We start from the raw sequence: 144,179 nt of genomic DNA on the forward strand, positions 1-144,179 counted from the left end.
TACTCTTACTATACATTTCTTTTGAAGTTCAAAGGGGCCCTACAAGCTCAATAATACGATTGACCAATTTTCTAAGGTAGTAACACAATAAAGGCATTTTGAGGTCTCTCTCTCTCTCTCTCACACACACACACACACACACACACAAACTCCTCCCCTTGGGGACCCTTGTGACCCCCTATGATCATAGGGTATCCAAGGACCACTCTAATGTCCAGATTACTAGGAGCCATGGAACTATGCATGGACTAGGATCTAATGGTGGGGGATATTAAGCTAGTGGGTACATATTGATACTGGACCACCATGCCCACACAACATTAGATATTTATAAGGAGTTGATATGTGACACGCATTTTACACTTATAAGATATGAAGAGAATTGTGAATACTACAAGTGAGGTACAAATGGATACCACGGCAATTATGTCTTAGTCGTGACAAGAAGAATTTATGACAAGAAGATTTTTTGAATGGTGGTCCTTGATTTTTGGTTGGCATTTTGGAGGTACTAAGTACACCTAGATGGAGATTAATGATGAGGGTGGCCACATGCCCATAGCCTTTCCCCCTTCTTCTATCTTGGAACGCATGCCCGTTACCCAGGACTCCTCTTCTTCCTAGCACCCAAACTCTTCTTCCCTATACTATGAGCTATGAGCTTCTCCATACTGTTGTCTAGCCTGCTTCTCATCGGTCTCCTAGCTACTTTTGTTGAGCAACAAGATTTTTACTGTTGGACACTCGGAACAATCAGGAAGACTCGGGTTCGAGATTGGCATGCAGCTCCAGAGACTCAAGAGAAGAGAAGCAAAAAAATTTCAAGACTGACATACATACAACTCCAGAGACTCGAGGGACAAGCAGGCGCATCCCCTCAGGTTTGCGATCTTTATTCCTGTTTCTTGCTAGCTGCAAGGTCCCTTCTCCGGTACGAAGTTCCTTTATCGTGCTGGGATCATCCATCTGGGGAGATTTACGTGACAATATAGGCAGTTAAAGTTTCTATATTGACCTAGAACCCGAGCGACCTGCAAGCGCTTGTATCACATAATATATTGGGATTTGTTGTGATTGCAATAGAGCATACCAAGCTCTACTACATGGGCGGATAGAGAGCCCTTCCTTTACGTTGAACTAGGATCTGTGTACTGAGAGAAAACACGAATGGAGAGAGTGACTCTAAAGAAAATGCCGCTCTTCATCCATTATCAGACGGAAATTTGACCCTGTGAGTTCCATTATGACCACTCCGGAGCTCAGACTATTAGCTAGGGAGCAAGGAATACTACGGTGAGAGCATAAGACGAGCTCTGTGGCACTGCCGCCACCAAGGCAGTATGCCTTTGATAGCTGCGCTCAAAGTTGATTGCCAGGCCCCGGTTGAAAAATCTACGTTAGAAATGAGTTGCCAGGCCCATGGAAGCTTATACACCCTACCAGCTCTGTACCTCCTTCGCGACACGATGTTGGGCCAAAGTCTCTGGAGGAGATAGTATTAAGGTAGCTCGGTCGGTGAACTAGAACTCCCTACGTTTGGCTGCGATGAAAAGCCAATTTGGGTGAGCACAATCTCTGTACTGGAAGAATCCACAATAAGCTTTTCTTCCCATGCTTTGACCGCCAGAAAGTTTCCATAATGGTGGACATGAAGGAAGACAAATCCTTCTTAGTGAAAAAATCTATGGCAGATAAAACTATTTCAATGCGAAGGCGGACATGCAACGACCAAGTAGCCAATTTCCAATATTCTAGTTTTTTCTATGTTGACGGCAAGTAATGCTCCAACCTAAAGGATATCCAAGATTACGAATCAATTAAGTTGGCAGAACAATTTCCCCCGGCCAAAGCAACGTTTGCCAATCCTGGGTGGAGTGTTTACTTGGCCAGCACTAGGACGTTTTTTCAAATTCTGAAATCCTGTGCTTCCACATGGCACAATATACACCCTTAGATTTTTTAAATTCTGAAAGCCCAAAAGCTGCGTAAAAAGCCAACTGCGTAAAAAGCCAAGGCAAAACCTTTAAATATAGGAGAAACATAAAATTTCAAGTGTGTTGCTGTTTGTTCATCATCACCATCAGGTTTGCTTCTACTTCCTTACTTGCCTTCAACTCATATATTAGATCATCAATCGTTGTTTGTTTGAAAGAGAGGTTGAATTACGTGACGGAGACTTCTCAGCTTTCTTCTTCCTGTCGGAGAAATCCAGCGAGCAATCGATGTCCTCTATAACTATAATAGACTTGTTGCTCGTCCGGATAAGAAGCTTTCGGAGTTCTGCGTTAGACTTTACCTCAGTGAGCTCCAAATCGTAGACATTGTATTGCAGGAAGTTGGCCATGGCAGCAATCATGCTGGACTTGCCTGTACCAGGAGGTCCATACAGAAGATACCCGCGCTTCCAGGAACGGCCTACCCTGTTATAGAAGGCTTCGCCATTGACAAAATCGGTGAGGTCCTCCTGGATCTTTTGCTTCTGGGAGGGATCCATTGCCAGAGTTTGGAAGGTGGAGGGGTGCTTGAAGGGCACCGAACTCCACTTATTGCCACGGTCGTAAGGGTTCTTTGCGTTTGTGTGGAGCATTCTGTCTCGGCTCTTGAACTTGATCTCTGCGGCGTGTGCGATGATGTGCTGGACATAGGGAGCAAGGATTTTAGCTTTGTCTTTCTTGTGTATTCGCAAGGTCAGCGAGCGTTTCTCATCGAGAACACTATCCCAGCTGAAACTCTGCTACCTCCGCTCATGGCTGGCGAATTCCCACCACACTTTGATGCCTTGAAAACTATCCTCCATTCGCTCGTTCTCTCCCAAGCTGTAGGTGGGAGAGGTTGCATTCTTGGGCAGCGCCCAGATTCACTTTTCGCGCAGCTATAGTAGCAGATTGGCTGAGGTGGAGCTGAACTGTAGAGTAGAGCTCGTTTGTGTTTACCCCATCATGCTCATCGATTCTCAGGTCGACGTAATTAGAGAAACCTTGGAAGAGCTTGCGGGTGATCCGTTTGATCATATCTTGCAATTCAGGGGGCAGGAAGGTGTTGAGGAAAGTTTGCAGGAAGGCAAGGAAGGCGAAGATCGTGCCATATGAAATGGGAGATTTCTCCATAGCTCTGCTTGAAGCTAGAAGCTCTCCGTTTGAGCTAAAATCTGAGCACTCTTTGCAGCTCGCTGATTCGGTTTACCGTCAATTTCTCATCTGCACAAGAACTAATGCTCGACTACAAGGGCAATCGAAGACTCTTGCTTGCTGGTGTAGTTCACTTTCTGCTCATGCGACCTGCACGCAGCCTCAGAAGCTCGTTGTTTTTGCGAAACTGAAGCGAATTGCTTTGATTTGTTAGCATTGGCTAAACGTCTGGCAGAGGTAAAGCGCAAGCGTCACCGTTGAAATATACAAAACCCAAGCTTCTTTGAAAGAGGAATTGGAATCCTTTTGGAACAAGATTTCAAACTGCACATTACCCTCTTCTCTCCTGCTGGCATTAGCAAATTGTTCTAATACTTGATGGAGGAGATGAAGGTTCAAGCCTAGTTACAGTGTGAAAGGAGGCATTCGCCCAGGCCTAAATAAATGGTTGAATCTCTCTATACCTAGCTTACTATATACTGCCAATGCTCCAGTAACTAACTGCAGCTGTAAGCTTGCGAAAAGTCTCTGCGATCCTTTCTCAATAGCTCCCATAATTTGTGACGTCGTTTCTGGTGCTCTACACTAAATCGTAGTCGACCGTGAGGATTTAGGCATTAGTCTCTTTTGTGCATAGGCACCCCGGCTAGCTGATGATGAAGTGCAGTGAATTGCAGTGCTTTCATTCCTTAATTCGAGTTACGCATGCATTCTCTACTATGCATAGGTACTGTGTCTACATAGTCGGCATCATCATACACTTCCATAGTCTACATCTTTGATCGTTGGATTGTGTATAGCTTTTGTGTTTGAATTTATCATCTTTAGGAAATTGCACATATGCTAACCAACATATCCAAACATGCAGAACATGAGGAATGCATATTGACTAATCATGATTGTTTTTCAGATTTCAACATTCCAGCAAAGAAATAGGCGACTTCTCGTCGAGCTGTGGACGTCACAAAGGATACTCCATGTAAGTAGAATGTACAATCATTTCAATTCTGAAATGTTTATGCACCGTTTGTTGCTTTGGTCCGCATTAATGCGCTACACCTCCAACACTGGAGGTGACTATTCAAAACGGGCGGATGGCACGTTCCCCTATGATATATAATTTTTGGAGAGACATGTGCCGGCTCTCCACCATACATTACGTATGGTTTTTTTTTTATTTACACCTCATCTTGAGCACGCACACTTCTTCGCACATTCTGTTTCCGCAAGGGAACATTACATTTGCTTGGTTCGACCAACATACTAATCATGTCTGCAACACTTTTGTTTTCGAGATGTTTGCAGCCTCCAAACGAGTGTCTTCTCCTAAAGGTATGCACAACAAAATGTATTTGCTTGATTCAAGTTATTTTATCAATTCTTTCACCTTCTAAAGATAGAGGTTCAGTTCATTTTGTTTTTCCTGTTGCGTTTAGACAAAACTACGTGAGTGAAATTGTAGCAAAGTTTCGGATGGTTTTTATTATTAATCCCTGTAGGTGTTTAAACCCGAACGTAAGACATCGATTCATGTCATGATGTAGAAATGACCACCAGAAACTCCTTCGAACATGACCATTCGTCAACGCTCAGAGCAGCCAGAGGTCAAGCTATTCAACTTGATATAACATCAAGAAAGATGTCCTTGAGGCCAGCTACGTCATCGTGGTTGACCATCGCAGATAGATACAAGCAATGGGTTAGTAATTGCGTGGCTATTTTCTCTAGCCTTCAAATCTGCGGTGTCTGTGGCATAACCACGCTTTTGTCTGCAAACCAAAGGATCGTTTCTTCGCAAGGCATAAGCATCTCGAGCCACAACGCTACACTCGGAAACATGATACTTTTGGATGCCTGCGAGAATATGGGCATGCAAGTGACTTACTGGAAATGCCAAAGCTGCACACGAGATGCCCAGCGGAGCAGATACATTGTGCGGTTGATGCCACAGTACTCTTGACAGTTGCTTAAAACAAACCACCTCCACATGCAACTGCTAAGCATCATAGATGTATCCATTTCAGTTACCACGACTGCAAATGCGATTGCTCGTAGCACACTCGATCGAATGTCACTTCTAGACAATCCTCTGATATCTTGGCGAAACGTCCCACTAAGCTCGGCTCAAGAAATCGTGGACGAACGAGCTGTCAGCTGTGCTCGCATACAACATCGAGAACAATCCAATATTGCGCAAGTACAATTCTTTAGCAGAGCGTGCAGACATCAAGATGGGTATGTGCATCCTGAGTCCTCAAGCCATTGTAGGTATCTTGGAACTACACGATGAGACAGCTCCCTTCGAGTTAATGTCAATAGCGGAATCTCAGCCTGAGCTCCTGCTTTTGCAAAACATAGTGGAACCCGCAAACCGTCGTGCCTTTGATGCAAGGGACAAGCATGAGTTTGCCTCCATACAGCTACGGGGTACAGAAATGCTTTCAGAGAGGGTCGCTTCATTCCACGTCGACGGAGTAGCAGCAGCTGGCAGTGCGTGCGTTGACATAACCATGGAGTCAGCAGTGTTCCCCTTCCTGTTCCCTTTCGGACGGGGCTACTATGATGGCTGCATACAGTTCAACAACTATGTGAAAATGAGAATATGCACCTTATTCTCTATCTACACGCTCTACAAGCCGTACTTGTTGATCATGTTCCAGTTAAAACAGGTAGTGATGATTGCCAATTCAAGTAACTCTACATGCTTGCAACGAGACATCGACCAATATAGGAAAGCCAACCCTGCCACGACCGATGAAGATGCAATGAGACACGTGCTTCGCTACAGCATGCCATCAACAATGCCGGGGTCCCCATCGTGGCATCGACGGCAACTGAAGGACCTCATAATGATGGTCGATGCTTGGGGCCTCCCAAATTTCTTTCTGACATTCACTGCAGACGAGGTCACCGATACACGGTGGCAAGAAATTAATGTGATCGAGAGCATCGCAACACATTATAATGCGCAATTCACTTGGAAGGACTGTCCTGTTGAATGCGTGGCACTTTTCCACGCATGCTTCCACATGTTCATGTGCAAGCATTTGCTTTCATCCGACGATCTGCTTGGCCGAATACAACACCATGTCGTTCGTTATGAGATACAAAACAGGGGCTCCCTACACGCCCATGTCATATTGTGGGTCCACCATGATGACCGTCAGTGAATTGCAAATGAGATTGCGGCTTATGTGCCCAGAGACGAGGCCCTGGATCCTCGAAACACAAGGCTGCGAGAACTAGTTCTTAGGAAGCAGTTGCACGTATGCAGGAAAGCGTGCTATGTCGGACCGTCACACCATAGTTGCAAGCACGGCTTCCCTTTCGCAACACAGCCAGAATATGAACCCATTCTTGACCCTGTGACGCAACGTTGGTTGTATTACCGGCCGGGACATGAGCACTGAAACGTCGTCCCTTACCACCCTTCCGTGTTACTGTTGTGGGGTGCGCACATGAACATACAGCGGGTGACAAACTCTTCAATCTCTCACTACCTCCTCAAGTACGCGATGAAATCTGAACCAATGGGCAAACTGAACATCCGTTCAGAAGACGCCTCGCGTTTGGGGTTGCAACATCTCGACGAAGTAAAGCTGAAACTCATCGCCGCGAGCCTCCTATCAAAACCAACCTCTCCAACAGAGGCCGCGCTAAAGTGCATGCAGATACCAACAATCACAAGGAGCGAGACCGTTCACTATGTCGACTCCTCGCCACCATCTCTAAGACAACGCATCGTCTCGCGAAACAACAACGTCACCCTGCACCCGGTCGACATATACTGCGGGAGACCGAGCGTCATCGAGGAGAGCACGTTCTACGATTACCATAGGCAATATGTGATACGAAAGCCCAAGGAAACGCAACGTGGAACGGTCGGTCTTGACCTCTTCGGCAACAGGATCGCAAAATGTGAGCGAGTAGTCCGAATTCACTGACTACCACCCTGGACATCAACCAGAGGGGTACTTCTACAACGTGCTCTTGCGAAAACTCAGCTTCAGGAATGAAACGGAGCTCATATCACTTGCCAACACAGCTGGATCCTACTTTGTCGAATGCCAAATGCGTGGCCTCATATTGAGCAACGAGGACCTCGAGATGTATGTGACCGAATACACGCAAAGGAACTTGCTAGCGACTGACCACACAGACCAGTTGATCAATATGATATTGCAAAAGGTTGCGATCATCCGAGACTGCCCGATGGAAGCGCCTAACATCGACCAGCAAACCGTCGAAGGGCCAACACGCGCGAGGATGTTGGAAAAAATGGCCGAGTTTCGCACCGTCGCCAATGCCGCATTGACAGTAGAACAACAAAGAGTCTTCGAAAGCCTAGCTTCAACAAGCTCGGGGCTGCACGTTGTCTGTGGAACACCAGGTAGCGGCAAAAGCTTCTTGATACGGTACTATGTTTCGCATCTGGTAGCGCAAAACAAAACAGCAATACTCTGTGCATCAACAGGGGCGGCTGCGACGCAGCTGAGCGGGATTGCAACCACTGTACACTACCAATTCAAGATCCCTGTGCGCAGCAGTCAGTACCCACTGAACATCCATGAAACGGATGAGCGACACCTCGCAATCAAGGAAGCCAACGTGACCATCATTGACGAGATGTCCATGCTAACAAGGATGACTTTCGATCTCGTGGTAAGACAAATTGTCAATGTGACTAATGGCACATTGCATGAGCCATTCAGACACAAAATGCTCATAATTTTTGGTGACCTCGCGCAATTACCGCCAGTCTGCAAACATCGCGAGGATCTCTGCGAGCCGTGCCACATCACGTCCTCCGTGCACTGGGTTCAAGCGAAAATGTACCACATGCAATTCTCGGTGCGACATGCATGAGACATGCCGTTCCTGGCATTCTTGCATACCATAAGACTCAGGATGCCCACAACTGACGAGATTTTCGACTGTTTGGGGCAGTGCATTGTCGACAAGGAAGGTGCATGCCACTTCATCGATGCCGAAACAACCATCATTTGCACGCACAGAGTCGATGTCGCTACCTTCAACGATGAGCTTATGGAGAAATTCAACACTCCCGAGATGATTGTGCATGTTCAAATACACAGTAACGCCGCGAGCGAACCAGCTCTCAAAGAATGATTGGAGGACAAAAGCTTCAACGAGATAGGAAAAATTTGCGTGGGGGCGAAGGCAATGATAACGGAAAACATTGACCTCGCAATAGGTGCCGCAAATGGAGCAATGTGCAAAATCAAGAGCATCAATGCAACTAGCAGGGGGGAAATCAACGGTATCACTGTCGTCATGGACACAACGGCGGCCGTGCTCACATTACGACGCTCGAAGCATCAGCGAAAGGCAATAAATGGAAAATGGTTCCACAAGTCCACATTTCCACTAACCCTAGCATACGCTATCACGGGACACAAATCCCAAGGCGCAACCATATCCAACAAAGCGCTGCTCATATTCCGAGGAGTGTTTGCCCCTGGCCTGGCATACGTGATGTTGTCCAGAGTGACTGAGAGAACGAGGCTGCGCATACTACATTGCCCACATCCAGACATATTCAGACCAATTCCACGAGAGTTCTCACAGCCGACAACACAACCACGCGCATAAAGGTATTCACTACCAGAGATTGAAAAAGGCATAGGCAAGTCATGAATATGTTACGTCAAACATGCGTGCAAGGAAAATGGTTTTAATATCTTGTCTGTTGTCGAGAACAGGTGCAGAGAATCATAAAGCTCAAGACATTGCAGCATAAGACATGGACGCAGACAAGGTAAATTCCACCAGCATGAAAGAATCTTTTTTTCTTGAAGATTTAAAAAGACAGCTCATTTGAAAAGACGGTGTAATAAGTCGTGCCTGCAAGCAGCTATTTGAGCTATATAAAAGCAACGCGAAGGCAACAAAACCTCCACCAGCAAAGAGGAGGTTCTTCCTAACCACAAAGCAATTCCGGCTAGCAAACAATGCAGGAGAACGTCTGGGAGCTTACATCAACGGCTTCAACACGTATGCGGAACTACGCGACTTCATTGACAACTGCAATAGGCGTTTGCCAGCTAAAAGAGAGCCAGGAGGCTTGAGATTCGCAAATGGTGCGTAATGCTTCCGAAAATTAAATAAAACTGTAACAGTTGAGAAAAAGAATTAACGAGTTGCAAGAACAACAAACTCATCATGGATTGCACTTCTCCCTGTAGGACTCCTCAAAGAGATCCTTGTCGAGCTTGACATTGAGTTCGATGAGACCGATAGGATGATGGAAAGTTTGGAGGGGCAGAAGCTACTAGACACGAAGACGAAAGGGATCACAGCGTATGCGTGCGAGCTACTGCATTACGGGTACAACGTATCCTTGGAGTTGCTGAGGGACACGATGCGCGATCAAGCAATGGCTATACTCGAACAATTCATGGAACAATTTGGAGGGATGCACGACGCGACGCACCTGGTGACGACAATGGAGAAGCTTACGTATATTTTCGACAAGGACTTATACGAGGAGCGCTTCGGTATTGGAAACGATCCTTTCACGGCAACAGAGAAAAACCAGGGCAAGTAAATAAATGCATTCTATTATGGACGTCAAACGGAAAAAAAAGACCGAAAACCTCGATGACTAACGTAATTGTCAATGTTTACGCAGGTACGACATTGAAAGACGCGAGCCTCGAGATGAAGGAGGAGCCTCCATGAAGCGCCCGTGCAAGGGAATCGCGCGAGCCTCGTCGTCTACTGCATCACGTGCAAGCCCAACAACAGAAAATACATAGGGAGCACGACAGACCTGCCGCGGAGGATCAAACAGCACAATAAAAAACCACCGGCGAAAATGAAAGAGGACTTGCAACGTTACAAGCCCTTCGAAGAAAATTTCGAAATCAAAGTTTTGGAAACAACAGACACCGTAGACAAAGCAGAACTTTAGAGCAGTACTACATAAGGAGCCACAACACAGTAGGTCCATTAGGTTACAACACGCTCGAGGGCCATCCGGCTAGAGCGCGGAAGTACTATTTCCTAAAGCGTAGGAACATAATTTGACCCAAAAAATAAACATTTGTGCCTTCGAAAAAAGGGATCCAATGAAGTTGCAAATGGTGCTGGAACTTTTGTCGTACATGCAATGCAACATTGGGTTTGGACTTTTCCTGTCACAGTTGCATGCTTCTGGCTCAATTTGGTTTTGATTAATTATTTATACATTTCTGAAATACATCTCCTCGTAGTTCGCTCGAAGTGGAATGACAATAGATTTGCTTACAGTGCAAAGAATAGGAATTTGTCTTCCTTCGAAAAAAAGAAAAACTACGTTTTACTGTCGACATGAACAACATCAAGTGCAAGCAGGACTGGATGATAACGAAATCTCTAGAAAAGGTTGCATGCAATTGAACATCAATCTTCTGCATCATTTCTGACAACGTGACTCATGTGAACCTCAACAAGATAGCAAAAGAGAGAAGTATTCATCAAGAGCCGAGCTGGCCAAGCACTCTAGTTTTTGGCATGAAGAATGAATCATCTGCATAAGCCTGAGCAACCAATGAGCGACTTGCAAGAATTTCCAGCCCATGTAGTATATTTGTCGCTACCAAGTGAGCAATATATTGAAGCATTGGATGTGTGGCTATAGCATACAAAATAGCACTGAGAGGGCAACCTTTTTGAACCAAACATTTAAGTGTCCAAGGATCTGATAAGTCTCCAGATAATATGCATGCGGCTTTGCTATCCTGATAAAGCCAAAAGATAACGTGCTGCAATTTTTAACCAAATCCCAAAGCCTGCATAGTCTGAGCTATAAAACCCCATTGAATGGTGTCAAATGCCTTTGCAATATCTACCTACAAGATAAGCACATCTTGCTCTGTATACTTGGCATACTCAATCCCAACATAAGCATTTGCAATGTTATAAGTAATATGGCGTTGTGGAATAAAGCCATACTGAGCTAGGTGCAAGCCATCATCTAAATATTCCTTTATCCGATCATCCACCATTTTGGTGACGATCTTGTATATCATCAGCATCGAAGTAATGGACCTCCAATCAGCTAATGACTCACAAATGGGCTTCTTAGAAAGAAGTTTAACCAACCCTTTCTTCCAAGCAACCGGCATACATTGATTATGCCAAGCAGTATTGACCATTTGCAGCAAAGGCATTTTCAGCAGATCCCAAAATGCAAAGAAAAATTCCACCGTGAGACCATCCCAACCTGGAGATTTCCATCTACCATAGGATTTAACAGCATCACTTAGCTCTTGTTCAGTGAAAGGAGCTTCCAAATCCAAGGCCTGTGCCGGAGAGACAATTGGAATGACATTCTGTAGTAATTTTCCCCTTGCTATAATAACCTCTTGTGAGGGTAAATCTGCTTTTCCAAACTGAGAAGAAAAATATTAAACACAAGCTACAACAAGCTCTATGTGTTCACACAAAAAAAGTGTGTGTGTGTGTGTGTGTGCATGCACATGCATTCACATGCACGTGCATGTGTAGGTGCATGTGTGCATTCGTGTGTGTGCACACACATGCCCGCGCACCCACAAGTGTGTGTATGCATGGCCAAGACTTGAAACGTAGGCTGTTTGCTAATGAAAATGCATTAGAGATACTATTGAAAAGCTAACCAAAGCACCTTTTTTTAACAAATCCAAAGAATGGATCTAGAAGTGGTGGACATGGCAACATTGTCCCCTTTAGGTTCATACCAATGTTTGGAAGAAGAGGTCGTTCTTCTCACAGTGGAAGAAGCGACCTTGGTAGAGGTTCAATAAACATAATTTGGGATACCATGGATATATGCACTCCACATATTGATATTTCAACAAATGACTCTTTTATTCACTTCTAGTCATTAGGGGAAGCTCCAACTCTTCAAATACAATAAACGTGAATAGTCATGCTTAGGAAGAAGCTGGAATCCATAGCAAATATTGGTGTTGTTTTGGGACACATCGTTCAGGCGTACAGGTCTTTATGGGACATGCCGGCTATTATAGAAGGTTTATCTTGTGGTATGCCATGATAGTTAGAACACTTTACAAATTATTAGTGGAATTCTTATGGACAGAAGAGTGCGACCAAGCCTTTGAGCTTTTAAAGTGGCACCTAATCACATCACCCATCCTTATATCTCCCAATTGGGATATTGATTTTCATGTTCATACTGATTGCTCCAAGTATGCAATTGGGAGTGTGCTTTGCCAACCTTGTGAACATAAGAAAGACTACCCATTCTACTTTGCCAGTTGACAACTCAATGATGCAGAAATCAACTATACCACCACAGAAAGAGAAGCCCTAGCAATGATGTATAGTGTTAAGAAATTTCGACACTATTTATTGGCAAATGATTTTGTCTTCTACATCGACCATCAAGCATTGCTTTATCTTGTGAACCGTCTATGTACAACAGGAAGAATAACTAGATGGCTCCTCTTGCTTCAAGAATTCAACTTCAAAATAGTGGTCCGCAAAGGTGCCCAACACTACATTGTCGATCACATGTCTCATGTCAAATCGGGAGAAGAAGCCACTGGAGTAGAAGATGACTTGCCAGATGCCACACTATTTCAGATAGATGATGTTCTAGATTGGTGTGCAGATATCATTAGGTACTTAATGACAGAAAGATCACCCCCTGAAATAAAAGCAGTGGATGCCAAAAAACTAATTTTAAAAGTTGCACCCTATCAACTCATTGCAAGACAATTATATAAGATGGGCAAGGACCAGGTTTTAAGAAGATGTGTAATGCCTCATGAGATCATGCCAATCATTAGTGAAGTCTATGAAGCCATTGTAGGAGGACACTTCCAAGGGGAAGCCACAGCAAGAAAAGTCCTCCTCATAGGCTACTAACCGACCAACACTTTGGGCAGATGCCTACGAATATGTCAAAAGTTGTGATGTGTGCCAACGGGCTACTAAACCACAACACAAGGACTTCAATCCCCTAACAACAGTTGTTGCACAAAAACCATTTGAAAAATCGAGGATTGATTTTATGTGTCCCATCCATCCAGTAGCAAAGGAAACACAGGCACGCTACATCATTGTGGCCACCACTGATTACTTTACCAAATGGGCTGAAGCTAAAGCAGTCAGAAAGGCAGATGCTAGAAGCACAACAAGATTCTTATACGAGAATGTGATCACCTGATTCGGATGTTCCATTGAAATTGTGTCGGATAGAGGCACACATTTTGTCAATGAGGTTATCCAAGAACTCTTGTCTGTCTTTATGGTAATTCATAGAAAAAGCACACCCTACTCTCCCCAAGGGAATGGACAGGCAAAATCCACCAACAAAATATTATGCATTACCCTCACCAAGGTAGTAGAAACACAATGTTTTGATTGGGGCAAAGAAACTAAATGCAACCTTATGGGCATACTGAACCACACTCAAGGTCAGTACAGGGAATCCACCTTTTCAATTGGTGTATGGCCTTGAAGTTATGGTCCCACTTAAATTCGTAATACCAAGACTACGCATAGCAGTATAGGAACGCAAGGGAGATCATGCATCTTGAAAGAAAGACTCCATCACTTGGAGAAACATACAGAGACCAGATTAGTTGCCTACCATGACATGACAACAAAAAAACGCAGAAGAAAGGCATGGTTTGACAGAAACCTTAAAGCCAAAGACATCAAGGAAGGTGACCTGGTCTTGCCATAAATTGTCAAATTCTACAAGGAAAAAGTCAATTATCTAGGTCAAGGACCTTATCAAGTAAGAAAAATGAATCCCATCAGAGTTGTGCTACTAGAAACATTGGATGGAGTCCAATTCAACACAACCATAAACAAGGGTCGATTGAAGCGATACTACATCAACACGCAATCCATCCCCGACAATAATGAAGTTTTAGGAACCCTAAGTCTTCGATAGTTAGCACTAGATTATTACACATGCACTCACTAGCATATGCAAGTTTTTGCACATATAGTTTCCGCTAGATTGTTACATGCACACTCACTGGCATATGCACATTTTTCCACTTATAGGTATACCTAATCAATTTCCACCTAGGGATGATTGAGTCTTAGTTGCCCCATGAAATCCCACAAATAAGCATATAGTTAGTCCCTACCTAGTCATAACAGATCACGTGCACTCACACGATTTTGCATCAGTACATAATAGATTGCATCAATAATAGTATCATACACTTTCATTCCATACTCTCAACACATGCAATGAATTCCCAAGTAGGACAAGAAGCTATGCCAAATCTCAAAATGAATCGACAAAAGAGTCTGCAGCCTCAGCAACGAGACCCCCGTCAAACATCACAGCCATCTCCTAAAATATCACACTTGCATGTAAACGGATCTACAAGTTTCAATGATCAAGGTGCAATCCCACCATCCAACATGAATGCAAGATAGCAAGAAATGCTAGCCTCATCAACAACGAGACCCCCGCCAAAACTGTTCCCAAGAAGATTCGACGAGAGAGTCCGCAGCCTCAGCACCCCTCTAAAATTCACAACATCTACCTCTCCTCAAGTGGATATAAGCTTTCTGGCTACAAACCATAAAATTATATGGTGCAAAGGCATTATAGTAGCAGTGACTGATATGCCACAAGCTTAACAGACACTGGGTTACGTGCATGGCATCTTAACTTCAAAATCAAAATAAGACATAACCTGAGGATGGGTAATAAAATGGATTCGAGAGTATGTTGTCTCTATGCCAACATGGACTTAAGTAATACATAATGTGTGTGTAGAGTAGTGGCAAATCTCCGCTTGTACTTGCATAAGGCTAGGAATAATCCATCTTAGGAATCCAACTTACATGTTCTACATGCAAGCTCTACATACGATTCCTACATGTAGTTTCTACATGCAACTCCTACATGCATGTTCTACATGCAAGTCCTACATGCAACTCCTACATGCATGTTCTATAAACAAGTCCTACATGCAACTCCTACATGCATGTTCTACATGCAAGTCCTACATACAAGTCTTACATGTGATTTCTACATGCATGTTCTATATGCAAGTCCTACATGCATGTTCTACATGCAAGTCCTACATGCAACATGCAACTCCTACATGCAACTTGCAACTCCTACATGCAACTTCTATATGCAAGTTCTACATGTAAAGAGAGAATGTCTTACAATTCCTACATGCACAGAGAGAAGCTCTCCAACTTGTATAAATACCCATAATGGAATGAAGCCCACACTCTTTAGGACATTGTGTTGAGTTCTACTTTGGTATTCCAAGCAATTGTCTTCAACTGTCCATGTTTCCTTGCCCTCCACATCCAAAAGCATGTCTTAACCTTGGAACTCCTCTGCCCCTCTCCTCCAACCTTGCAACCCCTCCTCTCCCTCCTCCTCCTCCTCCTCCTCCTCCTCCTCCTCCTCCCTTCCCCTTCTCCCTCCTCCTCCCTCTTCTCCTCTGTTCTCCTCTCTTTCCTTCCCCCTCCATGCTCTTACACCTTCTTTCTCTCCCGCTCCTATGCTCCCCCTAAACCCTTAGTCTCTCAACCCTTGACCTCCATGATCTACAAGGGAAACGAGTTCTCCACCATGTATTCTATCCTGAACCTTGGATCCTCCTTCTAATCCTTAAACCCCTTCTGCACCCTAGAACCTCTTCTAAACCATGGAACCCCCTTCTAAACCTTGGAACGTTCTTCTAAACCATGAACCTTGCTCTAACCCTCAAACTGCTCCTAAACTCTTCAACTCCCATTGAAGGCAAAAGCCTTCATTACCCCAACAAGGATGATGCACATTCCTTTCACACATGCATGCACTATGTTTGCTTACCACATTTAAGCCTACGTCTCATCGGAATATGAATCGAGGTCCTAAGCTACACTTATACTACAAATGACCACACCGATATATCTGTAGGTGACAAAAAGCCTCGAAACCTTGCATACTGAGAATACCGTGCTGTTCCTATGGAAGCCGTGGGAAAGAGCAAACATTTGGCACCACTACCGGGGAGTCTAATTTAACACAACCGTAAACGGGAGCCGATCAAAGCGATACTACATCAACACATAAGCCATCCCCGATAATAATGAAGTTTTGGGAACCCCAAGTCTTCAATAGTTAGGCCTAGATTATTACACGTGCACTCACTAGCATATGCACGTTTTTGCACATATAGTTTGTACTAGATTGTTAATGCACACTCACTGGCATATGCACGTTTTTGCACATATGAGTAGACCTAATCAATTTCCACCTAGGGATGATTGAGTCTTAGTTGCCCTATGAAATCCCACAAATAAGCATATAGTTAGTCCCTACCTAGTCAACAAAACATGTGCGAGTACATGATTTTGCATAGGCACATAATAGATTGCATCAATAATAGTATTATACACTTTCATTTTATACTCTCAATGCATGCAATGAATTCACAAGTAGGAAAAGAAGCTATGCCAAATCTCAAGATGAATTGACAAAAGAGCCTGTAGCCTCAGCAACGAGACCCCCGTCAAACATCACAACCGTCTCCTAAATGCACAAATATCACACTTGCATATAAACGGATCTACAAGATTCAATGATCCGGGTGCAATCCCACCAACATGAATGCTAAGAAATGCCAACCTTAGCAATGAGACCCCCGCCAAACCTCTTTCCAAGAAGATTCCATGACAGAGTCTGTAGCCTCAGTGAAGAGATTGCCTCCAAAATTCACAACCGTCTACCTCTCATCAAGTGGATATAAGCTTCTTGGCTACAGACAAGAAATTATATGGTGCAAAGGCATTACAATAGAAGTAACGACGATTGGCATGCCACAAGCTCAACAGTCACCACTGGGTTACGTGCATGGCATCCCAACTCCAAAATCAAAATAAGCCATACCTCGAGGACGGGTAATAAAATAGATCTGAGAGTATATGTGTGTAGAGTAGTGGCAAAGCTCCGCTTATACTTGCATAAGGCTAGGAATAATCCCTCTTAAGAATCCAACTTGCATGTTCTACATGCAAGTTCTACATACGATTCCTACATGCAACTCCTACATGCAAGTCCTACATGAAACTCCTACATGCTACATGCAAGTCCTACATGCAACTCCTACATGCATGTTCTACATGCAAGTCCTACATGCAACATGCAACTCCTATGTAGTCCTACATGCAACATGCAACATGCAACTCTGACATGCAACTTCTATATGCAAGTTCTACATGTAGAGAGAGAATGTCTTACAATTCCTACATGCAAAGAGAGAAGCTCTCCAACTTGTATAAATACCCCATAATGGAATGAAGCCCACACTCTTTGGGGCATTGTGATGAGTTCTATTTTGGTATTCCAAGCAATTGTCTCCAAGTGTCCATGCTTCCTTGAACTCCATGTCCAAAAGCATGTTCTAACCTTGCAACTCCTCCTCCCCTCTCCTCCTCCTCCTTCTCCTCCTCCTCCTCCCCTCTCCTCCTCCCTCCTCCTCCCTTCTCCTCTTCCCTCCTCCCTCCTCCTCCCTCTTCTCCTCCCTTCTTCTCTCTCTCCTTCCCCCCCCCCATGCTCTTACACCTTCTTCCTCTCTCACTCCTATGCTCTCCCTAAACCCTTAGTCCCTTAACCCTTGACCTCCATGATCTATGAGGGACACGAGTTCCCCACCATGTATGCTATCCTGAACTTTGGATCATCCTCTTCCCTCCTCCTGCCTCCTCCTCTCTCTCCTTTCCCCCCCATGCTCTTACACCTTCCTCCTCTCCCACTTCTATGCTCCCCCTAAACCCTTGACCTCCATGATCTATGAGGGAGACAAGTTCTCCACCATGTGCGCTATCCTGAGCCTTGGATCCTCCTTCAAACCCTTAAAGCCCTTCTGGACCTTGGAACCTCTTCTAAACCCTAGGAACTCCTTATAAACTTTGGAACCTCCTTCTAAATCTTGAACCTTGCTCTAACCCTTAAACTCCTTCTAAACCATTCAACCCCCAATGAAGGCTAAAAGATTAGAGTCGTCTGGGTTGCCAGGTGGAGTTACAATCCTGTATCCAACTACACCGGGCAGTTTGCAATGTTTCTTATCTTATGGGGCCCTCCTTGTGCCTTTCGACTTCACTCAGAACCTCTTCTTACGCTAGGTGTTCTAAGGATAGTTGAAGATCCTACATCCATTATCAACCCAACATGCTTCAAGCGCTTTTCAACAGATCATGGTAATCCCTGTGCTACTGTACGATTAAACTTCCAAAGAAGCTCAGTACGTTTGGGTTGCAAATTTGAGATTTGTTAAGTGCTTGAATCAATACTTGTAACTTTTTTCAATTGCTAGTCTATTTTTTTAGATAAACATTTACTCCAGAGAGAGTTTAGATGTGGTGTTGAGCAATGAAATGGTGGCCTTTAAACAAATACATAGTGTTCCAATGAGAGTGTGCCATTTTCACCATTGTGGTGATAGAGGGTGTGCACTAAGGTGCTTACTGCCAAAGTACAATGAAAATATGCACATGGTTTTGTTTTGGTGTGTGCTCATGTTTGGAAAGCATTTGGTGTGGTAATGAATTCTTGATTGTTATGTCCAAGTGTGGCAACTAATTTCCAGCAAATATTTGCTATAAAGTCCATGTCTCTTCATCTCTTTTGAAAATATAAACTATTGCTTTTGCTTGGTAGAAATCTCCACAAGAGATGACTCTATGTGAAAGCCCTCATTTGCATATCTACAGAATCAATAGTTTGGATATGTCATCGAATGATATAATTGTAGTTTCTCATACACTAAGCTTTAATGTGTCTAGTGTTTCTCTTCAAAGAGAGATCAATTTTTTGTTATGAATCGACAGGTGAAGAGGTGAATGCATATGAGATGAATTGCACGTCCACAGGAATCTCATTTTCTTGTTAAATGCATTTGCGTATATGTATTATGGGTCTCATTTTAGGAATAAATATGGTTTTGATATTTGTGAGCAAGGTGTTTGGACATTATCATAATAACTCATCTTCAATGACGTTACCCATTTGTGTTGCGTTTTCTCTTGAATCATGCATTTTTGTTGATTGATTAATATTTCTTTTGTTATTCCTTTCATTCATTTCCATCCAATGGTACTAGAATCACCATTTGATGAATGGGTGCCTTACAAGAAGTAGTCCTTATTACAGTGATATGTTGGTCAATGAAGCTCGTATTTTCATCAATTGCATGCATACCATAGATTGGTGCATTCTTTATCCAATTTATGCCATGTTCAACTTGAGGATTCTGTCACAAATAAAGAGGCCATAACAACTCCTATAATTGTTGAGTCGGGCCATAACAACTCCTATAGTTATTGAATCTTTTAAAAAGAGAGCATGTTCTTTAACTTGTGATCAGTGATCATAATATAGAGAGAGTGTGTTTGTGTGTGTCATGGGATTATTTTGTATAGATTCTTTGAGGAAATTCAAGTCCTAAATATTCTCTTTGCTTAGGTTGGTGTTTTTGGATAGAAACATCATGCATTTGACCAAGGGTTTCCGCATTCTTTGGCATCATCATAATTGTCTCCTTTCAAAGTTTTTCCTTGTAGTTTGGAAATCTCCTTAAATTCTTGAACTTCGTGTAGCCTATACATGAATTCCCTTCCTAAGTCACACCCATATTTTTTGCATTATTTGATCGATCAACACTCCTTTATTAGCTTGATAGGAAAGTATTTGTGTAAGCTGTAATGGAGTATTTCCCACCTCACAATGTCTAAATAGAATAGGTTTTTGTTTCTGAAGTTCCTATGATGCCAAAAGACAAAGTTGGGAAATTGAGTTGTTTACTATGTCTTTAACAAAGGGGCAATTGATTTTTTTGAGGTGCAAAATGTAGGTGGCTTCTGCTTGATGATCCACCACTTTCTCAGTGCGAGGAGCATATGGACTATCAAGTCTATAGTACCTTCCTCATCTTTGGAATCATGTGATATTGATTCCTCGATAATATTTCAAGCTTTATGTTTGTCGTCATAAGCAAAATTACCCATTCCTTCATTCACAATATTGTTCCCTTTGTATAAGGAAGTTAGGATTAGTGAGTGAATTGCTTCAGTACAATCGATGGATGCACCCCTCCCAACATCTTAAACTCAAGCTCATTGTAATTCCAACCATCAAGCTTTCTTCATTATGTTAAATCCTTGAGAGGATTTTTTAAATTTAGAGATGTTTGAAAGAACATTTACTATGCTTCCCATAGTTCCATATTGTTATTGGAATCCAAGTTTGCTTATTTGTGCGAAGGCTATGCAAGGACATACCATGCACTCTTCCATGGTGTTGAGCTTAACCATGGTGTTGAGCTTAACTAATAACTTCAATAGGCTTATTTAGTGTGATTTGCATTAGGCATATGAGCCTTGGAATTGTGTTCTTTTGAATTGGATCTTCGTACTCTTTGCATATGTATTGCCACCTTCTTACTTTACGAATTGTAGTAACATTTTTATTGTAAGCTAACCAATCACATATAGGCTTAGTTGTGCCAATAACTACTTTTCTAAAGCAGAATCTCTCATAAGAGATGCATGCATACACAAGGTATCCTCAACCACTTTTAAGTATTGCAATATTATTTTTGATGTTTTCCTTAACATTTTCTCACACTTTGTTATGGTGATAGTTGATATTGTTCATATTCCTTGTCTTCTCTTATGAGTTCTTTGAACTTCTATTGTAGATGGCTCTATGTTTGTGTTGTTCAGGATTGTCTCAATCGAAATACCTTACATTGTTTTCTTGACACAATATATTTTTCTTTTGAATGAGCTATCACGTAGATCTTGAATAAGGTATTTGCTTGCGATTTCATTAAATACTTGGATTGTTCCTCTCTTAGATTACTATGAAGGAGTTTTTTGCAATGATCTTGACCACCACATTCTTGTTTTCTTTGTCCTTCCTCCTTCCATTGAAAAAACTTCACAGCTTTGATATTTAATTACAAAATAGATTGTTTGGCTTCATTTGGGTTGGCATATTTAGGAGATATGTAGTATATAAAAAGATTTTCAATTGAGACAATAAAATTTTACAATATTAGGATACAACTCATGAGTAGTTTCACTTTGGAAGTACACCCTTCTCTACTAGTTAACTTTATTTGTACCACACACTCGCTACCTCCTATGTATGTGAGCTTTTCAACTGAGCTAGGATGTTCGAGCTTGCCACCTTCTATACCTACTCTCCCTAATTGGATGGATTGCATCCTAGGATTGGACCACCTTTTCTTCTTGCCTTGCTCTCCTCGGTGAATTTTGGAGCTACACCACCCTCAATATTGATGTCGGCCAACTCCATATGCTAATTTCCTGTATGGTCTCCACTCGAGCTTCTCAATCTCAAAGGTGCAACCTAAGCTTGAAATTTGCAAGCAATCCTTCTATATATGTTTTCAATATTGCATTTCTCACAGTAGAAGGAGTGATGTGACATCCTAGCTTCTAAGAAACACAAGAAAAAACATATTTGTTGTCTGGTTTTCTTAGAGAACAGAATATGGTTATTATGATCAATAATTGCTCAATCTAAATCATATTCCAACATAATAAAGAAATAGCTTTGGTATGTAAACTTTGAACAAAAATGATTAGAATGTAATAGAAATTTAAATGCAAGAATTCAAAATTTGCATGAATTATAGGATCAAATACCAAACAAGCTTTGCAGCACTTTTTTACCAAACACTATTGTATGTGCAGCACGACTTGTGTACTACACAAGTTAGATTCTCTCCCAAATAAATCTAGCAAGAATACCTGACATATTTGAAGCATTCTCTAGTCCTCTTAAAAGGAAATTCAACCTTCTATTTGTGAATGTGATCATCCAACATTTCAAGAGATTGTCAACATAGTCATCTTTATAAAATACTTCTATGATATTATCCGCATTTGTCTTGTCTAAAGCTTTTGTTCTTGGTTATATTTGTTGAGGTAGTGTTCTTGCAAAGATAATAGTACACCTCATTTTATCAATGAGATATTTTTCCTTTATAGCATGTTTCACACCCTATTATCAAGCATGCCAAAGTTAATCCCATTTACTGACATAATACCTATATGCAAATACACACATTAGAGCAATAGATGAGTGAATCTATCACCTAATAATTCAAACAATGGTACCTTGCTCCCTTAAAGAATTCACACATATGCAACAAGAAAGGTCTTTCCATTGCTTATCAAAATTCTTATACCCGTGGTAACTTGGACTTCTTGAAAGTTGCTACCAAATTCAAACACCATGGCCAAGTCTGTTTCATACTTCAAAATGTTGGAAGCAAAGTACGAAACTTTCAATTTTAATCATGATGCTAGATGCTAAAAGTAGCTTCTCACCTTTGCATTTATCTATCTATTTATATAATCATCCCTCAATTTAAACATGGTGGGTTTCAAGTTAAGTGAGGCTCAACATTAAAAGGTGGGCATGTGGATACATGTGGAGATGTCAAATGTTAGCTCATGAGTCCCCCCATTGCTTCTATCATTTTGTGTGCACATTGCAAAGTTCACCACTTGAACACAAATTCCCAACTATTGACTATACACAAGCTCAAAGTAGTAGTATGTGTAATGTTATAGATCTATCCCCTATTCAATCAAGTGGATCGAACTTCAAGTTCTTCCATAGAAGACATTTGGGACAACATATGTGCCATATTTCCTCAGAATTTTTAATTCAAAAGGAACACCCCTCATAACATCCTTACTATTTAAGCTTTTATTAGACCCTATCCTTTTGAAGAAGATAGAAACTTGAAAGAAAACTTATATTCTCTTGTCATTGTAGCGACATAATAGAAGTGATTTGTTGAAATAGATCTATCAGCTGAGAATGAGAATGGGTGACGTATCGTATACGTAGAACTACATGAGAGAAGATAAAAACCATTTCGTGAAGAGGACGTTCAACTATAGTGCAACCCTAAAACCATTTCCCTAAACTTCAACTATAATGCAACGCAAAAAAAAGGAAATCTCAATGAGACCAACGAAGTACCGAACAACCATTTTATAATAGCGAGATCGATAAAATAGGCAAACGGGACCAAAATCTCTAACAAAAGAATGCAAATTTTTGGCAATTACAGGTAAAAATTAATGTCACTCCAAAAATCTCAGTGGTTTATTAGATGAACCGAGAAGGGATGAAAAGGGTGGAACCATCAACATGAACAAAACCATAAGGTGGAATGGAGGAACCCATGCCATCCAGCTCTACAACGCTCAAACTATTGCGTCGCCAAGATTCTACAAAACCCTAAACCTAATAAAACCTATTAAAACTAATGAAATGCAACATTGACCAAATAACTTGCGACCTCATTCTAAGTCCACTAAGAAGGTAAAAACTAAGAGGCACGGGGTACCAAGAGCACTACCCTCTTTTGAAGAGACTCCAAGATGAAAAAAAGGATAGTTACATTCAATCAGTACATTTTCTGCATGTCTGTGTTCGAGAACGCATCCATCCATCTACATCTTGCTATTTCGAGTTACATAATGTTATTAAATATGGCAATGTAATTAGCGTGCTTACTATTGGTCTGCTTGGGTTTCTTCAAGACAATTCGATAGAGTTAAGAGGAGCAAGAGGCTTTCCCCAAAACTTGTGTGCACCAAAATAGTGGTTCTAAGATTTTGTTCGACAAGGGGAGAATTATACAACCCAGAAGTAGAATTTTGGAATATAAACTTACAAAGATATCAGGTCATCAATACTTGCTTACAAGCTTAACCTCATTTGGGGCACAAACTGACCTAGGTGCAGCAACGATCTAGCAACCAAGATAGAAGGTTCATACATGCTTCTTAAGTATGATTCATTCTATAAGCTTCAAGTTCAAATTAAACATGGGACTAGAGTAAGACTATCTGAATACTGAGTAACGTTCAAGTTTGAGAGAGAAGGTCGGGATCATCTTCATCAATGAAACCCCCCATTTGCACTTGGCTTCTCCAACAACTTTGTTACGAGAACAAGAACTAACCACTCCCACAGCCATAGTCACCGAAAAGGAGTGGAAATTTAGGAAAAGACACATCTCGTGAGAATTTGAGAGCTAATATTATAGTTCTCAAAAGCCAGGCTAGATTAGCAAATGTATGATGCTAGAAGCTTGCCTTGACATGTTAGGTTTGCTGCTACCCATTTGTCCCAAAAGCAGGAGAATAGTGTTGAAAGCACCAAAATTGAAAAATGCAAAAGCCCCAAGTCCATGTAGAAGATGGGTGATGGCTCTAGCCCAATGGTATTATTGTGGACTGAACTAGGAATGAGGAATGCATGGCTGCCCTTCCTATACAAGGTTGACATTTTGGTGGTATACTGGTGCTCACAGTTAATATGACAAAGTTATCATTCTTGAAGAACTTTTTTTAAATCCCATTAAATCGTTGTTTTTTAAATCTAATGTTTAATATCTAATTGCTAATTTAGAATAATAATCAAATTTTAGCATTTTGTTAAAAGAGGTAGAAAAAGAATTTAAATTTTTTGGAGAAGAGACACAACATCAGGTCCAGTGGACCTGAACCTCCCTGTAAATATCAAGGTAGTACTTTTATTATTCATGATTGACAAAGATTAGCACTTTCTGAAAGTTGAATCCCAAGAAATACACAAGGGATTGATTGCATGAACTTATGAGAACGCTTTTCAAAAGCATGCAAACAATCATCATTATGACCTTTAAGATATAATGAGATGAATCATAACCACGTGAGCGTTGGTATTATTATTCGTCAATTTACATCTATCATGATCGTTTCTTTTTATTCAATAGTGCTCGCTCACCGTCAAGAACATGTGTTAAAAAATAAAAAAACTTGTTCGGTAAAATAATAAGTTTATAGGATGTGTGAAATGAGAAAGCTTTTGAAAAGCTCTTCGGAGACATCTCATAAAATTTGAACGATATTAGAGAAGACTCACATAGTCCCTACACAAGGATGGCACGCATAAATCGAGAAAGTTAAAAAAACAAAAATTCCATGTGTGATGTATGGGGGAGAGGTGGCACACTTCCTCTCCAGTTATATATAATATGAGAGAGAGTGCCCCACTCTCGCCAACTTTTGTTTTCAATTTTGCTTTCAACTCAATTCTCTTTTCTAATTTCAGCTCAACTGTCTATTTTGCTTTATGTAATTGCGATATAAAAGGTTTACCTTTGATGAGTTGTTCATGCGGTCCTTTTGTAGCTAATATTGCTATTTGACTAGAGACACCTATAAGGAGAACATGTCCACTTGATTTAAATTGTTGTGATATAACAAATATTAATCGAAATCCGTCATTTATGTTTTTTCGTTGCTCACATGTTTATGGTGATGGTGATCTTTGTGTGTGTGTGTGTGTGTGCGCAAAATCTTGGTTGTAAAGTGTCCCTAAAATCTCAAATTTTCTCATTCACAAAAGGAATTCCCAATTGCCAAGAGATCCTTCAACCCGTTTCTTATTCTTTTTTGGTTGAGCTCCATGGACCAACCTAAGGGGTTAGGAATCATCTAGGAGCTTCCCTCAAGCTGATATCACTCAAAACGAACCCTAGGAGATCCCTCTCTGGCATTGTTCTGCCTCAGCTAGTTGCTACTCTAGATTGGTTTTTCCACACACAAAGAATCGACCATAGCTTTTCAAGTTTGCTAAGATCATTTCAAAGTAAAAAGCAATTTTGTTGTTCAAAAGATAAGCTACACTTTTCTCTTCAACATAAAGGCAAAATATGTGCTATTTGGCCACTGTGAGCACCGCAAGAAGGGGGGGTCTTTGGCAGACTGTCATTTTTTTATACAATGAATGACAAAAAAGTAGAGAAGCAATCTTCATATGTTGCAAAACTAGCATCACCTTTGCCTAACACTAGGCAAAATGAGGTCATACTTCTCCAACAGCAGCAAATTCTCTTGCCCAAGAAGGAGAACAATGAATTAAAGCAAAAATCTCAGGATCTAAATGAGAGAGTGAAAGTAAATGAGCCGAAGCTAAATAAGCCAACTCCCATTTCAATTTTAGATGATGAGTTAGTATCTGAACAATTGAAGAGATGCATAAGAAACTCAAGGGAGAGATCCAAGAGAATCTCAAGGGAGAGATCAAAGAAGAAGTAAAGAGCTCCTTAGACTCTTCTCGACTACAGAATGAGGGAAAGGAGCAAGCTGAAAGGTTGCTCAGCTCAAAGCAGCTCAGGATTGGAGGACTACTAGACAACTGTTGGAAAGAGACCCATGAAAAACTCAGCAAAGCCTGCTCAGAGTGCTACTGCAGCATGCAACCGCCGACACCCATTTAGAGTGCTACTCTAGGCTGCAACCGCAGGCACCCATTTTTAACTGTTGATATGAAGATGGAAGCTTGTCACATGTAGATCAATTTTTAAATTGCAGCATCTCTCAGCGTCACCATATTGCGACAGCGACAATGAGGTGGCAGACAACAGATTTCGAGGATGCAGCCAGAGGAATAAGACGCCAGACTCACAAAATCTACAAGGAAAAGATTGTTGGCGGCTCACCTTTTATGCTATCCGGAAAGGAATCGTGGTTGTTTGCTCAGCAGCAAACAATAGGCCAAATATAGGCGAAGCTACCAACGTAGCTTCTTGGGTGATCATAGTATCGGCAAGCGACATCGATCGACAGTCTTATTCAACCACAAATCGCTCGTGTGATTCGCGTTCTGTTAGTATCAAGAGTTATAGGAAAACGCCAAATTCAAGCCTTGAATACTTGCATTGAAACTTCACGCTGGCCTTTTGATCATTTTTGAAATTCTAAACCTCCCAATCATGCAGCGTCTCATTTGCACGTTCATCATGCTACTGATTTTCTCCGTAGATGGAACTCTGATTTGAGCAACGCAGCATTTCCTCATGATGCACTACAATGGCTTTAGGCTTGACGAAATCCTAATAGGGGACGTTCAGGGACTCCGTGCAGTCCGAGACAAAAAGCTGCAAAATTTTGAGTGACAATAATAATCACCTAAATGCCAATTTCCATGAAAAAGCGACGCAGGTCCAAGAGTCATCTACTGCACTGTTGAATCGTTAACACCCAGAGAATTCTGTTTAGCCTAACAAATCAGCCTCAAGCTCACAAATCGACTAAGTTCTTCACTAAAACATTAGAGTTTTGGTTAGACAACCTACAAAACATTCCAATCGACTCCTTAAACAAACTTGCATTGCCCTTATGCAAGAAAATAGACGTAAGATACTTGCACGGAACCCCAATCCTTTCAACTTCCAACAAAAGCAATGCTAACAGGATCTCAAAGTTCGCTTTATTACGTCCCGAATTCTAATTCTTTTAACTCCTAGTTGGAATTTCAATCCTGTACTCAACAGAGTTCGAGACGTCGAGAAACTTGACCTGGACGCTTGGGCATGGGCACGAATTAAAGCCCAGTTCACTCTTACTCAACCGGGAAAGCTGGTTACGTAGAGACGAGACAAGCGAATAGATAGGAGGTCGTGGTCAATCAAATCATACAAGCATCACAAACGTGCAGAGGAGGTAGTGCTAAGCAGAGATCAAGGAAGAAAAGGAAAGCCTCTTCCTTTCTTTAGACTTACCTCACCTCTGCTCCTTCAACTATTGCTTCTTTTTAGCTTCATCCTCAATTCGTACACCTTATAGCAAGTCCTCAAGGAGCAAAGCACATGCTTTCTCTATGCTTTTCGCCTAATTAGCTTGATAGCTTTGTTTTGCAGCTCAATCAGCTTTTTATTTAGCCATTACCGTGTTTGACACGTGGCTTGTCCTTTCCAATTTCCCAATCTTGCTCTAGGCTGGTGATGTAAAAAATCCTAATTTGAAGCAATATGGTGATTTCCAATTCCGCCATCTCGATAGATCCCTCGCTGTCAGCAAGAATTTCCACCACCTGAAGTGGAGTGCCCCAAGCAGCTAAAGCTGATTGCATCGCCATGTTCAAGCAAGGCCAGGTTATCCTGACGCAGCTGCTAATAGAGACAGACTGTCCAGCGTCACTTCACTAGAGAGATGGTTGTGCCTGTTCTCCAAGGGCATCGAAAAAGGCACGTTTCTCGTTGCTATAGCCTGCCCTAGCAGGGCAGTGCTAAAAAATGACATGATGGAAATTCACCACTGAAGTGAGGGAAGAGGACATGACACGCAATAACCCAACGTCAAAGAACTAGATGTCCAATTGCTGATGCGGCAGAAGTTAGACCTGGTCCAAAGCTGATAAAACTTGATAAATACTGCCTGTGAACCTACTATTGAAGGGGCGTGCATATCATCATAAATCTAGTGATGTAAATAAAAATCCCAATTTGAAGCACTTGCAAAGCCAATTTTGGATCACATGCTAACAATGGCAATTATTGGACCAACTTCTAGCAATAGGCCATAAGCTCCAAATTAAATGCTCCACCTTTCAAACGAAAATACCTACTTTTAGTCATAGTCTCTCATGGACGAACCTCTGCTTACTCGAACCAGCTAATGCTTAGACATACTCTACATATATACCTTTGTAAAATTAGAATATATCCAATCGTACAAAATTCAGATTTTGTTGTTCTGAAGTCCAAAATTCTTCTGTAGACATACTCTCCTGAAATGTAACTGAGCATAAGCTCAAACAAAGAATACTAACAATATGGAGCCGGTATAGAAACAAGGCATCCTGTTAGTGGAGTCTCATGCACTGGACTCACCAAGGAACATGTGATGGGCTTCAAATGCCAGTAGAGTTAATTGACTTCTTACGGTTCAGTATATGAGGATATCCTATAGAATTTGGAGCAGCACAGCTATTTTTATAGTTTTTGGGATGGTTGTCAGAAAATAGCACTAAGATTATTGCCCATTGTAGAGTTGCATATGGCAACTTTCTTTCGAGTGCCACAAGCTTCACCAAAACATTTCCAGTTTGTGAAAGTGAGTGGCCTAGTCATCTAGCTGATTCACCAAAAGCATCATTTATTTTCTTTGATGAGTTCACAACAGAGAAGCCGAGTGCGATTAGCAAACCAACATTCTCTCTCATGATTCTCTTACTTACAGCATTGTCAAGGGACAAATTAGCATATTTACCCTCCATAATTTTAAATCTCTCCTTTCATTTTCTCAGCTTGACCATTTTGATACTCATGGAAAGGACATACCTCAAGTTCTTTGACATATGCCCTTCACCGCTGCCCTCTCCCCTGCGCGCTGCCCCTCCCTCCCTACCTACTATAGCCTGCTCCCCCCTCCCAGTGTTGCAGCCTGCTCCCCCCCGCGCCTGCTGTTGGGAGTTCATAATCAACATCATGTGATCATGTGTGCATAGCACCATCACGTGATCATATGTGCATAGCACTAACCTTATAGAGTGCTATAAAGGAAAGGGTTAGATCCCCTAACCCTAACCCTAAAAGAGTTTGTATATATTCTATTTGTTCAACTAAATCTAGTGTACAGTTAGTCATTTGTGGTGTGCTCTCTAGCTGTGCCCTCTCTCCTCATCTCCAAAAGATCATCAACAATTCTCATCCTGCAGGAGGTCCTCTGGAATGCGGACCTCCTTCTGGGGAGACCTTGGCGGGGCTGATCCAATTGAAGTACCATTGGAGAGATACAAACTCAACTAAATTCGACATAATAAAAAATAATATTAAAAATCTGAATTGTTACCTACATTATAGGGCAGCAGAAGCATGGCAGACTCAAATCCAAAAAGCTGTAGGCGATAGGGTGGAGGAAGAACAGCAGACTCAGTTCCAAGAAGCTGTAGCAGATTTCTAAGATGTAGCATGCCTTCAATTATCCATTCTGCCATTATCTAACAAAGTATAATCCCTCCAATTTATTCTTTGAAGAACCACCATTTCTTCAACGGAATAAAATAGAAGAGGCATTTAACAAACAAACACATGTATAATTGATGTTTCTGCTAAAAGCATCTTATGAAGCAAGATGCTTTCCAATTTTTGTCACAAAGCTAAGCAAAAAAGGGGAGGGGGACACACAGAAAAACATATGATCTAAACTTGATTAATGGTTTTTGAAACAACCACAAACTAACAGACTGCATGGTCCATGTCATTTGCAAGTGCCTAAAGAAAGAAACATGTTCCTTTTCACAAGGCCCTCACTCCTGTAATTTGCACCACCTTTTCCAACATTTTGAACATTATAAAGAAGATGACTGCAGCAAAATACAACTTAAAAGTAGCTAGAACATTGAAGTGGCAGAATGTATAGGTGTAATAATCCCAGGGTAATTCATACATTTAAAATATAAAAACCTCCACACACACACACACACATTTATTTATTTATCTTTAAGAAATACATATTTTTAACATAAGATTTAAAAATCCAAGAGTTTTCTGACGTGGCAATGTGAAACACAAAAGGCTTTTTCCTTTATGCAATATCTCCTTTATGCAATATCTCATGGAAACCAGTGTCAATTACGTAAGTAAAAATTCATATCCTCTCTTATTCTCTTGTTGAACAGCATCAGAGTGGCTGAATGTGGCACCTGCAAAGCAACAAATCAATCATAAGCATTTAGCTAAGCTCATTAAAAACAGAAACCAAAGTAACCAAATCGTAGCAAATTACCAAACTTTTGTTGAAACCGTGAGAATTCTGCTCATGCTGCAAACCAGAAGAGCTCACCCAAGAAGACCAGTGCCCGACCATCGTCTTGGAGTTATATTTAGTTGCACTTCACTCCCACGCCTCAGAATTATAATGGGTATTGCATTGCCTTCATTCATATGCCCCTCCCTTGCAAGCCTTGGAAGGAGATTATCCCCACCCTCCACGCTTCCAAACTTCACAAGTTGATCTCCTAATACAATCCCATCAACTGCCGCAGGAGAACCTTCCTGCACCTCATCAAATACGGCAAAAGGAAGTCTAGGAAGAGGATTCTCTCCTCCCAAAATTGAACCCCCAGAGATTGAAGGGAGCATGTGTAGTATGGCAGCATTTGAAGATGGAGCCCTAGGAACAGAATTCGTTCGCTGGTGTACAAATTCCTCCCCTTCGGCTAAGAAAAAGTTTGGAATACAGTACAAACATCAGCTCTATACTGGCACAATCATATCACCTATACATAGATGTCAACAGGGCACAGGAATTTCCCAACCTAAAGTCACACCACTTCCCACACCGTCTTACAGCTTTCCAAAAACAACAGTAATTCTCTATAACCTCATACCTGCTCTTTTTTGTGGAAGCATAGTTGAGTCTCTTGCAACACTACCAGAATGTAAAACCTCTATATTTTTCTCTATTTTTTCTGTGACCTCCTTATGATCTGTGCGTAATACTGCACAAAACACAAGTTAGCACATGATACTTTACATACAAGTCTAAAAAAACGAAGGAGCTAACACATTTCATTGAGGTAGATGACGCAAAGTCTGTCAGGTAATTGCTACATGACACTTTACATACAAGTCTTAAAAAATGAAGGAGCTAACACAAATCAAGATTAGATTTCATTGAGGTACATGATGCAGAGTCTATCAGGTAATTGCTACATTATTCACAGGAAAGATAACATTTTTCTACAACCTGAAAAGGAGCATGAAAGAAGGCTTGAAAACTAGAATGGCTAGAAATTTTCCACATCTCCATGAAGCACCATCAATTAACATCAGTAACAAACTGATCCTTTGTTGGCAGTTTTAAAACGTTAATACATCTTTCTTTGTCCTGTTTACTATGAGATCCGAGGGCGTTTCTACTGCCTTTTCAGAGATAGCTATGGGATTTTGGCCCGATTCCTCTCCTACCCAGACCAGCGATGCTTGGCAGGTTTCATTCATGAGGTACTCGGACACCGCCAAAGGATACTTCGAGCACGGAGACAGGAGCAGACTTTTTCCTTGGTGAATCCCTCTCAGAGCTCTATCACGGAGTTTTTTCAGCCAGATCACATGGACCCCCACGAGACGAGGCCTCAACATGATCGTGACCTGGAGCCTGTGACCCAACAGCTCGGACAGAGGGTTGACACACAGATCACAGTTGGAGACATCCCCTCCCTATTTAGAGTCGGAGCCCGACTGACAGGGGTCACAGTAGCCTTGGTTGACGCAAAGCTACGACCAAGAGACGTGCCAGGGCTGCACCTTTGAGTGGCCGACAGCACTCTATCGCCGATTTCATGCCCCCATTGCTTCATCCACCCTGATGTCCTGATGATGATGATGATGATAATATATAGTCGACCACCGACATGACTATGTGGTACTTAGGACTTAGTACTACCATTTTACATTTTTTGCATTTTGCATTGGTGTGGATGCTCGTTTAGTAGCTCCACTACCACAGCTCGTTTTTGTACCAAGTTTTTCACAGTCTCATAGACCCATCAGTCTTTCGAAGACTTTAATAAACTCTCTCTCTCTCTCTCTCTCTCTCTCTCTCTCTGTGGCAGAGTGAGAGAGATTTGAGAGGCTACAGATGACTATGGGATCTAAGATGATTCGGAGTAAGCCCTCGATCCCCATCAGGTGATACATGCAAAGTTTCGCCATGACCCCTCTCCAGGTTGATGCCATCTTTCAGACAATGACATCGTCCATGGAGTTAGAGCCTTACCCCAGTGGGTGGCGGTTACCGAGCCTAGCACTAGAGGCATCCAGACTGCTGGCAAAAAGCGATGTTGATACAGCATGGTATTCACAGGTGTCCACATGGTTTGATAGCCACGGCATTCAGATGGACAAACTTTCCCCCTTTCAGTACAATATGGATGCACCGCCCGACCTGATCTCACGAGATGAGATCAACCGTATCATATGGTTGGACCTCCTCCAGCTTCATGCGTCTGGGCTTGGTGGGGAGATCAGGAGTTCCCCACCAAGATCCAGTTCTACCCTGACCACTTCTTGAGGGTCTCGGAGTATGGTCTGTCATCAGACCTCGGTATCTCGAGGATAGGAGAGTCTCACATGCATCGAGGATAGAAGAGTCTCACATGCACTGAGGATTGCCATAGGACAGCTGCAAGTTTTGTCACATCCGCTGAGGAATGAGGCAAGGAGAGCTGCAGGCATACCCAGAGAGCTAAGGATATGCAGACTATGCACGATGGGGGAGGTCGAGACGGGGAAGCATTTTCTATGTGTCTGCCCAGTCTATTATGAAATCCGGGGATAGTATCACTATCTCCTTCAGGAGGGGCATGGCTTTGGTCCGCTTACATGACCGATCCATTTTCCCGACCAGGTTTGTGTTGGGCTCTATCTGAATTAATGCAACAACACAAAGATATATTGATGCGACAGACCAGAGAGCAGCAAGGAGTGATGCCACAGATTACTGAGATCGATCGAGCACAAACACATGTTACAAAGTTCTATCATCTATGCATTTGAGTCAACTCCAAAGGAGGTTGAGGAGGAGGAGCTAGATGAGATGAGGGCATCATGGATTAGCAGTGAGAGCCACCAGATGAGAGGCACATATACCACATGCTGCATGGAGAGTGACTAGAGCACACATGATCGAGGTCCAGTCTATCTCATCCTCCTCGGAGAAGACCGCCAGAGACAAGTCACTTCGAGGACCCTCGGACCAAGACTCTTCTCTTCGATTCTTTGGTTCAACCAGTAGATATGTATGGTAGCCCTTGTTGGGGGCCAGATCTATCAGAGATAGAATGGGCTCGAGTTGAGAGGCTTCAAGTTCTCATGCTTAAACCTTGTGTCCCACATCAGATAGTTTTGGCTGAGTTCGGGGTATCCCCACTACAGCTTGATGCAGCTTCCAGGTCATCACATATCTCTTCCGCAATAGGCAAAATGGATCTTGCATCACAAGGCGACGTAGACTTCCTTGGTTGGCTTTATCCTCCTCCGTGGCACTCATAGCAGCAAAAGGTGACCAGAGGTGTTGGTATGCACGTACTTGCAGATGGTTTGAGAGTATGAGGGTCCACATAGACAGGCTGCCTCCCTTCCAATATAGCGTTGGCGCCTCCTCTATCCCAGTCACATATCACGAGGTGAAACATGTCATCCGAGATGAGTTCCAAGTCTCATCACACCGTCTCCGTATTGAGAGTGGTCGGGCGGAGGGCATACCCACAAAGGATCGCATCTGTACCTTGTGCGATTCCCGGGAGATCGAGTCAGAGGACCGCTTCGCTTTCAAATGCCATGTGTACTACGAGATTAAAGGTCGGTATCACTGCCTTTTCAGAGACGGTTTGGGATCCCTACCCAGCTTCCTATCCTACCCAGACTAGAGACACTTGGCACCCTTCATCCATGAGGCCATACAACACAGGGAGCAGTTGCTCAGGGTATGTAGGGGAGGATACACAATCAAACTCCACTCAAAGCATGATCACTGAGTTTTTCCAGCTAAACAACACCGACCAGCATGACTCACAGCAACAGACTCTAAGGAGGACAAAGAAAGAGAGGGAGAGGGGGGGCGGCGGGGTGTGGAGGGAGGCTGCGGTTGGGACAAGAGAACGGAGGGGAGGAAAAGAGAGTGGATTTCTCGGACTGCACAGGAGGAAAGGCAAGGAAGGGGGGGAGGGGACAGAGAGTCCAAGCAGGGAGAGAGGAGGGATGAGGAGGAAGGGGGGCAAAAGGAAGGCAAGAAGGGTCTGGTTTTACTCACATCATTGCGTCTCCAACAGACATTTAAAAATTCCACTTCATGTCATCACATTTCTCTCTTCGACAGGTGCAATCAAGCACAATACAAGTTAAATTTTGCATGCATCATTCCATCTTAGAAAAAAGAAACGTCCAATGCCCACACAATACTCATCAATTGAAATACAAGGATCATATAGGTACTTTTTCACTGACAGTATGACATCTAGCTTATGCAGAAATAAATATCTTGAAAACCTACAAAGAAAAAGTCCATGTAAGAACCCTTATTATGAAGTTTAGGAAGCATTAAAGATGATTGTGATATATAAACTGTGAATAGAGAAAAAATGAGCTTGTACAATTCAGTATGATATACCAGCTAGGCGCTGTCGATCTGACCGTATGACAGGAATGTCTATGTCTGCTCTAGGAAAGCCCTGTTGATTTAAAGCAAACTTTATAAGCAAAAGCACACTCTAAACAAAAAATTTATTGAAGCAAAGGAGTTGCTACAATGAGTATTCTACCAAGCATACCAAAAACCTGGAAGAACGATCTGGCTAACTAAAACAATCTCTGCTTTGATGAAATTTCTCTTCTAAAGATCTGTTAAAGAGAGAAATCTCTGCTTTGATAAACTCTCTCTTCTAAATATGTTGCTTTCCAGTATTCTGTTTGCACTCAATTCCCCCATATGTAAAATACATAGTTTTGTGTGATTGAAAAGGGTTCATGAATCATTACTCAAAGTTCCTGATCTTAAATTTATCAAAAAAAACAATCTCTGCTTTGATGAAATTTCTCTTCTAAAGATCTGTTAAAGAGAGAAATCTCTGCTTTGATAAACTCTCTCTTCTAAATATGTTGCTTTCCAGTATTCTGTTTGCACTCAATTCCCCCATAAGTAAAATACATAGTTTTGTGTGATTGAAAAGGGTTCATGAATCATTACTCAAAGTTCCTGATCTTAAATCTATCAAAATCATGAAAAACTGGTTTTGGACTGAACATGATGATCCCAATCGGTCACACAAATTTTTTTATTTTATTTTTGCAAAAAAGAGACTTCTATTAAGTATTAAAGAAAACCGTTAGAGCAAGCTCCATACGGGAATACAGGATACACCATGCAATGCATGAAAAGCTCAAGAGCCAAAAAGAAAGAATTGGGGCTGATAGTGCCATCTCAATCCGGTAGCAATCTCCGAGAAAAAGGGAGAACCCCTCCAAACTCGACAGTCCTCCTAGAAGAGGCTGCCCATGAAGGGCCCTGCATGCTAGCCCATATGGCTATCAAAGTGTGAACCGTGTCACTCCAAATACCCGTGAACACCTGTGATGGGTGTATCTGGGTGTCATCCAAGGCCTCTGTGCATCTGGCTCTCCAAATGTGCCAAGAGGAAATGCTAGCCAAAATCTCCCAAGAGGTGTCCACTGAAACATGTGAAGCTCTGAAAGGAATATGTGGTACATCCTGAAGAGAGCAGGGCTCTATCACCTTTCGGTGGATCGAGAGTGCCCAAGAAGAAGGCTCACCCTCATAAAACACCTGGGGCCCAATAAGGGATAACCATGTGACCGAGCCCCAAGTCATGAAGAAAGGGGAAGTATGAAAAATGCTGAGTATCCAAGCAACTCCTTTCCAAACAGTCCTCGGTTGATTGCAGTCCCAAAAGCAATGTCGCACTGACTCCTCTGCAGAATGACAGCGAGGGCAAGTGGGATCAGCCCCAAATCATGATCTCCACAGGTTCACTACAATCCCTCCATGAATAGAAAGCCAAAAGAAAAGAGTGATCTTTCTATTTCTGAGAATTTCCAGAGCCTCCAAAAATTCCTATGCAAATATGCGGTGATGAAGAAGCTATCCCAATGGGGGGCTCTGGAGGGAATCCAACCTCTACTGCTCAGCTGAAATCTCTTGGCATTACCAACCGTGAAACGAAAGAAGGGAATCCCCCTCTCTCGGTGCCCATGATCTATCCACTCCCACTCTCCTGGGTCCCACTACAAGCACCTGATAGGTGCACCTCCATATAACCACAACCTCCAGGATCCCAGGGCCAAGAGCAGAGGGTCGGGGTCTAAGTACCACTGCAAGCCCGCTCCATGGTCCACAAAACCAGCAATCCTGACAGGCTGAAAGGCAACCTCTAGAATATCATCCGTGGATCTAGAGAGTATACCTCCATCCCCAACGTCAAAGACCGGAGCATCTTCCCCGAGACCTCGAAGAGCGATCACCTGTAGAGGAACTGCTGTCCTCGAAAAAGCTCCCATCCAAGTGGTGGAAGTAATAGGCATCTCAACTGTCCATTCCACCGGGATGGCTGCATCTATCTTCTGAATCCTGCGTGCTACCCCTCTGAGGTGACTCACGGACTGTAGCCTCTGATCCTTAGGTAGCCTGATAAAAGCCTTCGAAGTGCCTACTGTGTAGGCGGGGCCTCTCTCCCTCTCTAATGGGAAGTGCCCAGTGGTCTGTCATGGTCATCAAGTATACTATCGTTCCAAATGACCGGTTGCCTATCAATCTCTTCAAAGGTAGAGGGCGGAACCCTTCGAAGAGTGTTCCTGAAGCTCCCCCAAGCCTTGAGGATGGCAGTCATGAGAGGAGAGGCAGGACCTGAGAGAGGCGGAAGTAAAAATCCAGCGAGGGCTGTCCACCCGATCATCTTCCAAGGTAGGTGTGCAAGCCTCAATGCGTCCAAAAAAGAAATCCTTCCAAGGTTCCTGCCCAGGGATGAGTCCCCTCACCACCACCTTACAAAGCAATGCCCTGCACTGCAAGTCCGGGTCAATGATATTAAGGCCCCCTTCCCATGTAGGGAGAATAATGGTCTCCCAGGCTACCCTCGCTGCAACCTTTGCCGTGCCATCAAGTCCACTCCATAAAAAATTTCTGACTGGTCTAATGAGCTGAGTGATGCAATCCCTAGACCGGCACCAGCAAAAACCACACAAAATGTTTTGGTGTCAAATATTTCAGAAAACCCTCCAAAATTTTACAATGCAAGGTTGTACCTTACTCCTCGTCGACCCACATCTCTATGTCAGACCTCCTCACTGTGATTTCTTGATCAACATATCTGACCTCGGTAACACTCGGTGATGTCACCAAGAACAACTCTTTGATTACCACATTTGCTTTGGCCTCTCCCTCTGAATCTGAGTCGGACTCCTTTTTGTTTTTCTGATCCGCCTTTTTCTTTCTGCAGTCCTTTGCAAAATGTCCTAGCGTATGACAGTAGAAGCACTTCTTCTTCTGCTTCCTTTTCCAAGTCTCCTCGTCGTCAGAGTCGTCTTTCTTGGACTTGCCACCGTTAGGCTTGCCCTTTCCTTTGCCAACGTAATCCTTCGCCAGCATCGCCTTGTCGTCTTTGTCCTCGTTGTAGAGCTTCTCCCGAGCTTCCTCCTGTAGCAGTAATGGACCCAACTCCTCAAATGTTAGAGGTTTGGTCCTCTGTCCTGCTGTCACGGTCGTAACAAAGCTCTTGAAACTCCGAGGTAGTCTTCTCAGTACCATCAAGGCCAAATGGCATAGTCTGTCTTCTGACCAACTGCCGCCAGTTGATCCCTCACCACCTTGACCTTCGTCAAGTAGCTATGTACCGTATCTCCTTCTTCCATATCAAGATTGTAGAGTTGATGCTGAAGAAGCAAACTCCGGGAGGTGTTGTCCGTCTCGTACAGATCCTTCAGAGTGACCCACGCCTCTACTAACGTCTCAGCCATCTGGATATGTGAAAGAACAGAGTCCACCGTAGTCCCTATGATTAATGCCAGGGCATGGGCATCTCTGTCTTCCCAAGCTTCAAGCTCCTCTCTGTCTACTGCCATGACTATCTCCCCTTGCCTGTCCACCATGTCCTCCGGCTTTGCCTCCACTCCCATGGTCAGCTTCCACAACTTTTGAGCCAGTAAATGACTCCAGATCTTCACTTTCCAGATCGGGTAGTTGGTCCCGTCCAGTTTCCCAGACTCTCCAAAGTTAGGGATAGTGAATGAGAGCAAACTGAGGGAGGAGGAAGGGAGAGCAGGCACTGAAGAGGCTGTAGAGGTCGACATCTCTGCTGTTATACCACACAGCAAAGTCAACCAAACTCAATTTTTAGTAGACCAGAACTCTGAACGCACCTAACTGAACTTGAGTCACCCTCCTTCTCGCAAAGGCACAATCCTCCAGTCGTGGAAGTCAATTCCCAAGAGCGTCTGAATCAGGGTCATCCTTCAACAAGGTCCCTGCCTTCAGGCTTCCACACCTGCGAGCCTCCTACTTGGGCTCTAAAATAATATATTTCCGTCCAAAGCTATGGACACAATACAAAAGAGATCTATAGATCCAAAGTCCCACCAATGGTGTGGTCCTCTGATCTTACCACAAGGTACTTCTCCTATCTGCTGGCTATCTCTAGACTCGAGCCCGCGTGCTCCACCTTGAGCGTCTGTGGACTTTCTGTCCAGAATGGTTCTCTCTACCTTACTGCCTGTAGATCAGCCTAGGTAGGCAGCCCTTTCTCAGCTTTGTCTGCAGCTTCTATGTGCCTCCTTCACCTCCTGGATGTAGGCCCAAGGGAGGTCCTCCTGCTGCTTCAATCTGCTGGTGGTTGGCTGCTCCAGAGAATGATTTATGAGGGCCTGGAGGCCCTCTTTTTATAGGCCCAGCGGCCTGTCATAAAAACCGACCAGTCAGCTTCATACTGGCCGACCAGTCTGCTGCTGGTCCAGCCCTTTAAGGGCTCTAAAACCGGGCTTTGGCCCACACTTCTAGGGCCTTTGGCCCTCCCATCAAGGCAGGGGCCCAGCCCTATATAAGGCATGCCACTGCCCACTAGCAGCCCCATTTGCTGCTCCACCTGGCCTCCATGTGGCCGACCCAATCTGCTGGTCTGCCCCGCCCTTCTGCGCCATCTCCTCTGCCAGACAGCCCGCCACGCAGGCGCCTCCAGCCTGCCTATGCCACCACCTGTGCGCCTCTTTTGCAGGCCCATGGATTCCTGCTTTGACAGCTGCCTCCATGGCAGACTGTGTGCTGCCCATGTGACAGCCTCCGCCCTTTCTGTGTGCTGCCCATGTGGCAGCCCCTGGTCTACCTCCCCCATGCTCTCCTCATATGGGGGCTTACAGATGGGGAGGTGACCATTCCAACAGGTACAAGACAGTATGCGTCTCTGTCTTGCAACAAACTTTGCTTTCATAGGCTGCGAGAACTTTCTAAACTTCGTAGGAGATTCCATCTTGCTGCCCTTTGACTTCGGTGTCTCCTATTGGCTACCTCTGAACCCAGAAACCTTCCCCTGCATGAGTGCATAAGCCGTAGTGGCATTCTCAATCAGCTAGGACATGTTGGAGACCTTTGTCTTTGTGCAGTAGTCTCGAATCTCCTTTGGCAGCCCTACCAATACCTTTCAATTTGCTTGGACAGCGGTACATGCCTATAAGAATTCACTGGCAACAAGGCTTCCCAAAACTTCTTATTGTAGTCTTCCAAATTTTTGCAATTCGCTGCATCTAACTATGATATCTACCTCGAAAGTGGTAGTTAACCATGCGGCTGAGAACACCTGTTTGAATTCAACCCATGTGGTAGGTGCTCTATCCTGCAAAAGTAAGTTGGTCCACCATTGGAGTGCATTGCCCTTCAAAAAGGTGGCTGCCTTTCGAACTTTGGAAGACTCTGTAAAGTGTCCACCTGAGTAGGCGGCATCAAATTGTTGCAGGAATGTCAAAGCCTTCAATCTGTCCTATTGAAGGTTTCAAACTTCACAGGTGCCCCTCCCTCCTTGTAATCTTTCAGCTTGCCTTTAGGGGTGAGATTATCATAAACGGGGGGCTGTAAAAAGGGTGGAGCCATCATTGCTCCCGCATTTTGAGCCATACCACCCGTACCCATGGTGGGGTTAAACATTCCGGGTCCCACTCCCTGCATTTGTGGCATATTCCAAGTATTGCCCATCATCCCAGGCATCCTTGTCTACATACCGGGCTGCATCCCAAGATTTGCTTACATCATGTTGGCATTAGCAGGGGGCATTCCACCCATCATATGCTGCTGGAAATTCTGCATTCCGGGCTGCATGCTGCCCACATAGCTGCCTGGCATTCCAGGCTCTTCTGTGGGCAGTCCCACCATTGCCTGGAAAACTGATCCCCTTCCAAAGTATCATGGATGCATCATGGGATGAGGGAGGACTTGCTGTCCTTGATTGAATGAATGAAAGTTAATTGGCATTACCCGCTACAGGGGTGACTGTGGGCATCTCTGGTGGCTGTCCATTGAAAGATATATGCCTGTGAGTCTTCTGATGCTTCTTCTACTTCTTCTGAGCTGTCTTTTTGCTTCCAAGAGGAGCAATATTAGTAGGAGCTTGCATAATCCCCATGAAAGTCTGCTGCGACTATGACAGGGCTCCCACTGAACTTTGCATTTGCAACTGAAAAAGGGCATTGGGATCAAGCTCATCTGCCTCATCTACCTCATCCTGTGAGTCCTCAGTGGCATGCTCAGAAGAAACAGGCTGTGCCCCACTGTCCTGCTCCTCATCACCCCCGTTGATACTATGCTCCTCCTCAAAACTCTACCTTCCTCCCGCCCTTCCTGCTCGGAGATGGTCAACGACCTCTCACGATGTGACATGCTTGGTGAGATTGATGGCTATAGCAAAAATTGCAATAAAGGTGTCCTTCACCCAATGCTACGAGGGCTCACCTCTATAGGAAGATGGTAACTCTCCCAACAACTGAACCACTGTAACCGGACTTCCAGAAACTAAAGGGCAGTAATCCTCACCTACTCAGTCATAAACCTCATAAATAGCCACAATGCAAGCTTCAGACACATCAATCACTTAACAATACTTAGAAATAAACTTCAACAACAACAATTTGGAGGCTAGAATGCCCCTGCTCAGTGAAAACAATACACAATGCACCCACTGACCCCAAACGCCTTGGCGCCCCTTTCGGTATTTATTTAATGCTTCTGAATGGATATGCTTTACACCAGGGACTCACCCCTACACTGTTACTCTCTACAAATCCTTTGTCTGTCTTCTCGGCATCTAATCCAAGTGTGCCACTAGAATCCAACTGGCAAGGCAATCTTAGGCATCCACTTCTGACCTGACCCAACTAAAAGGACACTCCAGACTGAGGGACTGACATATGATTCACTTGGATTCAGAGGTGTGTTTCCATCATGTACTTAGGATGCCAAGTTGGGGTTATAGAGAAACGATAGAGAAACCATAGGGTTTGCAGTGGAGCGATCAGAAAATAGACAATACTCAGATACAACTGAAGAACGGAACTCAAAAAACATAGTGCCTGTCGGTAATATGAAAAACTGAATACAAGAACCTCAAGCCATCGTGTCTGAAGGACCGTGGCTGAGGTGAATCTGTAGAGAGACAGTAGAAAAGATAGCAGCAGAGGGAGCGTCACGCAGTCCTCCGTGTAGCTCAATGATGACGAGGATGATGGGAGCTGGAGCTGCCCTTGGAGATGGCTGAAACCAGCATGCTCTGAGGAAGGAACCTTCAGGCTATCTGGAATAGCAATATGATGAAGAAAAGGAACTGATCTAGGGCAGAAGGAGCTGTTCTGTAGCAGAGGAGCAGAAGGGGACAGATCTGGAGTAGGATGGGACAGATCTGGAGTAGAAGGAGCTGATCTGGAGAAGAGGAGCAGAAGGGGACAGATCTGGAGTAGGATGGGACAGATCTGGAGTAGAAGGATCTGATCTGGAGAAGAGGAGCAGAAGGGGACAGATCTGGAGTAGGATGGGACAGATCTGGAGCAGAAGGAGCTGATCTGGAGAAGAGGAGCAGAAGGGGACAGATCTGGAGTAGGATGGGACAGATCTGGAGCAGAAGGAGCTGAGCTGAAGTAGAGGAGCAGATCTGAGCAGAGGAGCAGAAGTTGGGACAGATCTGGAGGAGAGGATGGAGCAGCCAGGAGGCAGGAAGGAGAGGCAGCAGAGGAGGCAGCAGAGGAGAGGTAGATGGAGCAGGCGGGCCTGCAGCAAAAGATGGAGGAGATGAGGAGCAGCTGCAGGTCCTGTCCTGTCCAGGAAGTGTGAAGGCAGAGGCCTCTTATAGGCCAGACCTAGCTGGTCGGCCAGCTCGTCGGTGGGCTTGCCAGCTAGTCGGCCAGCTGGTCGGTTGGGCCTGCCAGCTGGTCGGCCAGACCAGCTGTACTTTCAGGCCATTTGTTTGGCTAAGAGAGCTGGCCTTTTGGCTGGCCTGTGAGCTATTTGATTGCCCCGTAAATTGGGAATTGCTCAGTTGCTGAATACCCCCTCTCAATTGCCAATTTTGAGGGGCAAACATTGTGTGCTTGGAGCTTCGTGTAGGGATGTCGATGGTGGTGTTGGCTATTCCTGTGAAATGCCCAATAGAAGATCACAAGAGGAGTGCCCTTGCAGGAGTGCCCTTGCAAGGGAATTGTTCACTTCCTCAAGTGTCGTAGTTACACGTATGATACCAGATAGAAATAAGAACACTGTGAAGCTTGAGAGAATAAGCCACCCCCTCTCACCGCCGAAAAGGTGGAGGAAAGTGAAAAAGGAAAGAACAAATTTGTCGTAGCAGTACTGATAATCCAAAGAGATCGGAGCTGAACAGTGAGCTAGTGTGTGTCCGATCTTGGACCTCGGGAGAGAGGAGTCGATCCCCGCCTCCATGCAGGTAGAAGATTCGAAACAACAGACATCTAGACACATGTGAACAGAAAGGGTCCCGCCTAGGGAGAACTTGTAGATCCTGGAAGTCGATGCTGATGGAGGTAGAGGTGAAGTGTCATGACCCCCTCTTTCGAAGGAATGGGAAGTGTCAAGCCAGAAACCTAGAAAAGGAGGGAGGGATGGTAGTAGAAGATGGAGGTAAGAAAGGGAGGGAGGGATGGCAGTAGAAGATGGAGTTCTGAAAGGGAGGGAGGGATGGGAGTAGAAGATGGAGTTCTCTCCCTTAGTGCGCAGCGGAATGAAGAGGAAACTGATATGTTCATAGGAGTGATGCTCCCTGTACCTATGGCCTCCATGAAGAAGCAGGATCTTTAGATCACCTGAGATCTAGGGTCTTTAGATCACCATGGCTCTGATACCATATAGAGAAACGATAGAGAAACCATAGGGTTTGCAGTGGAGCGATCAGAAAATAGACAATACTCAGATACAACTGAAGAACGGAACTCAAAAAACATAGTGCCTGTCGGTAATATGAAAAACTGAATACAAGAACCTCAAGCCATCGTGTCTGAAGGACTGTGGCTGAGGTGAATCTGTAGAGAGACAGTAGAAAAGATAGCAGCAGAGGGAGCGTCACGCAGTCCTCCGTGTAGCTCAATGATGACGAGGATGATGGGAGCTGGAGCTGCCCTTGGAGATGGCTGAAACCAGCATGCTCTGAGGAAGGAACCTTCAGGCTATCTGGAATAGCAATATGATGAAGAAAAGGAACTGATCTAGGGCAGAAGGAGCTGTTCTGTAGCAGAGGAGCAGAAGGGGACAGATCTGGAGTAGGATGGGACAGATCTGGAGTAGAAGGAGCTGATCTGGAAAAGAGGAGCAGAAGGGGACAGATCTGGAGTAGGATGGGACAGATCTGGAGTAGAAGGATCTGATCTGGAGAAGAGGAGCAGAAGGGGACAGATCTGGAGTAGGATGGGACAGATCTGGAGCAGAAGGAGCTGATCTGGAGAAGAGGAGCAGAAGGGGACAGATCTGGAGTAGGATGGGACAGATCTGGAGCAGAAGGAGCTGAGCTGAAGTAGAGGAGCAGATCTGAGCAGAGGAGCAGAAGTTGGGACAGATCTGGAGGAGAGGATGGAGCAGCCAGGAGGCAGGAAGGAGAGGCAGCAGAGGAGGCAGCAGAGGAGAGGTAGATGGAGCAGGCGGGCCTGCAGCAAAAGATGGAGGAGATGAGGAGCAGCTGCAGGTCCTGTCCTGTCCAGGAAGTGTGAAGGCAGAGGCCTCTTATAGGCCAGACCTAGCTGGTCGGCCAGCTCGTCGGTGGGCCTGCCAGCTAGTCGGCCAGCTGGTCGGTTGGGCCTGCCAGCTGGTCGGCCAACTGGTCGGCCAGACCAGCTGTACTTTCAGGCCATTTGTTTGGCTAAGAGAGCTGGCCTTTTGGCTGGCCTGTGAGCTATTTGATTGCCCCGTAAATTGGGAATTGCTCAGTTGCTGAATACCCCCTCTCAATTGCCAATTTTGAGGGGCAAACATTGTGTGCTTGGAGCTTCGTGTAGGGATGTCGATGGTGGTGCTGGCTATTCCTGTGAAATGCCCAATAGAAGATCACAAGAGGAGTGCCCTTGCAGGAGTGCCCTTGCAAGGGAATTGTTCACTTCCTCAAGTGTCGTAGTTACACGTATGATACCAGATAGAAATAAGAACACTGTGAAGCTTGAGAGAATAAGCCACCCCCTCTCACCGCCGAAAAGGTGGAGGAAAGTGAAAAAGGAAAGAACAAATTTGTCGTAGCAGTACTGATAATCCAAAGAGATCGGAGCTGAACAGTGAGCTAGTGTGTGTCCGATCTTGGACCTCGGGAGAGAGGAGTCGATCCCCGCCTCCATGCAGGTAGAAGATTCGAAACAACAGACATCTAGACACATGTGAACAGAAAGGGTCCCGCCTAGGGAGAACTTGTAGATCCTGGAAGTCGATGCTGATGGAGGTAGAGGTGAAGTGTCATGACCCCCTCTTTCGAAGGAATGGGAAGTGTCAAGCCAGAAACCTAGAAAAGGAGGGAGGGATGGTAGTAGAAGATGGAGGTAAGAAAGGGAGGGAGGGATGGCAGTAGAAGATGGAGTTCTGAAAGGGAGGGAGGGATGGGAGTAGAAGATGGAGTTCTCTCCCTTAGTGCGCAGCGGAATGAAGAGGAAACTGATATGTTCATAGGAGTGATGCTCCCTGTACCTATGGCCTCCATGAAGAAGCAGGATCTTTAGATCACCTGAGATCTAGGGTCTTTAGATCACCATGGCTCTGATACCATATAGAGAAACGATAGAGAAACCATAGGGTTTGCAGTGGAGCGATCAGAAAATAGACAATACTCAGATACAACTGAAGAACGGAACTCAAAAAACATAGTGCCTGTCGGTAATATGAAAAACTGAATACAAGAACCTCAAGCCATCGTGTCTGAAGGACCGTGGCTGAGGTGAATCTGTAGAGAGACAGTAGAAAAGATAGCAGCAGAGGGAGCGTCACGCAGTCCTCCGTGTAGCTCAATGATGACGAGGATGATGGGAGCTGGAGCTGCCCTTGGAGATGGCTGAAACCAGCATGCTCTGAGGAAGGAACCTTCAGGCTATCTGGAATAGCAATATGATGAAGAAAAGGAACTGATCTAGGGCAGAAGGAGCTGTTCTGTAGCAGAGGAGCAGAAGGGGACAGATCTGGAGTAGGATGGGACAGATCTGGAGTAGAAGGAGCTGATTTGGAGAAGAGGAGCAGAAGGGGACAGATCTGGAGTAGGATGGGACAGATCTGGAGTAGAAGGATCTGATCTGGAGAAGAGGAGCAGAAGGGGACAGATCTGGAGTAGGATGGGACAGATCTGGAGCAGAAGGAGCCGATCTGGAGAAGAGGAGCAGAAGGGGACAGATCTGGAGTAGGATGGGACAGATCTGGAGCAGAAGGAGCTGAGCTGAAGTAGAGGAGCAGATCTGAGCAGAGGAGCAGAAGTTGGGACAGATCTGGAGGAGAGGATGGAGCAGCCAGGAGGCAGGAAGGAGAGGCAGCAGAGGAGGCAGCAGAGGAGAGGTAGATGGAGCAGGCGGGCCTGCAGCAAAAGATGGAGGAGATGAGGAGCAGCTGCAGGTCCTGTCCTGTCCAGGAAGTGTGAAGGCAGAGGCCTCTTATAGGCCAGACCTAGCTGGTCGGCCAGCTCGTCGGTGGGCCTGCCAGCTAGTCGGCCAGCTGGTCGGTTGGGCCTGCCAGCTGGTCGGCCAACTGGTCGGCCAGACCAGCTGTACTTTCAGGCCATTTGTTTGGCTAAGAGAGCTGGCCTTTTGGCTGGCCTGTGAGCTATTTGATTGCCCCGTAAATTGGGAATTGCTCAGTTGCTGAATAGGGGTTGGCATCTCTCCAGCACAGCAGTTTGCACCAATGGTGGAGAGCATCAGGAGGAAAGTCATTTTTTGGAGTCCCGCCAGACTTGACCTTGCATCCAAAGTAGTGGTTGTGAACCAGGTATTATTGGCTACTGCCTGGTTCGTTTGCTCTTGTTGGTGCAGATCTAGAGGTTGTATATCTCAGCTCATGAGACCTGTCAGGAACTTTCTTTGGAGTGGGTTAGATAGCACCTCAGATGTTGTAGCCAGGGTGTCTTGGGAGATCCTCATTCTCCCCAGTGGGGAAGGAGTTCTCAATATTATTGATCCGAATTTGCAGTGTATGGCCTTGCTCTGCAAAGTTGTAGTGAGAGGTTTGATGCCTAGATTAGAGCCTTGGAAGGACTTTTTCCTACGCAGCATTCAGTCTTGTACACCTTCTCACGAGGGAAATTGGATGGACAGCTCCGGATGGATTTTTACTTTCGGGGACCGTTGTCCCCTTACAGGTCATTGCCTTGCGGGATGCACATGCGGAGACCCTTGTCTTTGATGTTCAGTCGGGAGACAGAGCTCTCAGATCCTCAGATGATATTCTTTTGGAGGTTGCCTTTCAACCTGTTAGGATTGCAAGGTACATGGAGTGGGGCACGGATTCACAATGGTATCTTGATCCTGACCCCATTCTCCTGGCACTTGGGTCTTGGAGACTCTGGTTGTATGGTGGTTCTCCCGACACCGTCCTGCAATCCCACATGATCAGGTGACTACAAGAGATGCAAATTCCAGAGACTTTGATTTGGGGTGTGATTAGCCTATATGAGTCCGTCAGAGGGAGAATTCGTGCCCCAGAAGGTTTACTTGATTGCGTCGAGAGCACGATAGGGATGAAGCAAGGCTGCCCCATCTTACCAACTCTTTTTGGACTCTACATTAGTGAGATCACATCCTTCATAGACCGCCTAGGGAGGAGGGATCACTACTAGCGGACCTCATGAGACAGATATTGCTATACGCTGATGGCATAGTCCTCATATCATCTTTAGCAGAGGGGCTGCAAGAAATCTCTCTCTCTCTCTCTCTCTCTCTCTCTCTCTATGTGTATGTATGTATGTATGTATGCGCTCGTGTATGTATGTATGTATGTATCACTTACTAGATGTTTAATAGGTAATAGTTTCAATGTTTCGTTCAAACGCTTCTAAAGCCTTGAAACCATTTCATTAATGGTGACTATGTTGACAGTAACAGGCACGTGAGCTAAATTGCTCTCTCTCTAGCCCAAAGGGCTATTATACTGAGGCACAAGCATGGTGCAAGAGAGTAACACTGGGTGCAACTGCCCCCCAACCATGGCGTATATGCTGAATCTTAGAATTGTAAGGAGTTATAGACCCCTCCTGAAGGACGGCGTGGAGAGGGGTCCCTCCTTTCCTACTCCCTGCAGAGAGTCTAGTGAAGGCTGTATTGAAGGCTGCCCTGGCACCTGCTGATAGCCCTGAAAGATTTGCCAGCCACGTGGCTGCTGATGAGAGGCTGCTCACTGCCCCTGTCCTGCTGCACGTGGCGTTCTATCCAATGGTGTCCTGGCAGCCTGCGTGGCTGCCAGGCTTCGTGTTTATTGAAGATAAAACGAACCGGATGAAAGTCCAAACATTTCAAACTTCTGGCGTCTATTTTTTGACAAGACGAGTACCGAAGAAACAATTTACAGCAATTACCAGAGCAAGAACACCATTACCTCCGCATCTAAGAGGTTGCCGGAAAGCCCTGGTCCGCCAGGTGCGCAAAGACGTGCAACAATCGAGTTCATCTCTGTCTCTATGGCGCTCCGCTTCTCGATCAACGCCAACGTCTCAGTCTTCACGTTAGTCCCTACCATTTTCGCACTTTTGCTTCTCAAAGGCGACTTGCAGCTTTATAAATTCCTAACGGTTCCATTAACTATTTGTTCTCTCACCTTAGCTAGAACTCACTTTCATAAAACGAGTAGCCTGGTAAGAGACCAACTCTGCTGGGTCTAAAGGTGGTGAAATACACTTTCAACCCTAGCAGGAGCTTGGCTTAGCTCACTCAATCTCGGTTATGGGACAATAAAGGTGAAGTATAGATGGTCAACCTCCAATTTAAAGCTTTCCATATTTTGTATAACATTTGAGTTTCAATTAATGGGAAATTTTTATGAAATAAATTTCCAATTTACCACCTAGGCCATTAGACCCTCTCTCTCTCTCTCTCTCTCTCTCTCTCTCTCTCTCTCTCTCTCTCTCACACACACACACACACACATATTTTTTGGGGGGGTAAAATTACACATACACACACTAACACACACACACACACAAACACACGCGCACGCCGTGCGCTCACACACTTAGGGGGAGAGAGGGAGAGGGGGAGAGAGAGATAGAGAGACAGAGAGACAGAGACAAAGACAGAGAGAGACAGAGACAGAGACAGAGAGGGTAAGGGTTAAATTTCAGCCAACATCATTAGATTTATAAGGATTTATTCATCTTGCTAGCAACATTGAGCCAGTGGAACACGAGTCCTAAAAGGTCCGAAAAGATTGCATTTGCAAAGCTCGCAAGCTTTGTCCTACATTTACTGCATAAGGGAAAATCATCCGTAGGTTTATCAGGCAAGCTTTTGAACTGCTTGTTGAAAATGCATGGCCAATGGAGCTAGACGTCCCCTTGGATTTCTTGATCAAGCTTGTTGAATGTGTTATAAAGCAATCCAAATAATCTCATTGAGTTTGGAATAAGATTGAAGGAACATATCCAGCATGAAATCTTCAAGATTAAGGCACTGTACAAATGTATTCAATTCCATGAGACTCTCATAAGCTTTCTTGACTTTAAAGGTGTCCATTCAACTTGTTTAGGACGGGAAGCATGCACCCACCATGGTCATTGTCTCATCTGCATGAAGAAAAATATTTAGATTTAGTTCCTCCATATCACTATGCAGATGCCTATGAAAATCATGGTGGGCAAGTCATGGGCAGGGAGAGATTGTGGGCACGTCCTCAAAATTGCTTAGTGTTCTAGTCAAGAAGGTTGTGTGCCAGGTCGCATTCGAAGGGTTGTACCACATGGCATTGCCCTTTGCCTATGAGATGCCACCTCACAAATAAGTAAATAAAGAAGAAGATTAAAGACAGATTGATAGATTTAGCTATAGATGTGCTCTTCTAGAGGTTATGATTCCCTTCTATTGTGACTTTCCAAAATCTGTATGCAACTCAGCTCAACTTTGAGATTCAAAGAAGAATTACACGTGATTGCTAGATTTCTCATTTGGAGAAGAAACTATTGATGAGAATCTCCAATTGAGCATCACACTTTGGCCCATATTTCTCCCCGCTCCCACATGGCAAGATGGGTAATGCTCCTAGCTCTCCTCCAACTGCCACGTGGAGCCCTCCTCTGCACCTCATATTGCCACGTGGAGCCCTCCTCTCTCTCTCTCTCTCTCTCTCTCTCTCTCTCTCTCTCTCACACACACACACACACACACACATATTCCTCTCTCTCTCTCTCTCTTTCTCTCTCTCTCTCTCTCTCTCTCTCTCTCTCTCTCTCTCACATACACACACACACACACATATTCCTCTCTCTCTCTCTCTCTCTCTCTCTCTCTCTCTCTGTGCCAGTGGTCTCAGATGCACTGCTCCGAGGCTGCGAGCTCACGCTTTTATTAATTAAATAATTTTAAGTTATATATGTATACTCTTCTCTCTCTCTCTCTCTCTCTCTCTCTCTCTCTCAACTCTCTCTCCTCCCCCTCCCTCTCTCCCTTTCTTCTTCTCTCTCTATCTTTTCCTTTGTCTCCTCTCTCTCCGCATGTAAATATATAAATAAGTATATATATAAATATAAATACATACAAGTATATATATAAATATGAATAAATAAATATATTCCTCTCTCTCTCTCTCTCTCTCTCTCTCTCTCTCTCTCTCTCTCCCCCCCCCCCCTCCTTTGCCTCTTGAGTCCTCAACACGCCAATCATCCCATTATGAGATGTAGCTCCTTAGATGTGCCTGAATTCGGTCCTCCTGCGCGGTGGCGACTTTGGCAACAACTCTAAAGTGGGCGGCATCATCTTATCCCCGTCGAGATAGTGGTCCCAAATGCACCTAGACATGTGGCGGTTGCACAATGTCACCTCTGCATGGCTTGCCACCACCTCTGTTCCCTCTGAGGCATGTCCAGATGGTGGGTCAAAGCATCTTCAGATTGCGTGTGCAGATTCTGCTGCCTGCATCAGTAGACTACTTGAGTTCCACTCTCTTAGTGCGAAACGTGGTGTGTCGTCACACGTGGCGCCTTGGCGATTAAAGCTGCCCTCTATAATACTCGCACCCTTTGCCACATGACTTACAATGTAGTTCGCTCCTCCCCGCCATACAAAGCACCACGTGGCCTCTTCCTCCCGAACCTTGTGCCACCCGTGCGAGCTACATTTGTGTTGCCAAGTGTCGTCACCATGCTAACTGACACAGGCTCAGTTGGGCACACAGTCTGCCTGTGAGCAGAGTGTGTCAGACTGATGCGGAAGAGATTGCAGGCTGACATGGTGCATGAGCCCCAACGTGACACTTGGCGTGAGTGCAAACACCTCTGTGGACAGAGCTGGCGGGTGTTGTGTGACGTGGTGCCTTTTGGTGTCTGTTGCTCTGAGCTGGTGACACATGGCGTGACGACTACCATAGTGGCTTAGTCGGCTGTATCCATGCAGTCCTACTCTCCCTCATCTCACCGCGACACATGGTGTTTAATAGCCCCCCTTCGTGCGAGCTTGCCATGTGGCACCTTCGTGAGTCTGTCTCAAAGTGACAGTCTGTCTCCTCCTCCACCTCGTGCCATGTGGCATTTTTGCACTCTCTTCTCTCCCTCCTTGAGCCTCCCTCTCTCCCCGAACCTCCCCCAAACCTCCCTCCTCCCTCGAACCTCCCTCCTTCTCCCCTGAGCCTCCAAAAATCCTTCCATGTGCCAGGTCTGGTATTAGCCGCCTTAAGGAATATAAGAGATAAGAGATAAAAGATAAGAGAAGAGGTTTAAAAAAAGGAATTGCCACATGGCACCATCCCTTGCCCACCACTTCGGCCCACTTTCAAATTCTAAGAAATTCTAGAGACGAGTAGCATGACCAGTCTACGACAGGTTAAAGATCCACTCCGCTGGGTCTCAAGGTGGGATCATAATCTTAAGCAAACAAAATTTCAAATTTCAAGACCCTGTTCTCAAGAAGAGTTGTGTGTGAGTGCACGCATCCTCATGTGTGTACACACACACACACACACGCACGCACACAAAAAATACTCACAAGCCTCTTTCTCTCTCTCTCTCTCTCTATATATATATATACATAATTCATGTATATGTAATAATATTATATATTATATAATAATATAATACTATATATAAATACATCTATATATAAATACATATTTATATATACATATATATAATATATACGTAGATATTTTTTATTATAATATAATCTATATTAGATATAATAAATATAGATTATATTGTGTTATATATGTATCTGTCTCTCTCCCCTTCTCTGTCACTCTCTCTCCTCTCTCTTGCTTCTCTCTACTCTCTTTGTTCTCTCTTTATATTGTACTCTCTCTCTCTCTATATATATATATATATAATTCATGTATATGTAATAATATTATATATATATATATATTATAGATTATATAATAATATTGGATATATTATTTAATATAATGTATAATACATATATATATATATATATATATAAATACATACACACACACACACACACACACTTTTTTTTAGTGAAAACTTTTGATTGATTATATTACAAAAGTAGCAACCTCAAAATGAGGTAGCTGAAATTACATCAACTGAAAATCTCGGTGTATGCTAGATATACATCATGATCTATGCAGTGCGTCTGCAAGCAATCAAAGAAGGATTGCTGCAGAGAATACTTAAAAAAGCCAAACAATGAAAATATGGGATCACCAAAGACTTTACAGTTCCTGTCTGTCCATAAAGTGTAGAGTGCCTAATAACGAACCCAAACAAAGAAAAGATAAAACTCCGGTCTAGGTGGATGAAAATCAAAGAGCCAGAAAGACTTCCCAAAAAGACTAGTTGGGAATCTTGCTCGCAGGTGCTGCCGAAGAAGATCAACGAACTCACGAGAACATGGGACAAAACCAGAATAAATGAGGCACAGTCTCAAGCATCTGTGACAACGAGCAGGAGCAATGTGTCTACAGGCCAACATTTGTCCAGATGGCAAAATGCCCAGAAGCACTCGCCAAAAGAAAACCAATTGCCGAAGATGAGTTTTGTAAGCCCAAAGTTGCTTTAATCTCTTTCTCCACCACTTGGCTGGGCGATGCATTCGCCAAATAGAATTCGTTTCTCTGAAACCCAAAGTTGAGGCAAAAGGATTTTATACAATGCAGGCACCGTAATCTAAGATAGCCTCAAAGGGCGAGAAGAAAACCCTGGTGAAGTCAAAGTCCAATCCTCCAACCTATCCAGGAGTTCCAAAGAAGGAATCGAAACATAAGGCGAAAGTATATAAACCATTTGTTGCCACAAGGCATGATAATGAGAGCCCAAGCCATACCGTGTAGCTGCCAGAGGAAAAGGTAGCACAGAGCCATCATCCTGAATAACATCAGCAACAGAAGTGATGCCCTTAAAAGAAATAAAATAGGAACGGCAAGGTTCTTGTAAAGCCAGTGGAGACTGAAAAACTGTCGACCAGTGAATGCTTTCAGTTCGCAGTGATTTGGCATCTTAATCTCCTACTCATGATTTGGCATCTTAATCTCCTTACGCCTCTCTATCTCCATTGGCAACCCACGTCTCCCTTCCAATGTTCCTCCTTGCTCGTAGCAATGGTCGTCACTTTCACAATAATAAGCCTCTGATCCTTCTCAGCTACCTTTCCCTCGGTTCACTCATTGGCATGAACTCCTAACTACAAGCACCAACTGTTACTATTGTTTTACCAACAACATGGAGGCCTCTTCCTTTGCCTTTGTCTGGGTTATGAAGCTTCTACCTTGTGTACCCTTCCTCACTTCATGGTACCTTCAACTCCATGTGTTGCCACTACTTGGTTGCCTCACTACTCCCATGACCACCGTCCATCCCTTCTCCGCTATGTGTCTTAGAGCTCCTCTCTACGACGTGTGTAGCGACCTCGACCCCCCCTTTTTTTTGCTCGTTCACTCAACAGCAACCTTTTCCTACGATAAGGACTACATAGCGCCGTTCGGGCTCACCTCTGTAACTATTGCCATAGTATCATTCTGGCTCACCTCCTTTTGGTCGCATGAGCTGTGTACAGGCTCTCGGTGCTGTGCTAGTTGTCCGCTTGAACTCTCCTATCACTTTGGAGTTTGTCTTTTTGGTTGGTTAGAGCTCCCCCAGATGCTCCTCGCACTTTATAGACTTAATCTCCTCTGGTGTCTAGTTTGTGGGCATGCTCCCTCTAGTGTAATCCCTCATTAGCTTTTACCTCTCTTGCGAGGGTGTGGCTCTCCTACTTTCTTAGCCTTTGTTGGCTCTTAGGTTGCACTAGGTTGCTCAAGCTCTACTTGTTGCGAGTTTATTCTGTCTAGCGTTTCAGGAAGGGTTCTTGCTTGAGTGCACGTGCTTGCCTATGTGTGCCCTCCGTGCAAGGTTGGCAGTCGCTTGCATTGCTTTTCATGTTCATTTTAATAATGTTTTGTTAACTCTTTCCTTTTACACTTTCCTTTATATATTATTCGTTGGATGTAATTTTATTTGCGTTCTTCTACAATTCCATGTATTTAGTTTTTTCTCTAAATTTCTTCTTCTTTAAATTCCTCAAGTTAATGGGTTCCTTTTAAAATTTTCATTATGTGTACGTTAAAATTTGCTCTTTTCATATTTAGTTTCTTTCATGCAAACCTATCAAGTATGGTATTCAAATGCTTTAGGTGGTCCCTTTTTCTTTCTAATGCTTTATGTAAATTAATGCAATTTGCTTAGTAGCTTAACACTTCTATCAATTAATCATTTAATTGTGGAAGTAAACTTTGGATCACTTGTTCATGATAGCATGAGCTTCGAATAATTTAATGAGTGTATCCTTAAAATAATGATTTACACTGTATGGTCTCAATATAAGTTTTTTCCAAGCATTTTCTATACAATTGTTTTAATTATTCTAATGTTAACTCCATGCAGTTTATGATATTTCCTCATGTTAACTCCATCCTGTTGAAGACTGAGGACTATGTCCTGGATGTTCTATATACTTACTTGAAATGAGCGGATTACTACCCCCCTTATATCTGAATTGTGATATTTACTATAGAATCTTGATGGTTTTCTGGGTCTTTGGTATAAACGATAACAAGCTGGGTTGCACACGCATTACCCGTCTTCCCTCACAAATCTATGTTGTTCTAACATCTAGGTTTGTTGGGATGGTGGCAGGTAAGTGGACCCTGACCTTGGAGCCTATACTACCTGATGGATTCGACACTTGTATAAGTATTTTTTGAAACCCTACTGGGGTTTGGCCATTTGATATCAAATTCAATTTGAATGTTTCAAGTGTTTATTCTCCATGTGTGAATTACTTCTATTAATGTATTTAAGCTATGCTAGTATTGAATCGATTGTATGGTCCATTTGTTGATGGGATTATTAAATCTAAACACACACATTGATCTCCGAACTAGCCCTTGGTCGGGCTAGTACCATACAAGATTGTTTTTTAGTTTAGTAATGGCTGCTCTTTCCTTTGATTTCTAACTATTTGTTTCTTATGTAGAAACACTGGATTCAATTGCTTATGATATGGCATTATGCATCTATTTATGGCATTTATTTAAAAAGCACTTTTAACACTTATAATACATTTCATTTTGTAATCTATTAGGTGGGGAGTAAGTTCCACATGGTGGGCTTACTCCCACCATGTGGTCTTACCCTCTGGGTTGGGGTGGGCCACACTCTCTCTCTCTCTCTCTCTCTCTCCACTCACACACACACACACACACACACACATGCACTTATTCTCTCTCTCTTCTATCTCTCTCTCTCTCTCTCTTCCATTTTCTTTGACACATTGTCACTTATGTGCCACAACAAATTTCCACTCCCCCTTGTGAATTATTCAAATTCCCCTAACACCTTGTTTTCCCCCCTTCCCCCTTCTCTCTCTTATTAATCCTTTCTCCAGTACTCCTTGTAAGCACTAAAACGTATTATAATTATTTGCATACTTAATTACGTCATCTTGTCCCATACACTTTTGTATGTGTTATATGTCTATTTACTGTAATACTCTCTTGATAGGATCAATTTGGTGATCCGGTTATATTGCATATAGAGCTAATAGAGACTTATTGTCGTGGTCGATTCATGGGTCTTATAGAGCTAATAGACACTTATTTTGGTAGTTCTTCCCCTCGTCTACCCCAAAAATTATGACATTATCCACGGAGTCTTTTTGCCTTTATAAAAATCTTTGAGGCATGATGCATGAATATTATGTAATAAAATGCTTTTCTCTTGTGTGGTTAAAATTATCTCTTGTGTCATAATTTCTTGGCATATTATTCTATGCTTTTATTGGTTCTCACATACAAATATATTGTGTCCTATATAGAGTGGGGTGTCACATTAGCATATGGTATTATTAGATTTATTTATTGAGCTTTACGGATTAACATAGGTACTTTGCTACTCATTTGATTGAGGTTGGGTAAGGCTTAATGCTATGGAATGCACGTGATAACTCCTTGGAGATAGGTGGGTATCACTATGATAAGTAGGTGATGGTGGATGCTACCTACCGGCCACCGCCCTTGAGCATCTTCCTCTATTTTCTCCATCTACTTGTTCCCTTACAAACTACGCTCTCTCCCTACCTGTGATTTGGCATCTTAATCTCCTTACACCTCTTTATCTCCATTGGCTTCCTGCATCTCCCTTCCAACGTTCCTCCTTGCTGGTAGCAATGGTCGTCACTTTCACGATAATAAGCCTCCATAACTACCGCCATAGTATCATTCTGGCTCACCTCCTTTTGGTCGCATGAGCTGCGTACAGGCTCTCGGTGGTGCGCTAGTTGTCCGTTTGAACCCCCCTATCACTTTGGAGTTTGTCTTTTTGGTTGATTAGAGCTCCCCCGGATGCTCCTCGCACTTTATAGCCTTACTCGATCTCCTCTGGCTTCTGGTTTGTGGGCGTGCTCCCTCTACTACAATCCCCCGTTAGCTTTTACCTCTCTTGCGAGTTTGTGGCTCTCCTACTTTCTTAGCCTTTGTTTCTCCTTTTCGGAACTCAGGTTTTTTTCTTTCTTTCGTCTCTGTTGCTTTCTTCTCTTGTTGGTCTTGTGTGCTTACTGTTTGCATGTCTCTATTGTGCTCGAGTGGTTGTGTCAGCTCGGTGGCTTCAAGCTCTACTTATTGCGAGTGTGTTGGTGGTTCTGTCTAGCGTTTTGGGAAGGGTTCTTGCTTGAGTGCGTGTGCTTGCCTATGTGTGCCCTCTGTGCGAGGTTGGCAGTCTCTTGCATTGCTTTTCATGTTCATTTTAATAATATTTGTTAACTCTTCCCTTTTACACTTTCCTTTATATATTATTCGTTGGATGTAATTTTGTTTGCGTTCTTCTACAATTGCATGTATTTATTTATTTTCTCTAAATTCCTACTTCTTTAAATTCCTCAAGTTAATGGGTTCCTTTTAAAATTTTCATTATGTGTACGTTAAAATTTGCTCTTTTCATATTTACTTTCTTTCACGCAAACCTATCAAGTACGGTATTCAAATGCTTTAGGTGGGCCCTTTTTCTTTCTACGCTTTATGTAAATTAATGCAATTAGCTTAACACTTCTATCAATTAATCATTTAATTGTGTAAGTAAACTATGGATCACTTGTTCATGCTAGCATGGGCTTCGAATAATTTAATCAGTGTATCCTTAAAATTTTGATTTACACTGTATGGTCTCAATATAAGTTTTTCCCAAGCATTTTCTATACAATTATTTTAATTATTCTAATGTTAACTCCATGCAGTTTATGATATTTCCTCATGTTAACTCCATCCTGTTGAAGACTGAGGACTACCCCCCTGGATGTTCTAAATACTTACTTGAAATGAGTGGATTACTGCCTCCCTTATGTCTTAATTGTGATATTTACTGTAGAATCTTGATGGTTTTCTGGGTCTTTGGTATAAGCAATAACAAGCTGGGGTGCACACGCATTACCTGTCTTCCCTCACAAATCTATGTTGTTCTAACATCTAGGTTTATTGGGATGGTGGTAGGTAAGTGGACCCTGACCTTGGAGCCTACACTACCTGACAGATTCGACACTTGTATACGTATTTTTTGAAACCCTACTGGGGTTTGGCCATTTGATATCAAATTCAATTTGAATGCTTCAAGTGTTTATTCTCCATGTGTGAATTATTTCTATTAATGTATTTAAGCTATGCTAGTACTGAATCGATTGTATGGTTCATTTATTGATGGGGTTATTAAATCTCAGCACGCGCGCACACACACATATATATAGAGAGAGAAGTATTATGATGTATATATATTATATATTTTTTTATTATAATACAACCTATATTATATATAATAAATATAGATTATATTGTGCTATATATTTATTTGTCTCTCCCCCCCTTGTGTTACTCTCTCTCCTCTCTCTTGGTTCTCTCTACTCTCTCTCCTCTCTTTTATATAATTTTGGCACATGCTCATGGTGTAGCATGCAATGTGTCATCTCCTTGTTTTTTTTTTTAAAGACACAACCTTCACATAATACGAGTTCAATGGCTTTCTTGTAGTGAAAACCATCAAATAATGCATGGTTGGCCATGGTCTTGAGGTTCTTTGTACTAATGTGCCCAAAGAAGTGGTGCTAGAGTTCATCATATCGCTGGGGCAACAATAACTAGAGCACGAGAGTGTGGAGTGGGGTAAGAAGTGGTAAAGTCCACCCCTTCATGTGGTGCTTGCATATAGAATTCCTAAGCATAGGGATGTGCATCGCCCTCCCTGGAAAGGAAATTTCAAGCCTCATTGGTTGAGGACACTAACTGACATCAGGTTCTTGACCAGTTAGGGTACGTGAAGTAGATTGTGTATGAAGCCTGCCTCTCCACTTGAGAGCAACATTTGAACAGAACCTTGGCCGATGGCGGTGATGGAACCATTGTCCCAAATGACAATGTGCAAAGCATTTTGTAGAGTGTGATATGATGAGAAGGCCTTGCAAATCAAAACACGTGTCAAGCCACCCTAGAATCAAGATACTAGTCCATGTCTATGTGATCTTCATCGTTGTACATTCCCTGGAATGCAAGAGCAAATTCCACCCCTGAGAAAGTTGGAGCTTCTTTTGGAAGCAATGCCACAAGTGCCTTTGAAGATGACTCTCGATTAGCTTGAGCAAAGTGAGTATGCATTTGGTCACAAAGTGTGAGATTCTCTTATCTCTTCGGGAAGTCTTTGGCAAAGTGGCCGGAGTTGTTGCAATAGTAGCAGATGGGCTAGGGCGAGGTCTTTCGTTTGGGTGGAAACTGGCCATCAACCAAATTGAATTTTGGCAATGGGTTGGGGGGCGCTTGGATCCAGGAATGGGAAGTAGAGAAGCACCAAGTACGGCATGCTCTGATGTGGGTTGTGAGGGTTTGCATCGAGCTTCCTCCTGGAGGAGTAGTGTAATGATGATTGGGATGGTTAGTTCATCATCATGCCCTTCGAGCATCATGATCAATGGATCATAGTAAGCAGGCATGCCACCTAGGATCATGAAGGCTAGTTGCATCATTGAGATAGATGTGCTCGCTACTTTGAGAGCTTGAGCTACGTCACTTTCATGTCTTTCAGTTGCTGCAATTCAATTCCCAATGCATGTACCCTGTCTTGGAGTTTGGTTTTCTCAGTTTCCACTTTTGCTTCTTCCTTCTCCCAATCCTCTTTCTTGGCCTTTCTTTCCTCATTTTTCTCATACTTTTCCTCCCTGCTTTATTTTAGCTAGTGCCTTATCCATGTGATCTTTCTCAGCCAATAGAGTCACATTTGTGGCCTCCAAACTGTCTTTTTTTTAAATCAATATGAGACATATCTTGTTAAGACAGGTAAGCACATCTGATGTGACCTTATGAGAGAGAGAGAGAGAGAGATGACATGATAAATATTATTAAAGTCCTCTTGAGACCCTTGAGGATCTATGGGACTGGTGACCACTATTAAACAAAAAGAGATCATTTACATCCAATGAAAGAAATCATTACAAAGCTTTCTATGCCGTGAGGATTTACTGAGCTAATTTATGTGCTAGGCAAAGGACTTCGTTGCAGTGCTCCAAGACTTCTTTTAGGTAGCTTCCGAGCTTCTGGGCAGGCTGTGCCAGTAGATTTTCCCAGATTATGCCTGCTACCATCATACTTTCCCCTGTTGTGTGCATAAGCTCAAGATGCAAAGCTACAACATCCCTCTATTATTTCAACTTGATGGAGCTGAGTGTGCATTGGAGTGTGAGGATGCTCCCTACACTGCACTCCTTATAAGGAGAGCGGAGTACTTTTCACCACAAATTCCTAAAATAGATTTTAGTCTCATTCATCTTTAGTTGGTCTTATCTCCTGAACTCTCTCTTTACCAAAACAATGTCCTCCTATGCCCTGGTGTCTCCTTGTTGTACTAATTTTTCCAAATTCTCTATGGTGTATGCTATATGATCCATTCATCTTGCTTGATTTTAGAATTTTTTCTCTTGGCATTTTTTAGTAGATGCTGAGTGCTTTCTATTGTTGCTTGCTAGATAATAGAAGTATGTCTATAAGCTATACATGATGCATTCCACACCTTAGTTATCTATTTTTTAGCACTCTTTGGATGAAATGGACTAAGATTTGCCATGAACCAAGAGGGAGCTCTCTTTCTCAGTCCAAAATCACACACCACGATGAGAGATTTGTGATCTGTTTTACTTAAAAGGTCTTCAAAGAGATAAAAGCCCTGTCTAGTCTTACCTCTCTCTTGTGTTATCTTGTTTATCTGCTACTCCAATACTAGAGTCCTCTTCAGGATGCATGCTTCACATGCAACATAGCACAAGAGAGAAGGGGTCACCTGTATGCCCCCCAATAATCACCTGGCTGAAACTCCCTACATAAAGGGTTGAAACCCCTATGATCCAATGCTTTGAGAAGCCTGCACTCCACATGATGCCCTTCAAGAAGGATGACTCCATTTTGTCGTACACATTCTCAAAATCCAAGAGAAGGATGAAAAGAGGCTATGACTCCTCCCTAGCCCACCAATCCACTGCCTCCCACAAAGTGATGGTGTGCTCCTAGACAAAACCTGTCTACGTGTCATAAATAATATCTAGCAAATGGAGCCTTAGCCACAAGCTCAAGACCTTAGCCAGGATCTTGTATGCAGTGTCTAATAAAGTGATTGGTCTACACTATTTGATGTCAGATCTATCTCATCCCTCCAAATTAGGCAGATCCAACCTCAGCGCAAAGATTGCGAGAGGGAGGCTGAGTCAAAAATCTCCTTGAAAGCCTTGAAACAATGTGGAGATATGCTCTCAAAAATAATGGGACAAACACATAGTCAAGCTGTCCTCCCTTTCACATTTCTATGGAGGGAGAGCTTAAACACTAGTTTGGTAGAAGGACATAAAAATGTCCAAGGAAACTTTTATGTCCTGTTAACTTAGCCACTTCCTAGAATTATTCAAAAGCATCCATAAGCTAATTCGGGGTTTTTATTATCTGCCATAATAGCTTATATGCTGAATAAAACTTGTAATTATTATGGATTGGAACTTGCACTTATTACTTTGAGTTCTACCGAAAGTTTTAAGGTCAACCTAACACCAAAATCTCAATCTATTTTCTTAGGTTTTAGATAAAATGGCCATACTTCTTCATTAGAATGAGTTTTTTAAGATTTTGTAAGTTCTAGAGTCTAAGGATAACTATAACACATATGGAACCTGTTTTGGTACTTGTGATTAGGAGCACATAATCTATTTTAGTTTTAGCCTTTACTGTGATGTGGTGACTTTCCTTTTATGATATAATATTGTTATAGTTAAGATATGACACATTGTCGCTATTATGTGTAGTATATAATGATGCTTCTTTATGAAATGTGACTCATAATGCAACCCGCTAGGTTAACCACTCTTGTTAATTACTAAATCAATCTTGCCAAAATGATCTTTTAATAAATATTTGCCACTCTTATGTGTTTTATATACTTATTATAAACACTTTGTAAAAAATGATAGCTCATTGAAATCATTTTTATTTTCAGGCATGCTAAATAAAGTTTCAAATCTGAGTACTGCCTACGTGAAATGTTGTGTTACCATACATTTGTGAGCATTTTGTAATCACATGTAATAGTTTTTTGTGCTCCTTATATTTTTAGAAAATAGTCCTATAAGTCTACCTTAAGCTTAAGAGAGGAAATCATGAAAAAGTGCATCTACATCAAGTTGTGAATTTTTTTCCAAAACCTCAAAAAGACACTTTAATGTCCTGTTATGCTACCCAAACTAATGTTAAGGGCCTCCCAGAGCTCCTCGTCCCTGGAAAGAGCCTCTAGGCAACTGCTCGAACCCTGTGGACTATTGATGAAACCTAAGCCCAAACTGCCTCTCGAGACCATCATTGCTAAGATTTACAGCAGAAGAGCTACTGCAAACTTGTAGAGGGGCTCCCTAGCTGCTCCCGCTACCCACCATCTCCCTCCTCCCTCTACCCCCCTCTGCCTCCTCCCTCCCCCACCATCTCCCACCTCCTCTCCCCTCCTCCATCCTGCCTTCATTTTGCCTCCACCTCTGCCTCCCTCCCTGCTTCCACCTCCGCCTCCATCCCGCCTTCATTTTGCCTCCACCTTTGCCTCCCTCCCTGCCTCCACCTCTACCTCCATCCCGCCTCCACCTCCACCCTCGACTCCCTCCCCGCGTCCACCTCCACCTCCATCTCCGCCTCCATCCTGCCCTCTCTCCACCTCCATCCCCGACTCCCCTCCACTTCCTCCCCCGCCTCCCTCCCCTTCTCTGCCCCCTCTCTCTGCCTCCTTCTCTGCCTCTCCCTCCACCTCCTCTCTCGCCTCCTTCCTACCTCCATCTCGCCCTTCTCCGCCGGCTCTTTCCTCGCCTTCCTCTCCCCCATTTCCTTCTTCTCTCTCCTCACGCTTCCTTTTCAGAGGACCTCATTGCAGCCCTTCAGCTCTTCTCGTCTCCTCCATCGACTCTCGGGCCTTGGGTGGGTTTGGGTCACACGGGCTTCTTCGAGGTGCCTCTTTCTTCAAGAGCTCTCCCTAGCCTCTCTTGGGGGTGAGGTAGCTTCCATGCTGACATTCCAGGTGGCTTTTCTTTTTCTTTTCCCCTTCCTCGCAGCGGGAGTTTTTGTGCTAGTTCGAAGAAAGAAATCTTGTGGTGACCCTTGGTCTAGCTAGAGGGGCTCTCTAGCAGTACCCTCAAATCCCACGACCATTAGGCTTATCCTTTCTCCAGCTGACAAGCAATATGTGCAACATGCAGGCCAATCACACTAAGACAAGATAGTTGTGGGCAGAATTGTGGGCCTCACTCCCATAAAGAGATACGTGAGAGAGTGGATCCAGGTGAGCTTGGCACTAGAAGGTGACCACATCCAAGAGTTCACCATCTACAGAAGAGGCATCTTCCTCATCCAGTTGAGCTCTCCTGCTACTGCCTTGACACTTGTGGAGTAGAGCCCGATCCTCCTTGGCCCGCATCTGGTGTACCTTTTCATTCCTTGGTTGGGTACTTTGCGGATTTTATTTTGGAGCTTTGAAAAGCTTTGTGAATGCCATCTGGAAACCACTCAAAGAGAGTGCAGCTGGGGTGCAGTGTGATTGCATCTGGACAGCCAATGGAATTGCACTCGGAAAAGAGAATGTCTTTGGGTTGAGCCTACGGGTTAAGTGCACTTATGTGATGGTGTTATATGCTTGAAAGCCTTGCGAAGGCTTAGTGAATTGGGGCTGCGTGCTCAGTTGCAGGGAAGGTCTCCCAGATGCAACTTGTAATCATTTCACTGTGAAATATAAAGAAATAGTGAAAGGGGCGCCACGGTGTTTGGGGCCAATCGAGGGTGCACTTGTCTATGTCTATTGAGCAGGGGCATTCTAGCCTCCATCCCTTTTTCAGTGATTGTGGATGGACAGCAGTTGGTTGGGTTAGTTTTCTCGAAGCAGGGTCCCTTTGAGGATGATAATACAATGAGGCAGCAAACAGTCCGATTTCTTCCATGTAGGGTCCGAAGTCTTGCTTCAGGAACTCACTAAGAGAGACCCAGAAATGGACTGGAGTCTGGATGGGATTCATTGGCAGATGATCAAAGTTGTGGGCCGATTGGGGAAGGAGTGGCACATTGTATCCCCACAATATTCTAGAGTAGGATGCCCCTAGATGGCGCCTTTGGCTTTGGAAAGGTAGGCCAGGAGGGAGGTCCAATGGGATCTGGGAGAGTGGTTTTGGCCTTCCGAGGTGGGCATCACGGAGTAGGTGGATGAGGTGCCCTTCTTTTCTTATACTACACGCATTGGCAAGAGGCTTCAGATGTGGACTCCTCGACATGGACCCCTTCGAGGGAGAGAAATTGGATGGTCCTGTTCAAGGATTTGGACACGCCTATCGTCCAGTTTGTGACCAAGAAAGCTCTTCTATTTTTTCTCATTAGCTGCCCATGGCAGCTTGCCCATAGGCCCGTGGTTGGAGGAGATGCGAGTGGAGGGGCAGTGTCACTGCTGCTCTGCTAGAGTTTTGGAGACGATCCCTCATTGCCTTTGGAGTTGTTGTAGCGCAGCGATGATCTGGATGGGAGCCCTCAGGATTATGACCTACATGCAAGGGATTACACCTAGGGGATGGTAGCCTAGTTGATTGAGGGAGGTCATGCGTTCCAGATTGATGAGGTCTCTCCAGTTTACCGGATACAGGGTTAGAGCATTCAGAGGATAGAGCTCCATGAGGCAATTCTCATTCCCCTCCGGAGGATAGTGTGTGGGAGATAGTAGCCAATGTCACGGCGTGGAACATTTGGATTGCTCATTGTAGTGTGAAGATGGGTGAGCATCTGGTTCCACCCTCGGCTAACTTGGTCGCCATCTATCAAGATATCATCTACACCATGTGCTCCACTTGGGAGCGTGGGATCTCGAGCTCTAGGGCGACTGTTGCGAGGTGTGCACATTTCTGCAAGGCTTGGCCTGAAGGAGTTTTCTACATATTCACTCTGCGAGGGCTGTTAGCCCCTGTACCAGAGATTCCCTTGGCAGTGAGCTGGGTTTCTTTGGAATAGGTTGGTTTCTTCTTTCAGCCTTTTTTTGGTTTTTTCCATACTCAGCACCTTCGGGGCTGCTGTTTTGTATGAAGTTTTTCCAAGCATTAATAAGAAGATTCCTTTCTTTGCCAAAAAAACTGCCTCTCAAGCTACCAGCGTCGCCGACGATGCCTCTTCAGATTGAAATAGTTGTCGAAAGAAGTCCATGGTAAGCTTAAGGATCTCCTGAAATCCATATGCATCTGCCCCTATGCATCCACAACCTCTACAGCTGCATCCTGGCTAACCAAAGCCCTGTGGTATGGAAGAACTATTTCATCCTAACACCCTATTGCACCCAACTGGCCCTGGAGAAATTTGGCCCGATAGAACTCAATGGCTTGCAAGTCGATCCATGTGCTCTCGTACCTATCGCTGAGCCACTGGAAACTTGGGTCATGCTCCGTGAATCTCTCAATGAATGCTAGGTCACACCACAAGCTCTCTCCCGTTGCTGAAGAGCATGTCTCTGACGAAGAGCCTGGGACTGTAGCTCTTGGTTGCTCCGTTAGATTGGATGTTTTTATCGAAGCTATACTTATATAGTAATATAAAATCTTGGCAAAAGTTTATCAAGCTAGTTTTTTTAATTTCACAATATTTGTAGAACATATTACAATTTTATATATTTCCTTTTGAAATATCAAGAAAAAGTTGTAAATACTGGCGAAACTTTAAATTTTTTCTCATAAAAGTTTCAAATCTAAACCTTCATTTTTATGAAGGCATACAAACTTTCGACACCAATATAAAAGTTTCGCTGCTTAACAAAACTAATAGGAAAAAATCATCCATGGCGTCTACAACCCAGGACACTCAATCCTCACTGAGTCCTTCCAGTGGTGGCTGTCTCCATATCTTTGGCTATTAACTGCTGCACCTCTGCCTCCTGCTAGAGATCGTCTGCGATACGGACCGCTTTTGGGGAAGTCCAAGGCAAGGATGATGGAGTAAAATTGGAAATGATCTAACATGGTGGTACCTATTACACTTCTCTTTGCTAGCCTTTGCTCGCCATAGGGCCATAGAGACTGGTTAGTACGAGCCAGTGCCTCAGCCAACGCTTAGACAACTGAACCTGGGCCGACGAACACCAGATGTTAGCTAGAATGCATGTGGATCCTCCCCTGTGTGATCCTGGATTAACAAATACGGAACCCCATCCAAACTATGCGACTTGCGATGAGCTCGCCCACTCAAAGACATGCGCGGCTACTGCTTGGGAGATTGAGATGCATACCCCTCCACTCCAGCCTACCGTTGGCGACCACACCTTTAGTTCCCTCTTCGAAAGGAGGTGGCGGGGACGACGAATATCTGCTACTGAAAACATGTGCACCTAAATCTAGCAAAAATCTACCGTCCGTCCTACCACTGCTCATTGCAACTCCTATCGCCAGTTCAGATATTATGACTAACTGCGTGCATGGTCGTGAAGCTCATGCACATCCCAACTTAGCATGGTCCAGCTCATGGGGATGGGTTGGTAGAGAACAAGGCTCGCCTGTGGATGGGAGCCTGCTCCCGCGAATCAGACCTCTGTAATTTCGAGGACGTTTTGGAGAGAGAATAATCTGTGTTTATGCGTTGTCGTACCAACGTCAAGACTGGCTCTATGCCAACCTTTCATGCCCACCATTGCAGCATGAAGAAAATATCTACCCCAAACATCTAAGCACACTATTGAAGCATCCAATAATGCGAATGCGTGAGCACGGCCTGAGGCAGTAGGTGAATCACTCCTATTGCTAGACCTGAGTCCGGCCTCTCTAGGGAGAAACCGAGAGAGGTGAGCACAGGCTCCATAACTAGCCAAAGATCATGTCCCTACGGGCCCCTCCACTCATCCATCGTCCGGTACAGTTGGTCCTCCATCATGGCATCGAACATCGTCGCTGGCCACTTCTCCATCCCTATGAAGGTAAACTCATGAACCCAAAAAGGGTGCGCGTGGGAGCCCACCACACTAACCGAGCCCCCTTTACGAGGTTGCAAGATCAACAATGGTAAGCTATAGAGGTGACTCGATCCCGCAGGATCTAACCCTGTCACTGACCTAGAATCTCGTCCTCAATCCAACCAGAATCATAGTGCAGGTGTCTCGATCCTCCCGACCACCCCCAAGCATGTGGGCTACAACTCGACTCATCCATAGGCCCGTATCTAACCCAGGCGTCCCATACACCTGAGCCCCCATTCAGAGGACCCTTGATACACCACCTATGATCCGCCATGTAGATGACTAGAGTCTCAGCTTAAGTCCAAGCCCCATCCATCAGTTGAAGAGCGCTCAACTGATCTCCACAATAGCATTGGCCCTCCCTCTATATAGAAAGAAACTAGCTACACATAGCTTTACGCTATGAATAGCTCCCTTTATATAAGGCGAGCACTATGTATGAAGCAATCTCTATATATAGCAATCTTGGTTAAAAATAGCCATCTAGCCCTATGCTATCCCGTAACCCAAGTTCACCTACTACCCAACCCTAGGTACACCATGCACATGACATACTCCCCTTCCTCTAAGAACTCACTCACAAAGTCCGAAAACTCTCTGTTGAAGATGAGTCAATGCCAATAACTATACCCTGACTATCAGTTTGAGCGTGCTATACTTTCCATGAGATTCAAATCAAAGAGAATCTAAGGCCAAAACCACAATCTTTAATAACCAACTCAAGGAAAGTAAATCTCTCAATCTGAACAAGGTTACATATCTTCGAGTATTCTTCTCAAGAAATCAAGTAACTCTTAAATCCATAGAGCTAGTTCCTTTGACATATTCGTACACAAGCAAGGTAAAATCCGTACCTGAAGGTAAATGATTCTATCAACCTTATCTATTGAGTTCTAACTTGGGGATAATCAAGTAACTCTTAAATCCACAGAGCTAGTTCCTTTGACATATCCGTACACAAGCATGGTAAAATCCATACCTGAAGGCAAACGATTCTATCAACCTTATCTATTGAGTTCTAACTTGGGGATTCGCAAAAAAATATTTCATCAAGCTAAATACTTTTTAACTCAAAATCCTAGGTTGAGATCAAGGAATCATTGTTCGAACAACCCCATCAATTGAGCCCCTCCAGGCCAATTTCTGGGTTGCAATTTCTATCAACCCTAATTCTTGAATTACTTGGTATTCAAAAAACCCCTCAACGGAATACCCTTGTAAATCAAATTCTTGGGTTGAAATACATGACAAACTTTCCATCGCATAACAATTTATCCATCTTTCCAAGTCACTTGCTTCAAAAGAAGCATTCTCTGAAGCTATAATCCGTGTCCAAACTAGAACACCAAGAAAAACTGGTAGACCATCAGTTCATACTCATGATGGAAGAATCTTCATGGAAGTATCAATGGGCGAAATTCTGACCAAAGATATGGTCCCCTGATCTATCCTTGGAATGCCCCTACATGAGGATAATCAGTAAAAATTCAGTTGGCTATATCCAATCAATGGTACTATTCTAGACATGTAATAGTCAACCATCATAGGAATAACATCCTATGTGATCCAAAAACTACAGAAATATACAATCCGAGATCTCTTAAAACAAGATCCACTATTGAATATTTGTACCAACAGTGGGGTGCCTAAGATCATAATAATTATTTGTGCTCCTTTGTTGGCTACCCAGCCACCTGGCTCCAACTTATCCTGCATGGGCCATCCACCTTCTTCAATAGGCTCATTCTCCTAAGACTTCAATACCAAACATCAATACTTTGGTTAAGCCTTATACCACACCAAATGGCAGATTATTAATCGAGTCGTGTGACAATATTTAATGAAACTGTCTATGAATGCATAAGCACCAAAAATTACTGAGGCTGTCAAAGCTAGATGTAGAAACCCTACTCTGTACAAATAAGATTTAAGTAATTACTTTAATCTTAGCCAGGAAAAGTATGCAAGGTGGCCTAAAAGAGCTTTATTCTTAAAATATAATGTTGCAGACAATCACGTGTGATCATAATCCCAGAGAAATCATGGCAAACTGATGTACAAGCTGTATTGTAAGCTTGCAGAAGAGAAGAAAAGTACTGGAATACCAGGAGCTGCTTTCAATTTTCATATTTAGCTACCCTCATCTTTTTGTCCAAAAGCTGACCAAAGAGTTAACAAAGCTTTGCGTCCCCAATTCAAATCCTTCTCAAGAACTGAAAGTTTTGGCTCAGGATCTTTGGATGGGTCCTCTACCATTCTATCCATATTGTGGTCCTCTGGATTCTGTACATTACAACCCAAAACTGTAAGAAGATCTCACTGACTTATAAAGCTTCCTGTTGTCCAATTCCTTTTGTCCTGATCAAGAGTCTATAGACAAGGTCTGCAGGAAGTGCCAGTATTAAAAGCAGCATAACAATGAAAACACTTCCATGCAAAAGTCTATCAGATGGTGGACACAGACAACAAAACATCTTATGAAATTTGGTAGGTGCAGTTATCATGGTAAAAAAACACCACTATTAAAATTACAATCCAAGAAAATTTTGAATTACATCATACCTAGGTGTAGTTATCATGGTAAAAAATCCACTATTAAAATTACAATTCAAGCAAAATTTGAGTCACATCATACCCTCTTAAACAACCGTGCAGCTTTAAACATTTGTGATATGTTAAAGACCCTCTAGGCATACAGAACTGACGATAAACAGGTTAAACTTTTCTGCTTAAAAAAACATAGAGAGGAGTTTCGCATACAAAAGAAAACCAGAAAGAGTAGAAAGGGGCTTTGCAAGGCCTTATTTCGAAAAGCTAAAAGTAGATGCAAATATTCCATTTGTTTTGCTTGGCTTTCCCGTCCGTTTACTGCCCACCCAGTTCATCAGTTTAAAGGAGGTAAAAATTGCACACTGGTGGGAAGCTAATAAAATCCATGACCCCTTCACCCAGAGCAAATACAGTTTTCATGTCCTAATAGAGCATCCGCACCTCAGAAACAATAGGCTTGTTGAAGATTGTTAGCTCATGAAGGTCTCAGATTCCTTCTTAGCAGTATGTTAAAGACCCTCTAGGCATACAGAACTGACGATAAACAGGTTAAACTTTTCTGCTAAAAAACCATGGAGAGGAGTTTCGCATACAAAAGAAAACCAGAAAGAGTGGAAAGGGGCGTTGCAAGGCCTTATTTCGAAAAGGTAAAAGTAGATGCAAATATTCCATTTTTTTTGCTTGGCTTTCCCGTCTGTTTGCTGCCCACCCAGTTCATCAGTTTAAAGGAGGTAAAAATTGCACACTATGGTGGGAACCTAATAAAATCCATGACCCCTTCACCCAAAGCAAATACAGTTTTCATGTCCTAATAGAGCATCCGCACCTCAGAAACAATAGGCTTGTTGAAGATTGTTAGCTCATGAAGGTCTCAGATGCCTTCTTAGCAGTATGTTAAAGACCCTCTAAGCATACAGAACTGATGATAAACAGGTTAAACTTTTCTGCTAAAAAAACATAGAGAGGAGTTTCGCATACAAAAGAAAACCAGAAAGAGTGGATGGGGCTTTGCAAGGCCTTATTTCGAAAAGATAAAAGTAGATGCAAATATTCCATTTTTTTTGCTTGGCTTTCCCATCCGTTTACTGCCCACCCAGTTCATCAGTTTAAAGGAGGTAAAAATTGCACAATATGGTGGGAACCTAATAAAATCCATGACCCCTTCACCCAGAGCAAATACAGTTTTCATGTCCTAATAGAGCATCCACACCTCAGAAACAATAGGCTTGTTGAAGATTGTTAGCTCATGGTCCTAGACTATACCGCATGGGTTTGAGGTGTATATCGAGAAGTATTAGATTCCTTCTTAGCAGTATGTTAAAGACCTTCTAGGCATACAGAACTGACGATAAACAGGTTGAACTTTTCTGCTAAAAAAACATAGAGAGGAGTTTCGCATACAAACGAAAACCAGAAAGAGTGCAAAGGGGCTTTGCAAGGCCTTATTTCGAAAAGGTGTAGATGCAAATATTCCATTTTTTTTGCTTGGCTTTCCCGTCTGTCTACTGCCCACCCAATTCATCAGTTTAAAGGAGGTAAAAATTGCACACTATGGTGAGAACCTAATAAAATCCATGACCCCTTCACCCAGAGCAAATACAGTTTTCATGTCCTAATAGAGCATCCGCACCTCAGAAACAATAGGCTTGTTGAAGATTGTTAACTCGGAGTCTAACGGCATGAAGGTCTCAGATTCCTTCTTAGCAGTCTGCTCTCTTCGGTCATTGCTGATCTCACCAGCACCTGATGCCTTTTTTCCAATGTTTGCAGCCACACTGACTGCGTCTCATAAAGTTACAGGAGAAAAAGATATCAGATATCAGATCCTTCTTAGCAGTAATCTCTCGTACGCCCTCCGCTTGCAAGGCACCTGATGCCTTTTCAGTAACACTAACAGCCTCATGACCACATCAGCCTAAATCACATGAGAAATAACTGAAGTATCACAGGACTTACCATCAGAAGGGTCACTAATATCTGGTGCCACAGGAATAATTTTTACAGTGCTTTTATCAGACCAGGAAGCTGAGATAAGCAGTGATGATGAATCCCCTGAAGTTTTTAACACATGATTTGGACCTGGTTGCCACTCGAGTTCTCCCTGTCCGCCAGTAAGAATCATTTTAAATTCAATGCGTTTCCCGACTGAGAGATCCTGCAGCAAACTACAACGGTTTGAAAAGATTTCTTTAACTACTCGCATACATCCTGTGGATGCAATTCTCTCTCTTCACTAGGCACTGGTTGTGACATCATTCAGGATATCAACAAGCATTCAGTTTCAAAAAAGACCACAAAGAGCAAGTAATACTACCCTTTTGCAAATATTTAAAAACATAGTACAGTTTTTTGAAACAAATTAAGGGAACACTTCGAATCCTTTCCAAGTCTGGAGCCACTTTAAGGATGAGGACAATCATAGGGACACACACCAGTTCTGTAGTCCATACATCTCCTTCGGACCATGTCATTGGAATTGCTGATGCTGGATTCCATGCTCCAAATTGCACATCATCACCAACAACACTAAATTGCTGGCCGAACTCACATTTCTTCTGAAGCACAAACTTAACTTTCACAAACGTTGTGCCTTGTGAAAGTGGTTTTAAAAAGTCAATTCCAAGCACAAAAGCATAGAATCCTTGAGCATTTCTATCTATGCCTGGTAATTTACAAAACCACAGAATCAGTTTCCCTTATGAAAAGTACCTGCATTGCTTTCTGCAGTGTCCTCCTGTACCAACAGACACATTATTAGTAATAGAGATGCTGCAGAAAAGGCAACATGTTAGAGGATTTCTATCTTCAGGGCAGATATGACACAGTTTTTGGCAGGCCTCCACATAGAATGGCATCATTCCAGACAACAGATGCTTGAGCAAGTTAGCTCTTGAGACAACCTCAGGAATGAGGACACTAAATCACATAAAAAGCTTCAGAAACCAAAAAATAACACAAATTTTTATTCTAAAAAGAAAACAATCATGTTCTCCCTTCAAAGTATTTGCTTAACGTTAACTCAGATCACAAGCTTTGCAGAACATACTGGCTTGTTTTTCAAAGGGCTTCATGCACCTGCCTATTAAAATGGCAGCGGAAGATGCAAACAAACTGAAATTATAGAGCCACACAGAGAACACTAGAGATAACAAAATGTACCACCACTGATCTGCTGTAAATCAGCCCTTAAACCAGGGCAGCAACTGAAATACAAGATATCTTGAATAAGATAGAAAACAGGAGCTGCAGGAGAGGCTGAACTGAAGCAGAGAAAAAAGGGGGGGAACACAAGAAAGCTGAAGCCTGAGAGCACGGAGGCAGGAGAAGCCTGAAACGAAGAGGCAGGGGCCTGGAGTGAAGAGGCTAGAGGAGCCTGAACTGAGGAGGCAAGAGCCTAGAGAAGAGGAGGCTGAAGGAGCCTGGGTGAAGAGGCAGGAACCTTGGAACAAGGGAACTGTAGAGGCCTGGAGCGGGGAGGCAAGAGCCCTGAAGAGGCAAGATCTGCTGCGGGAGTGTGGGCAGCCAACTGAGCAGTTGAGAGGGGGCTCTGAGGGGATGGTCAGGAGCAGGCTGTATGCTGGAGCCTTGAGGAGCTGCAAGAAGTGATGGAGGAAATGAAGGGAAGGAGGCCCTTTTATAGGGCAGGCCAAGGGGGGGAGTCGGCCAGTTTGGCTGGACCGACCAGCCTGGTCGGTCAGGCCAACTGGGCCGACCAGCTGGTCGGCCAGCCTACCCCCTCTGGCCCCCCTTGCTGCATGGGGGCTGGTCGGCTGGCCACGCCTGGAGATGCTGAATCTCAACACCCCCTCTCAGCTCCAGGGTGTGGCACAAGACCCAGAGAGCTGGTATGACGTTGGAGAAGGGGAGGAGAAACAGATTTGGTAAATATGTCGGCGACGTTGTCGGAAGTGGTGCTGAAGAGGAGCACAATGGTACCGTCAAGAACCTTCTCTCGCATGTAGTGGTACTGAATTTCAATGTGTTTTGTCCGAGCATGAAAGACCGGATTGCGAGCAAGGGCAATACAGCTTTGATTGTCACAAAAAAGTGTGGTAGAAGTGGATTGCTGAAAACCACAATCGAGAAGAAGGCGCCGAAGCCACACAGCCTCACAGGTGGCACTACACATAGCCCGATACTCAGCCTCGGTGGAAGATAGGGCGACCATGGGTTGGCGTTTACTGGACCAGGAGATAGCCGCAGAGCCAAAGGAGAAAACATAGCCCGTGGTAGAGCGGCGAGAATCGGGGTCGCCAGCCCAATCGGAGTCACTCCAACCTCGGAGAGTGAGCGGGGAAGGAGAGGAACCACCGGCAGCATAAAAGAGCCCGAAAGTAGAGGTCCCCTGAAGATAGCGGAGGAGACGTCGAGCAGCTTGCCAATGAGAAAGCGAAGGGGTTTGCATGAAGGTACTGAGGGTGCCGACAGAGAAGCCGAGATCCAGTCGAGTGTTAAGTAGCCAAAGAAGAGATCCAACAAGCTGGCGGTAGAGGGAGGCATCAGGATAAACAATGGACCCAGAAGCAGAGAGTTTAGCGTTGGGATCCATGGGAGAGGTGATGGGCCGACAGTCAGCCATGTGGAAAGTTTCGAGGAGCTCTTGAACATAGCGTTGCTGAGAGACAAAATACCCCCTCTTAGTCTGCCAAATCTCAAGACCCAAGAAAAAATGGAGAAGGCCCATATCCGTCATCTCAAATTCAGTTTGAAGAGCAACTTTAATGGCAAGGATATGATTGGTATGACCCCCGGTGAGGATTAAATCATCCACATAAAGAATGATGAAGGTATGAAGCTGTCCTTCATGAAAAAGATAAAGATTGGGATCAGCCAGAGAGCGAAGAAGTCCTTGGCGGCAGAAGAAGGTATCAATACGCTGATTCCAGGCCCGAGGAGCTTGCTTGAGACCGTAGAGAGCCTTGCGAAGGCGACAGACCATGAAAGGAGAACGAGAATTAATGAAGCCGAGCGGCTGATCCACATATACCTCTTCATGAAGATCACCATTCAAAAATGCAGATTTGACGTCCATTTGAAAGATGGGCCACTGATGGTGGGCGGCAAGAGCGAGGATCGTGCGGATGGTGCTCATCCGGGCGGTAGGTGCAAAGGTCTCTCCATAGTCGATGCCGGGTCGTTGGGCATAGCCTTTAGCCACCAGCCGAGCTTTATACTTGTCGACAGAACCATCAGAGGCGTATTTTGTTTTGAAAATCCACCGGACACCAATGACGGAACGATGTGAGGGACGAGGGACAAGGTCCCAGGTGTGGTTCCGAAGAAGAGCATGAATTTCCGCTTCCATAGCCTGTTTCCAATGAGGCTGGGCCAGAGCCTGAGGAACGGTAGTGGGCTCACGAGTGGCGAGGATGCGAGACATAAGGGCATAATTGACATGAAGGGGATCAGAAGAGGACGGTGGGAGATGGCGATGAGAGTGACGAGGCCCATCATCAGGGGGTGGTTTGGAGTAGGGATCCTCAAGACCGGAGGAGCGGAGAGTATTAATGAGCCATCGCGGAACACGTACCGAGCGGGGTTCCAAAGGAGGAGCAGACGAGGGTGGAGCCGGAGAAGGAGGCGGAGGAGAGAGAATAGGAGGTGATGTACCGGGGGACGAGGCAGGTGGAGGGAGAGAGGGCTCCGAAGCATCGGACGGATCTCCAAGAACAGGAGAAGAGTCGGAGGATGTCGGAAGGACTTGCTCGTCGAAAAGAACATCCCTGCTCACGGAGATAATGCGGCGGTGAGGATCATAGAGGCGATAGCCAGTGGAGACGGAGTTGTAGCCTACGAACAAGAGCTTGTGGGACTTAGGATCAAGCTTTCCACGATCAGATTTAGGAATATGAACATAAGCATCACAACCAAATACTCGAAAATGGGAAACATCGGGCTTAGATCCATAGTAAGCCTGATAAGGGGTCATGCCTGGGACTGCTGATGTCGGAGAGCGGTTAAGAGTATGGATGGCGGTCATCATGGCCTCGGCCCAAAGAGACTGAGGGAGTTGACTGTGAGTGAGCATGGTCCGAGCCATTTCAACACCGGTACGATGTTTACGTTCAACCACACCATTATCAGAAGGGGTACCTGTGTTGGCAAATTCCCGTTTGACACCATGACTACTCAAGAACCGATCAAACTCGAGAGAGGTGAATTCACCACCTTTATCAGCACGAAGAATTTTGAGGGAGTGATTGGATTCTTTTTCCACCATGGCTAGCCAGGTCTGGAAACGACTGAAAGCCAGATCCTTGTGGGAAAGAAAATAGATCCAAGAGTAGCGACTGAAATCATCAACAAGGAGCATGTAGTACGAGGCTCCCCCAAGGGACATAATCTGCATAGGGCCACATAGGTCGAGGTGAACAAGACCAAGCGGAACAGTGGCACGGCGAGAGGCATGATGAGCGAACGGCTCGCGATGTTGTTTGCCCAATATGCAAGAGGGACAGAGACCTTGGCGAGTGCCGACGTTAGGGAGGCCGAGGACAAGCTGATCACGGAAAGCACGATGAAGAGCATCAATGTGTAAATGACCAAACCGATAATGCCAAAGGTCACCAAGAGAGGTTCCTGTAAGGGAGGGAAGGGCAACAAGCTTGTAGATACCATTAGTAGAATGGCCGGTCCAAACCGGCTGTCCGGTGGCACGATCGCGGATGGTGACAGAGGGTTCTTCAAACTCAACTTTCATATTGTTTTGACAAATCTGATGAACCGAAAGGAGATGAAAGCCGAGAGACGGAACATAAAGAACACGAGAAGAGTGTTTACCCCCTTTGCCATCAGGAATAATATCAAGAGAGCCCTCTGAATGAACAGGAATAGAGTGCTTATCGCCGATGCAGACACGACCAGAATGAGGAGTGAGATCCTGGAGCAGTGAGGAGGAGGGGGTCATATGCCGAGAGGCCCCACTATCAACAATCCATTCACGAGCATCGGAGCTATGGAGAGCCAATGACTCTACTGCAGGAAGGGGGACCGAATTCAAGAGCTCAAGGTGAACAAATGCAGGAGTAGGGGTAAGGGAAGCATCAGCCGCAGCGGCCAGAGGTGCGTCAGCTCGTTTGTGTTTGCGGTATGGACAATTGCGCCAATAATGGCCAGGAGTGCCACAGTGATTGCAATTACCTTTGGGAGCAGGACGGTCACTGGAGGGACCTGAAGGAGATGAGTTATTGGCAGAGGACGGGGCATTCTTGGATCGTGATTTGGGACGATGGGCCACAAGAGCCTCAGAAGAACCATCAGAGGTTTTAGTGAACTGTTCCTCCTGATCCATCATCATGGGGACAAGTTCCTCCCAAGTGATGGTGCTGAGGCGGCCGGAGGTAATAAGAGAAGAATAGAATGCTGCATATCAACTGTCAGTAATAACATGAGATAAGAGAGTAATAGCCATATCTTCGGAGGAGATAGCCTTGCCTGCATGGAGGATGTCCTGATGCATGCTCTGCATTTTGTTGATGTGGTCCCGTATGGAAGGAGAAGTAGTTGGATCGAGGCGACGAAGCTGAACTTCCAAGGAAATACGTTTCATGGGAGTGACGCGAAGATACATGCCATCAAGAAATTCCCAAATAGCACGTGCAGAAGTAAGATGCTTGATATGATTGAGAACCCCTGGTTGACAATTGAGAAAGATGAACGAGCGTACACGAGCATTCAATTTATCCCAGATAAGAGAAGCATGTGGCTCCTCCTCAGGTGACGGACGAGGGATCCCGGGATCAACAAACTCAGCAAGATCATAAGATTCCAATACAGACGCCATCTGAATTTTCCAAAGAGAATAATTGGTCCCATCTAACTGCCGAGCATCTGGAAATGTAGGAAGAGTGGGAATACGTACAGGCTTGTCAGACTCTTGAAAGAAACTGGACATAGGAGATACGCAAAGATCCGGAGTAGAATCCTTTGTTTCATCAGCCATAACTGAAAACAGGGAATGGACAGCAACAAGGGGCTGAAGAGAACGGGGCTGGTGAAAAGATCAAGGTCTAGAACAGGGCCAATCTCAACAATCGAACCCAAAGATCAAGAGCCAATAAGTTCTGCCAGAAACCCCTGAATAAAGTCGTACGGGTGAAGACGGGAGCCGACCCGATGCGCGATGAAGGAAGGGGGGGAGAGGCTCTTGATGAAGCCGTAGGCTGCTATTCATAGCCCGGGGTACCGGGAAAAAAAAATATATATATAGGGAGGGGAGAAGAGAGCTCTGTAGTCAGTGGGAAGGAGAGTTGCTGACGAGGACAAACTTCTTCAACTTCATCAATATAGAAGTTCCCAGATCAGAGAGTAACCTGGTGCTCTGATACCATATTAAAATGGCAGCGGAAGATGCAAACAAACTGAAATTATAGAGCCACACAGAGAACACTAGAGATAACAAAATGTACCACCACTGATCTGCTGTAAATCAGCCCTTAAACCAGGGCAGCAACTGAAATACAAGATATCTTGAATAAGATAGAAAACAGGAGCTGCAGGAGAGGCTGAACTGAAGCAGAGAAAAAAGGGGGGGAACACGAGAAAGCTGAAGCCTGAGAGCACGGAGGCAGGAGAAGCCTGAAACGAAGAGGCAGGGGCCTGGAGTGAAGAGGCTAGAGGAGCCTGAACTGAGGAGGCAAGAGCCTAGAGAAGAGGAGGCTGAAGGAGCCTGGGTGAAGAGGCAGGAACCTTGGAACAAGGGAACTGTAGAGGCCTGGAGCGGGGAGGCAAGAGCCCTGAAGAGGCAAGATCTGCTGCGGGAGTGTGGGCAGCCAACTGAGCAGCTGAGAGGGGGCTCTGAGGGGATGGTCAGGAGCAGGCTGTATGCTGGAGCCTTGAGGAGCTGCAAGAAGTGATGGAGGAAATGAAGGGAAGGAGGCCCTTTTATAGGGCAGGCCAAGGGGGGGAGTCGGCCAGTTTGGCTGGACCGACCAGCCTGGTCGGTCAGGCCAACTGGGCCGACCAGCTGGTCGGCCAGCCTACCCCCTCTGGCCCCCCTTGCTGCATGGGGGCTGGTCGGCTGGCCACGCCTGGAGATGCTGAATCTCAACACTGCCCTTATTCTAATGTATGTTAAGAAGATATCCATTGCTAATACAAGTCCTAACTTCCACAACACTGGAATAAATAAACCAGCAAGCAATCAATTGCTCATGAAAATGATATGTTTTTTGGTCAAACAAATCAACATCCAATCCATTACTGACAAACGTGCAATCCATGCTGCAATATTTAGCCAATGTTAACATAGTTCTATAAAAGGCTCTTCTTACAGATGTCCAATCCGTCGTTTAAAAAATCTGTGTAGAAAACCTGCGGCTTTATCTCTTCTTCAAGGAAACTGACAGATGATGGCAATGTACTTGGATGGTCATATGCACATCTTAAACCTGTTCTTTGGCAAAGGAGTCGATACACCTATTTTCTGGGAGAAAATCTACTGACAACATGCATAAGACGCTAAGGCCCACTATTGCATAGACTCTTTAAAACTGTGGCAATCAGGACTTTGCTAGTGAGTCCCTTTCTATGGGCTGGAGGTTATTCCAAAACTAAGCGGCTAGCATGTGGTCACATTGGCATTCCCTCAAAATCTGGTAACAACTCTGTTCCTTAATCACAAAAGCCCTCAAATTGTGCCAGGAGCACAATACCCTTAATAGTGGATTATGGATCTCTTAAATGCCACCTGATCTCCTGCTGACCTAAACTTGGATAGGCTAGATTATCACTATATGGTATTTCCATAGGGGTTGCATGGGGCAGCTCAGGCGCTTGGTGCACAACTTCTTGTAGGCAAGATTAGATAGCACCTAGAACACTAGAGTCAAGTCGCTTGTGGCAAACATTGATCCCGTCCCAAGTAGAGGGAGGCCTTGGCATCATTGATCGAGAATGTAGAGTAGAGCCTTGCTAGGCAAGCTAGTAGTGGGTGGTCTCACCCCGAGATTGGAGCCATGGAAGCTCTTGCTTCAGAGAGGGCTTCTTAGGAACACCCCCAACATAGGAAGATAGTGGTAGTAGTCTTTTTGGTGGATCTTCTCAAAGGCCCCCTCACCAGGAACGGGTCACCGTTGATGAGGAGTCTATATAAAGTTTGGCAATGCTTGTCTAGGGGACTCATCCGAGCGAACCCTCGGTGTTGAAAGGAGTGGGGGCACCAGGCCCTCCTCTGGCATCAAGAGGTTCGAGACCTGGAGGGCTACACGTTGGAGCAGTGTTTGGGTGCGGGCACAATGGGACGGTGGCCCGGCTAGTGAAACCTTAACCGCACCTCAAACTCAAATCACACTTCAGCAAGAGTGCCCACAGGTGGCTGGAATCCAAATCATAGCAATAGTAACCAATTCGCAGCATTGAAGAACAAGTCCATATCCCATCATTCCCGTTCTTTGATCGTGGAAGAACAAAGATAAAATACATAGCAATATTCTCCGATGGCCTTTGCGGTATTGGAAGCGGCATTAGGAGTCTTGGAATCTTTTGTCTGTCATACTTAACCTTTTGGCATGTAAGACATTCGGTCACGAACTTGTGGATATCTTTCCACATTCTTGGCCAAAAGAAGTACCTCTCAATAGCTTGGGTAGTAGAAGAAATACCTTGATGACCTACATATGGAGGGGCATGCGATTCTTCCAAAACTTTGATCTAGATCTCCTCCTTTTTCATCCATGAGGAGAACGTTCTTTGAATGTGGAAGAAAAAGAGGAAAAAGAAGAAGAAGAATTGTTGGAAAAGTGCTGGCTGGACTTGGGGATCTTTGCCCATGCTTTTTACTCCGTCTTCTATGGGGCTTTGGGCTCCTCCCCTTTCTCTTGAAGCATAGTACTTTCGGGATGGTAACTCGGGGACACCTTCTTAAAGAATGGGGTTGCCTTGGGGATTTTTTAAAGGCAAGAGGAGTAGGAGAACGCCTTTGATTAACTTCTTTTTGCTTGGACATAATATCCTCACACAAGTGCTAAAATCAAGGTAACTGCTTTAACGACTGGTACTCCTTGATTCTTGCCTTGACAAATTCATCATTTAGATCATTGTCAAGTCCTATGGGACGCTTCTAATTGGGCCTACTGGCTAAACTGCATGTTCCAAAACCATTATGTGCAAGATGAAAAATCAAACTTGCACTAATTCGAAGCTTGGCTGAGCCAAAAAAAACAACCAATTGCAAAGCCCCCACTCCTCTCAAGGAGGTAAACGTGTAACATGTGAAGACATAAGCTGGCCCAATGCCCTATGAAGTAAGGGTGGGTGTAACCGGCCGTCAGGAATCCAAAGGGCAGTAATCCTCATCTACTCAGTCATAAACCTCATAAATAGCCACAATGCAAGCTTTAATCACTTCAACCACTTAACAATACTTAAAAATAAACTTCAACAACAACAATGGGGAGGCTAGAATGCCCCTGCTCTAGGAAAACAGTACACAATACACCCACTGGCCCCAAATGCCTTGGCGCCCCTTTTGGTATTTATTTAATGCTTCTAAATGAAAATTCTTTACACCACGGGCTCACCCTTGTACCGTTCCTCTCTGCAAATCCTCTGACTATCTTCTATGCATCTATTCCACAATGCACCACTAGGATCCAACTGGCAAGGCAATCTTAGGCATCCACTTCTAACTTGACCCAATTGAAAGGCATCCAAGCATCCAAACCACTAGCAAACTGTGCTCAAAGCAGCCTCAAGGCTTTCACATGCAGCACACTAAACCTCTGGCCTTTCCCTAGGCACACCCTTTGCTTTTGAGTGCTTGCTTAAGCTTGTGGGGACCAAAAAGGACTCCAAACACAAGAAATACATAGCAGATAGCTTCAAAATAAGAAATGACAATCAAATGATGACAATAACCAAATACCCACTATCCATGGTAGAGGGTCAAACTCAATCCTCGCGCCTATCCCTTGGCGAAGCTCCCAACAGGGTGTAGGTGTCTTCCAGCCTCCACGAGAAGAGAGAAAGAACAAATAGAAGGCGGAAGGGGGGCAAGCAAAGAGTTGGAGAGGCTAGGGTCCATAGATCTGCTGCGAATGGCAAGGAGAATCCGTACAGAAAGGGTACTCTGCCTCGGGATCTGTGCCTTGCTGTGATCACCTCGGAATCCGTGCCAAAGTGTCTGTACAATCACCTCAAGAGTCACACCTGAAGTCTGTACAGCTGTATGACAGCCGTACATCTGCCTAGAGAGGTGTGCCTACACGCATGCAGCCTCGGGTTGCGTGCAGGAGCTGGAGCAGTCGACAGAGCAGCAGCATGCAGGTGCAAGAGCAACAGAAAACTGGCTGGGAGAGCAAGAACAAGCAACAAAAAACAGCTCCAAGAGCTTCTGCCAACTGAGGATGCTCCAGGAGGGTGAGGGAGAGAGATGGTAGGTTGAGGGAAGCACGTGCATTTGGATGCATGCCACTTGGCCCTTCATTAAAGACCATACCAAGGACAATGTTGGTTGTCCTTGGGCCCGACTTCATAACCCCTCTTAAATGCCTATGCCTTGCCCCTAGGACCTAGTGGGTGCACTTAGAAATTGCCCCTAGGGACCTCTAGAAGTCTGCACTTCCTCTAGCCAGTCCCTCACGGCTAAACTATTACTAGACTCAACCACAATTAACCCCGTGTTGAGTTACATTAAACTTTACATCACTTTTCCCGTCCCCGTGATAGTGGGAGTGGCTTTTGGTTGTATGACTCATCCAATAATCCGAGATTCAGGCCCAAAACTCATCAATATAGGAGATGGCAGCTCCAAACTCTCAGACTGAAGCATGTCCACGATGGTTGCTGATGGGTGGGTTGCCCATTGGCTCGTGGTTGAGGTAGATATGAGTGGATGGAATATACCTCCAATGTGTGGAGAGAGACCTCAAGATGATCCTGCACTGCTTGTGGAGCTGCCCCATAGCACAGAGGATCTGGCAGGGAGCCCTACGAATGTGGCTAAGATGTAGAGGATGTAGCGAGATTTCACATGGGCATGACTACCTAGCTGACAGAGGGGGGTGATGCCTTCTCGATAGACGTAGATACACCACCCTACAAGATCCAAGGACAAACGGTCCTAAAGATTGAAATACAAGGCGTGACTCCTTCCCGTCAGTGGCCCATGATCCTCACCCAAAGGACAACATTCAAAAGACGTTGTCCAACCTCATGACTTGAAACACCTAGGTTGCCCATTGCAATTTGGTGATGGGAGGCCACTAGGTCCCTCCAATAGTCACCCTCATTGCCATAAGGATGAGAAATGACCTAAACAGCGGGTATCCGCAGCGGAAGATTGATAGATGGGCCCGAGAATTGACGGAGCAGTGTTTTGACTTCTTTACTTGTGTGTACTCAACAAACATGTGTGTGTGTGTGTGCAAGCCAGCAAATAGACAATGTTCCAAGAGAGACATAGAACCAACATAAGATATATTCCTGTCCACAAAAAGACACAATATAAAAGAGTTAGAGCCCCAGCAAACCGTGGTCCTCTTTCCTTACCAAAAATTGTCCAACTATCTCCTTAGACACTTCTAGATTCCTGATCCCACGAGCTCCTCGTCGAGCTTCTATAGACTTAATCACCGTGCCTTGATCCCTGCAACTTGCTGCCTGAACTGTCAACCTAGGTGGTAAGATATACTTCTGTCCACAAAAGGACACAGTACAAAAGAGTCAGGGTCCCACCAAACTGTGGGACTTCTAGATCCCTGAGCATTGCAGCTTGCTGCCCTAGCTGTCCGCCTAGGTGTGCAGCCCCTTCCAAGCTCCGTCTGCAACTTTGTACCCTTCTGTACCCTTCTCCTTCCTTCTCTTCGTACCTTCCGTAACCTCCCGTACCTCTGTACCTTCCGTACGTAACCTTCCATACCTTCGATATGTAACCTTCCATAACTCTCCCATCATACCTTTCGTACCTTCCCGTACAGCCTCACTAGTACCGTCCCTTCCGTACAGCCTCCCCGTATCTTCCGTACCTCTCCCGTACAACCTCTCATGTACAACCTCCGTACCTTTTGTACCGTACCTCCCCGTACAGCCTCTTCCGTACATCCGTACAACCGTACCTCTAGTACATCCTCTCCCGTACCTCCCGTACAGCCGTACAGCCATACCTCTACCCGTCAACACCTTTCCATCCTCAATATCTCCCGTCCGTACCTAGTCTAGTCTAGTCTAATCCTAGTCTAGTTCTAGTCCTCCCTAACCCCGAGTTGGGCTAAACCCCCAACCCAACCTGGGGGTTAGGTTAAGCCAGGGGGTTCATCATACAACCAACTATGGATTGCCCTACCCTCTCCTCCAAGTCCCCCTCAACCCCCTCAACTCCTTCAACATCCATCAGGACTCGGTACTCTATAGTTGCAGCCATGACACCCTCTCCATACGCACGGAATTACCAACAAGAAGGCTCAAAACGGCCCATCCTCGGGCAACAGGATCAGATTTTTTATTTGCAACAGGCAGTGAGAGAGCTACGATTGGAGCTGGCAGAAGTAAAGGCCCGACCTCACATCTTGGAAGGGCCTGGTAAGCAGGCAGTAATTGATGAGGCTGTAAAATCTTGTAAGGATTCCCCCCCTACCCCCCAGCTAGTCTCTACAGTCAAAGATCTTGTTCACACTGAAGTACAAACTGCGAGGAAGGAAGTGTTTGTGGAAGTGGACAACAAAGCAAGTAAGTCTGATATCCAAGCAGAGATATCCAAGCAGAGATTAAAGAACATGAAGCTAGATGTGATAATGCGCTAAAGATCAGAATAGGGGGGCTCCCAAAAGATTGGTACAAAGAGGAGGATACATATAGTGAAATATTGACAAAGATCAAATCAAGTTTGCCCAACATCGAATGGGTGAATGATGATGAGCAGGATGATGATGACTCCAGGCCAGCTTCTATTTTGCACTATAGAGGTCATGCAATCCTTACACTGAAGTCAAAAGATATGCGGATCAAGCTTCTTCGACAATCTTACAAGCTGAAGGGCACCAAAGTATGGATAGCAGAGGAGCTTACACAAACTCAACTCAAGATTAAGGCAACTGAATTAGCTAAAGTCAGGGCTGCCAGAAAGGATGGAAAATGGGCAGCTTATCATGAAGGGGTAGCACTTATCAGAGAGTTTAAATCAAAACCAAAAGACTCTCAGTCTTAAACTGATGTATGGCTGTTTACTCTTCCAGAATATCATGTAGGTACTCTAAATAATTGGGGCTGCTTTTTGCACTCCTTGGGAGTTGCCATTTGCCCTCCCTAAAGCAGATGTACTAGAGGGTTTCTTGCTGTCCCATAGACCTTTTGGTCTCCAGTGGACGTTAATAGCCTTTCTTTCTTTCTTCTTTCCGCAGCGGCCCAAAGGTTGCTAACCTGCTGCTCCAGTCTGCTGGAGATGTGCTGCTCTAGTGGATGTGATCCCTCTACCTATGCTGCCCTAGAAGACAGCCAAGGGTGAAGCTCTTCCTCGAGTTCTTTCTGCAGTACACAGCTCCTCTTGGTCCTCTAGGATGTAGGCCCCAAGCCTTGCTGCTTTGCTGCTCCAGTCTGCTCCTAAAGTCTGCATACAATGGATGCATTATGAGCCTCAAGGGCTCTCTTCATATAGGGGTTGAAGGCCCCCCAAACTGGCCGACTTGCAGCCCTTCCCAACCGACTTGGGGCTCCCTTCTGGTCGACCAGCAGCCCCCAACCAAACAACGGGGGTCAGCCTGGTTGTCTGCCTTGACCAGGGTTGTTGGCCCTCCTGTCCACATGGCAGCCAGCCAGTGGATCAGGCTATTCCAGCCATAGTTTGGCCCTTTTCTGGCCATGGACCAGGTCCATATGTCCTGCAAAACATGTGCCTGCATGGTCTAATATGCTCGCCATCTGCCAGGCCCTGTTCAAGTTCTCGGACCCTTGCCAAGTACCCATACATATGCTGCCAACAGTCCATACTGTCCTTCCTATAGGGGCCTCTTGTATAAAGAAAGTACTTGGAGACAAATAAAACAACACTGAAGACTAACGATAGCTGAAGAAGAAATATATATCACCAAAGGAACTCAATACAAGATAAGAGATATCTGAGAAAGAAACTGTGGAGGAAGCAAACAGCAGTCCTCCAGAGCAGCCAACTGAAGTGGGCTCTGCACTAGCTCCACAAGCTGGAACTGAACCAAATCTGAGTCAGCAACCTATTGCCAGAAGAGCAAAGGATTGCTGCAGATCTGGAGGAAATAATACAGCAGCAGTAGAGAAATAAGTCGATACTGATCTGGAGCAGCAGCAGTAGAGAAATAAGTCGATGCTGATCTGGAGCAGCAGCAAGAGAGGATGATGAAGCGGAGACAGAGGAGGCAGAGATGCTGGAGCTGAAGCAGAGGAGGCAGAGATGCTGGAGCGGAAGCAGAGGATGCTGGAGAGGATGCAGGGGATGTTGGAGAGGATGCAGGAGTGGAGGCAGAGGATGCTGGAGAGGATGAAGAGGATGCAGGAGAGGATGCAGAGGATGCTGGAGAGGATGCAGGAGTGGAGGTAGAGGAGGCAGAGGCAGCAGAAATGCTGGAGCGCAGGTGTGCAGCAGCCTGTTCCAAAAAAAGTGAGTTAGTAGCCAAGGGGCTACTGCCTTTTATAGGCCTGACCCATCTGGTCGGCTAATTCTGGTCGGTCAAGTCGGCCATTTCTGGTCGGCCAGTTATGGCCTTTCTGGCCATTTGTTTAGCCCTGACCTCTGTGTTTGGAGATTTGCCAGTTTTGGCCTTTCTGGCCATTGGTTTGGCCCTGACCTCTGCGTTTGGAGATTGCCTGTCTTAACATCCCCTCTCAATGTCCAAGGTAGAATGGTTCCAGGGGTGATCTATCTTCTTCATCAGCCCTTTTTAAAAAAAAAAAAATTAAAAGAGGGTTTTCATTTAGATGGAGATGCCTACAAAGTAGGTTTTCATCTTCGCTAAATGCCCAGTAGTGATGGTACAATCATAGAGTACAGAAAGAGAGGTGCTTAACGAGTGCCCTCGCAGGGGATTTGTTCACTTCCTTTAAGCACTAGTATACAAATACTGCTAAGGAGAAGGAGGCGGTACACCAATCCCAAGCCGTGGGCTAAGATGCTCAAGAATAGGTCAGTTAACCGGCTTGGTAAGAATGTCAGCATGATTATCGGCAGCTGGAACATATATCAATCGAATAGTACCCAATTCCACTTGCTCGCGAGTACAATGAAAGTGTACGCCAACATGTTTGGTGCGGTTGGAGAAAATGGGATTGCTGACGAGAGCGATGGCACTTTTGTTGTCGACGTAGAGGACCGTTGGTTCAGTACAAGGAAAGTGTAGCTCTGCCAGAAACTGCCAGAGATATATGGCCTCTGTGGTACAATCATACAAGGTCCGGTATTCAGCCTCAGTAGAAGAGCCAGCAACAGTTTCTTGTTCACGGCTGGACCAAGAGACAGGTGCCGAGCCGAACGAGAAAATGTAGCCGCCATGAGAACGGCAATTGTCCGAGTCAGCCCAGTCGGAATCAGTGTATCCCTGTAGTGTTAGTCCTGGTCTGAAATGTAAACCATAAGAGTAAGTACCACGTATGAACCACAAGATACGAATACATACATGCCAATGAGTGTGCTTGGGTTCATTAAAGTACTGACTGAGAATAGAAACAGAGTAAGAAAGATCCGGACGAGTGTGAATGAGCCAGAGCAGCTTGCCAACAACTTGACGATAGAGATGTTCATCAAAGGGAGGACACTCCAAGTCCTTTGAGAGCTTGACTGTGGGATCCAAGGGAGTGGCAGCTGGCTTAGGCTCGTGGGGGATGATTTGAAGAGCATATTTCTGTTGAGAAACAAAGATACCACCAGAATGCTGGACAACTTCCATGCCCAAGAAATACGAGAGAAGAACGAGATCGGTCATCTCGAATGTGGTGCTGAGTTGTGGTTTAATGAATTGAAGTGTGGTGGTGGTAGAGCCCAAAAGCAAAAGATCATCCACGTAAAGTAAGATAAAGTAGACTCCCTCTAAAGATTGATGTATATATAAATTCGGATCAAAAGCAGTGGAATGAAACCCATTAGATCTGAGGAAGGTGTCTATTCGGTGGAACCAGGACCGCCGAGGTGCTTGTTTAAGCCCATAAAGAGCTTTGCGGAGACTAAATACCTTATTTTCATGGCCAGGAGAAGAAAAACCTGGTGGGGGGGCCACATAGACTTCCTCATCGAGGTAGCCATTGAGAAAGGCACTCTTGACATCCATCTGATAGATAGACCAGCTGTGATGAGCGGCTAGGGCGAGGAGAAGGCGAAAGGATGTCAATCGAGCAGTAGGTGCAAAGGTTTCCTCATAATCGATACCATGTTTTTGGCGAAATCCTTGCACTACTAAGCGAGCTTTGTACTTGTCCAGTGTTCCATCTGCTTTGAGTTTTGTTCGGAAGATCCACTTTGTTCCTATGACCTTTTTGTGACTGGGTGGATCAACCAAAATCCAGGTCTCATTGCGATCAATGCTCTCAAGCTCCTGTTCCATGGCACGATGCCACTCAGGATGTTGAACTGCCTCCTGCCAAGTGGCAGGTTCAAAATGTATGATATAGGCTGTGGTAAAAATGGAGGCAGTGGTAGTGGAAGAAGCTGTCCAGGTAGAGCGTCGAGGACCAGGAGGAGGAAGTTCTAAGGGAACAATCCCGGAATCCTTCATAGTTTGTCGATACCAGCGTGGCATCGGGTCTTGAGAAGAGGATCGAGGAACGGGAGAAGCAATGGGTGGAGAGAAAGAAGTTTCGGGGGGAGAGAAAGAAGTTTCGGGGGGAGAGAAAGAGGTTTCGGGGGGAACGGTGCGTCATCAACAGGGAGAATAGAGGAATTTTTTAGAACATCTCTTTCATCGAAGACCACATCACGGCGAACCAAAACTTTGTTTGTGCGAGGATCAAATAAGCGATAAGCTTTGGCTTCCGCTAAGTAGCTAACGAGAAGTAGAAGTTCAGCACGAGGTTCTAGTTTACCGCGAGTATCATTGGGAGTATGAGTGTACGCGCGGCTTCCAAAGATGCGGATATGAGAAATAGAGGGTCGGTAGCCATAGAAAGCCTCAAAAGGTGTCATGTTCGGGATGGGCTCAGTAGGGCAACAATTAAGGAGATAGACAGAAGTGTTCACGGCTTCCGGCCAGAGACGTTTGGGCAACTCGGCTGCAAAAAGCATGGAGCGTGCCATGTTCATGACTGTGCGTTGTCTCCTTTCGACACGAGCATTTTGGGCGGGCGAAATAGGAGATGTAAGATGGCGTTGGATACCATGCTCGTGAAGGAAGTGAGTGAATTCATGGGAAATGAATTCACCACCATTATCACTACGAGGAATCCCAATAGGCTTCCCCGTTTGATTCATGACCAATCGAGCCCAAGTAGCAAAGAAGGAAAAAGTGTCAGATTTTTCTTTCATGAAGAACACCCATTGATATCGAGAGTAATCATCCACAATTAAGAAGAAATATTGTGAGCCATTCAATGAAGGAACATGAGATTTGCCACTAATATCGAGGTGGATTAGACGCAATATCTCACTGGCTCGAGAAGTGGAATGAGAAGGAAAAGGAGTTCGGCTTTGTTTGCCTAATTGGCATGGACGGCAAATATCTTTGGCTAGTGATAATTGAGGTAGGCCATCAACCAAAATGATCCCGAGACATTTCATATAAAGAGTCATAGGACAAATGTCCCAGACGATAATGCCACAATCGTTCTGTGTCAGTTGGATCTTTTAGGGTAGCAAGACCATGAAGCCAATGAAACTCGGAGCCGGTATTGGAGGGAGTCTCAAGAAATTGTGTCATGAGGTACAGACCATGAGGTTGGGCTTCGCCCCGAGCTAAAAGGAGTCCCGATGTCTCATCTATGATTTCGACATGCATCTTTGTAAATAGCACCGTGCGGCCAAGAAGGCAAAGTTGATGGACGGAAAGAAGATTGACCCCTAATTGGGGGACATAAAACACTTGATCCAACTGAGCAAGATTGGGGCCTTTGTCGGTATCAAATGTGATTGAACCAATGCCACAAATAGGAGCAACAGAGTTATTGCCACAACGGACTTCCCCTGTTGCCGGTTGGCGAGAAATGAAGAGATCACTATGAGGGGTCATATGATGAGTGGCTCCACTATCCACAATCCGAGGGGCTTTATGGCCACATGGAAGAGTATGAAAAGCTGATCCAGATATGGATGGGGAGGAGTCAAGCTCGATGATATGGATCAAGGCTTGAAAAATGAAGTCTAGAGAATCTCCAGTGGACCAGTCAAACAGGCCTTCGGGAGTGATGAAGGGAGGGGATGGGGTGAAATGATTAATGACATGGCCCTGTGGTCTCCAAGTTGCTAGCGTTAGGTGGAGGAGGACCACTCCTAGGGAGAAAACGAGGTGGCAGAGGAGTCGTGGTGAGGGGCTGTGGGAGAATGCCTTTGGCTTTGGAGCGACATTCGTCATCAACATGCCCAACTTTCTGGCAATGCTGATAAAACCGGTTCTTTTTGGGAAAGTTGTGCCAGGCGGGTTTAATACCAGAGGAATTATTGGAGTCAGAAGTGGGAGAGGGCTTCCCGGAGCTGAGTTGATCTTTTTGAATCCCGGAGAGAAGAGCCCCCTCTGAAGCAGGAACACTATGTTTTTGGTGGACCTGAGAGTAGAGACGAGCATAACGTAAGAGTTGACATTCGAACTCATAAAAAGTAGGAAGGGAGGGTTGAGAAATGATTTGTTGCATAAAACTAAAATACTTGGGCGGGAGTTTGTTCAAAAAGAAAGTAACTTGGTCATCCTCGGATTTGGAAGGACCAGTTGTGGCAAATTCAGCAATTAACCGCCGGTAGTCTGTCAGTTTGACCTTGAGATCATCGTCAACAGTGATCTAGAATTGCTGGAGATCGTGGTCAAGATTGATGCGACGAGTACGATCTCGGGCCGCATAGCGATCAGTGAGATGTGCCCATCCCTCAGAGGCAAGGTCAAAATGCTGTAATTGAGAGTGAAATTCAGGCAAAAGACCTTGCATGATTTCGACAATGGCAGTGGCATTACGATGTCGCCACGAGCGAACTACATGAGGATCAGGTTGCGGTTCAGTACCTTGAACGAGTTCCCATAGGTCTTGAGAATCAAGCACATGGCGCATGAGATTTGACCAAGTGGTATAATTAGACCCGTTAAAACGAGTCATATCAATAAAAGCATGTTTGGCTGTTGCAGAGACAGGGTGAGAGGAAGAAAGGGGATGATAGGGAGAAAGCAACCGGTGGATGCATGAGAGGACTCAGAATAGGAGCGGAGTGAGAATGGGAGAGGCGGCACCACCGGAGGAACAAAAGGATTCGGAGAAGACCCTGAGTGGGAGGAATAAACATGAGAGGCGGGATACGACATGAGAGGGGAAAAAGGGGTAGCGGGAGAGATAGAGGGAAATAAACTATAGGAGCCTAGTGGCATGGGAGAAGACAGAGGATGAGAAGCCACTGGAGGAAAGATGGCAGCGGAAGATGTGAGAGGGATGGGAGGGAAGGAAGAATGCGAACCGAAAGCAAACTCATTGTCTGACGCATTTCTCCTTTCTCGTCTACGAGTGTTCACATGCATGTATGGATCTATGTCCTCGTGATTACTCGCTCCTATGCCTTGCATAACAGACGGAGTTGCACCAAGGGGATAGGGCAACATACCTTGCACTGATTCTTGTGGGATAGGCATTGTCGAATAACCCATTGTCCTCATGCCGGCCTGTCCTCTTTCATCAGGGTATACTTGTTCTTCATCGGCACCGAACTTGAAATGTTGCTCTGCTTCTTCCGAGTTGAATAGAGGTCCTTGTTGACGTATCGAAGAAAACTGTGGAGAAGAAGAAGCACGGGGTGTGCGGGTACCTGCTTCAAGTTCCTTCCATTTCTGAAATTCAGCAAATTCTTTAAAGAGTTTGGAGAGGTATTCATCACCTTCGATCCTTGCAGACTCTCTCACAACATATGAAGAGGGTGGTGATTGAATAGAGGTCGATTCGGGCTGAGCTCGCTTCGGGGAAGAAGGAGAAGACATCTTCAGTTGATGATCTATCTTCCAAGCTTTCCAGGTCAAGGCTCAGGTGTCGATAGGCACACCTTGCTCTGATACCATATAAAGAAAGTACTTGGAGACAAATAAAACAACACTGAAGACTAACAATAGCTGAAGAAGAAATATATATCACCAAAGGAACTCAATACAAGATAAGAGAGATCTAAGAAAGAAACTGTGGAGGGAGCAAACAGCAGTCCTTCAGAGCAGCCAACTGAAGTGGGCTCTGCACTAGCTCCACAAGCTGGAACTGAACCAGATCTGAGTCAGCAACCTATTGCCAGAAGAGCAAAGGATTGCTGCAGATCTGGAGGAAATAATACAGCAGCAGTAGAGAAATAAGTCGATGCTGATCTGGAGCAGCAGCAGTACAGAAATAAGTCGATGCTGATCTGGAGCAGCAGCAGGAGAGGATGATGAAGCGGAGACAGAGGAGGCAAAGATGCTGAAGCTGAAGCAGAGGAGGCAGAGATGCTGGAGCGGAAGCAGAGGATGCTGGAGGGGATGCAGAGGATGTTGGAGAGGATGCAGGAGTGGAAGCAGAGGATGCTGGAGAGGATGAAGAGGATGCAGGAGAGGATGCAGAGGATGCTGGAGAGGATGCAGGAGTGGAGGCAGAGGAGGCAGAGGCGGCAGAAATGCTGGAGCGCAGGTGTGCAGCAGCCTGTTCCAAAAAAAGTGAGTTAGTAGCCACGGGGCTACTGCCTTTTATAGGCCTTACCCATCTGGTCGGCCAGTTCTGGTCGGCCAAATCTGGTCAGCCAGTTATGGCCTTTCTGGCCATTTGTTTGGCCCTGACCTCTGTTGCCAGTTTTGGCCTTTCTGGCCATTGGTTTGGCCCTGGCCTCTGCGTTTGGAGATTGCCTGTCTTAACATCTTGTCCTAGGCAGTCCCTGGTTAATCTCCTGCCCTGGAACCTCCGCCGAAAGCCGTACATCTGCTGCAAACAATCCATGCGTATCTGTACCTCTGCACTGACATCATCTGCCACATCATCGTGGCTGGCTCCTGGCTTGATTCCACACTGTGCTGCTGCTCCAACTCTTCTGCAGATCTGTCCAAACAGCCAGGTACATTCTCTGATTGTGCTGCCTACATGGCAGCCCATGTGCTTGTTAGAATTCGTGGTTAATGCCCCACATGTTTTGCCCCCCCATTTATGAGGAGAAGGGCAAGGGGCTTAGGCGGTTAGAAGGAGGAGTGATTGAGAGGGGGTCGCTGACCAGTCAAAGTCAATGGTCGGTGGCCAAGGTCAAAGTCAATGGTCAGTGGTCAAGGTCAATGGCCGGTGGTCAAGGTCAATGGTCGGTGGCCAAGGTCAATGATCGGTGGCCAAGGTCAATGATCAGTGGTCAATCCACCACCCCTTTGTGGCCTCTCCCCTCTATTATATAAAGCCCCCTTCCCCCTCACTAAAAAATAGCACTCAAGCCTTCAGCCTCTCAGCACTGAAGCTGATCCAGCAGCGCGCACTTAGTAGGGAGAAGGCGACTTGTCTAGCCCACCACTGGTGGAAGAAGATTGCAGCAATTGCTGCCCTTTGTAGCTGCTCCTCTTGCAGCCTTTTGCCCTTCATTCTAGAAGGAAGAACTTGTTCAGTTTTGCCATCTCCTTTGTTACTTCGTTGCTGCACTTTTGTTGAGTTGTTTTCCAGCAAGTATTCATCTCTTTTGCTTCCGCTGTACCGTCATTTCGAACAGTGCTGCCCATGTGGCAGCCTCATATCTCTGTGCTTTGCTGTGAGCTTGCTGCCCACATGGCAGCCTAGGTGCTGCCCATGTGGCACATGTGGCACCCCCCTCTTCATACTTTTCTATGTGGGTATGCTGCCCACATAGTAGCCAATATGCTGCTCATGTGGCAGCCCTGACCCTAAGCCTACCTCCCCCGTGCTCTCCTCATATGGGGGCTTACAAATGGGGAGGTGACTTTTCCAACAATGGCAGGGAAGATGGAATATCGGACGACTGCCGAGAGACGGGTGCATTTCTCCAAGGCTTGAACCTGCAAGTGTCTTCTACACATTCACCGAGCAAGGCATTCGCTGGTTGTATATATAAACCTAGATGAATCCAGGAACATTCCCAAACTCATCCTCTAAAAACACAACATAGTGCAGTTTCAATCTCATGATAGTTACTCATAAGGTTGAAAACCATAAACTACATCACGCATAGTAGGGACTAGCTACTATGACACCCCCACTGACATCATCAGCGCCCAACAATGGGTGTAGACCATAGTACAAAAATATGCTCTCACACATACAAATCCACACCCACACATCCTTGAGCATCCATTTATACAGAGTCTTTGTAATGAGTTTCTCTCGGCACTCCAGAGGTGAAGGGCAGACTCAGTCATGGCGAAGGCTAGCACTAAAGGAGAAGGCTGGTTGTATAGACCACCACCCTCATTGTTGGCACCTGTTTCAAAGATTCCCTAGGCAGTGAACTGGGTTCTCTATGAACAGGCTGGTTGACTTAATGTGTTTCTTCCGTGATCAACATTAATAGAATGGTTGGTTTTTCCAAGCATTAATAGAAGTTTCATGGCTAGCTAATTTGAATGGTTGGTTTTTCCAAGCATTAATAGAAGTTTCATTTCTTTGAGGGGGAAGAGAAGTACCTTATGTTTTTGGGGAAAGAATCAACAAGAGAGTTCTTAGATAATAAAGAAATCAATTGCTCAAGGACCTGTGTTAAAGGTGGTCAATCCTCATAAACCAATTTTCCTAGAAATCAATGTCACGAAATTTTCCAAGTCATGAGCAAGAGTTGTAACGTATAAAGATATTATTTTTATGGTACACAGTTTTATGTCAATGTCTACCATGATACTCTGAAGTGTTTTTGTAAACAACCAGATTTGAGTGGCCCTCAACCTAGATGGGCAAGACTCATGTAGAACTCCACATGGAAATTCAGTACCGAAGAAAGGATAATAAAGTTGTTGATGCATTATCACACATTATGCATAATATAAGTTTCACAGGGGTTGTTGATGACCTAGCATCTAGGGAAAGCCATATGTATGCAAGATATACCATCGATGATGGCTTGCCACGGTTTGTGTTGGTCTGTGCAATACAAGGTCAAACTAATACTCAAAGACAAGGGTTTGTCAGGGTATTTTATGAGGAGTGCAGGGGTCTAGGGGTTCCTAACATTACCTTATGCATGGATTATAGTGACTCTAGAAGGTTAATTGCCTAATTCATTAGAAGCTTATGAGAGTATCCTATTGGTAAGCTGCATAAGGGCAAGATGCCAAGTGTGGTAGGGGCTTCTACAGTCAAGGGTGACGTGAAAGGAAGGCTCTAGAGTTCAAAAACACCATCAGTGTATGCTGGAAGAGCAGGACTGTGTGTGTGGGTTGGGAGGTGACTTACCATTGCACAACTGTCCTTGCACTAGCTGTTGGCCCAAAGTTCACCTATGCTTTCAAAATGCCATGTTTAAGGCTTAACCCTAGAGTACATAATACTCAGCTTAATTAATTTCAGAGGCCATGTTGGCTATGTTCACTAGGGTATCTAAACAGCCTTTAACCTGCTTTATTAATCCTATTTCTCCCCCAACAAACCAAGGCTCACCCACAAAGTGCACTAACGGTGTTAGTTATGTAAATAGGATGCAGAATATCCTACAAATACCCTGAGAGAGGTAATCTGCATGCTAGTTCATTTGATCTAGCATTTTACTTAGTGGAATATTATTCGGTGACTGAATTGGGTGTGTCTGTATTCCCAAATTGCAATTCATGAGCAGCTTGGACCTATCTACCAATCATCATAGGACTGTTGTACCACCACAGAAAGGTGACATCCCCTGCTGTCTAGCATTGACCTTGCCATCTCCATTATGGATCTCTTCTTTTGCTCCACTACTACATTTTGTGGCAGAGCAAGGGATGTCGTGAGCTGGGTGGGATGTCCAGAGGTTGGAGCATCCATTCTTCAAAATGTTCTTTTTATCATATTGCTACTCTCTCAGATAAAGTAAATCTAAGATCATGTAGTAATGGTTGAACTGCATAGAGATAAAGGCCCTAGGCAGTGTAGTACACTTTTGTCAAGTAATTCTAGTTAGAACCCAACTACAGCGCTCTTGTTGCTTTTCTTGGTTTGATTTGACATGCTGCTGTTCATGGTCAAATCAAGCCTGAGTTCTTTTTCATTATTGAAAGCCAAAACCTACCCGTGTCTTGCTGAATGCTCTCAGACCAGCATTGTGATTGTGCACTAAGTACAATGATTTCTCTTGCATGATTAAGGTCCTCCCTCCATGATCAATTTCTAGTTTTAAAAATATAAGGATAAGCAAGTCAATCTCAACACTTGTCTTCTCCGAAATTGTTTTAAAAATATAAGGATAAGCAAGTCAATCTCAACACTTGTCTTCTCCTCAGCCACCACCTGTCACACTTCTCTATACTTGTCATCTTTTGCAACTCTCCGCAAGCTTCATCGAGAGCAAATGCCGAACTGCAAACTAGCCCAATTGCACTCTATCTATGCACGCCTTCGAGGATATATATGCAGAACAGGGGCCTATCCCAAATGCAAACCTTCTATCCAGGGCATGGGCACAACTCCGCCCTCTAGGAGCTGAGTAAGTTTCCCCTGAGAAGGATAGGCCTTGGCACTCCACAGGGGTGAGGTCCCTCCCGTCGAGAAGCTGTGGCATTGCTCCTCACTCCATGAGCAGCCTCCTCTCATTTTCAGCTCCTGCATGCTGCACGCTGCTCCTTCTTCATGCATTGCTGGCCGCTCCCACTCCATACGAGGCTGCTTCTGCTGACTGATCCCTTTCAAGCCTACTTTCTTTCCTCGCTTTGCTCCTCCACATGCCTGTAGGTTTACAGCGCTGGTCCTTCATTCCATAGGCTTCCTCATCTGAAACCCAAGTTTGCCAGGTTCTGTACAGAAACCGTATGGTCTATGAATTATATTCTCACATTCACAGTTGAAATAGTACGTTATCCTCTTCCGAGCTGGTAAAATGCACTCCGACGGTAACTCTAACTTTCGCCAAAGTAAGGTATAGCTTGACGATTAACCCACAATACATTTATAGAAAAGGCAAGGTTGCATCGTTGCCGATACGTAGACAACTCACCCCGAGCGTTGCAGCCGCTAGCGGCATACACTTGCGACGGCATAAATATAGATGCGACGTGTCTTCCCGAGCTGCCAAAAATGTTCTAAGCAGAGCAGGTTTGTGATTGGAGTGGCAACAAGAATATCTGGAATGTGAAACTGCTTCTGTCCGACAGACAGCCCAAACGCAGTGACACATCGCAGAGACAGTCAATAAACCTTGCATTGTGTACCAGATCTTGAGTTTTGCATGAAAATGAGAAAATGCTTGCAACTAAGGTCACATAACTCCACACTTTCCTTACGCCATGCGGAAGGGCATGGATCAAAAGTTCCGAGTGTCGACTGAGGTGCTCCTAGAGTGGAAGACTGGGTGCCATAGCCAGATGCCCATCACGCCCAAACCACAAATTGAAACAACAGAAAGTTTTAGCCTGGGAAACACATTTCTTTCCAAAACACGAGAGGCCACAAACTCCACCAATTCACATCACACAGTAGACAACTACAACACAAAAATCCAAGATATTTCTTTCCCTTTACGTCCCAAAAGAAAACGTGGTTATTATATTTGGAAACATCTCAATCCTCCTCAAACTCTGAAAGGACATTTCGTAGTATGCATCCTCAAGTGAAGTATAATATGGATATTATTTTCATTTACGCTCAAGATAAGAGACCGAATCATAATTGTTGAAAGAGAGTTTAAGAAGATTTTGTGCACTTAGCTTAATTATAGTTGCAATTGACACTAAATCAATAGTTGTGCATCTCATTTGTCGTCAACTAGTATTAGAACTCACATAATAAACTTTAAAGACAATCTACAGTCCACATGTTTTAGTGATTTAAATGAACAATACCAAAGATATGAGACATGACACAAGGTCCTTGAGGACCTAATGCCTATGCAAATATGAAGGGTAGTGCTTTTAATTCTTCAACACCAAGTACACTTATACATAGCAAATACATCAATTAGGTATCGATTGATTGAGTTCATGAGTTGTGTGTTTGAATTTGGAATTACAAGGATCATCTAGTGGTAATGGGCTCACATACTTGTATTTGTTTCCTCACCGCTGTGAATGAGGAATGTCAACTACGGACGTCATCATCAAATCATTGGTTTTGTCTTGTAATATATCTAATCATTTTATGGCTCAAATCAATAAAAATCCAAAAAACAAAGACACCCTAAGACACATTGAAAAAGTAGGAACTAAAGAACTACCAGTTTAAGGAAGATGAAAAAGAAAGAGAAACATATGAAGAGACAAGAACTTCAAAAAGCCATGTAGATTTTGAAATTAACATTAATCAAGAAAGCACAAGAAGACAAAAAGTAACAAAATTTAGCCCCAAAGAAGGCTTTAGCCCCTATGGGTGATGACAAGAATCATCGTGAAGGGAAACTTAGAAATCTAAGAAAACTAGGATTTAAAATATTAAGGTCAACTTTGACATTAAGAATCATTCATTAAGGACAACTTCAAATTGTAGGAAAACTAGAACTAAAAATATTATAGCCAGATTTATTTATAAAAATACACTATGAGAGCCAAAAACTGAAATACATACCCGTCCTCCTTTAACATAAACGGCTAGGAAAAAGCCTATCCTTTGTTAAGCTAATTATCTTAGACAAAAATGCAACTTAAGCTAATAACCTTTGAAACCACGCTTAATAGCTCATATATCCTTATGAAGCTAGAAGTCTTGAAAATGTATGCCAAATAGAATCTACACACTTTTATAAAGAAAAAGAAATAGAAGCTCTAGATTATAGTAAAATGCTAAAGACCAAAGACAAAGAACCATACTTAAAAATAGACCTATGCTTCTCAAACCCTTTAATGAGTAATTAAACTTCCTACTGATTCATAAGATACTAAACAAGAAAAGGGATTCTTAAGAGAGAAACGTGACCACTATAAGGCAGTAGAGATGACTATCTACACCAAACAAAAAAACCTACTTGACTTATCAAGCTGCCAAAGAAGAACCTAGGAACTCAAACATACAACTAAATTCTTGATAACAAACCACAAACCTATTACAAGACATCCCATCAACAAAAATCTCGAAGAAAACCAAACATCTTATAGAGAGGAAAGCCTTTTAGTATTGTCATTAGCTCAAGAACATATTGTTAGGAAAGGATGACTTTAAGAACTAAACCTGCTACAAAAGAACCTCCAAACCAGCTATCCAAACCCATTTAAAATATTTGACTAGCTATCAAAGCAAAGAACTAAAGAATCTAAACCAATTAGACGACCACTTCTTGAGGATACTACCCCCAATCAAGCAAGCAAAATTCAAATTGGATCATTGAGATACAGGGACAACACACTTTTCCTGCTTTGCTACTTAGATGACTTGAACAACCATCTAAAACTATACAATGTGTTTAAACAAATATCATATCCTACCAACCAAACAAGTAAAATAGCACCTAACAATGAAGTAATAATAGACAAACAAACTTTGGCTTTTAACTACCAAAACCTACTAATACTAAACACTATTGTGAGCTCTCACATTGACAACCAACTCAGGAAGAACACTTCACCACCATTACCTCTAACAACCAAAAACCAAGCAAGCAAAAACCAAAGTGCTCGAACAAAATCAAAACAAACTCATTTTGAACTAGATATTAATTCAACTACCTTAACAAACATTGGAAAAAAAGGACCAAAACTATCAAATGAAATTGTGTAGAAGCGCATCAACATTCCCTCAATATCTAAATAAAATTATGATAGCTCCTTTCACATCAAAGCATTTGAAAATTGTAATCCTAACCACTGTTCTTGATTGACCATGTAATACTACATCTACTTCCCTAAAATCATCAAACTTAACTAAGAAACTATAAAAAACAATTAAATTGCACAAAGCTCAAGAAACAATAAGGCTCTGCCTATTGCAACTACCAGATAAACCTAGTGCTCGCTACTACTATAGCAAGAAGATCCAACATCAACCAATGTAAGGCCTAAGAAGCTCACAAAAATGAATGAACCAACAAATCATCACTAGACAAAAACGTGAAAGCTTATCATAAACTTCTAGCTCACTATGACATAAAGTATCAAAACAAAATAAGAAAGGGGTCAAACATGCCCATGCATCATCAATCTAACCTAATAACGAAAGCTATGCTAGAAAACAAACAAAAAACTCTAAGCATAAAGAAAAAGATTCATGAGAACAACTATATCTATTTAAGCGAATACAACATCATGTACGTTCCAAAAACTCAATGCGATGAGGTTTTCTTAGTGCCTCGACCAAAGATACCAAAGGAACTAACTAAAAGAAGAACAAGCTAACCAATAGGCAAAAGAAAATAAAGCCCTATCCAAACAAAAAAAACTAAATCCATACCCAAAGAAATGGAAAATCAATGATCCACAATAAAGAATACCATTTTTGCATTAGAGTACATTCCAAACCACATCATATAAAAAAACCCAATGCTCACTACAAACAATAAGCTATTAAAATTCTAGCAAATATATCCCATGCACTTGACTCAAGGAGACTAGTCGAAACAAGACTCATAAAAATAAATGAGATCGAACCATGAAGCTAAATCCAATCCTTCATATTTGACTCCACACAAAATATTGTGCTCGTAACATAAGAAGAAAGGTGAACACATGTTCACCCACCAAGCTTGACCAAGGAACCAAACACGTTCACACCTCTCTCTATTAAAATCTACATAAAATTTTAGACAACTAATCATAAAAGCATGAACAAGCTATCCAACATAGAACAATACAAGCACACAATGCTTCATGATAAAGCAGGTTAGAATTGAAAACTCACAAACACAAAGACAAGACATCCAAGCACTCAAGTGGCCACCCAAACATTTTACAAGCAAAGATAACAACAAAAAATTTCAAGGAAAAAAACAATTTGACAAACTTTAAAGGATTGTAAGAAGAATATTTGCACCATGAATAGAGGAGGTGAACAACAATGTCAAACATGAATAATAGACCCAAACTATGGCCACATTGTAGTAGATGCATCTTTAATATAGACAAGCTCTTCAAGTAATTACTTGGTACTTCCAAACTTCAACAACATAGTTGAAGAAGCTTTTAAGTGTACAAGAGTTGACATTTGAAGTCAATCCAACACTCCAATGTCATTAGAAGTTGAGCCCTGAGCCCATCAAAATGGACTATCAAGGCATTTTGTGATGACTAAGCCCTTCAAAAATCATAGACAACTCGTAGTCCAATCTTGAGGAAGGACAACAATACAGGAAATTTAAAGAAGATTGCAAGCCATCTCAAATCCACTAAAAGGTTTCAGAAAAGGAAGAATAGGATGAGGAATACAAATAGGCAAAAAACAAAGGAAAAATCACTCCAAAAAGCCACATACTTAGAAACAAGTGCATATAGTCAGAAAGGATAAAAGGATCAAACTCAACAAAATTGAGCCGGGATTGAGCCCCAAAGAATCCCTTATGTGGAGGATAGTGATCATTGATTAAGGATTAAAAACCCTTTAAAAATCATAGTAAAATAAGCTTACTAATTTTGTTAGTAAAAAGTCAATTTTAAAAACCAAAAGCAAAAATTTTAAGCCTATGTCCACTTTTTAACCCACCAACCCCATGGCCCCCACAAAGCTTATGCATTAGCAAAGGAGGAATGTTAGTAGAAAGAATGTCCTTGGTCTAGTTAACCTAAAAAAAGGGAAGCTTTCCCACTCCCTTGTCATCATGCAAAATGTAGGGTCCAGGTTTGATGAGACTTCCAATCAGATTAGAGAATCTTGTCTCTGGCAGTACTTCACTGCTAGTTCCATCTCTAAGCTTAGGCTCAACTCCTTTTGGAGGTACTTGCAGGCCGAGCTCCATCTGAGTCTATCTCCATCCCCCTCTGACTCACCATTCGCAAAGAAACATCCCATTAAAGAACTAGAACTTCCAATATTCCCAAAATAACCAACAAACTGACTACAAAACATCTAGCAATGAAAACAAGAAGGAAACCCACAACATTTGATATATTTCCTATAGTCAAATCTTCGTTGACCTACTAGCTTAGCCCCTATGCCCACGACCTCGCTTCTGATCGCTGTTTAACCCACCACCCTAATTAATGTGTCAAAATCTATGATCACGCCGGTCGGACAGGCGTTGACAACCTATGCCCATGATCCATTGCCTTACTGTCAACCCCATGCCCATCGCTATAATCACATCCCGTCGAGACAGATAACCCACCGATTGGCGCCCAGTGTCTATTCCTATGTATGTTGCCTTACTGTCAACCCCACGCTCGTCGCTATACTCACATCCCACTAACCTGATCATCGCATTGCCCATAGCCTGAGCGCTAACCCCACGACCATGGGCATACCACCTACATTCCATCCCACTGCCGACACATGTCACTTCCTATCCCTATGTTCGTCTCGTTAGCTCTATCCCCACGACCGTCGGGATATCTCTAGGGTAGTCAAAAAATATAGAATTAAAATTTCAGCCACAGTGTATCTTATACATGCACTTGAGATCTTGAAGAATTTTGTCCAAGAAACTCGAGCCCGAGGACAATATTTCGAGCTACGCTCAGCCCACCTTTGCCCCAGTTTGGGATTGGTCCAAATTGAAAGCTATGTTCCTAGCTCTCACTCAGTGTTAAAGCCCTAACGAGAGGACCCCTCTAGCTCTGACGAGACGGAGAGCTTGAATGAGGAAATGCAAGACCCTACGGGTCCGAGGGCTTTCGAAGCCCCCTACACTAGCTTGGCTCCACCCAACTCTCCTGCTCCTTCTGTAGCCTCCAGGTTAAGAGGTATAATATCCAACATGTTTGGACGGTTGGGCCGTATGGATTCAGTAGACATGGAGAACCCCTTTGCCACAGTATGTCCATGGAAAGTGGGGCTAGTAGCAACCAACTCCTGAGTCGTAGATAGGGACTAAGACCGCCTTTGTGGACTCGAGGCCCACAGCCTTCGTGAGGCATGCTGACTTGGAACACATGGAGGATGAAGACCCATGGATGAGGGACTTCGCAGGACGAGACCCTAGCCAAGGAAATGCACGAGACTCTCAAGGGGGGAATTCTTATGAACTTTCAACCTTCCAGGTGCCCTTAACATACACCAACTATACAGCTCCACAAGTTCCACCTTACCACCCAATGTAAGGAACCTCCATGCAAATGCCCAATGTCCCGCTCCCTCCTGGAGCCCGACAGTTCACTCCCGCAGCACAGCTACTACTCCAATGTATGGGGGGGCAAGTGTTTCAGACCCAACGCCAGCACCAACAACTCAGTGGACCCCGCCACCAGGGCCAAGCTTGAGGCTACCTCTATGACCTGTTAGGCCCACAACAGCACCGCATCCACCAACTTCCCAAATAGTGCTATTTAATGAGGCGATGTGCATGCTGGTGAATGCACTAGGAAGGGGGGCCGCACCACCCTCGACTGCACCCATATTTCTAGGAGGGATCACTAATCTCTCGAGGAGTCGACCCATAGCCATCTCCAAGTTGATGACTAAATTCCTCAAGGAAGGAGATTTGTTCTCCCATGTGGAGCAATTCGAGCATGTAAAGCCTTTGGTGCTCCCACAGATCTAGAAATGGTTAATGCGTTTGTCCTAGAACTCATTTCCTCAACAAAACTATAGTGAACCTAACTAGTGATTTCATGATTATACATAGGAGTCAACGCCATATTATCTCAGGGCAAAGGGCCTAGCTGAGAGTTCAAACAAAACATGCTACAAGATTATAACTTGCACGGTTGAGGCCAGTTGTACCGATTGGGAGCACAAGCTCATCGTAGCCTTGTGGCGCTATCGAACATCTTATAAAGTAGCCACAAATTGCACCCCTTTCAGCCTAGCCTTTGGGGTAGAGGCAGTTATGCCAATGGAGTATGTAGTACCTAGCCTCCACATTATAGTCAATGAGAGGCTCACTGAGAATGCCTTGGTGGAGAGCTTGATTGATCTCGAAAAGCTCGATGAGATGAGATTGCGTGCAGCCTACTGCCTTATGGTTTGACCCAACCTCAAGAACAAGGACCTCTAGGAGGGCAACCTTGCACTCCTCTATAGCATCCACAACACCAAACATAAGCTCAAGTACAGGGGCATGGGTCCCTACCAAGTGGTGGAGATCACTCCACAAGGGGCATGGCGAATAGCCACTCTAGATGGAGTAAAAATGGAAGGCTACCTCAACACAAGTAAATTGAAAAGATACTACAGCCCCCTCACCCTACAGACTCAGGCCATCCATAGGGAGAAGGAGCTCAAGGCCGAGGTAGCCCGGATGAAACGCCAGGCCATCGAATAAGCCAAGGCACGTAATGCCAAAATTAGATAACTTAAGCAATTAGCCTTGCTTAAGGCAACACTTGAACATCTAGGCCTAACCGATGAGCTAACGGTAGAACCCGATAGATTGAATGTCCAATTGCAAGGCCCGAGCTTACGCAGCCACAACTTCATCTCCCGCGAAGTAAGGGATAAGCTACAGGTACCCCTAAACCTCACTGTGGCTTCAGTATGCACTATCAATGGTCAACTCTTAAGTACATTAGGTTATGTGGATTTGAGACTAATGGTTGTTTGCCAGGCCATAGAGATCCATTTTTATGTTCTCCCCATAGAAGCGACTGATGAGCAAATGATATTGGAAGGCCTTCATGCTACGCTATGAACTGCCAAATCGACTGGAGGGCCAGAACAGCAACTCTCACGAATGGGGGGAGGACTACTATAATTCCTCTTTGTGAACTTATCCCGTGCCCCCCATAGTACCACCACATGCCAGAGCCAAGGAAGTTCTAAATGAAGGCGATTCTAAGGCCCTAGCCACCTCTAGCACTCTTGATCCCAACCCTCAGAAGAAAGTTTGATCCTAGATGGTACAGGGACCTAACCACGGTGGCGGAGGGGTAGCATAGCAAGTTACTCTGCCATTGCTACCGCCCACCCAGAAATGCCATGAAAATTAGGTACAAGAAGCTATTCTCTTTGCTCAATGTCACTTCAACGGTAATCCGCGGCCCAAAAAGACCAAATTAGGGGATGGGGCTCCTTGGTTGGCTCTGACACGAGCAACCCCATCTAAGAGAAGTACACAACAACACCCATCGCCTTGGCTCCCAGGCCCGAACCCACCACTCCAACCATAGTGGCCCCACAAGCGCTGGCTTGCCACAAGGCTCTTGGAAAACCAAGGCCATTACAAAGGCAAGCAAGTTGCTTGGGTCCAGAAGTTCCCTACGGCACCAAACGCATGATCCCAACTCGTAGGGGTTCAGAAGGTAGTAACACAAGAACCTGTGTCAACCTTAGATATAGTACCACAAGAACCTACCATCGAGCTCGTTATGATGAACAAACCCCCAAGCCCCCGGTGTGCCATGTTACCATGAATAGAGCAACTCAATAAGGTCACCCAGGCCAGCGAGGAAGGAACACAAGAACCGATTCCTAGAAAGGGGGGAGTTACACAAGAACCTTCCTCCCAGCCTGAGGGTGAGCCATTGGAGGGCATCCTACTCATCTCAGCACCCGCAATGCTACCCGAACACAAACTATCTGCTATAGCAAGGGGTGCGGTACCACAAGAACATGTTTCCACACCAGTTGCAGTCACACAAGAACTCGCGTGCCCCATGACGGAAGAGCTCCACTCAAAGGATCATCACCATGCCAACACACCTCTAGCAACCAAGATGCGGCACAAACTCGACACGTGCTCCACTTGGCTGATGAGATGCTATATAGTCGTGCGACATTCATCTCCACTGCATGCCACATGAGCATCAAGTCTAGGTCTAGGTGAGTCTGTACGGTAGGCATATCACCACCATGCACTAGCAGCTCACAAGTCCTCGATATGCCAATGCACCCACCCGCATTCATGGTCAGCAATAGATGATTACGACCAGTACACCCCTTATGCATTATTTGCATTCTCGCATGCTAACCTCACAAGTCCACATGAGACCTAGTCCATTCACCTCACGTTTTCCTCCGTGCGACCTCCTCGACATCCATATCCACCTCCTTTGTTTTTTGATTTTTTCCCTTTTTATTCTCCCTTACTTTTTTCCCTTCCTCCCTCCCTCCTCCTATTCTTTCCTTTCCACACCCCCTCTCCTTTTCCCTTTTCTTCTTTCTTTTCTTTCCTTTTCTCCCCTCTCAAATTTTGATAATTGCTATCTCGCCGACCATTGCCTTTCTGCTATCCCGTCGGTCATTGCCTTTCTGCCATCCCACCGACTGTTGCCCTTCTACCATCTTACCGGCTATTGCCTTTCTGCTATCCCATTGGTCGCTACCTTTCTCCCAACCCCACAACTCGTAGCTTTAGCTTCTATCCCACTGACCGTCGCCTTGTCGTTAACCCACCGACTGTGGCCATAGCTCCCATCCTGCCGCTCATCGCCATAACTCCTATCCCCTTTCCCCGTCATCTTATGCCATCCCCCTCGTCGTAGGGATATTGAAATCTATAAAAAGAACCCTATCCCCTGAGTCGTCACCAAAGCAAAAATAGTGAATACCAAAATTCGGCCAGAATTTCCCTAGCTCCTTGCCCTTTTCCAGCCAGCATTTCAACCCCCAGTTAATGTCCTCAGCCTCCTCCTCTTCAACCAATTCGCTTATTGCTCAATTTCCCTCCTTATTCCCCTCGAATCTAGAAAATGAGTTCTTTGAGTTCTAAATGGAGTTTATCTCCACCCCCCAATTCCAAAAGCACCGGTCCCTCCAAATCGCAGAGCGCGCCTTCCCGGACCATCTTTATGCCCTCTGACGTCCCAATTGAGGACCTATGAGCGGAGGAAGAGATTTCAACCCAGCAGGGCACTCAAGATGTGCCTACAGCAACTAGCACTACTCCCTCCAGGTCATCAAGGAAGCACGCCCCCGCCCCCACACAAGGGGAATACAAAATTGTGTGATCTCAAACGCACTCAGCGCTTGGAGAGGCATGGCTCTAGTAGCTCAATGGATGTGCCATCCACTCCCACTATGCATACGAGGGCCATGACTACACCCTCCATTACCACAGTGCAGTGGCATATTAAGCGCTTAAAGAGCCAGAGGTTCAGGCATCTCTCACAGTGTGACAGGTCTCGGACCCATGGCGGACCACCTCCCCTGTCATCTGGATATGAGGCTACTGGGAGAATTCCTCTAGGCCTACAAATCCAACGCATGTCGAGTCAACAATTTTGAGACAATTCATGTAGTATATCCCGAAGAAGTCACTGAGGAGGAGGGGCAAAAAGCCATAGAAGTCTTTAACTCTACTACCCCACCCATCAAAATCCCACAACCACCTCTTGTTAATCCCACCCAACCCCCCCAGCAAGCCACCTAGCCCGCCCCACCCCCACTTCCGCGCACAAACCTCCCTGAGTATTCCTCCAATGCCTCCAACACCAGCTCTGCACAGCACAGGACCTCCCAGTCCATCTCCTCCAATGCCCCAGTTGACCTCCTAGATGAAGCCCTCAACACGCTCCTCAAGTCGGCAAATTTTGTACATACGCCTGTCGCACCGACACAGGGATTGCTGAAGAGGACCCTATGATTGAAACTGAAAATGCCTTTGATGCTCTCATAGATAAGGAAACTAAAAAGTGAACTTAGGAACAAGAGATGGAAGAGGAAGATGTAAAGCCAGGATGGTTTCAGGAGTTTGAGAAGGAAATAAATCAGAGGGATACAATTATGAGTGATTGTGAGGAAGATGACTCGTAGGAAGAACTTCCCCAACACACTGAGATAGTTGAGAAGGATTTCACCCTGAAAAGTAAAGCTCAAGCTATTATTCAAAATAACAAAAGAATTTCTCAGGTTAAGAGCCAGAGTGCCCCCCAAAGAGTCCTACCCCCAAGGCTAAAAAAGGGGACAAAAATGGTAAGTAAACCCATATCTTTTCTCACTTTAAAAGGGGGAAAACAAAAATGGTAAGTAAACCCATATCTTTTCTCACTTTAAATGTGTGTGGTCTTACTAACCCTATGACAACTCATGAACTTTCTAGCTAGTTAAGAGCTAATTCTTTCTCCCCTACTTTTCTTGCCCTTTGAGAAATAAATTATTGAAGATACCCTTGAAAGGTTGAGGATAGTTGAGAGGAGAAGGGTTTGGTATTTCACTAAGCATGAGAATGGCAGAGGTGGTACAGCTTTAGGAGTGCTTTCCCACTTCAAAAAAGGTATCGTTGATAGTCTAACTAATAGAGATGGCAAATGGATTGCTTTAACATGCAAGATAAAAAACAGGCTAGACTTCAATATACCCAAGCCCATTCAGCTTCAAGTATAGTGGCTTCATTTTATGCCCCGCTAGCTCATAGTCAAGAAGAGGAACTTGGGATGAGCTAAATGGTTTGGGACTTAATATTGTTTTACTAGGAGACTTTAACATGGGAGAACTCCCCGAGGATAGAAGGTTAAAGAAGGGATCTATACTAAGAGGTTTTGAACTTCATGCTCGGGAAGAACTCAAAGAAAATTTACAACTGGTTGACTCAATCCCCATTGGAATTTGTACTTGGAGCAATAGATCAGTAGGAGATTTCAAGAGGGAGGAAAGATTAGACAAAATCTATGTATCCCAAGTTTATTAGGGCAGACTATTACCCTCAAATCTATCGTGTTTTTCCTCTCTAACTCTTTCTGACCACAAGACGGTGATAGTAACTCTTGATTTTGGAAAAGGGACTAAAAGCCCCTCCTGCTTCATGGCTGACCCTAAACTTTTCAACTTACGCACAATACAATAGGATATTACTCAAGTTTTGGATGCATGCCTTTTCTTTGGGAACACTTGCAAGCAAAGTCCTGCACTTAGCAATCTGATACTCAATGAATTTTAAAGGAAGCCAAGGAAAAAAGGGCAATCATTCATGCCAAAGGATGGATAGACTCAAAAGATCTAGAAGAACTAGAGAAACATACCAGACTTCAAAGCCCAAGTAAGACTTTTGGAAAAAAAGAGAGAAATAAGAAGGCAAGAGCGAATAAAAATAAGTGAAGCTAAAATTTATTTTAGAGACTCGTGGGTAGGAAAGATTGATAGGCCCTCCAAGCAAAACTTTAAACTTATTATAAGAAAAAAGATTCAAGATGAAATCCCCTTACTTGGTAAAGGAAATGGCTTTTTGGCTTCCTCAAATGAGGAAAATTCGAACATCATTTTGTGGCATTTCCAAAGGTAAGCACAACTTTTGAGCTCAATGATGGCATATTAGATGCAAGGAGGCAATGCAGTTTTTCTAGAAAGATTATAATTCCAGGTTATGATAGGGTGCAACTTGGTAAGGATTTGACACTCCAAGAAATAGAGGATGCAATTTACTTAGTGGTTGATGGTAAGATAGGTACCTGGTGAGGATGTACTATCTTTTGAATTCTATAAATGCTTCTGGGAAATTGTAGGCCCTTGTTTGCTAAAGGTTTAGACTAAGAGCATTGCCTTGGAGCAACTTCCTTTTCATTTGAATGGTGGGATTATTAAGCTCATTCCCATCGAGGCAGATAAAATTGAGGTAAGGAATTAGAGACCTCTCACAATACTCAATTGCAGTTACAAAATTCTAGCCAAAGATTTAGCTCTAAGACTCTAGAACAGAATGGACAAATGAATATGCCCAAAACAGAAAGGCTTCATCCAAGGTAGACATCTTCTTGAAGCTATTATCAACATATGGGACGGATGTAAATTTGATAAAGAAACACACCAAGATATTTAATTTCTTAAAGTGGACTTTGACAAAGGCTTATGATAGATTGAGCTAGGATTTCTTAATCCTATCTCTAAATGACATGGGATTTAGCACTCAGTTCATCTCTTTTGTCAAACATCTGCTTTCCAATGCTTCTGCCAAAATTTGTGTCAATGGGGAAATGAACCAACACTTTTTGTTGAAAAGATCTATTAGACAAGGGTGCCCCATTGCCCCTTTACTTTTTGCAATTGCAGTAGTAGCTGATGCCTTGGGATGGTTACTCCAAGAATAGATAGACAAGGGAGCACTCAAGGCATTGAACTTCCTGGTGGTCTCCAATTAGTTAACCAACCGTATGCAGATGGTACCAACCACACACTAAGAAATACACCTCAAGATGTGGCTATACACTATATTGTATGAACATAATCATGCATATATACATGAGACCCCCTTAGGGTTAGGGTTAGGGCTAGGGTTTGTCCCTAATGCCCTTAAAGTATGGTGCAATTTACGCCATCCTTAACACCCCCTCTTAAATTGCATTAAGTAGAGGGTGCATTATGTGGATTTCATTTGGTGCATACGATAGCATCCAAAACTAAACAAGATAATTGAAAAGAATCATAGTAGTATGTGCATGTGTGAGCACATTGACTACATAGCAAAAGCCTGTACAATGACTAGAACTTATGTGATCTTGTACATAGATGTGCATTTCCACCTCTTAAGTTGTAGGCCATCCTTCGCCTTTAGGAACAAAGCCCAAAAAATAAGCTGAAGGGAAGAGGAAGGAAATCCAAAAAATAAGAAGTCCACTTGGATCAAAGACTGTGTTCGATCAAAAGATGACTGCATGAATGATTGCATGTATGGCTGCGTGTTGAACATGTCATAAGTCATCGTGGACTATGCAACCGCTCTATAGAAGAGGCATTTGGGTGTGAAGCTAGTCGATGTAAAGAATCAAGTAGGTTGTGACATATAAGAGTGTCACCAACCCAAAAGGACTGATAGCACTATGTGAGGTATGCTGCAATAGAACTATAATCTCTGTCCAATAATCTAGGGTCAAAGAAGACCACATAGTCGATGTGGATAGAGTGATCCAGGGTCTGTAAAAAAGCTAGGGACGAAGGTGCAAGTGTGATACACTGCACTACTGATGAAGAGACCCATACAAATGACAAGGTATGGAAGCCTATAGTACTTGTATGCTCAAGTATCATGAGCTGAAAGTGATTTGATGTGTGCATGGATAAACATCCATCGGCATGGGATGTAGCATCTTTCATAGGCTTGTCAAGAAGGAGTTGACAGTATAAAGTCCTAGAAGCCTCAAACACAACCGATAAATCATAAGATATCCCTGGGACATATGCACTGCCGAATACTGATGTAGGGATAGATCTGTAATCCTAGATCCAACCACTAATCTGCATCAAGTAATGACTATATACTATAGCCATAAGTGCATGCTAAAACATTGAGGTTAACCAGGTTGCGCTATGGCTGAACCTAATGATGTCCACTGCACTGGGGTAGGACCGCACTGATGCATAAATGTCCTCATGCTAAGGAATGATTTGCTAATTAAAAGAGGTGGTGATCAGTAGATCCAAGGATGGTGTAATGTGGCATGACTGAGCTGATGCTAGAATGTCATGAAGACTAATTTGCTAATTTGAACTGCTCATGGATACCATGTGTGAAAGATCCAATATATGATCACCACTAAGCCTAGTGCACACAAGATTAGCGTAAGAACTAAGGAGGCTTAAAGCACACTACATAAGACATGAGAGGGAGATAGAAAATGTTTATCTCTATTCAACAATACAAGATAGGCTTCTTATATAGAGAGAGCCTTTAGGATAGTCAACACTTGTGGGATCCTTTGATCCACATCTCTCCTTGTGGATGTCCTCGATCCACATCCTCACATCATGTAGTCCACATCCTAGGGTGGCTACTTTAATACATTCCTATACCATGCCTTAGCCTCTAATATGTGCTCATGGAACCATATCTCAACACCTCCCCTTGGTGCCATGATCCATTAGCTACTACAAGGTGGTTAGATGTGAGTTACAAGATCAAATCCTCCCCTAGGTGCTTACATGGCCGGTCAGATTTGATTTACAAATGTGTCGGTTGAAGGTGGCAAGGCTTTTGCTTCTCAATACATGTTGTTCTTGTCATTTTGCTCATGGCTTGATGATGACTCCATGTAGTTGACTTCCTGGTTCTTCAATTTGCAATCTTCTTCCTTGTGTCCCAGTTTCTTGCAATGGTGACACTTTGGTTTGTTTTTTAGTATGCAGTAACTTTGATAGAGACCCATCCTTTTGCAATGGTAACACTTCGTTGATGTTTTACTGAACAATGCTTGTTCTTCATTATTGCTGCTACGTGTTGATGTAGATGTTGATGTCGATGCCTTCAACTCTCTTTCTTTTTCAAGAAGAGAGGATACACATTCCTCAAACTTTGGATCTGGGAGATTCTTCAAAGTGGTTGTCAGTGCGCTCTACTCTGCAGGCATGCTTTTAAGGAGGATTGCAAGTGCATCCTTTTCTCCTACTTTTACATTTATGCCTTCTAGTTGGGTCATAATGCTTTTGATTTTGTGACAAATTATTTCATGGATTCATTGAAGCTCATGTGCAAACCATAGAATTCAATCTTAAGATGATTTTCTTGGTTTTTGGCTTTTGCACCAAACATTGTGTTCAACTCATCCCATGCATCGTTGGCATGATCCTTGGAGTCTATATGATGAATTATGTTTGGACCCAAGTGCAAACCAATGAGTGATAGTGCTGCTTCGTCTTTTTCCTTCCAGGCATCATTTTGTGCAGTGGGTATATCTTCTTTTACAGTCTTCCAAAGCTTTTGATGCATCAAGAGATAACTATTTGTGTAGACTAGGTGTGAAATCCTTCCCCAGTGAATACAGTTGGGGTGCGTATTATTGTCATTGCAAAGGTCTTACTAGTTGAATAAACTTTCAAATCTAGTAGTATCTAATTACTTGCAGTGATTCTGACTTGACAAACACGTAGAGCTCAAAAAGACAATCACTTTTTCTTTTTGGAGCACATGCAAATTCTTCTTGGATTGGAAGTTACGGCTTGTCGAAGATTTGATCAAAAAGGGGTCTTTAACGATGTGGCATATGGATTCACATGTTGCTTGCAAATTGTGCTTGGCAAGGGGTTACTGTGCTGAGGTGGCCCTATGCATTGTGGTAATCTTTTAACTCAATTAAGTTAACCCAAGGCTATATAAACTTAACCATGGTCCAACTAAACCAAGCAGCTGAACCTAACCATAAAATTAACCCATAGCCTTAACCTAGGTCATGGGCTTATCTGCCACGTGTCTTTGCCATGGGGCTACCACATGTCCTAAGGTATTACACCTTTGAGAAGAAAAAAGAAACTTTGAGGCTTCTCTGTACGATGACAGTGATGGGAAGGACAGCCTGCAAATTCGGGGGTTGCTAGAGCGGAGGCGTTGTAGAGTCCTAGAAGTCACGGGTTTTTCTTGTTGGTGGATTTCATTGGTAGATGGAGTAGCCCATTGGCACTGAGGCAATTGAAGGTGTGTTATTGCTCGTGGCTACGTTGTGAGAGCTAGAGCTGAAGGTCGTGTTGGCACTTCCTTATGGAGAACTGCTTAAGCATCAAAGGCACGTAGGAGCATTGTTGGAGAAGGCCACATTTGAGTTTGACAAGCTACTATCGTAGATGATCGTCTGGCAAGTCACTCCGTTGGGGTCGCATTGGAGCTACGTGCAAGCAAGGTTGTCGATGGACTCGCCTACAGTCTATGAGCTGTTTGGAGCTCACCTAAGGTAGAAGGAGTATATGGAACTTCTGGGAAGTGTTGGAGCTTGAAGGAGTTTCGTTGGAGGCAGCCTATAAACAGATTTGTTGTAAGTAGTTGGGAGGTAGAGTACAAGATGTGTGGGTCATTGTAGAAGGCTTGGAGATGTTGGTCAATGGCTTTGGCCACTGCTACTTCTCGTGGGTAGTCTGATGCATTAGTTGAGGACGAGGCTTGTGTAGGTCATCGTAGCTTAGGCATTCAGATTGCGTGAACATTAGCCACCGCTTAGTAGAGACCTTGTCTCTAATATGATATAGTTGGAGACTGGCTATCAAAGGCTTTGAAGAGGCTATGGCTTGTTGTTGTGGAGCTCTTGAAGGTCTTGGTCTTTGTAGAAGAGAGGAAATTCCTCAAGGAGGGAATATGTGAAGCATAACTAAAACTAGTTGAAGGAACTACAGAAAGCTTTCTCTCTCTTAATGGACTCTCAAAATCTCATGGACATAATCTCATAAACTCTCCCTAACATCAAGATAAGAGTGTCCCAATCACTCTAAACTACCTAGATTTGTGGGCAACCTATGCTCTGATACCATGTGAAAGATCCAATATATGATCGCCACTAAGCCTAGTGCACACAAGATCAGCGGAAGAACTAAGGAGGCTCAAAGCACACTACATAAGACATGAGAGGGAGATAGAAAATGTTTATCTCTATTCAACAATACAAGATAGGCTTCTTATATAGAGAGAGCCTTTAGAATAGTCAACACTTGTGGGATCCTCTGATCCACACTCTCCTTCTTCATCATGTAGTCCACATCCTAGGGTGGCTACTTTAATACATTCCTATACCATACCTTAGCCTCTAATAGGTGCTCATGGCACCATATCTCAACACCATGTCCAAAGATGTGATAGGCTCCATGTCAAAGGTGAAAGCATCAGTGATGGATGCTGGAATGAAGTCATCTAGGGAGCTGAATGCATTGGGGCATGTATCTTGGTATGTTGCTAGAGATGTATGTGCCTCATACTAAGGAATTGCCTTGTGAATAACTGCATGATCACTGGTGTTGAGCTGCTATTGTGTATCTGCATCTGATGTGATTGTAGATGGAGTCGGATCCATGCATGAATGTGATGGGTATACATCACTAGAAACCGATCGTGCTAATGTGTTAAGGGCTTACCACTATCAAATGTGCATGATCAAAAACTGTGGGCTGATCCATGCTAACATGTGGTACATCTATGCCTAATCTCTCACTATGCTTGATCAAATGCGCATGGAACATCTGGGTTGCTTGCTGCAGTTGGGTTATGGGCCAACACCATGTTCCACCGTCATCCACCTTGGTAGCCATCTAGCAGGACATCATCTTCATGCTTCGTGCCATTAGGGAGCGAGACTCTCCAGGTTCTCGAGCTACCGTCACACAATGGGAACGTTTTTGCGAGGCTTGTCCTGCAAGTGTTTTCTACATCACCCCAAGAGGGATCAGATGGTTGTATAGTCCGCCACCCTGGTTGTTGGCCCCTATTACAGAGAATCCCTAGGCAATGAGCTGGAATCTTTGGTAGTAGGAGAGTCTTTTTGACAGCCAACATTTAATTTCTCGTTGATTTTCATGGTTGGCACCTTTATGGTATTTGTCAACTTGTACAATCGTTTTTTACAAGCATCAATAGAAGTTCTTTTCTTTGGAATTAAAAAAAGTGCATGATCAAAAACTGTGCGCTGATCAATGCTAACATGTGGTACATTTGCGTCTGATCTCTCAAGACCAGTGATGCTCGAGTCAACGTCATAAACTAGTACATATCCTGGGGCAAGTAATGGTCATAGTAGGTTCACTTTCCACTCATAGATCTCATCCGTAGTCATGACTGGTGTATCATCAACTGTGTGATGTGGATAAATCCATGCTAGAGGCAGCCTGGTGCTCTATGCTAGAGGCTCACTCGTGTACCGATGAGAGTGTCTACCCATGAGAACACAATGTGAGAGTTGCCATTGGGGTCTTATGCTTCATACACAAAAGTTTCCTTGGTAGTAGGAATGACACTAACTCATAGAAGTCTAGAACCTTTTATACATAACCTCCCTATTGACATTCATGGTGGGTACTACCCATTGCATTACAAGAATTTGCACTCCCTGTCATAGAAGGAGGTTCCATGTGCACTTGCTCTTCGAGGTACTCATTCGCATGAATTATTTTTAAAAAAAAAGACTTTGATAAGGAGGCAAGACTCCACCTTGACATTAACTCCTCGATGTTTGAATGGAAAATGTTTGCATGAGACTGTCCAAGGGTTGGGTTTTAACTTTGGTAGAAGGAAAGATATCTACATATGAAGCAAGCAATGATAAGTAAGGTGTCAATAAGCTAATCAATCTCTCTCTCTCTCTCTCTCTCACACACACACACACACCACTCCTCTCCCTCATGTTCTCTCTCTCTCTCTCTCTCTCTCTCTCTCTCTCTCTCTCTCTCTCTCTAGCTTAGGAACTACTGCCAAGTGCCACCCTAGGACTCTTGAATTATCACTACCTTTTGGACTACCACCCTTGGATACTCACACATGGACATGCACATACACATGCGGGCACACATACACACGCACACATCACACACATACATAAATAGTACACAGCTTATATTATTTGATCAAACAATCATGCAATTGGTATAATGTTGGAGCATGCAACTAATTTATTGCCGACTCTTGTATGAACTCAAGGGATTCAATGAGATCCTTGAGCTTTGATGAGATTGGTGTGTATTTAACAACCATTTAGCTAAGTTGCCCAAATTTAAATTCACAATTGTATAAAATGGTTCTCTAATTTCCCCACCAAATTGATGGAAAAGGATCTTGAGTGGAGACATGCAAGCGATTTTAGCACATGATCTGATTACATCGTACATGCAAGTGATTATTTAATTCATCAACACCAAAATGGCAATCTCTCCCTAAATGAATTGGAAAAAGACTTATGGAGCCCTAATAGTTGGACTCCACATGTAATGGGTCAAGTTGCATCTAAAATATGTAACTTTCACTACAAAAGTCTGATCAACATTATTCCAAAGCCAACATTTTTTTCAAATCACATTTTGAAAACGAATTTAATTATAGCTAGAAAATTTGCATTCATTCGGATCAAATCACATTGTTGTTACCTTCCTTAATGACTAACAATGATGATAGATTAACCTAACCTAATCCTAACCCATAACTTAACAGTAGGCTAACCCTAATCCATTTGCCATAGCTAGTTGCCACCTCTACGTTTCCCTGTCGCCATAGCCAACAATCGCCATACTCGAGAGGCGAGCCACAAGGAACACAAATTCTGAGAAGACATGAGAGTGGAAAAAACACACACTCAATAGGTAAGGAGCCAAGAAGGGGGAGCACGTGAGGGAGGGAGGAGCAGCAAAGACGGAGGGCGAGGGAGGGGTGTCCGAAGATGTAGTGAAGGGGAGAGGGGAGGGAGACAATGGAAAGGGGAGGGGGGAGCACGTGAGGGAGGGAGGAGCAGCAAAGACAGAGGGCAAGGGAGGGTGTCCGAAGATGAAGTGAAGGGGAGAGGGGAGGGAGACACTGGGAAGGGGAGGGACAATCGAAGACGCAAGGAAGGGAAGAGGGTCAAGCAAGAGCAAGGGAGAGGCTAGGACGAGTGAAAGGGAAAGGATTTGAAAGGGGACGTCAAGTGTAGAATAGAGGTAAGGGGCAATGAGGGCAAGGGAGGAGTGGAAGCTAGCATGGAAGATTGGAGAGAGAAAGGGGAGGCAAAGAGAGGAGATGAGCAAGGGGCGTCAGGCTACAGGGAATAATTTTTAGCAACATCCAACTTGGGGTAATGTTTCAAAGGTCGGTGGGGACATTAAATTTTCAATTCATGAGGGGAGGAATTAACAGAATATAAAATAAAAGTTTGACTACGGTCATATACACTACATATTGTGTGGTCAAAGGATTGGACATTAGAGGTACTTTTCAGACATGGGCAATTTAAGATTTGAATATGTTAAAACACGCTCACTTGGAACATGTTTTTTTCCCCGAAAAACAAAAATTGTATTAACAAAATTGGGTAAGAAGGAAAATAAAAGGATATCCTCACAAGAAGGTCGCAAAAAATTTATCATACTAGTAATTTCCACAATTGTCTCTTCATAGCGAAGCTCTCTTGGTCCAGCTTTATTATGAGCACTAACTTGGAAAATGTTCACATCCTACTCCAAGAAAGGTGGGGGCTTCCCTTTTTCGAGCCTAAACCCTCGAGCTTCGAGCTTGCATTGCCAAGATAGCTTCAAAAAACAGCCACCCAAACTACTCTTTCTTGGAAAAAGGGTGAAATATATATCCTTTGAAGAAGTACTCAACCATGTGCAATGTGAGTCTTGTAGTCTTGGAGTGTTACCCAAGTCCAAGAGTCATCCTTTACTATTGTAATTATCATAGGACGTCCCCGAAACAAGATGAGTCCGAAACTCAAATCACGTACGCAAATTCGTGTGTGCGTGTGCGTGTGCGTGTGCATGTGCGTGTGCGTGTGCGTGTGCGTGTGTGTGTGTGTCACACACAAATACGCATGTGCGTGTGCACACACACACAATAGTTTTGCATACTGCCTGCATCTTTGGGTGAAATGATACTATTTTACATATGCATTATACTTTTGTATAGTACCTATAACTTATGATAAAAGGAACACACGAAAGAGAGAGAGAGAGAGAGAGAGAGGACTTTAGATTAATACTCTTAGGTCACAAGGGATAACAACATCATATTAATTTTCCATGGTTTTAGAAAGAGTCCTTAGAGACATGCAACCCTTAGCACCTGTTTTGCTAGCAAAGGGGTTTATTAACCCTTGAAACCCCTCTTGTTGGGCTTCATCATCATGACTTTTTTTTTTGGGGGAGAAAAAAACATCATGACTTGTATTGGTTGGGTGGATGAACCCTTTGTCACCCCTTTTTCCTGTGAATGGGATGTTGAACACTTCATTAAGCTTGTAGTGGCAAGGGCACTTTATGAGCCTAGTGGAATGTACTAATAGTAGGATATGTTTCACCATGAAATCCTTGGTAGCATAGCATCAAGGGAAATAATTGTAATGAGTCTCTTGGAATCCAATGGTTGTAGGAAATGCGTGCTCTCAAATGGATGCCACCATGACCCCTTTCACACTAACAAAAGGGCGCAATGCACCATGTATATATTATCTATCTTTTTCATTATGTATATATACTTAGCGCACCGTGTATATACTTAGAGCACCATGCATATACTCATATTTGGAATGTAACCCTCACTAGCTCTTTTTTTGTGTTGGGAGGTAAATTTTTTTCCTATACATTATTTTCACCATTTGGGTTGGATAGATTTGTATAAATATATCTTTTGACATCTCATCAATCTGAGCTATGGTTTGAGAGCTATGACCATTTTTAATTCTCATCACATCTCCAGGGACCCTTTCATTGGCAAAAGGATACTAGAAGGATGCAACGACTTAATTTTGATTTCATGGCTTGATAGAACCAAAAAATAACATAATTTTTCTTTATTCAAAAACTACTTTTGATTGCATGGTTAGATAGAGCACAAAGGTTCCATCATTCTTTCTTTTAACAACTCGTCAATCCGAGCTACGGTTTGAGAGTCATGACCATTTTTTCACCATCATCTCTGGCGAAGGGTCTTAGAAAGGATGAAAAATATTATTTTTAGCTATATGGTTAGAAGGACCACAAAAATTACGCCACTTTCTTTTTATAGCTCAGCAATTTGTGCTACGGTTTGAGAGTTATGACCTATTTTTTACGTTCATCACATCTCTCTGGACACTTTCGCTAGCGAAAGTGTCCTAGAAGGATGCAAAAACTTACTTTCCAACATCATGATGAGAAGGAGGAGAGCAAGGCTCAAGTATGTAGATGATAGAGTGGGAATCACATTGGTTTGGAGGCCAATGATGCTAACTTTGAATTGGAAAGTTGGGGAGATATCATTAGCAAATGGAGGGTTTTTAGTTCAAATTAATATCCTTGAATACCCTTACGAACACCAATCATTCGTTCAAGGGTTAGGTGGTATGTAGTAGTCCTTAAGGTGTGTGGGGACTCCACACCCTAGGATACATATCTAATGTTATGATTTTATGCTATTTTCAATTAACCAATGTAGTGGTTAGATTGCATGTTGTCAGAAAAACTTCGACTATGATATGTTCGCTTGTTTTTGACGCATGGATATGATCATGACTACAATATGCAACTTTACATCTTTGGTACATGCTTGAAGGAATGTACTTGTGGTATGACAAGAATAACACCATATCTATAGTGCTTTTTGGTTTGTGGTTTGGATGCACATTCTATATTGGAATTGTATTTTTGGTGCTACATGGGTGGTAAGTATCTCTGCAAACCCTTGGAGACAAACTTAGAGGGTATGGGGTGGAAGCATCAAAAGGATGCACAACACCATTTCTCTAGGAAAGGGTATATCATGAAAGGTCATTGGAATCAAGTTCGAAACTATAAGCTCGTGGATTTGAACTTCTAAAAAATCATACCGAAGAAAGGCTACTTTCCTCTCTTTTATCTCTCCCTCTATGAGCAAATATTTCTTGAAAGTTAGTCCATAGTCAAGATCCACTACACAAATGCTCAAGTGATGTGTCCATGGCTAGCCGTAATGCCTTTAGGATTTCAAGTTAGCCTACCATCTCCATAGTCAAGATCCATGGCTAGCCTTAACGCTTTTATGAGCAAGCCTTTCTTGCACGTTAACCTACCATGCCCATAGTCAAAGATCCTATACGCACGTTCATCGAGCCTCTCTCTCTCTCTCTCTCTCACACACACACACACACGTTTTCTATAGATGAATGCTAAACTCAAGACAAAAGAGCCTTTTTTAAAAATGCATTGACATATATAGCTATTAGCAGCAGGTCCAACACTTTACATGGTGACTCTTTAGGGTAAAAGGTGGTGCTGGAACACTTGATCCCTAAGAGACAGCCAATCATCGGTCAAAATTGACATTAAAAGACATTAAGATGGGAGAACAAATGGTGATTGCTTCCCCTCTTGCTTTGGCTTAAAGAAATTTACTGCAGCAACGGCTTCAAGAGGCCATGATGAGCAACGACTTCAAGAGGCCATGATGTCCAAGATAAACAGTGTCATTCCTTCTTCTGAAGGTATTGGAAGGAGGCAAATGTGCAAAAACATCTGGTGGGGCACAGCTATGATGATCATGGCCAGTGGCACCAGGAGGCAGGTCGATCTCTGGAGATGAGCAGGACTCGAGAATTGGCATAATCAAAGGAAGGGTTTATTAGGAGATCCGATGAGCCTCCTATCACACCCTTAGTCTCTTGTATAATGCATCTTCCTTCTTCTGCAGTCTTTCTGCCTGCCTGGAAAATGTGCAACCCATTTCCATTCAGAGCCATGACCAATCCTGAGGATGCCCAAATTTGTGTCACTGAGAGGTGACTGTTGCAGGGAGGAATGGTAAAGCTGCACACAGGCCTTGCTTTCCGTACTGACCACTGTTGCACTTCACATTCTCCAGATGTCTTACTTAAACTCCCTGTCAGTATCATGTCTCCTCCGGCAAACACCGACTGCAAATCTTGCCCAGAGACTGGGAAGCGAATTCCTATCCCTTTGGGGACCCTCAAATCAAGAAGGTTAATGTCATCCTGTGTGCAGCAAACTCCATCATAATCTTCGGTATTTGAAGAACTCAACCTGCAAGGTGAACTCAACATACGACTATTAGCCGCGGATTATACTTTGATCGTGTCCAAACCCTTGACCTCAATTGAAAATAGAAATGCCTGTTATACCTTTGTCTTACACCACCACTGCATTCTGCATCTGCATTGTGCATTTGGATGGCGCACACTCGTTTCTCCGATAGCTCAATGTACTGCACGCACTGGGCATCCTTTGCGTCCACATCCCATATGCTTATAGCCTCCTCTTCAGCGAGAGCAAGGTTGCCTTTGTTCCTCCATTGCAAGGGACTGCCATAATCTAGACTCCTAATAGTACGTTTTGTATTCCAGGTCATCACTATATCACCATCCCGAATGTCACACAAGACCACCTTTTTGAGAGAACTGCCAGCCGAGGCCATCAGAGGCCCACAAGGTCTGTACCACCATTGCAGAGATTCAAGAAGCCCCTTTTGGCATCGCATTGAAGAGGTACTGAGAGTATTCGGTCTGGCTGAGATCCCCCTACCTGACATAGAGCCGCTTAATACTCGCCAAACCTTGGAGCCTCTGCCGTCTGGGAGTTGATTTTCAGAATGAGGTGTGTTGATCGGCCTGCTATGAGCTGAGTTATTGGGATTTGGAGACAGTCTCTTATGCTTGCTATGGTAGGCAACGAGGTCTTTACTGTAAAAATCCCACGAGCAGAACCCATAATCTATTGCACTCCCTGCAGATGCTCCAACAATGTACTTGTTTGAGCGACCGTCTGGACCAGCTGCTCTGATTAGCCAACAATCATTCCAGATTGCCGTCACTATTCCACCAGGACCTTCAAATTCTGCTTTCTCCTGCAAGTAATCAAACGCTTTCGTAAAAGACAGCACGATTCCGAAGAAGCATTGAAACAAAGCCACAGAGAGAAGATTATATTTCAATATCGAATTGGATTTGAAGAGCAATAGAAAAGGGAATAAGAGCCGGGACGGAGAGAGCAAGTTTTGTACCCCCATGTTGGCAACATCATGATATGAACAGCACCCGTCATCGTGAGCAAGCACGATAGCTTCACCGTCACAGACGTACCAACCCGCTGTTGCAATTCGTCCTCCAATTTCATACACTAGACCTGTTGGACAATCGTCATATTCTTCCTCGGCTGCTCCGGAGGAGGGTACTTGATCGTCGAAAGCATCACTAGAGAGCCTTTCTTGATTCTCCAAACCATCGTTGGAGGGCAGACTTTCATCACATTCGAGATAGAGCTGAGCATCCTCCGTTGAGTCTAGTCCTTGTGGCGGAGCTTCTTCATTACAAGAAGCAAATTGCACAGGAGTAGGCCATGCCTCCCCAACCCGAGTAGAGTCTACTGCAGTTGTTTCTAATTGCTTAGGAGCGGGCAGTGCAGCTCCATCCGCGAATACTGAAGGATCAGAAATGCTGTCACGTCGAATTCCCATTTCCCCGGCTTCCTCGCTTTCTTGTGTTGCTCTGCCCTCATGATACAAATCCTCGGAACTCTGGCCAGGGAGGGCATTCCCAAACTTTGAATGCAGAGTGGCCCTCCTATGTACAATCATTTGGTCATAGGACAATGGCTTTCTACCTGGAGACGAGCGAGCCTCCAGCTTCTGCTGATCGAAGGCCAATGTAGGCGCCCTTGGTGAAGCAGACATTGGAAGATCCTTGTGGTTGTTGAGCAAAACAGAATTAGGTTTGAGATTTGCAAGGTTATCCAACGCCACTGGGTGTAGCCATGAGCAAGAGAATGTTTGAAGCTGATAGTCAGTGATGGGATCAACGGGAATCACTGCTTTCAAGTCGCCAAATTCAAAATTCATTGCTCTTTCGATGCTAGAAATCCTCTTTTGAATGTCAGCAAGAAGGACCTCGGACTCGGTAGGGTGCTTCTGGTCAAGCATTTCCTTGGTTGTTCGAAGTTCTGAAGCAATCCGACTTACTTTCCCCTCGAGAAGAGATAGCCTCTGGTGCAAGGTACTCGAAAAGTTGCTGATTCCCTCTGTTAGGCTTACTACTTGGTAAGGATCCGCTCTCTCGCCTTGGGAAATTGCTTCAAAGTTACCCGTGGTCCTGACTGCACGAGAAGCGCTGCCTTCCCAAGCAGGGATCATGCCTTCGCAGGCTTCATGAATCGCCGATTTTGCCAAAACCAGACGGTTGCGATTGTCTTCGTCGCCGAGAGATCTGGGACTGTTGGCGAACACCATAGCAAATCCTCTTTCTTCTGTGCTCTGCGACGCATCCACATGCTCTCCACCTCCTGTCACGCCTTCTCCGTCAACGATCTCTCTGCTGTCGTGCGAAAGCAGGGGCCGTCGTAGACCATCTCAAACTCTGTGCGCCATTCTCCCTTTGCCAACTGCTGCAGCTCCGGGTAGTTTCCTTGCTAAATCCCTTGAAGCGTCAACCTTACATGAAGCCTTGGAAGTCCTCTTGCTTGCGTCCTTGGAAGTTCTCCGAGCGCGGCCAAGCCCAGGTTTCGCGGCACCGTTCTGAGCATCACAAACAAAATTTTCACACTCAACTGATCTGAGAGAGGATCTGCCCCCTGAAAATCGAAGCAGCCGCACTGTTTTCCGCTTTCTCGTTGTGATTCAATCTGTCGTGGAGCAGAGGAGGCTTGGAAGCTGTGCCCGCCACTTTTGAAAATCCTCAGCCCGCCAACACTCGGCTTTCTTCTTTAAAAAAAAACACTCGACTTTAAAAAATTCATAGAAAACATTTTTCTATCAAATTTTTTCCTAGTTAAAATATAACTAAATTGCCTAAATTTGCAATGTTGCAGGTCCATTGTATATAGTTTGCAACGTGAAAGAGTGAATGAATCCTTGGTAGCTCAGGCAAAAAGAGTGTGTGTGTCTCGTCTCCCCTTTGGAGCACCACACCTCCCTTTTTTACCTTTTCTTTTTATGGCCTTCCACAGGGAGGCCTAAGTGGAGGCAAAGGCTATTCAAAAACAAAAGTGGCCATTTTTAATTTTTTTTAAATCACAAATTTTCTTGCTCTCTCTCTCTCTTTGTCTTCCTCATCCCTTTTAATTCATCATCTCCGCCCTCTTTCGCTATTTGGATCTGTGCGCGGCAGGCCTTATGAATGATTTATTCTCATTCACCTTGTTAATACAAGGTGAATGAAATCCATATCGTCTACCTAAAAGGAATAAGAATTGTACTTTATGGTATAGGAGACCAATCCAACGACTCGCAATGCTCTTCCATTATAGTTGAACATCTACAAAAAATTCTTTAGGTGAGAGTTGCCATTACGATCCTTTAGAATCTACAAGTCAACTATGGCAAAAAAAACTCATGTTCCAAATGCCATGAAGGGGAACTCCATAAAATGAATAGCTGATGTTCTAAAAGCCATGCTTGATAGATAGAAATGCAAAATGCATTCCAAGTACAAACCTCTATTCAAGAATAACTATGCCTCAATTAGGGGCACAAAAATGATATGGTGGCACAAGGGATGAGCTCTGATAACTACAATCAGCACAGACTCTACTTAGCAAAGCTTGGCGAGGATGTCGTTGAGAGCAAAGACTGTTCATTTTACTACTTCACACAATATCTCAGATTGATAACCTGCTCATGTGGCACTCCCATAGCTATAAGGTCTCCAAATGTGTAGATCTCTCCACTAATTCCATCAAATTTTCTCCGAGCTCAAGCATGCAACATCGTTGACATAATAAGTTGGGTCTCACCTATCCACCTTCAACAACTGCTATGGAAACTTGGGAACAAATGTAGCCTTCCGAACTTTCCTTCCATGAAGCCGATGCATTCTTTGGAGCTTGCTCTGAACTGTAGGCTTCAGAATTTGCTCTAACGTTTCCTTTTTTAAAGGAGATGCATTCTTTGGACAACTTTAGGCTTCTGAACTTTCCTTTCATGAAGCCGATGTATTATTCTTTTTGAGATTTGCAAGGTTATCCAATGCCACTAGGTGTAGCCATGAGCAAGAGAATGTTTGAAGTTGATAGACCGTGATGGAATCAACGGGAATCACAACTTTCAGGTTGCCAAATTCAATATTAATTGCTCTTTCGATTCTAGAAATCTTGTTTTAATTGTCAGCAAGAAGGAACTTAGACTCGGTAGGGTGCTTCTGGTCGGCAAGCATTTCCTTGGTTGTTCGAAGTTTTGAAGCGATTCAACTTACTTTCCCTAAGAAGAGATAGCCTCTAGTGCAAGGCACTCGAAAAGTTGCTGAATCTCTCTGTTAGGCTTGATGATGTTGCTGCTGCTGCTACTACTTGGTAAGGATCCGCTCTCTCGCCTTGGGAAATGCTTCAGTGGTACCCGTGGTCCTAACTGCACGAGAAGCGTTGCCTTTGCAAGCAGGGATCATGTCTTCACAGGCTTCATGAATTGTCGATTTTGCCAAAACCGGACGGTTGCGATGCTCTTCGTCACCGAGAGATCAAGGACTGTTAGCGAACACCATAGCAAATCCTCTTTCTTCTATGCTTTGCGACACATCCACATGCTCTCCACCTCCTATCGTGCCTTCTCCATCAACTATCTCTCTACTATCGTGTGAAAGCAGAGCCATTGTAGCCCATCTCAAGCTCTATGCGCCATTCTCCCTTTGCTAACTGCTGCAGCTCCGGGTAGTTTCCTTGCCAAATCCCTTGAAGCGTCAACCTTACATGAAGCCTTGGAAGTCCTCTAGCTTTTGTCCTTAGAGGTTCTCCGAATGCAGCCCAGCCCAGGTTTCGCAACACCATTCTAAGCACTCCACATCCTATCACGTCTTCTCCGTCAACGATCTCTCTACTATCGTGCGAAAGTAGGGCCGTTGTAGACCATCTCAAACTCTATGCGCCATTCTCCCTTTGCCAACTGTTGCAGCTCCTGGTAGTTTCCTTGCCAAATCCCTTGAAGCCATCAACCTTACATGAAGCCTTGGAAGTCCTCTTGCTTTCATCCTTGGAGGTTCTCCAGACGCAGCCCAGCCCAAGTTTCGTGGCACCATTCTGAGCATCACAAACAAAAATTTCACACTCAACTAATCTAAGAGAGGAATTGCCCCCTAAAAATCGAATTCAGGAGCGACGCAACCGCACTGTTTTTCGCTTTCTCGTTGCTGATTCAATCTCTTGTGAAGGAGGTGTGAAGCCAGAGGAGGCTTGGAAGAAAATGGGCGTAGAGCTTGAAAATCCTCAGCTTGCGAACACTCAGACTCGGCTTCCCTAACACTCAAACTCGGCTTCCCTCTTCAAGAAAAAAAAGAAACACCCGACTTCAAAAAAATCATAGAAAACATTTATTAATCAAAATTTTTTTCTAGCTAAATTGCCTAAAATTTTGCAAATTTTATACAATTCAGGTGACAATGAAAATATTGCAGGAGTTTGCACGATGAAAGATCGAATGAATCCTAGCTTGGTGGCTGAGGTAAAAGAGTCCCCCCCTTTGGAGCACCACACCTCCCTTTTTTTCCCTTTTCTTTTTTTAAAACAAGGTGAATGAAATTCATAAGGTCTCCAATGACATTCTGCAAAAGCACTTGCCACTCACAAAAGCAAGTAGTCACAAAACAGTGCCAAAGCAATCTGAAGGCAATGACTATTTATAGGAAAGCAATTTTAAAAGAGAAAGCAGTGGTAAAGCAATCACAAAGTGCATTGACAAGCACACATACAAAGCAGTGCTAAAGCAGTGAGACCCACAAAGCACATGTAGAGTACTTTTCAAATTCCATGTAAAGCAGTCTACAAATGCAAAGCAGTGAGCAAGCAGTTAGAAAGCAGTGCCAAAGCGCTACCAAAGCAATCACAAGCAGTGCTAAAGCACTCACAAAAGCAAGTAGTCACAAAGCAGTGCCAAAGCATACTGAAAGCAATGACTGTTTACATGGAAAGCAGTTTTAAAAGAGAAAGCAGTGATAAAGCAGTCACAAAGCACTGCTAAGCATTGACAAGCAAACATATAGAGCAGTGCTAAAGTAGTGAGACCCACAAAGCACATGTAGAGTACTTTGCATATTCCATGTAAAGCAGTCTACAAAAGCAGAGCAGTGATCAAGCAGTCAAAGCAATGCCAAAGCACTACCAAACCACTCACAAGAAGTGCTAAAGCATTGCAAAAGCACTCACAAAAGTAAGTAGTCACACAAAGCAGTGCCAAAGCATACTGAAAGCAATGACTGTTTACATGGAAAGTAGTTTTAAAAGAGAAAGCAATTATAAAACAGTCACAAAGCATTGGTAAATCATTGTCAAACCACTGAAAAGCACATGTAAAGCATTACAAAAATAAGAAAATAGAAAGCACTGGGCAACTGGTCACAAAGCAGATATGCAATACATAAAAGCAAAAAAAAAAGGAAATTCCAATTAATGAGCCTAAAACCATCGATTTTGCTACTGCTGTGGGGATTTTTTCCAAGCAACCAACCACCCTACAGTGTGTGTCTTCCAAACACATATTTGCAAAACAAAACTGGTGGTAAGGATGGCCACACGCAAGCACACACACACACACAACAAATTCTTTTCTACCAATAGTAAAGCCACATCCACCATAGGGCTATGCAATCATAAGACACATTGAACCCTCATCTTCTGTACTGGCAATTGTTGGTGGGGATGGGAAAATACAAAGAGGCTGGTTGGATTGGACTCTTTCCATCATTGTTTTGTCATAATAATATTGTTGTCGCCTCGTCTAAAAGACGGCAGACTTTTCACATAATTGTGCCTGCATGTCAAAACAACCAAAAAACTAAACTCAGGTAAACACAATGGACTGTGGAAACATGACAAAAAAACTTAAGGATTGAGGCAAAGTGTATGATAAATTTTATACAGTCTTACCTCCATATCAGATATGCTCTCCGCAAAATTTGGTGATTCTACTTTGAATCCCAGGATCTCCAATATGTCTGTGAATGAGGCAATGTCTGCCTGTAGTTTTTTGAAATGCTCCCGGTCAATTGAAGGAGCCAAAACTATATTACATTTTGTGCTGCTAGTAGTTGGAGAGTAGGAAAAATGTGTATGATGAGTTGTTGCACAACCACAATGAGCTTCAACACATTCACATGGAGTTACAAAGATCACGGGAATCTCTACCATGTAGTGGAGAACCTGCACAATGCAAACTCTAGACTACGGGCTTCCTAGGTTATAATGGCAAGCGAGGTGGCCTAGCTACAAAGCGCACTCAAGGAGGCACAAAAGGCCCAAGCCAATCAGCAAACACTAGAAGGGTTGCAAAAATCAGTGGACAATCTCAAGCTCAAAATACATAGCTCTGTCAGGAACTCAAAGCAAATAAAGTGGAGCTTCAAGGGAAGTTGGTGAGTTCTTCCCAACTCCAATTGTTGATTCACGTTTTGAATGCACCTGATGAACATCTGCCGCTAAAGCTGCCTAGGTGGAGGGTTCCTAATGATGATGATTCGATGGCAAATTAGGCTAGCTCAGGGAAATTCAAGGCAATAGAGAATGACACATCACAGGCACTACTGCTACTGGATCCATTGAGACAAGGTAAAACTGAGTCCTGTCAGGCAAAGGTGGGGGCTCAAAATTCCACTATCTTCCAAGCAGAAGTGGGTACTTAGACTCCCACTACCATTTTTGTAGAGATAGGTTCCTAGGTGACACTTTTTGCCAAAGTTTGTGAAGTGGCTACATAGCCTTCATCGGAGCGCATTTTTGAAGCTAAGCCAATTTGGAAGGGTTAATATGTCATTCTTATGGCTATCCCGATGCCCAATGTGCTATGATAGGTACCTGGATGTGACCACTTCCCTATCCAATACCGGACCTCGCAATAAATTAACCCAGCAGCTTCAAGTCCTTCTACTCCACCACAGCCACTCCATACTCAAGTACTCAAGCCGATCACCCCAGAGAGCTTAGTATATGATTGTGCCATTAGAAATTTTAGTCTTTTTGTCTAAAATTGAGGAGTATGTCAACATAGTGTACACAAGGCCGAACGGTGTCTCATAGCTACTTTGATCTGTGAGTTAACCCCCAGCCCACTATGCCCCAACTTCTGCACTACTTTGCAAACTATTGAGGGAGCTCGAGAAATTATTTGATAGTCATGTTACAGAGGCTACCTCTATGTGGAACAATATATGGGATTCATGCAAAGACCCGCACACCAAGTGGCAGGAAGGAGTCACTCCAACTTGTGACTTGTTTTGACAAAGCCCTTAGTATATCTAATCTCGATGAAGATCCCCTATCTAAGCTTTGGTAGGTGGATTGATTGAGGGACCCAAGAAGGACTCCAATTGACATAAGTAGCCTATACCAGTGGCCTCTCTGAGATCAAGGTGGAGATGGTTCAATCCCTTTAATCCTCCATCACCTCGACCATCTTCCTCCTGAGTTCCTCCCGGTGGCACCCCGAGATCCTATTTTACTAGACCATCTGATGTTGGACCTTCTTCTCCTACTCCACAATGAAGGTGCAATCCCATGTGGTGTTACTAGTTGAATTCATTGATCTCTAAAACATATATTGTTGGTTCTAACTTTTGAAAGAGAAATATGAAGTTTTTTCTAGATTTCAAGAATTCAAAGCCATGGTCCTCATGGATTCAACCCTGAGCATCGGCCTATGAACCATGCCTTGTTCTAGTAATCCTTGAACTGTGAGGGCTTGGTCATCATAAAGCCAAGGCAAAATGTTGGCCCTCGAGTTAGGAAAACATGTGAACTTACCAATATAGGTGCAAGAGCTAGTGGCACCCGTCTTTAGTAACCAATCACGCTCCTCTCTTTGTTAACTTTTGAGTGGCAAGCACAGCAAGTGGTGCGAGTTTTTTAACTTTTGCATGCAAACATCGGCAACAAGAAGCAGTGACCCAGCATCTGAAGCAGGGGCAACCAAGTAGAAGAAGCACTGTAATAGGGAGAGGAGAGCAGAGTGAGTGATAGTGTGGAGTTCATGCTCTCTCTCTCACCTAGCTTGCTAGGATAGGAGTTTGCTACTACTGAGTGAATAGTTCAAGCCAAGGCAACTTTGTTGTAATAGTCTTTTCTTCAATACAAGTGTAGCTTTAACTTCCATTGACTCTTGTGCTTTCTTTTGTCGATTAAGTGTTAATAACTCTATTTACCCATCATCACACGGTTTCCCCTTCAATAGCAACCCCCGACCTCTAAGTTATTATGTTGGCATCTATGTTTGACACAACCAAGCACTCACATACATAGTTTCCTAAGGATTGCAAAGGCAAGCATTTCATCCGAGCATTGCACAGTTGGGTTCATAGGTCACAAGCAACACACACCAAGCACTTGTGAGTTAACTATTGAGGAGTCAGCAAACCAAAGCGTTAAAATCCATGATCATGCTTTGCTATGGATTGAAAAAGCTCCTGTGTTTAGCGTGGAAACAAATGAAGCAACAAAAAACTTGATTAAGTACGTATCTTGTGACATTGCACTACTTCTTGAGCCATGGCAACTAGCACGACATCATAAGCACACTGCAAATGTAAGGAAAAGGGAAAAGCAATATGTTGATTTCATTTCCTCTTACCTTTAATAGATGAAAACAACTATTTTAGAACCTCTACAAGCAAAGACCAAAGAAAGTAAAACTACGTTGATAAATATATATAGAGAGCTGAATGACTTGATGTTAAGTCCAATGCAGAGTTTACAAGACTTTTTAGCAAAATTACAACTTAGCAAGGAGGAATACATTCAATGTTTGCGAGCAAATCAAAGACAACCCACATTGTTCTTGAAAAGAAAGCCATCTGCTGCTTGGACAAATGCATTTGCTAAATCATTGGCACTGATGTGGGGTGCAAAACACTGATGCTCAATTCATATTAGATCCATATGCTACAACTGCATATTACACATCATATCTCATAAAAGTGGATAATTCAATAATGAAGTCATTCCATGACATTAAAGAAATCCAATGATGAAAACGATGATGCAATTGCTTGCATTAACAAGATGGGGGCTACATTCCTAAACTTGCAACAAATGTCAACACACCAATTAGTTTATACAATACTTTCACTACCATTGCACGCTCCTAGGACAATAGAGTTTATAAATACATGGCCCCTATAGCAACGTGCAACAATGTTGAAGCTTGAGAAGATATTGCAAACACTACCAGATGACTCGACTAATATTATGTGTGCCTTGATATTGACCGTTACATGGCATGGCCAAAGATACTTGACCTAATATCCCTTGCTAAGTTTGTACCTGAGTATAACAAGAAGACCTACAAGAAAAAAAGAAAGACACAAGTAATTCGATTCTCTTTCAAGAAACAGAAGTGAGCTTGAAATAAGGGGGAAATAAGTAATTGAGACATGACAATTAGCCTACCTTAGGAATATGGACCAAATTACTGAAGTGCATAAAAAATTTAACTTTAGCATAAGTCCAAATGACCAAAATGCTCAAGTTTGGATGCGATGGGGATTGATACGGGAGGAAAGGATCCTCCTCTAAAGCCAACTTCAACCTCCACTGAACTGACACATGCATAGAAGACAGCAAGGTCCTCATACCAAGCATGGTCTAGGAATTCAGAGGAGGATTGTTCACCCCCTCATTCACATGTAGTCCTCTTGGCACTGCTAATAATGGTAGAAAAGGAGAAATGGATAAGAGATTTAGCTTCTCCCTACAATAGCGGACCACAAACAGAGATCCTTGGGGTGCAGCAAGAAATTTTTGAGAGGTCCCAGCCAATGGATGGAAGATAGGATCCATCAACTCAAGCTCATCGAGGAAGGGGGATTTATAGAGCCAGGAAGAGATAAATGTGCAGTCGATTGCCAAGAGTGACGACACAAGCTCAACACATGGGTGTAGAGTAGACTCCCACCCAGAGAGTAGAATGGGCTCCAATGCAGGTATCACCAATGATGGCACCGATGGAGGATCCAAGCTAGCATTCAACAAACTCCAAGCTCAAGGCACTGCAGCAGCATATCCACGATCACATTAGCAAAAGGTTCAACATTCTAAAGATGAGGAGAAGTCATTTACTAAAGGTAAAGTGGGTGCTTTCTTGGATAAGGATAGACTAGAGAAGTCTATAGATTGGTTTTCATTCCACGCATTAATTGGCTATCTCCGTGGACCCAAACCTCCTGCTTTTTTTCTTGAGGGTTGGTTGAGGAACAACTGGATCAGAAAACGTTTAGTTGTCACTAGTGTGAGGTTTCTAAGAAGAGGTTTTTGTTTCTTCTTATTTGAGACTGAAGACATGGCTTGAAAAGCTTTACACCATGTCCTTTGGACTATTAGACATCAACCTCTCTACTTAGAATTTTGGACCCATGATTTCAACCTAGACAAGCCTAGATCTACCTTTGTTCTAGTGTGCATTGAACTCCTTGACCTCCCTTTTTCTCTTGTCAATCAAGCTCCTAATCTTTGTAGAAGCTTAGGATAGGTCATTGATGTAGAAAAAGAGAAGTTTATCAATTCTAGAGGACATCCTCAAGTGTGCGTCAAGCTGGATGTTGCTGAAGTTCTTAAAGACACCCTAGTAATTGTCATTAGGAATGGGAGTATTTTCATGGAACAGCCATTGGTCTACAAGAACCTACCTAGCTCCTGTTTTTTTGTGTGGGTTTTCTAGCCATACAGTGAAAAGTTGTCCCTTGAAAAGAAATAGGCCTAAGCAACCTCAGGAACAACCCCAACAATAGGCTAATCAAGTCCCCAAGTCCAAGTGGACAGTCCAAGTGGACTGTAAAAGACAAACATAAAAGTCAAACACAAGATAAGAGTGTAGAAAAAGAAATTGGCAATGTCCCAAAAAGGTGGTAGAGGAGGTGAAGAATTCTAAGGTTCATATAGGGTAGGATAGAGTCACTTCCCCCCTAGCTACAAACAATGTCTATGAAGCACTAATAGATCAAGAAACTGAGCAATGGATTCAGGATACTAAGATGGAAGAGGATGAGGTTAAGCCTGGCTGGTCCAAGGAACGTGAAGATGATGTCAATCAGTAGGATGCTAGCATGAGTGGCTCGAGTTAGGGGACTTAGAGGAGGAACTCCCTTTGGTTCAAAAATAGGAAAAGAATTTTGAAGCCCCTTTAAAACCTCAAGCCATAGTTCAAAATAAGAGAAGAATCTCTCAGGTAAAAGGCCAGAGTGCCCCTCCCAAAAGCCCTATCCCCAAGGCAAAAAAGGGGAAAAGTAAGACTGGTAAGTAGCCCTTACTCATTCCTCACATTTAATGTGTGTGGATAAACTGACCCATGGAAAGTTCAGGAGTTAGCCAACTGTGGCTAAGAGGAAATTCTCTTTCCCCAACTTTTCTTGTTTTGCAAGAAGTTAAAGTCACTAATGATGTATTGGTAAACAGACTCAAAAGTATTGACAATAGAAGGGTCTGGTTTTATACTAATCATGAAGAAGGTAGAGGGGGAACTACAATAGGAATCCTATCTTACTAGTAAGACTGTGCTCTCAACTACCAACAAGATGTATATCACAGATGGCTTGATCTAGAGAATGCAAGTTAAAAAGAATATCTTTTACAGTGGTCTCAGATTATGCCCCAACTATTATGCCCCAACTAGAACAATGGATAGAAGAGCCACTTGGGATTCAATGATGAACTTGGGTAGTGATTGTGTGATACTAGGGGACTTCAATGTGGTTGAGAGCTCAAGAGATAGCTTTCATTTGTGCTGAATAGTTATTTTTGAATTGGTATGGAAGAATGCTACTGTTCCTACTAAAACTGTTAGAGATGTTGGGAGATGTACCAACTCCGTCATGGACCTGCAAACCCAACGCCTATCTTCTTTATTCCCCGTCAAGAATGAACCTGCAAGCTGATTGCTCACTTTTTCCTTCTACCCAAAAGTTATCAGAAAGCCATTATGTCACTATGGGAAGTAAATTTTGGCCTTTTTGTTGGATATCAATGCTCCACTCTCATGTAACTACGTGGGAACTAGCTAACTCTACTTGTAAGCCCCCCATATGAGGAGAAGGCATTTGAGTAGCTCGGTTATCCAGTAAGTCTTGGTTTGGACACCAAATGGGGGCCATGTGTGGCCTGATGGCTGGACGGCTTCAGATAGAGTTGGCACACTGCCAACTAGGCTACATGCAAGTGTGGGAAGGCATCCCTTGACTGACCGCACTGAGGGTAGATGGAGCATTTCTCGGGGTAGCCTACTCTCGAGTTGTGGGGCCCGCGTTCGGAGCCTCAGATGATCCCGGATGGCTGTGGGTCGAATGGACACCGTGGGTTAGTTGCTCTATTTTGCGCATCGGTTCTATCGTATGGTTGGTGGCCTAACCGACCCCCAGTCGACCGTTTTGGGTGGGACTAGGTCGACCACCCAATTGAGCCTAATTGACTATGACTGGTGGCTATATAAGAGCAAGCTCGTGAAGCCCATTTCATCATTGGCTACAGCAACCTTGATTCCTTAGCATTTAGCCTTTGTCTTCTACTGTTTCCAGCATGCCATCGAAGCTTCTTTCATGGGAGCGCATGGTTGGGAGGCAGTGCCATCTATTGTAATCAAAAATCTGCACGATCAGATGACTACGATTGGCATCACCATCACCAACGAGAATCTAGCACGAAGGTGCATACGGATTCTCCCACCAAGTACGATGGTCTTGTTACAGCGCTGAATATGCATAACAGAAATCCGCCCCTCAACTTTGAGGATTTCAGCACGATGCTTCTGGAGGAGGAGATGCATCAAAAGATGAGGACTGGAGAAGATTTGGCTTTCTGGACCGGATCAAAGAAAGGTAAGGGTAAGGACTCTGGTAACTGTGGGGGTTAAAGGTAATTGTGCCTTTACCCCAGTTATGTACAATACTCAAATACATGTATAAATGAATGAAAAAGAAGATTAGGGTGGTTCTACACCCACCAAAACTTGTGTAGCTCTCTGTTTCTCTCTCTCCCTCTTCCATTCTTGCTTCTGTTGAGAGCACTCTCAACTGGTATCAAAGCCCGGGTGATCTAGCTGAGCGTGTGTGAATGCTTGGAAGCTCAGTAGCTCTGTGGAAAGAAGGAGAAGCTCTGTGGGAAGCTTTGTGGATGACTTTACTTGCATCCGAGTGTATAGAGACCTTGGAGGAACCTTTGGAAAAGTCACTTTGCTTTGCGAAGTGGTTTTGAGAGCCTGTTAAGTGTTTTCAAAGAAAAAGTCATTTTTTGAGCTTTTCCCTATTCCGTTCGATGTTCGATGACAGAGACTCCATATTGACTTGTAGAGGCAACTATTGCTTGCTTTTGGTATCCACTTCACTTCAGGAGCTTGGAAACACCTGCATTCTTGAATCTGGGATCATTTCATTGGATTTCTGACTCACTATGTTAGTTTCTGCGTTTTTCTGCCCGGGTGTTGGAACTCAAGTTTGGAGCAACCATCTGCAGATATGTCAGTTTCGGTGGACTCAAGAGGTCCTAAAACTTCTATGTTGCTCATCATTTGCACTCTGGTGGAGTTTACAAACAGCTTTGTTTCCAAAAACGTCTTTCAGTCCGTGTGTTGGACCCAGTGATTGAGACCACGGTTTTCAAAACCGTCTGTCCCATTGCATTTCGATGCCCAAAAACCCCTACCTGTCAGTTCTTATGCGATTCGGTGGAGGATTTTTAGAGTTATAGATCTCTGTGTATTTGATTTCATCTCTCTGTTATGCATTTTTCATTCTAAGGTTTTGAAACCTTAGATTAATGCCACATGGCAGTGGATAAGTGTTGACTCCCATTTCTCACTCATCAGTTGGGATTTTGGAGTTCCAGTAGAAGAGAGATATTTGCAAATTTTCTTGCTGAGTCCGATTATGCAATGGCGCCCATGTTTTGAGGCATCTCAGGTCCTATTTTCAAGAGCGGTCATTATCGTGAGACTATGATTTCTTGAGCATACCTTATGTAGATCACTCTGGTTGTAGTTTGAGTAGTGTGTGCTCATTCGTGGTGTGCATTGGGTTGCAATGGATGATTTATAGGCCATTTGGATGCATTGCGGTCCTTACTGGATGCACTGATAGGCCCAGATTGCCTTGTGGGATGCTATTTTTATGGACGCTTTGCACATGGATGCTATATTATGCTGAGGGACAGCTTTGACACATTGCAGGTGATGCACTGATAGTGTTATGCTCTCTTGGATGAGATATTATTGATGCACATGCTTATGGACAGTGTTTATGCTTGAGCCATTTGGCACTTATTGGCATTTTGGATTGCCATTGTAGTTGGCATTTTCTTTTGGGCCAGATTTGCTCATATGGATGCATAGTACATGCACATGAGTCAGCTGCATCTTTTGATGCTCTGAGCTTTGAGTTTTGGTGATATTTCAGTCTATTGTGGCATACACATTTGGGTGCACCTGGTATTTGGTGTGATTCTCTCTTACAAGCACTAGCATTTGGGATTTTGCTTTATTTGCATCATGGCATCCTCTTCCATGTCTAAAAAGGAGTTTTTCAACATTAAAAAGTTTGATGGGACAAACTTTTCTTTGTGGAAAGAACAGATAAGGGATGTGCTTATTCAAAAGAAGCATATTAAACCCTTGGTAGGGATTGAAGCTAAGCCTGCAAATATGTCTAAGGATGATTGGAATGAGTTGGATGCATTAGCAAAGTCTACTATTAGACTTCATCTTGCAGAGTCAGTTTATTTCACAGTAGTAAATGAGCAGACTACGAAAGATTTGTGGAAGAAACTGTGTGCCACTTAAAAGGAAACTGCCTCTAATAAAGTTTACCTCATGAAGAGGTTGTTTGAGCTACAGATGAAGGAAGGGGTCTCCATTGCTTCTCACTTGAATGAATTCAATATTATTTTCAGCCAGCTTCAGGCTCAAAAGATGAATTTTGATGTAGAGACTAAGGCAATATTTCACTTATGTTCATTCCCATCCTCATGGGATACCTTCCGTACAACTGTCAGTACCTCTGCACCTGGTGGAGTACTAAAATTTGATGATGTTGTGGGTAGCTTGTTGGCCCATGACCACCATGAGATGGCATGTGACACCTTGTGCTAGCTGTATCCTTGACATAGCTTGAGGCAGTCCCTTGAGGGGGGGTTTGTTGGGGTTTGTCAATGTCCTGCCTCTCCATAGGCACACTTGTGATCCTATGTGTGTGCTAGAGGGGCTGTTAGGTGTGTTAGGTGGAGCTAGATGCTTCTAGAGGATAGGGGAGAGATTCTAGGAGCTTGGTGGCCTTTGGTATGAGGTCATCTATAATGTCAGTTGGATGTAGAGGTGACCTACATATGGCCCTCATTTCTCTTCATTCTATGAGACAGTTCTTCATTTGTGTCCATCTTCTTGTCTCCATTTTGCTCAGCTTGCTCTTTTCAATAGAAATATGAAAACTATCCCAATGAGGACCTCTACTGCTAAGCTAAAATCTCCTAGCATATTTGACTGTGTAATGAAAGAAGGGGATGCTCTTCTCTCGGTGCCCTTCATCAATCCATTCCCACTCCCCTGGGTCCCACTGTAAGAACCTGATGCAAGAATCAGCATATAACTAGAGTCTCCAAGACCCAAGTGCCAAGAGAATAGGGTCAGTATTAAGATACCACTGTGAGTCCATGCCCCACTCCATGTAACCTGCAATCCTAGCAGGATGGAAGGCAACCTCCAAAAGAATATCATCTAAAGATTTGAGAAGTCTACCTCCCAATTGAATATCAAATACAAGGGTCTCCTCATGTGCATCCCACAAGGCAATGACCTATATGGAACACCCATCCCCGTGAAAGCTCTCAACCAAGTGGACTCTGTGATCAGCAATTCATCAATATCTATCCACTCTATTGGTATGGCTGCCTCTATCTACTACATCTTGACTACACTCCCTCTGAGCTGGCCTATTGATAAGAGTCTCTAATCCTCTAGAAGTTGTCTAAAAGCCTTCTAAGCACCTACACTAGAAGCAGGTCCCCTCTCCCATCTAGACCACTACATACAATGTGACACTCCTAGTGATATGCCATGCTCATCCAATATGGATTCATTTCAGATAATGTCCTGCCTATTTATTTCTTTGCAAGAGGAGGGTGTAACTTTTTGAAGAGTGTCTATGAAGCTACCCCAAGCTTTCCGAATGGAAGCCATGTGAGGGGAAGAGGGAGATCTAAGATGGGTTGAGTAAAAATCCATCTTGAGTAGTCCATCCAATCTCCCCTGTGAGAAGGTGTACAAGACTGAATGCTGCGCATGAAAAAATATTTCCAAGGCTCCTGTCCAGGCATCAATCCTCTCACTAAAAATTTTAGAGCAAGGCAATACACTACAATTTGGATCGATAATATTGAGACCTCCTTCCCCTATGGGGAGAACGAGGGTCTCTGAAGTCACCCTGTGGCTACAACATCTGAGGTGCCATCCAACCCACTCCAAAGAAAGTTCCTGATAGGTCTGATGAGCTAAGATATACAACCTCTACATCTGCACCAATAAGAGAAAATGAACCAGGCATAGCCAATAATACCTGGTTCACAACCACTACTCTGGATGCAAGGTCAAGTCTAGAAGAACTCCAAAAAATGAGTTTCCTCCTGATGCTCTCCAACACGGGAGCAAACTGTTGTGCTGGAGAGATGCCCACCCCAACCTAGCATCCTAAGTACCTGATGGAAACACCCCTCTGAATCCAAGTGAATCCTATGTCAATCCCCTAATCTGGAGTGTCCTCATCTCACTAATCCAAAAGCCATTGGATTTGTTCCAACTAATATGGGCCCCTACTGCACTGCAAAACAAATCCAAGGCTGTCCTAAACAATGTGAGTGTCTACAGTGTGGCATCTAAAAAAACAGCCATACCATCTACCAACTCACTATACAAAAGCCCATCCTCTTGCGTCAACATAAGATTCAACCATATAATATCAGCTTGAGCTCTAAGGTAATAGCTCATAGGAAGCGCCACAAATAAAAAGAGAAAGGGGGCTAAAGTGGATAGTGATTTTGACTCTTGGAGTAGATTTCAACAACCTAGAGTTTTAGGAGGATAATTAGGGTGGAGAATCCTTCTCAATAAGTGGTTTTTGGAAGTCTCTGAGTGCTTTTTTGCAACCCTGTAGGTGTTTTGGAGCAAAAAGATGTTTTTTGATGATTTCCATGTTCCTTTCAACAATTGAGAGTCCAAAATGACTTGTAGATGCAACCATTGCTTGCTTTTGGCATCATTTCATTGGATTTCTGACTCACTGTCTCTGCTTCAATGTTTTTTTGCCACACTGTGTTGGAACTCAAGTTTGAAGTAGCCATTTGTAGATCTGGCAGTTCTAGTGGACTCAGGAGGTCCTAAAATTTTTGTGGTGGTGTTTACAAATAGATTGGTTTGCTAAAACATTTTTCAATCCATGTGTTGGACTCGATGATTGGGACCACGGTTTCTAAAACCGTCTATTCCATTGCATTCCAGAGGCCTAAAAACCCCTATCTGTCAGCTCTTGTGCGATTCCCTTCTCTCTCAGACGTTGAATCGTCTGTTTCTCTATTAAAAATCCATTCAAAGGTTCAAACCTTTGTTTTTTTGACATGTGGCATTTTTTTATTGAGCCGTAGGCTTCTAAGGTTTCATTTACAGGTCAATTGCAAACTTTTACTTGGGTTTATTTCATATCTATAGTTATTTTTTGAAGTATTTCACATCCAAAACTTTCTAAGGGGTGGAGATCTGGGTCAAAGAAAAAAGGCTAAAGTAAGGTGGCAATTCTATACTGTCCCAAGGGCAGATGGAGGCTTAGGCCTTGTAGATGTTCAAAAGTCTACGGCCAGCAGATTTATAGCCCAATGGATCTTGAAAGCTTATTTGAACTCGGGATTAGCTTGGGCCTCATTGATCATAAAAAAATATTTCCAGATTAAAGATAACAAGATGCAAACATTGGGAGAATCTGCTGATAGGAACAGCCCTTTTCAAGAAGGAGCCTTGCATGGCTAAGGGATCCAAACTCTAAAAGGGCATGTGGAATGCTTCAGAATCTTTGAAACCATTCCTAATTTGGAAAGGGTTCACTAAAAAGATGGTAACTTTTTGCAGCCATGACTCCGTTTGGTTTAATGCTTTTATAATATCATTCATATACTCTATATAATTGATATTATGTTATTTTATATTTATATAGCATTACTTGATATGTTTGTATCAAATAGTTTTAGATGAATAATATTATGAAATCACTCCAACTTCTCTCAGACACTCAGGTAATCCTTTCTTCCCTCTCCCTATGTCCACCTCCACCTCCTCCCTTGTCCCTCCCTCCCTTCCCTCTCTCTCCCTTTCTCCTTCGCTCCCTCCTCACCCGTCCTCCTTCGCTGCCTCCCTCCTCCCTCTCTTGCCCTTCCTCCTTCCCTCCTCCTCCCCCTTCCTCTTTCGACCACCATCTCTGCCTCAACTTTTCACCTCCCTCTCTCCTTCTCTTCTCAATCTCCACATTGCTTCCTTCTCCTCCCGCTCCTCTCCATCTTTGCACTGCTTCCCTCTCCTCTTGCCCTTGCCTCTCTCTCTCTCCTCTCCTCCTCTCCTTGCCGCACTGCCCCATCTCCTCTCCCTTGCTACCAACCCTATGGTGCCATAGGAGCAGTAAAGTGATTGTGACGGGTAGGAGGGTGATATGGATATGAATCGATATGGAGATTGATGATATATGTACTAAAAGATATGATGTTGATCTTCTACTTGTCTATTTAAGAAGGCACCTCCTAATGGAATGAATCAACTTGTATTTTTGTATTCATGCTCTTCCCTCATCATGTCTTTTATATTCGAGCCACCATAGATAATTCACACCCCCTTTCCTATTGTATGTGGAGCCTGATCTTCTTTTTCAGAGGTTGTTTTTGGTTGTGCTTTGGACCTAGGCATGCTTATACCTATTCCATGAAGGGGGGGTAAAGGGGGGCAATGGCCCCCCCTAGGACTGTTGTTTATCAAGTTCCAAGGGGGGATTGACGACATGCATTAGGCCCCTTGGTGGGGGCTCGAGGGTAGTGCCGGTGGGGGCTCGAGGGCAGTGCCCCGCAAGCCAAAAATACATGAAAATTGGTGCATGAGTCGCACATGAGTTGTGTGGTCAAAATATGGCCCACATAGCAGGAGAGCAATGGATATACTACATGTATCTTGTATCTTCTCTCTTGCTCAATAAGAAAAACATAGGATTGTTTGTTTCTCTATGGATGTAGCCCACACTAGGTGAACCATGTACATCGGTGTCTCTAGTTGGGAAACAAAAGAGGAGAGAAACGATAGAGCTTATGAATATATATGTATGGGGTCCTGCTGATGTATCATCTCTTGGTGGTTATCACTATTATGTTACTTTTATTAATGATGCAACTAGAAAAACTTGGGTTTATTGCATTCAAATAAAATCTGATGTGTTTGAAACTTTTAAGAAATGGAAATCTTTGGTTGAGAATGAAGCAGAAAAGAAGTTGAAGGATCTTAGATCTTGATAATGGAGGTGAATACTACAACAAAGAGTTTGATAGTTACTATTCATACAGTGGAATTCGTAGAAAGAAGATAACTCCAAGAATGCCACAAGAAAGTTCTGTGTCTAAGAGGATGAACAGAACAATCATGGCGTGTGCAAGGAGCATGAGACTACACGTAGGGATGCCCTTACAACTTTGGGCCAAAATAGTGAATATAGCTATTTACTTGATAAACAAATCTCCTTCAAGTTCCTTGGATGGTGGCATTCCAAAATAGGCATAGACGTGTAAAAAGACTAACTATTCTTATTTGAAGGTTTTTAGTTGTGAAAAACTTGTCCATGTCGATAAGAAATTGAGAACAAAGCTTGAGGCAAAATCCAAGAAGTGCATCTTCATTGGATATGGAGGTCATGAGTTTGGTTATCACTTGTGAGATTCTGAAAGTAACAAAATCATTAGGAGCGGAGATGTTGTATTCAAGGGAATTGTTATGTATAAAAATCACTTTTGCAAAAAAAGAAGAAAGAAAATGAAGAAACACAATACACAACTCTTAATGAATCACAAGAGATGAAATTTCAAATGTTGCAGAAAATGAGAATGTGTAGTAGTAGCAACAGCAACGGCAACAACCTCAAATTCCTCCAAGTTCCCTTAGAAGGTCTACGAGGGTAAGTAGACCACATGAGTGATTTTCTTTTCTTTCAATTATGTTTTGTTGACCGATTTTGGTGAACCAAAAACATATGAAGAAGCCATGCAGGTAGAATCCAAAAAGGAGTGGGAGCAAGGCATGAAAGAGGAAATGGACTCTTTGCTACAAAACTAGACTTGGGATTTGGTTTGCTTGCCTATGGGAAAAATAGCATTGTGGAATAAATGGGTTTATAGGGTGAAAGAAGAAGATGGAAGAAAAAGGAGGTACAATGCAAGGATTGTTGTAAAGGGGTTTGCACAAAAGAAAGATATAGACTTTGATAAAATATTCCCTCCTACTATTAAAATGACTTCAATCAGAACTATTTTGAGTCTTGTGGCTATAGAAGACTTGCATCTTGAACAATTAGATTTGAAGAGAGCTTTTCTTCATGGAGATTTGGATGAAGAGATTTATATGGAGTAGCCACACAGATAAGAGGCCAAAGGAAATGAGGAATTGGTATGCAGATTGATGGAAAGCTTGTATGGTTTAAAGAAAGCTCCAAGGAAGTGGTATTTAAAGTTTGACAGGTTTATGGCATAACAAGGTTATAGTAGATGTCATTCATGCCACTATGTTTATTCTCAAAAACTAGACAATGGCAGATATGTGATCTTGTTATTGTATGGCTTATTACGCTCTAACATGCAGGATATAAATGTGCTCAAATGGAAGTTGGCAAATACATTTACAATGAGGGATTTGGGTGCTACAAAGAAAATCATTTGCATGAGAATAACAAGAGATATGAAAATTTGCATATTGACATTGTCTCAGAGTGAGTACATCGAAAAGGTATTGGAAACGTTTGAAATGCAAAATGCAAAATCTATTTCTACACCTTTGGCTAATCATTTCAGATTATGCAAAGATATGTGTCCCAAGACACTGGAGGAGATTGACTATATGTCAAGGGTTCTATATGCATCAGCAATTGGTAGCTTGATGCATGCAATGGTATTCACAAGGCCAGATATTGCACATGCAGTGGGAGTTCTGAGTAGATTTATGAACAATCTAGGTAAAGAACATTGGATGGCTATAAAGTGGATTCTCAAGTATTTGAGAGGTACAATTGCTCCTGCATTATGCATTGAAGGTTCAAACATTTCTCTACAAGGACATGTTGATTTAGATATGGTAGGTGACACAAATGGAAGAAGGAGCACCACCAGGTATGTTTTCACTATAGGTGGAACAATAGTAAGCTGGGTTTCAAATTTGCAAAAGATTTTTGCACTTCTACAACAAAAGATGAATATGTTGCATTATAGAGGCAAGTAAAGAGATGATTTTGCTGTAGAGGTTTATGGAGGATCTTGGGAAGAAGCGAGAAAATCGCAGCTTGTATAGCCAGAGTGCTATTCATGTTGCAAAGAATTCAGCCTTCCATTTAAGTTTTAAACACATATAGATTAGGTATCATTTCATCCGATTTGTTTTGGAGGATGGAGAGTTGAAGCTAGAAAAGATACACAATAGCCAGAATCTTGCCGACATGTTGAATAAGGTGGTAACTAGGGAGAAGTTGGTCTCTTTCTCTAGTTTAATTGGTGTTCAAGAATGAGGAACAACATGAGAGACAACCAGATCCAAAGAATTTTAGCGAGTGTAGTAACAGTGGAGTTACTATGATCAATCTCCAAGTGGGAGATTGTTGTATGTGGATCTTGATCTTTTTCTTCAGAGGTTGTTTTTGGCTCTACTTTGGGCCTAGGCATGCTTATACCCATTCCATGAAGGGAGGGTAGGGGGGGAAACACCCCCCTAGGACTGTTGTCAGGGGTTCCAATGGGGG

General features: G+C 43.8%; 3 protein-coding genes, 1 non-coding gene and 1 pseudogene across 11 annotated transcripts; 1 reads left to right on the top strand and 4 right to left on the bottom strand.

The window, feature by feature from the left end:
- Positions 1–2,122: 2,122 nt before the first annotated feature.
- On the bottom strand, positions 2,123–3,107 carry LOC147886126 (AAA-ATPase At5g57480 pseudogene; annotated as a pseudogene).
- A 21,919-nt stretch (positions 3,108–25,026) lies between these two features.
- On the top strand, positions 25,027–25,130 carry LOC147886127 (U6 spliceosomal RNA). Its single transcript, XR_015543378.1, has one exon. It is a non-coding gene; the product is annotated as a U6 spliceosomal RNA (small nuclear RNA).
- Positions 25,131–30,357: 5,227 nt separating this feature from the next.
- On the bottom strand, positions 30,358–48,875 carry LOC147886128 (26S proteasome regulatory subunit). Of its 2 annotated transcripts, none has more exons than XR_015543305.1 (5): positions 48,540–48,875; positions 35,115–35,175; positions 31,333–31,443; positions 30,729–31,161; positions 30,358–30,645 (listed from the first exon to the last, which is right to left on the bottom strand). XR_015543305.1 is itself a non-coding variant. In XM_087395464.1 (5 exons), exons 1-5 carry the CDS (start codon positions 48,678–48,680, stop codon positions 30,624–30,626), a joined length of 711 nt encoding a protein of 236 aa, XP_087251590.1. In that variant the 5' UTR covers positions 48,681–48,875; the 3' UTR covers positions 30,358–30,623. The 2 variants fall into 2 exon arrangements, 1 of the variants encoding a protein (XP_087251590.1); XM_087395464.1 differs by having other exon boundaries at positions 30,786–31,161.
- Positions 48,876–69,125: 20,250 nt separating this feature from the next.
- Positions 69,126–97,498, bottom strand: LOC147886129 (uncharacterized). Of its 6 annotated transcripts, XM_087395669.1 has the most exons (7): positions 97,165–97,497; positions 96,890–97,029; positions 72,409–72,433; positions 72,132–72,289; positions 71,656–71,854; positions 71,330–71,478; positions 69,126–69,432 (listed from the first exon to the last, which is right to left on the bottom strand). In XM_087395669.1, exons 2-7 carry the CDS (start codon positions 96,914–96,916, stop codon positions 69,280–69,282), a joined length of 711 nt encoding a protein of 236 aa, XP_087251795.1. In that variant the 5' UTR covers positions 96,917–97,029; positions 97,165–97,497; the 3' UTR covers positions 69,126–69,279. The 6 variants fall into 6 exon arrangements, with proteins under 6 accessions (XP_087251795.1, XP_087251798.1, XP_087251797.1 ...); XM_087395672.1 differs by having other exon boundaries at positions 72,132–72,251; positions 96,890–97,498; XM_087395671.1 differs by having other exon boundaries at positions 72,132–72,254; positions 96,890–97,498.
- Positions 97,499–120,448: 22,950 nt separating this feature from the next.
- On the bottom strand, positions 120,449–123,783 carry LOC147886130 (KIN14B-interacting protein At4g14310-like). 2 transcript variants are annotated; one of them, XM_087395769.1, is made up of 3 exons: positions 122,231–123,783; positions 121,353–122,074; positions 120,449–121,254 (listed from the first exon to the last, which is right to left on the bottom strand). In XM_087395769.1, the coding sequence occupies exons 1-3, from the start codon at positions 123,449–123,451 to the stop codon at positions 120,753–120,755; spliced, it is 2,445 nt and encodes an 814-aa protein (XP_087251895.1). In that variant the 5' UTR covers positions 123,452–123,783; the 3' UTR covers positions 120,449–120,752. The 2 variants fall into 2 exon arrangements, with proteins under 2 accessions (XP_087251895.1, XP_087251894.1); XM_087395768.1 differs by having other exon boundaries at positions 120,449–121,278.
- Between the last annotated feature and the right edge of the window lie 20,396 nt (positions 123,784–144,179).

The sequence above is a fragment of the Dipteris shenzhenensis genome, chromosome 24 (assembly GCF_047967505.1).
Source record: "Dipteris shenzhenensis isolate YYH24624 ecotype China chromosome 24, Dip_SZ_1.0, whole genome shotgun sequence".
In the NCBI taxonomy this organism is placed as follows: domain Eukaryota; kingdom Viridiplantae; phylum Streptophyta; class Polypodiopsida; order Gleicheniales; family Dipteridaceae; genus Dipteris; species Dipteris shenzhenensis.

Bases quoted from the DNA above. Each gene is read 5' to 3' on its own strand.
- LOC147886128 (XM_087395464.1), bottom strand. From the start codon at position 48,680: ATGGTAGGGACTAACGTGAAGACTGAGACGTTGGCGTTGATCGAGAAG. The intron at 35,176-48,539 runs GTAATGGTGTTC...TTAAATCAACAG, and splicing joins GCAACCTCTTAGATGCGGAG to GGCTTTCCTAGAGCAGACAT. The intron at 31,162-31,332 runs GTATGAGGTTAT...ACTTTTTCTTAG, and splicing joins GCTTCCACAAAAAAGAGCAG to CCGAAGGGGAGGAATTTGTA.
- LOC147886129 (XM_087395666.1), bottom strand. From the start codon at position 97,096: ATGCAAGGTTTATTGACTGTCTCTGCGATGTGTCACTGCGTTTGGGCT. The intron at 72,434-96,889 runs GTGAGTTGTCTA...CTGTTGGTACAG, and splicing joins TAGCGGCTGCAACGCTCGGG to GAGGACACTGCAGAAAGCAA. The intron at 72,290-72,408 runs GTACTTTTCATA...CACTTTCACAAG, and splicing joins CACTGCAGAAAGCAATGCAG to GCACAACGTTTGTGAAAGTT.
- LOC147886130 (XM_087395768.1), bottom strand. From the start codon at position 123,451: ATGGTGTTCGCCAACAGTCCCAGATCTCTCGGCGACGAAGACAATCGC. The intron at 122,075-122,230 runs GTACAAAACTTG...GATTACTTGCAG, and splicing joins ATGATGTTGCCAACATGGGG to GAGAAAGCAGAATTTGAAGG. The intron at 121,279-121,352 runs GTATAACAGGCA...CGCGGCTAATAG, and splicing joins AGTGGTGGTGTAAGACAAAG to TCGTATGTTGAGTTCACCTT.